The sequence below is a fragment of the Antechinus flavipes genome, chromosome 2 (assembly GCF_016432865.1).
Source record: "Antechinus flavipes isolate AdamAnt ecotype Samford, QLD, Australia chromosome 2, AdamAnt_v2, whole genome shotgun sequence".
Lineage (NCBI taxonomy): Eukaryota > Metazoa > Chordata > Mammalia > Dasyuromorphia > Dasyuridae > Antechinus > Antechinus flavipes.
This window is the reverse complement of record NC_067399.1, coordinates 160,346,771-160,463,057: the sequence shown is the minus strand read 5'-3', so window position 1 is coordinate 160,463,057 and position 116,287 is coordinate 160,346,771. Positions and strand designations below refer to the sequence as shown.

Here is a 116,287-nt window from a genome sequence, read left to right as displayed (position 1 = left end):
AACAGCAGAGGAGAGAAGGGAGAATAGGGAAATTAGTTAGAGCTGAGAAATAAGAGTATCTTGTTTGTGGAACAACAATGTGGCCAATGTCACTAGATGAAAGAGTACCTGATAGGGAGGAAACTGTAAGACTATGTGACCCTAAATAAGTCCTTAGTTTCCTCAATTGGAAAACAGGAAGTTTAATAGGGCTGGTCTCCCACAGTTGTTGTGAGGACCAAATGAGGTATTTGTGTTTAGCACAGTAACTGGCATACAGTAGGTGCTTAATAAATGCTTTCCTTCCTTCTATAAAATAGTTAACATTTATAAAGTATTTTATAAACTTTAAAGCATTGTACAAAGGCTGGCTAATCATTATTAATATTCAGCTACATTCATGACTAGTCTTGGGCAAGTCATCTCATTTCTCTGGGTCTTGACTTCCTCCTCTGTAAAATGACAAGGGTTGGACTACATGATGCCGAAGGCTCCTTTGAGCTCTAAATCTGATGGGGTTGCCTAACAAGTAGAGACGGAGATTGAGACCACACAGGCTGGGGCCATTAGCACCTCTTACTCTGTCTTGGTTAAGGAAGACTTCATTTGTTTTTCCTCACAAAGTGAGTTGGTCTCACTCCCAGGTATAGAAAAAGATGTAGACAAAGGTCAATTAGCACACATTGCCAACGTATAGATTTCCCCCCTACAGTCCCTGATTTGTTAAGTCTTAGAAACAGGACTTAACACGGAACCTGCTTATTAGAAGGAACAGAATTAGGACCCATCCTGCAAGCCTGTAGGATAGTATGGAGAGTGAGACTCTGAAGTCTCAACAATGTCTTATGTACACTGCGGAGCTGCCTCCATGATAATAAAGCAAAATGAAGGGATTTGTGAATTTACCTTCTTTTATTTTATTTTTTTACAGTTGCCGCAGCACCTTGCTAGTGTGCCCACAAGGTGCCAACATGACTGTTAAACGAAGGGAGGGCAGGAAATCTTGAAGATCTGCATTTTAGACATTGTACAGCTTTAGCTGATGTTTTTGCCCCAGCTCTCAACTGCCTCAATGTCTTTTTTTTTTTTTTAACTCCCTTCCCAACCAATCACAAAAACAATCAAAAACACAATCTGAAGTCAAAGTTCATACCATAAAGCCTGACAAGAAAATATAGTTGATCTCTTCTTAGAAAAAAAAAAGGTTTATAGGGCCATTTCATTTATTAAAATAATTTCTGTAAACTCACTTAGAAAGGAAATAATCCCACTCTCATTCTAACAACATCTGAGAGAGGATACTTTCCTTCATGGTACCAGTGACCCAGGATCTCACAGAATAAAAATGGTAGTGTCTTCACGAAGATCTCTGTACAGAGTCTTAACAACGATTGTACAAAACACAGCAGTGGCCCCTGTTTAAAAAAATCAAAACAAAACACAGGACAACCTTTTGGCAAGTCTTGCTTCAACTTCTCTCAGTTTCAAGATGACACCAACATTATATAAGTGACGGTATCATAACAGATCAAAGGAGGAGACCACTATCTTGAAGAGACAGAGAGATCTGAACGTTTCTTAATTAAAAAAAAAATCTAAAAAGAAAGGGGGGAACAAAACCAGCATATAAACTTATCAAACATGTAAACTTCATAGCGTCAGTCCCTGCCCCTTCACTTGTCCTCCTCGCTCAGTTTGGCATTCCTCTGGAGAACAGAAGTCAGCTTTGTCTGTAAAATGGCGGCCAGTTTTTTCGATGTCTTTTTGAGGAAAGCACTTCCGGGGTGGGCACTGTTCACGTGCAGGTATAAGTCCTCCTGGGTAGGGCCGGTGTAGCCGCAGTCCTCACAGACGTACAGCTTGTCCCGGCGCTGTTTGTACGCGTACTGCTGCTGCACCCCGTGGATCTTCTTCAGGTGAGACTCCAAGGAGCAGCGCTGGGTAAAGGCCTTGTTGCAGATGTCACATTTGTAAGGGCGGATACCTACAGGAAGGGAAACCAGAAAGGAGGCGTGAACCCATCAATCAGTGATCAGGAGAATATCTGATCCCCAGTATACATATGTGGGCCATTTGGGATGAGGTAAAAGGTGAAGGCAGTTAGTTTTTGCATCTTACATGCATTTTTTATTTTATTAAATATTTCCTATTTAAGTTTAAACTTCTTTAATACTCATTTTTAAAAAGTGAGTTCTAAATTCTCTCTCTCTTCCTCCTTCCATTTCCCAATCCTTTGAGAAGGCAAGCAATATGACGTGTGAAATCACACAAGATACATTTCTATATTAGTCATGTTGTAAAACATATATACACTCCATGAAAATTTTTTAAAGTTTTTTAAAATATGCTTAAATCTGTTTTCCATCCGATTTCTTCTTTCTCTGGAGGTGGATAGGATTTTTCACACAAGTCCTTTTAAATTGTCTTTGACAATGGTTTGATTAGAGTAGCTAAGTCACTTACAGTTGATCATTGTACAATATTGCTGTTGCTGAAGACAATGTTCTCCCACTTCTGCACACTCCATTTTGAAATGAATTCATAAAAATCCTCCCAGGTTTTTCTGAAATCATCCTGCTCAAAATTTTTTATAGCACAATAGCATTCCATCACAATCATGTATCACAACTTGTTTAACCATTCCCCAATTAAGAACATCCCTTTAATTTCTAATTCTTTGCTACCACAAAAAGAGCTGCTATAAACATTTTTGTACAAATAGGTCCTTTTCTTCCATCTCTTCAAGATACAGATCTAAACAAAAGGTCAAGAATTTCAAGGGAATTAATGAAAAAAAAATCAAATGAAGGTGGCCTAGCTGTACCTGATCTAAAACTATATTATAAAGCAACAGTCACCAAAACCATTTAGTATTGGCTAAGAAATAGACTAGTTGATCAATAGAATAGGTTAGGTTCACAAGTCAGAATAGTCAACTATAGCAATCTAATGTTTGACAAATCCAAAGATCCTAACTTTTGGGATAAGAATTCATTATTTGACAAAAACTGCTGGGAAAACTGGAAATTAGTATGGCAGAAATTAGGCATGGACCCACACTTAACACCATATACCAAGATAAGATCAAAATGGGTCCATGATCTAGGCATAAAGAATGAGATTATAAATAAATTAGAGGAACATAGGATAGTTTATCTCTCAGACTTGTGGAGGAGGAGGAAATTTGTAACCAAGGATGAACTAGAGACCATTACTGATCACAAAATAGAAAATTTTGATTATATCAAATTAAAAAGCCTTTGTACAAACAAAACTAATGCAAACAAGATTAGAAGGGAAGCAACAAACTGGGAAAACATCTTCACAGTTAAAGGTTCTGATAAAGACCTCATTTCCAAAATATATAGAGAATTGACTCTATAAGAAATCAAGCCATTCTCCAATGATAAATGGTCAAAGGATATGAACAGACATTTTTCAGATGATGAAATTTAAACTATTTCCACTCATATGAAAGAGTGTTCCAAATCACTATTGATCAGAGAAATGCAAATTAAGGCAACTTTGAGATACCACTACACACCTGTCAGATTGGCTAAGATGACAGGAAAAAATAATGATGAATGTTGGAGGGGATGCGGGAAAACTGGGACACTGATGCATTGTTGGTGGAGTTGTGAACGAACCCAACCATTCTGGAGAGCAATCTGGAATTATGCCCAAAAAGTTATCAAACTGTGCATACCCTTTGATCCAGCAGTGTTACTTCTGGGCTTATATCCCAAAGAAATACTAAAGAAGGGAAAGGGACCTGTATGTGCCGCAATGTTTGTGGAAGCCCTGTTTATAGTGGCTAGAAACTGGAAAATAAATGGATGCCCATCAACTGGAGAATGGCTGGGTAAATTGTGGTATATGAATGTTATGGAATATTATTGTTCTGTAAGAAATGAGCAGCAGGATGAATACAGAGAGGCTAGGCGAGACTTACATGTACTGATGCTAAGTGAAATGAGCAGAACCAGGAGCTCATTCTACACTTCAACAACGATACTGTATGAGGATGTATTTTGATGGAAGTGGATTTCTTCAACAAAGAGAATATCTAATTCAGTTCCAATTGATCAATGATGGACAGAAGCAGTTACACCCAAAGAAAGAACACTGGAAAATGAGTGTGAACTGTTGGCATTTTTGTTTTTCTTCTCAGGTTATTTTTACCTTCTGAATCCAATTCTTCCTGTGCAATAAGAGAACTGTTCGGTTCCTGACACATATATTGTGTCTATGATACACTGGGATATATTTAACATGTATAGGACTGCTTGCCATCTAGGGGAGAAGGTGGAGGAAGGGAGGGGAAAAGTAGGAACAGAAGTGAGTGCAAGGGATAATGTAAAAAAGTATCCAGGCATGAATTCTGTCAATGAAAAGTTATAATTATTTTTTTAAAAAAAGATACAAATCTAGAAAGTGATTAAAGAGAATATACAGTTCTACAGCATAATTCCAAACTGCTCTCCAAAATGGCTGGACCACTTCACAACTCCACCAATAGGGCATTAGTGTCTTTATATTCCAACACCCCCTCGAGCAGGTGATTGGCCAATATGAAGAAAAAGGAAACTAATCTGAGAGATATGAGGTGATATCCTGAAATTGATTCAATTTGTATTTCTCTAAATGGCTTAGAGGGATTTTTCATGGGATTATTGATTCCTTTGATTTCTTCTTTTGAAAATTGCCTGAAGTCAAAGTTCACACCATAAAGCCTGACAAGAAAATATAGTTGATCTCTTCTTAGAAAAATGGATCTTAGTTTTATAAAGTTGGTTCAGTTCCTTATATATATATTTTTAAATGAAGCTTTTAATAGAGAAACCTGCTATAAAAATTTTTCCCTCCAGTTTCCTATTTTTCTTCTAATTTTGGCTGCCTCAGTTTTGTTTCACACATATATTTTCAACTTCAGCTTAAGCTAAATTATGTTTTCATGGAGCGGGTACCTTAATGGATGTTTACAGAAGTGAATTGAATGACATCATAGGATGTCACTCCCTGGGGTATTAAAGGACAATCAGTAACCAAAAAATTCCAGAGAGAGAAGAACCTCAGGGGCCATCTCCATCTAATACAACCTTTACCTGAATAAAAATTCCTTGTAGTAGATAAAGGACCAGACCTGGAAGTGAAATGAGTAGAACCAGTGTATAATGACGGCAACAACAAGACTGTATGAAGATCAATTCTGATGAACATGGCTCTTGTCAAAAATGAAGTGATTCAAGGCAATTCCAATAAACTTGTGATGGAGAGAATCATCTGCACTCAGAGAAAGGATTGTAGGAACTAAGTGTGGATCACAGTATAGTATTCTTCACTTTTTGTTGTTGTTTACTTGCTTTTTGTTTTTTCTCATTTTTTTCCTTTTTGATCTGTTTTTTCTTATGCAGCTTAATAAATGTGGAAAAATATATAGAAAAAAATGAAGATTTTTTCAAAAATATAGAAAACTAAGTCCAATTTACAGAAATAAGAGCTATTCCTCAAATTTTTTAATGGTCAAAAGATATGAACAGAAAGTTTTCAAAGTAATTAAAGCTATTTATACTTGTGAAAAATTGTTCTAAATTACTATTGATGAGAGAAATGCAAATTAAAACAATTCTGGGCTACCAATTCACATCTGTCAGATTGGCTAATATGACAGAAAAGTAAAATCACAAATGTTTGGGAAGGATATGGGAAAATTAAAACATTATTGTACCACTGGTGAAGTTGTATACTGATTTAATCATTCTAGAAAGCAATTTAGAACCCAGTAGGTTATAGAATCATGCATTCCCCAGAGAGATAAAAAACCAAAAGGAAAAGGAAAAGGACCTATTATGTGTACAAAAAAAATTTATAGCAGCTCTTTTAAAATAAAGCTTTTTATTTTCAAAACACATGCACAGTTTTCAACGTTCATCCTTGTAAGATCTTGTGTTCCAAATTCTATTTTCTCCCTCCCTTCCCCCATCCCATCTATTAGACAGCAAGTTATCTAATATAGGTTAATATACATATTTCCACATTTATTTTGCTGTGCAAGAAAAATCAAATCAAAAAGGAAAAATATGAGAAAGAAAATAAAATGCAAGCAAACATCAACAAAAAGAGTGAGAATGCCATATTGTGGTCCACACTCAGTTTCCACAGTCCTCTCTCTCTGGGATGCAGATGGCTTTCTTCATCACAAGATCACTATTGAGAATCATCATTGTTGTGGAGAGTCACATCCACCAGAATTGATTATTGTATAATCTTCTTGTTGCTGTGTACAATGATTTCCTGGTTCTGCTCATTTCCTTTTAGCATCAGTTCATGTAAGTCTCTCCAAGCCTCTCTGTATTCATCCTGCTGACTGTTTCTTACAGAACAATAATATTCCATAATATTCATATATCACAATTTATTCAGCCATTCTACAACTGATGGACATCCTCTCAGTTTCCATTTCCTTAGTGGCTCTTTTCACAGCAGCAAAGAATTGGAAATCTAAGGGATGCCATCAACTGGGGAATGGCTCAACAAGTTGTATATGATTACTATAGAATACTATTGTGCTCTAAGAAATGATAAGCATCATCTCCCCCACATACCTTTTTTGATCTGATTTTTCTTGTGTAGCATGATAAATGTGGATTTATGTTTAGAAGAATTGTACATGTTTAGCTTATATTGGATTGTTTCCTGTCTATGGAAGTGGGAGGAGGAGAAAAATTTGGAACACAAGGTTTTGCAAAGGTGAATGATGAAAGCTATCTTTGCATGTATTTTGAAAAATAAAAAACTATTATTTTTTTTAAAAATGAGCAGGTAGGAGGCAGAAAAATTCAATGAAGAAAATAATTCATTACAGAAAAATATGGAAAGACTAACATGAATTGATGTGAAGGGAAATGAGTAAAAACAGGAATACATTATATACAGTTTCAGCAATAATGTATGATGATCTACTAGAGTAACTTAGCTATTCTCAACAATATAATGATCCAAGACAGTTCCATAGGACTGTATGATTAAAGATGCTGGTCATCTCCACAAAAAGAAATGGTAGAGCCTGAATATAGATCAAAGATACTTTTTAAAAATTTCTTGGGAGTTTTTTTGTTTGTGTTTTTTCCCCCTACAGATAACTTACACAGAATTGTGTTTTGTTTGACCACACATGTATAACGTACATCAAATTGCTTACCTTCAGGAGAAGATGAGGAGAATTTGGAACTCTAAATTTGAAAAAGAGCTAAAATTGTTTTTAATATATAATCGGGAAACGAGGCAGAGCCAAGATGTTGGAATAAAGACAGGAACATTGTTAAATTGCTAAATGTGTTCATTGTTAAATTAATTATAATTATTTTTATTAGATATCATTATATACACACAATATATATAATTATTGCTAAAAACTAAAATATTAAACAACAGCAATGTCAAAGAAAACGTGTGTTTCCCTGCTTACTTGTTTAGAAAGCCACCCCGGCTGAACTCTTGGTGAAATAGGGGGATGGGGTTGCAAAGGAGAGAAAATGAGCCACCTCAGTGGAAAATAACTTGAACACAAGTAAGCTGATAGCCTGGAAAACATGGGCTTTGCACAGAGTAGACAATACTGAAAGGACAAGAACATAAGATGCCTTCAAGGACCAGGAGAGCTTTTGCATCCTGGGCCTTGGAGCACCCGCTGACTTCCGCTGACCTCCTTCCGGCCAGACCCCACTAATTTATTTTGTCCCAGGCTCACCTTCCCCTCCCAGTCTGCTGGGAGGAAGCCGGACCCCCGCAGGCGGGAGGTGCCTGGCCCCCTCCTCCATGCTGGAAGCGGGACAAAGCCACGGCGGGCCCCAGCGGCCCTCTTCTCACCTCCTCCACGCCCCGAGAAGTGGGGGGAGGGGAGGGACCAGGGGCGCGCGCCTCCCATCCTCCAGACTACATCCCCACTTGGGCTGTCTGCCCCAGCCCGGTCCGGCGGACCTCGCTGCGGCGGGATTCCTGAATTCCCATTACTCGACGCGACAGCTGAGCCAGGTCCCTGACTTGTGGCTAGCACCTCCAGGAACAGGCTGTGTGCCGCGGGCAAAGGCCTCCCCCGCCGCTGCGGGTCCTCCATGGAAGCCTCCTCGGCCGTCTGGTCTGAGAGGGGCCTCATCACATGAAGCAACGTGGAAAAGCATGGGGAAATCGGGTAGCCCAGGGCCGGACGCTGGGCCCGTGCCGACAGAAAGCACAGCTGGGGCTTCGCTTTCTGCTCCCAGAGCCCGGATCTCCAGACAGCTTGAACTGTTAGAAAGATCTCCTACATAGAGGAGCCAAAATATCCTCGGTGCAGTCGGGGAGCATTGATTAAGCACCTACTAAGCGCCAAAGAAAGGCAAAAAGATAAAAAATAAAACTAGTCCCTGCTCCCCTGAACTCACATTCGAAGGGGGGAAGCGGGGAAGAGAAATGACAGAGAGAAGGTGGGAGCATTGAGCAGGACTGGGAAAAGCTTTTCCTGCCCCACCCAGCTAGCTCCAGAAAGGATGTGTTAATCTCCTCCCCTATCCCCCACTAACCACCCTCCTTTAGCTGGTGGTCTCCCCCGTTAGAATATAACCTCCTTGAAGGGCAGAACTAGGCTCTTTGTAATTGTCTCTTTAGAAGCTTCCACATTAGAACTAACTAATATATATTTTTCATCCACTATTACAAATCTTAGACTGTCAAATCCCCTACTGAATTAATTCCATCCTCTTCATGTGTCTCTCCCTCCCTTTATTTTTCCACCTGTAGCTAATATTTCCTTCTGATGTATTAAAAGATAAAAACCATTAAGATGTGTTGAGTTCAACAAGGTTCAGAAATCTCAGAGATCACAGAAAGCTTCCCAAACCTAACTGGTTTAAGATGTTACTGTAAAACATGGATTTGGTAACCTATCAAACCAAAGGCTGGTACCATTCCCTCTGAGATGACTTTCCACCTACTTTGCAATTATCTTGTACATCCTTATCCACATGACCACAGCTTTCCCAAATTGGATTATGAGATCCTTGAACTCAGAATCTTTTTGTCTTTTTTTTTTTTTCTATTTTCAGCATTTAACATAGTATCTGGTACATAATAAATGCTACTTAACTGGAGCTAATGATGTGATGGAAATGCTAGACTTGGGAACTAGGAAGACCTGAGTAGAAATCTGGCTGCATATAATTTACTATGTGACCATTGGCAAGACACTTAACCTGTTTGCATCAGTCTCCTCAACTGTAAAATGGGAATAAAACAACAAAGTCGCTATGAGGATTAAATGCAACAATGTTTGTAAAAAGCAATTAGCATAGTGCCTGGCACATATAAATGTGCCATATAAATGCTTGTTCCATTAACAGTGCCATTAACAGCTCATGTCCCCAAAAAGGTAGCAGATTTTGAAAACATTAGAGTAATATCCAATTAAATACATTATAATTGTTTTTCTTTTAATTCTCTTCATTCCGTATTTTGGACACTAGTCTTATTTATTACTCTCTACTTTTTTGCTTTAGACCACCCATAAGAACCTTAACATCTGCCCTATTTTTAAGGAAGGGTCCCAAAGTACTATAAAATCTATGCATATCCTTTGACCCAACAATATCACTCCCAGGTCTGCATCCCACAGAGTTCAAATAAAAGGAATAACTCCTATGTGTAACAAAAATATTTATAGGAGGCTTTTTTGGTAGTGATAACTGGAAATTGAGAGGATGCCCATCAGCAGCGGATACCACACACAGTTAACAACAAAGGTATACTGATGATCAACTGTGAAACAGTTCTGATCAAAACAATCCAAGACAATTCCAAAGGTCTCAAGACAAAAAAATGCTAGCCACATCCAGAGAGAGAGCTGATAATGAGTTGACTATAAACTGAAGTGTAATTTTCTCACTTTATTTTTCTTGCCTTTTTTTTTTTTTTGGCAATATGGTTAACATAGAAATTTTTTTTGCATTATTTCACATGAAGAATTTATATATTGCTTGCCTTCTCTGTGGGTAGGGGAGGGAGAGAATTTGGAACTCAAAATTTAAAATGAAAAAAATGCTAGAGTGTTTTTCTTTAAGGAAGAAAGATCAATCAGATTGTCAGACAGCAAATTTACACCTTCATTCCATCAGATTTTGTTTTTAAGTTGGTTAGTATGTAATATACTACTCTGGCCAGAAAATTCTTTACATTCAAGGCTTGTTGCATTCCTATACACACACTCACACACACACACACAGAATCATCAGCACTTTTAAATCCTCTATCACTTTACCTCTTTAAAAAAAAAAAAAAAAGGTTGACATTTATAGAGCACTTTAAGGTTTATAAATTAATTTATATTTTATCTTATTAGAGCCTTACAACAGCATATTACCCCCTCCATAATTTCTATTGAATAGAATTGAGGCTCAAAGAAGTTGACTACCATTTGTTAATCAATAAACATTTACAGAACAGTTACTACATACCAGGCACTGTGCCAAGCACTGGACTTGCAAAGATAGGTAAAAAGCATTCCAAACTTCAAGGAGCTAACAGTCTAATGTAACAACATGCTATGTATAAATGGAATATACAGGATAGGATAAACGGAATATACAGGACAGGATAAATGGAATATATATAGAATGGAATATAGAGGATAGGAGAAGTGATATATATAGGACAGGATAAATGGAATATACAGGATAGGATAAACGGAATATATAAGACAGGATAAATGGAATATACAGGACAGGTTAAATGAAATAAACAGGATAGGATAGGATAAATGGAATATATAGGACAGGATATATAGAATGGAATATATAGGACAGGATAAATGGAATATATAGAATAGGATAAATGGAATATACAGGACAGGATAAATGTAATAAACAGGATAGGCTAGGATAAATGGAATATATAGGACAGGTTAAATGGAATATATAGAATGGAATATATAGGACAGCATAAATGGAATATATAGAAAAGAATATATAGGATAGGATAAGTAGAATATATAGGACAGCATAAATGGACTATATACGACAGGATAAATGAAATATACAGGATAGGATAAATGGAATATATAGGACAGGATAAAGGGAATATATAGAATGGAATATATAGGATAGGATAAATGGAATAATGGAATATATAGGACAGCATAAATGGAATGTATAGGATAAGATGAATGGAATATATAGGACAGGATAAATATAATATATAGGATAGGATAAATGAAATAGGATATAGAATAAGAGGGAAATCACTAAGAGTAAGGAGGTATAAGGACTTTTTCCCCCCAAATGGGCCTGGAAAAGTTGACATCCCCCACTAATCTTTCTGCCTTTCCTCTCAAATATCTTGCCTCAAAGTTTTACTCAACAAGAGATGATTCCTAAGGAGTTCCCTTTCTCCTATTCCATTCACTTCATCCTGACATCATCATCCTCATCAAGTCCATCAACAAACATTTGTTGAATGCTTACTAGATGGCCAGATAAGAAATGTGCTGACTACTTCCTTCTGTCCTTCACAATGGGGCTGTTAGATGACACAGTGGATATGGTAACAGGAAGATTAGGCCATCCTAAGTTCGAATCAGGCCCTAGTCATTTAGTAACTGTGTGACCATAAGCAAGTCATTGAACTCTGCCTCAATTTTCTCATCTATAAAATGGGCTGGAGAAAAAAAAATGGCAAACCATTTCAGTATCTGCCAAAAAAACCAAAACAAATCCAATGAGGTCATGAAGAATCAGACCAAACATCCTTCACAGAGTTTGGACAAAAAAACTTTAACTCCCATTCCCATAAATTCAGTTATTAAGTCATTAAATGCCATTCTCTCATTTATAGATGAAAAAGGATTCTCTCCCATCATCACTCTAACTTATTTCTTTTCCATGACATCCAAAAAGATATTTAAACAGACTTACTCTCATCTTTATATGACATGAAGTTTTACCTGGTTCCATGGTTTAAACGATTTTATTTTTTGAAGGTCTATGAAGCAAGAGACTATATAATTTTCATTGTGGAGGGTTTTAAGACAATCATGCACTGAGAATTTGTTTTTTGACTCATGATGGAAAATATCCAGAGAAAGGACTACAGAGTCTGAATGTAGGTTGAGGCACATTATTTTCATTTTTCTTTCTTTTTTGTGGTTTTATCCTTTTGTTCCAATTTTTTTTCACAACATGACTGACGTGAAAATATGTTTAATACACATAAAACCTGTATCAAACTGCTTGACATCTTGGAGAGGACAAAGGAAGGGAGGAAAAAATTTTGGAACTCAAAATCTTATAAGTGAATGTTGAAAACTATTTTTTACATTTAAATGGACAAAATAGATACTATTAAGTGAGGCAGGGGGGAGAAATTGCTTTTATATGAGATTCATGATGATAAGACTTAGAGCAAAAAATACCCTCAGAGGTGACCTAGTGATCAGATTCTAGACTGTACTAGATTACAATCCAGTCTTTTCATTTTCCAGATAGAGAATCTGAGGACTGAGAGATTAAGTTATTTGCTAAAGGCCACAAAAGTATTCAGGAGCAGAGCTAGAATTTAAACTAAGGTTCTTAGATTCCAAATCTTTCTACAGGGAGTCTTTAAAAAACAAACAAACAAAACAAAACAAAACAAAAACAATTATTTCCATCTTTTGCTTTTTATATCATTTCCCCCACCCTGAGCCATTTTTTGGAGTCAGGAAGACCAGCATTCAAATTCCGTCTTTGTCAACTTAGTGGGTTTATGAGACTGGGCAAGTCACTTAAGTTGTCTGCCTCAGTTTATTCATATATAAAATGAGGATAGTAACAGCCCCTAATTCCCCTTAAATGAGATACTTATAAAAAGCTTTACAAACCTTAAAACACTTTATAAATGCTAACTATTATTGTTACAAGTCAAATAGTGGAAAGAAAAAAAATCAACATGTGTTCAATACATTGCAAAAGGCACTTGTAACCCTTCCATCTCAGCAAAGGGGGGAGGGGGGGGGAGAGTAGTTCAAGTGTTTTCTTTCTCATCATGTTTGCTGTTTATAAATTTTGCAATGAATCTTTCCCTTTTGATTGATATAGCACGGGTTCTTTGTGTTTAGATTATTGTTGTTGCTCTTCTCAACACATCATCAGTTCATACAGATGTTGGAATGTTTCTCTATATTCATCACATTTCTCCTTTCTTCTATTACAATACTAACCCAATAGAGTCATTTACCAGTTTGTTTCCCATTCCCTAATCTACTTTGTTTCCAATTCTTTGATTACACAAAAAGTGCTGTTATCAATATTTTGCTGTATTTTGGGACTTCCTCTTATCAGTAGCCTGTTTAAGTGTGTGTACTAATAGAATCTATGGGTGGCTGGGCAAAGGCATTTTGTTCATTTTATTTACATAATTCTAAAGCATCCATCAACACCACAAATTGATTTATCTGTTACCCACAAGTGTCTATCTTCCCATAACCCCTCCAGCACTGGCTAGAGCTTATCTTTTATAATCTGACTCCTTGGATTTTCCTTTTCTGTCGGCTCACTCTTACAAATTAAGGGTTCCTGCAGATGACAGAAAGGATATTGTCCCACTACATCCCTGACTGTGCAGTTCATTATTAATCCTCTTCCTCCTCAAGGTTATTTTTCTACTTTTTACCATTAAATAATCTCCCTGGGTTCACGGCCTCCTGCCTTTCTGTATGTCTATTGCTTGGACTACTCTTGCGAGACAGGACCACTGTTCTCTCCGAGTGAGAAATCTCTGAAGATTATACACACTGTATGGTCCCCATTGCCCTTTTATATTTTTTCCCATTCATGGAAGCATTAATCAGTAGTAGCCCATTCCCACCAATGAAATAAGATTTTCCCTTTATCTTTCATCATTTTAGTCCTTCTCTTCACATCCTTATCCACTCTTCTTGAGAAACTACAGGAATTATTTTTCCTTCATTGTTAACCTTTGATTTGATTAAGGTATATTATATATTCTCCTTTCTCTTCTTTTTTCCTTTTCCCTTCATGCTCCTTCCCATTCTGCAATTCTTTCTTACAAAAAATATTGATTCACCTATAGAGGAGGTATTCTAAGGTTTGGTCCATGATGTTTTAAACCTGATTCTCCATTATCATTTCTATTTGCCTTCTGCTTTCATCTTTGGCTCCCCTGTGTACTTTTGAGAAGAAATCTCTTAATGGTCTCTCTGCCATTGTTTTATTGTGATTCTTGGCTGCTCTATCTATTTAATTTTTTGCTTTTCAGTTGTATGGGGTATCTACAAAGCAAATAATTTGATCAAGTTCCATTTTATTTCTAAAATGCTTCAAAGAACTTTTTTATTGAACATCTTTTTTCAGTAAAAGTTAGGTTCAGGTTTGCAGATAGGTCACTCTGGATGGCACATTGAACTTATTTGTTCTTTCTAACACATTACTCCTTTCCCTCTGAGTGGATATAAAATAGTTTTATGTTATTCAAATTAACTTTCTATTATATTTGAAGGTCTTTCTCCAGATAGCAGGCAGAATTTATTATTAGGTTTTGAAATTGTTAAATTTAACAATTCTGGGTCTTGGAATTTGTAGCATAAGATATGTGATCTGAGACTTCTTTCAATCAGAACTTTATTTTCTGTGCTCATAAGGTCCATGGAGTTTTCTTCTATTATTTCTTGCATAATTTCTTATTTAATGCATGTAATAATATGCATTAAATGAAATATAATCACATGCATTTTTTCTTAAGATGTCTAAGTTTTCTTTTAACATTACTGCTTTTTGTTTCTTGTCTTTTAGACTGTATATTTGCATTCTCAATCAATTATTTTCTTTGAAACGAATTCAAATTTTTCTATTCTATCAATTACTTCAAGCGTGTAATCCACAACTTTTCACAATTCTGATTTCTCTTAAACCATTATTTTGGTGGTGGAACCAAGACAGAGGGCTGAAGAAACATTCAATTGAACTCTCTAACCATTTCCCTCCAAACAGTTTTAAAATAATGTCTTAATCAGAGCTCTGGAGTGATAGAGCCAACAAAAAGTCCGAGTGAGACATGCTTCCAGACAGAAAAGTCAAGAGGCTCTGAGGAGAGATCTGTGACAAGGGAACTGGAGGTGGCCTGGAGCTCCCATGGCAGCGATGGAACTCTTGTCCCAGCTAGGACAAGTATGGCCTTTTGGATTTCTACAGTGCTGGTAAATGGGGGAAGGAGAAGAGAGAGCACTGAATTTTGTGGGAAGCTGAGGATTGGTTTGTGCAGCCCTACTGGAGAGAACACAAAGTAACAATTGTGTCAGGGATCAGCATTCTCTTGTTGTAGTTACTTCATAATGGTTCGTGGGGATGTGGAGTAGATGTCAAATTTGTAGCCCACAAAACATCCCAGTAAAGTAAAATACAGTGTTTAACAAGATAAGTAAAGACAATGTTAATCTGTGATTTTTTAAGGGATTGGTACGTATCCGAGTTTGACACCTAAATCTAAATTTCTAAGAAAAATAAAATTGCTTTATCTCTTACACATAATTATTTTGGGGAAGTAAGAGAGATCATGAGAACCTGAGAAAATGACTAATCTTCCACTTTGGTGATATAGTAGATAAAGAGACAAACCTGGAATCAGGAAAGAGGAAAGCTAAAGAAATCCTGGAAATGAGGAAGGGTCAGCCCCAAACAGCTCCAATTTTTGACTATCACCTCCCAAAGTCTCCCCTTCTGCTTGATTATGTAATTCTCACCTTCCACTTTGCCAATATGAATTCCCCAATATCCACCATAATCTCCTTTCTCCCCTTAATATATAATATATATAAATATATATATAATTTAATTTAATATAAGTTGATCATTCAAAATTTCATATCCTCTATAAATGAGAAGCACAGGCCTATCCAGAAAGAGGTACACATAATGATTGTGTCTCCCTTTCTTTTAGGGATCATAAGCAATGTATCCCCTTTTTCCTCATTTCCAGGACTTCCCTCTTTCCCCCCTCAACATTATATAATCAATATTTATGGATCATCTCCTCCCATCTGTTCTGATCTCAGGGAAACACTTGGTCCATCTGGATAAAAAGATATTACCATGATTTCCATGCTTTTTTTTTGGGGGGGGTGCAAGGTGGCCCTAAAAGTGGGGCTCAGAAATGGGGGGAAGGAGTAACGCTGCAGGGAAGAATAAACGACAAGGAAAAAGTCTGAAGACAAATTTTGAGAATCCTTTGATGTTTTTTCATTGTATCCAGCTCTCTGTGACCTCATTTGGGATTTTCTTGGCAGGAACACTGAAATGGCTTGCCATTTCTTCCACCACTCATTTTACAGATGAAGAAACAGACATAGAGGGTTAAGGGATTTGTCCAGGGTCACACAGCTAGCAAGTGTCTGAGTCAGGCTTGAATTCAGGCCCAGCACTATCCCCACCTAGTTGTCCAGAGAATTCTCCCAATAAGCCTATTAATGGTAACAGTTTTTCTCCCTCCATTAATGTGACAGCCCAATATTACTGAATAAACATCACTTAAGGCTAGGCACTGAAGGGTGAAAGTGGAGCTGGAAACATGCCAGCATTTAGTTAAGTTGCTGAGAAAGTTGTTGGGAAGCAAAGCTTTTGAACTACCACAAAAAAATACAAGGACTTTTTTCCTTATTAGGATTATATTATTATTATTAGGATTATAAAAATATAGGCAACTATCTATTGTAACAATGACCTGAAAAGCAGAAGGCTTTGTCCACTTGACCTCTGGGACACAGTTTTACATCTGCAAAATAGAGACTAAAAACTATCCTCTGGAGACTGAATATAAATCACTAGCTAAAGGTAAACAGGGACAATCTTCTCCCTACATTACGAAAAGACAAAGTGAGGTGAGATTGCTGGTGAAATGGGTTTTTTCATCTGATGTACACTTGGTTCACTTGTTCATCCCCCCCCCCCCTTATGTTTTTTTTTTTTTTCTCCAGTGGTTTTTCTCTTTTATTCTGATTTTTCTTTCCCAACATGATTCATAAAGTAATGTTTTTAAAAACTAATGTACATATAAAACAGAAAAAAAATAAAAATATAAAAACAAAACAAAACTATCCTCATCTAGCCTTAAGATTATTGTGAGGATTAAGTGAATAAATATATAGAAAAACACTCAATAGCTTTAAAATCCATATTATATGTCTGAGTAATATTAGTGATATGAAAGGAAAGAAACTTAGAAATTGACTAGTCATTTTACAAAATGTCATTTAGCAAAAGAGAGCAATTAGTCTACAATCATACAGGAAGGCAAGTAACAGACCTTTTCGTTCCAAAACTTTTATTCTTTGGACTGTACCATAATACCTTTCCTCACACCCAAAATGGAATTCTTAAAACTATTTTAGATATGGGTTTCAAAAGGAAAAACGTTTTCTTAATTTCCAGCTGTTACCAAATCTAGATGTCCCCTAAGTGGATCTTTTTTTTTTCCTCCTTTTTTATAGGTAAGAAAATTAGAAGAACCAAGTGATTTGTCACCTTCCACTGATAATAAGTATACAGTGGGTAGGAAACCAGGCTTAGAGTCAGGAAGATCTGAGTTCAAATGTTTTGAGACAAGGGATGGATGGCTAACAGGTCAAGGAAGAGAGAGGGACATATTCAAAAATAAAAATGATTAAAAAACAAAAGGTTTCATTAAAATAAGATTTTAAAGAATTTTTAAAAGAATGACTTTTTTTTTAAATTGCCATTATGAGCTGTTAATGAAGGCAGTTAGAGAAATTAACATTTTGTTTTTCTCCACTGGCAGCATGTAGTTAATTCTCTCACCCCAGCCTCTCCTCTTTGCACCTTCCCTGACACAGATTCAGTATCTCATCCCAACTGTTCTGGGGAGATAGACTTTGGCAAACATTGTTTACAACCAGCAGCTTTTAGAAGATTATTTATTTACCTTCTTTCTGATCAATCCCATTGTTTCTTGACCTCCAAGCAAGATAAGGCCAGCTAGGAGAACCAGCAAAAAGGCAGAAGGGCCAACATTTCAGAAAGCACCAGCTCTCCAGCCATTCCACTCTTATAGAGACTGCCCCATCTCAGAAAGTCCGTAAGGAAGAGAGAGCTAGGTTTAAGTTATCTGGACTGGGTTGGAAGGTTCCAGCCTCCTGCCTTCTGGTGAGGAACAGGAGGCTTTTTTGTTTTTTTAATGCTCTAAAACAGGCCTCTAACTCATAGCTCAACCTGACAACAAATGAATGACCCGAAGCAAAAAGGGAACTAGGTGAGCCCTGCAACCATTTCTATGACCAACAACAAAAACAGCCCCGAGCCACTAGGAACTTAGTTTCTATCCAGGGGATGGGTGGATCACTGGGAAAAGGGATGAGTATATTCATGTTAATGAGAAAAGGGGGCAGGAAAGCTGAGGAAAGAATGGCAAGAGCTGGACTTTTCCACTGGCTAAAGGTGGAAGGGAACAATCTTCTTATATTACGAAAAAACACACTGAGGTGAAATCACCAATGAAATCAATGATCTTGGATTGAGACAAGGGCTTTTACATTTGGTGTGTACTTGGTTTTGGATCTGCCTTCTAAAACACTGGTTCTTAACTCAGAATCTGTACAGTTGGGGTTTTTAAATTTTTTTTTAAATAATAATTTTTAAACAAAATTTATTTCCTTTGTGACATTTCTTTATGCATTTAAAAGCATTCTGAGAAAAAACATTTTGTCCATAAGACAAAAAAAAAGTCTGGAATCCTTGCTCTAGAACCAACTAGCCTAGATTCTTGCAACCAGCTTCTCTGTTGCTCTCTGAGTTATCATACCTACTGGTGGGATTTGAGCCCCTACCCCTCATCTGCATTGTGGAAGAGTCCTAGTGCTTGACCTTGAAGCAGGATCTCTTGTATCAGTCCCCACCTTTATCCTGAGTCCAGTACTAAAGGCCTTATCCAGGGTCCCTACCCAAAAGGGTCTCAGGATCCCAGGTGTTCTGACTCTGGGCCTTTATTCATCTGCACAATAGTTAAGCCTCTGGTTAAGGCTGGGCAAAACAGAAGGTGTAGATTCAAGCTGCCATAACCTTTACAAATGAGACTATCACACTCCAGGGGAGGCTTTCAGCTGGAGGAGAGTGATAATAGATGACTGAGGTCAATTCAACTCTTATTAGGGTAAAGAGTTCCCAGGTAAGTCCTTCAGTCTATCCAAGGCCCCAGGTTTACCGATCCAAGCAAGACTTAACCCAAGGAATTTCATCCCAACCAGACAAAGGTGGCCTATGTCACAATTACTGGGGCAGGCTGCTCATTGGCTCATGTTCTGAAAACAGTACCTTTTTGAGCTGTTTTAAGGACTTCATCCAAAAGTTCCAGACTTTTGATGACCTCTTGCAATCAATCATCAACAATTTATTAAGAGCTTACCATGTGCTGGACTCTGGGCTAAGCAATGGGGGAGGAATGTCTACCTTCAAGGAGAGCACCTTCTAAGGAGGGAAGCAACTTATACAAATCATCACATGCAAAAAAGTAAGCAAGACTGCCAACAGCAAAATGAAAATCGTCAGAGACTTCACCTGTGCTTGCAGGAGTCAGTAATGAGATCTGCCATGGAAAAAACCCTGATCCCTTAATTCTTGGGAGGCCCATCAGAATCCTCGTGGAGATGATCGATAACCCATCATGATCACCCTGCAATTCCTCTGGCCCTACTTCAATGGCCGGAACACTGGACACTGAGGATCCCAAGCTCAGGCACTGGACAACACTGGACAAAGAGGATCCCAAGCTCAGGCACTGGACAACACTGGACAATGAGGATCCTAAGCTCAGACCCAACTCACACTTTAACCTGCCTGACAATACTTCCTCACAAGAAAGAAGTCTCTTCTTCTGTTTCTCACAGTCCAGTTTGTAGCAAATTACAAATATAATTGTGATTGTCAGTGGGCGGAAATAATGAATACAGTCTGTAAAATCTGGGAATCACACTTAAAGATATTAGGAAAGGGTGGCTGGGTGGTGAAGTAGATCAAGTGCAGGGCCTGTACTCAGAAAGACTCAAGTTTCTTGAATTCAAATCTGGTCCCAGACATTTACCAGCTGTGTGACCCTGAGCAAGTCAGTTAGCCCGGTTTACCTCAGTTTCCTCATCTGCAAAATGAGGTTGGGAAGGAAATGGCAAAACACTCCAGTGTCTTTGCCAACAAAACCCTTAATTGGGTCACTAAGAGTCAGACACAATTGGAAAACAAAACAAAACAGTGAACAACAAAATTGAGAAATGGGAAAGAGAATGTGGCACGATAAATAGAAAGCTGATCTTAAAGTCAAGAAGACCTCGGTCTTGTCCAAATAAATTGGGCTCTGTAAACCTGGGCAAATCACGTAAGCCTCAGTGCTCCAAATTACAGAGAAAGTGCCAGGCTACATTTGTAGAGAGTTTTCTCCTCCTCTCCTTACTAATGGAATCACAAGTTCTGTCCTTATCCACATTCCTACAAAAAAAGTAGAGTGTCCAGAGCAAGGAAACCAGAACAATAGAGAAGTAAGTGCTCTGAGACCATGACATGGAAAGATCAGTTAAAGGATCTGGCAATACTTGGCTTAACAGAAAGAAGGCTCAGAGGAGGACATTATAGTCATCTTCAAATATTTGAACACCTGGCATGTAAAAGATATTAGGGATTTTTTTGTTTATTTGTTTATTTGACCTGAGAGCAGAATTAGGAGCTCTTGCAAAGGAGAAAATGCCTCTTAAGAGCTAGAAAGTCTTAGTCATTAGAGCTGTCCAAAAACTCTCAAGAGAGTGTCCTGCCCCCAACACCAGAGGTCTTTAAACAGAGCCTGAATTACTATTTGTCATCTTATCTAGAGGCTTCTTTTCATGTAGGTAAAGCTGAGTGAATTAAGTAAAGGTTTATTAAGCACCTACTATGGTTCTGTCAATAAAAAGTTATTAAAAAAAAAAAAAGCACCTACTACGTGCCAAGTGATATAGGTAAAATATAGTCCTTGCCCTCAAAAAGCTTACAATCCAAGGAGGGAGGAAAATACAAACAAGTATATAAAAAGTAAGCTATACACAGGATAAATAGGAAATAATTAACAGAGAGAAAGCACTGGAATTAAAAGGGGTTAGGGAAGGCTTCCTACAGAAAATGAGATTTTAGGTGGGGCTTAAAAAGGAAGCCAGGGGAGGTCATTGGTTGGAACAGAAGACAGAGAATATTCTAAGCATGGGAGGATAGAGAAAATGGCAGAAACTAAGAGAGAGAGTATTTTGTTTTTGGATAAATGTGCAGCTTCTCCAGAGAGCATGTAGTTTTATAGTCCTTAGGGGATGGCATGGGGAACTGCCATGGATATGGATATTGCATATTCCCCATTCCTAGTTGTGTTCTGGGCCTCCATCTAAACAACTTCTGGTTTTATGAATCATTGCTTTATTTATGAAATTTCTCTGAGAACAGAATCTTTCACTGATTTACAAAAGAACCAAAAAGAATTGTTATAGGCTGAAGTCCCTTTTTTGAACTTTAATGTAGTTCATGTCTCCTCTTCCCCTCACCCCCAACACACACACACACACACACACACACACACACACACACACACACACACACCTCTTAATTTATGAGAGGCCTTTCATGGTGCAGCATCCTCAGGCTGGTCAATATGTCCTTGACCCTCTTTCCTGAAAGTCAATCAGTAAGGGAAAAGAACCCACCTGTGCAAAAATGTCTGTGTCAGCCCTCTTTGTAGTGGCAAGGAACTGGAAACTGAGCAGATGCCCATCAGTTGGGAAATGGCTGAATAAGTTGTAGTATATGAATGTTATAGAATATTATTATTCTATAAGAAACTAATCAGGATGATTTCAAAGAGACTTGGAGAGGCATGAACTGATGCTGAGTGAAATGAGCAAAACCAGGAGATCATCATACATGGCAACAAGGAGACCATATATAAGAATATGATGATCAATTCTGATGGAAGTGGCTCTTTTCAAGAATGAGATGATTTGTATTGGTCATCCTGCCATCTTAGGGGAGGGGGTGAGGGGAAGGAGGGGAAAAATTGGAACAAAAGGTTTGGCAATTGTCAATGCTGTAAGATTACCCATGCATATAACTTATAAATAAAAAACTATTAAAATTTTTTTTAAAATGAGATTATTTAAACCAGTTCCAATGATCTTGTGATTAAGAGAGCCATCTACATCCAGAGAGAGACTGTGGTAACTGAGTGTGATCCACAACATAGCATTTTCACTCTTTGTTTGCATTCTGCTTTCTTCCTTATTTTTTTCTTTTGATCTGATTTTTCTTGTGCAGCATATTTGTGGAAATAAGTAAAGAAAAGCTGCACATGTTTAACATATATTGGATCACTCACTTGCCTTCTAGGGGAGTAGGTAGGAGGAAAGAAGGGAAAAAATTAGAACACAAGGTTTTGTAAGAGTGAACGTTGAAAATTATCTGTGTATATATTTTGAAAATAAAAAGCTTTAGGTTAAAATTAAAAAGTAATCATTAAAAAGAAATATTATTCCTTGGATGGTGGGGGGAACAGGAAAGAGGGCCACGGAAGGGAGAAAGAATCTCACAGTCAAAGCTACATTTTAAAGGAGGAAAAGAAACTTCATAGCCCATGCAACCCTAATATCTTATGGATCTAGCACACAACCTTGAATACATTCCGACTGCCTACCACCTCACTGAGTAGCTTCTTACAGATGGGCATTATTCTTTAGTTGCTTCTGCTTTCCATTCAACAAAGGAATCAATCAACATTTATCAAGCACTAGTTATATGCCAGAACTGTGCTATAAGCTGGGAATAATACAAAGACAAAAACCAAAACAATACTGCCCTTGCAAATTATATATTCTGTTCAAGTGATACATATGAGTAAACCCAAAGTGTATACCAACTAATTTAAAAAACTAGAGAGAGCACTGGCCCCTTGCATCAAGAGTATGATGCTGGGATGGAATGGGGAGGAGTAGATTAAAGAAAGTTTCACTTAAGAGGTGGTACCTAAGCCATAGGCATCATGTTATTGTGGTTATTGTTGAGTCATTTCTATGGTGTGTGACTCTTCATGACTCCATTTGGGGTTTTCTTGGTGAAGATACTGGAATTATTTGCCAATTCCTTCTCCAGCTCATTTGACAGATAAGGAACTGAGGCATCATAAGAGATGGAAATTAGTTAATATGCATTCTATACCTAGGAACAGATTGCAAAGCCCCACAGGTGGGAAATGGAATGCCGTGGATGAGAAACAACAAAGAGGTCCATTTGTCTTCCTCCACTGAACACTGGATTGGAGAATGTGTGAAGAAGAATAACAAAGCTACAAGTTTGTGGCAACATCAGTTGGGAAATGGCTGAAGAAGTGAGGCGATATGAATGTAATGGAATGTTCCATTAGAAATGATGAGCGGGCTGATTTCAAAAAAGTCTGGAAAGATTTACATGAACTGGTGCTGAGTGAAGTGAGTGGAACTAAGAGAACATTGTACATAGTAATAGCAAGATTATGTGATGACCAACTGTGATAGACTTGCCACTTTTCAGCAATGTGGTGATTCAAGATAACTCCAATAAACTTCAGATGGAAAATACCATCTGCATCCAGAAAAAGAACTTTAGAAGCTGAATGTGGATCAAATCATAATATTTTCACCTTTTTTGTTTGGTTGGTTCTTGTTTGCTTTTTCTTTCTCATGGTTTTCCCCTTTCTGGTCTGATTTTTCTTGCACCACCTGACAAATATGGAAATATTTTTTAAAGGATTGCACATATTTAACCTATCAGATTGAAATACATTCAAGATTTATACTAAATAGGGAAATTTGTTATATTTGATCATCAAGGTAGTTTACGGATCAGATCCATTCTTTAAGAAAATCATTCTGACAGATCAGAAGAAGATAGATGGGATTGGGAACAGAGCAATTAGGACAAATAGTGCAATGGTCTGGGCATGTATGAGTGGAGAGAAGGGGATGAAATGTAGAAGGCATAAAAGTAAAAATGACAAGATCTAGAAATACACTGTACAAGTGGGACTGAAGATGATTGGAGAAAGGGCAGCATCGACAAAAACATAGTCTTTTGGAAGAAAGACTGAGAAACTACAATGTTAACTGCCCGATCATGAACATGTGACGCTTCTGGATTTTGGGACACATGTTCCACCTCCAGCTATATCCCCACATGGGGTAAGTGAGACACTATAATAAGGCATTTGAAGGAGGCGACAGGATGTGCTTTGAGGACGTTAATGTTAAAGAATGGATAGAATTTGGGCATTTCTATAAGATTGTGAAGCAAATTCCAAACTGGGGGGATGGAGGTGGAGTGTGGGGGACTATAAGGACAGGGTAACAGAGGGGTGGGTTAATTATGAAAGCATAGTCTACCTAAAAGAGCCTGCTTCTGCAGAAAATACTTAAAGCCAAGGATGCTTTCTCCTGACATGGAAGTGCAGCTTTCATTCCAAAAGACAAAACTTTCTTTTCAAAAGATTGAATAAGATAATTCTTTAAACAACTAAAAAAAACCCCACTGAGACTAGCTAATAAGTTTGCATTTATAGAGCGCTCTAAGGTTTATAAATCACTTTATTCACAACACAATGGGATAGGTAGGGCAAATATTATCCCTACTTAAGGAAACTGAATAGCTCAGAGAGAGGTGAAGTCCAGGACCACAGAAGCAACATATCATGGCTCAAGTCTGCTCTGAACTCATGCCCTCTTTCCATTTCCTACTGACAGATGCTTTCTATTTTCTTACACAAATACGTGCTTGTATCTTTGTTCCTGATACTGATTAATAACAGACACAATAAATACTTCAACATTTAATGGATGTTAAATCCTCCAACAATTCCTATCACAACCTAGCTATGACATTGACATACTGTCTATACCATTTCACAATTAAGACACATAAGACAGTTGTCTATATCAATTCCAGAAATCATCTGCAAGGATCTATCCTGAAGAGGAGAGGCTGCCCTTTAGTCTAGGTCTTTGAAAACATTTTGCAAATACCAGTTGCTACACTGAAGTTGCCCATCTGTTACTATTTACCCTTGCTATACCTCTAAGAGGCAGCTAAGTAAACAAAGTGCCAGGTTTGGGATCAAGAAATTCTGTCTTAGAAACTAACAAGCTATCTAGTCTATTACTAACTGGTCAAATCAATTAACCTCTCTCTGCTTTAGTGTCCTTATCTGTAAAATGAGATTGTTAAACTCAAGGTCTTCCAAGATAAGCAACTGATCATTTTGAATTATGGCCACCAGAACTGTTCTATCATTCTGGGACAAATTTATCTGATTGAAAATGAAGATAAGAATTTTGGTTAATAATCATAAGCTAAGGTGGAGCTCTTCCCCCAGCAAGATGAGAGAGAAAGATGAAAGAAGAGTTTTCAGAACTGTATTGCTTGAATTTGAAGCCAGAAGTAATAGATACTACAGTTGCTATTTAGGAATTAAATTCAACTGGGCATAAAAACAGTTTGAAAGCAGAGAACCAGAGAATTCACTGGGTAGATCAATTAGTTTGGCTGAAGCCAAGTTAGAGATTAGTAAAGTGCAGCATGGACCAACTCAGCTTAGCCATAGATGTACAACATAGAGGCTATGTTCACTAAAAAGCCTTTTTTAGCTCATTCCTTGGACAGGAAAAAGGACACTGAATGAAGTTTACAATCCCAGAGTTGCAGAATTCCTCAAGCACTTTCCTCATTTCTTTGCCTCTTTGGCATTTTTCTGTGTGTACCAAGTCTCTTTGACAGCTATTAGCTGCATTGATGGAAAAGTACAAACTCAGGATAATTCCTGTATTTGTTTTAACATGAGTACCTGCAGTGTTATTTTTTTCTTCATTGTTAAATTATTAGGTTTCAGATCTGAAAGTGACATGATTATGAATGTTTTCTTTTATGTGGGCTAAAGTGGTTGAGTAGAGACATTATAATGCTACACAACCAACTATTCTCTGATACTCTGAGAGAATAGGAGTACAACTGGGTAGTGGTAGGATTTCTCTGTGAACCTAGCAGAGTCAGCATGAGACCACCAAGCAAGCTAACTTCAACTATGCTGTCTGGACATGCATTCACCCATTACACAGGCAAAACACTTTTGGTGACCATAAGTAAGTTGTCCTATTTTATATCTTACCTGATACTGACCGCCAGAGTATTAATGAACAGTTATCTGTTTTTTTCCAAATGTGCAAAAAAAAAAAAAAAAAATCTTGTTGAAAGATTTTAAGGCTACATTTGCTCTACTGAGCCAATTTGTTTTGTTAATCAACATTATCATAATTACAGTGGGAGAGTGGCAAATCATGAAACAAAGAAAATATTTAATAATAAAGAATAAATACTGCTGTTTCGCTGAATACAGTATTAATTCTCCAGCAATTCTGATAAGTTACTTTTGGACTGATAGTAAGACTTATAGACAAATTCTTTCCTTTCATTCCAGTTCTTTCTTTTTATCAGTGAGGAAACAAGACCCAAAGACACATACATAGGTGACTTTGTGGCAGAGTTAGGAACTCAGGCACTCTGATAAGAGACCACTCCCATATGCTACCTTTTGGTTATCCATACTGAGGTCTTTTGTGTTGATCAAGCTATATAGATCAAACAAGACAGCTTTTTCACTTTTTGTTGTTATTTGCTTGCATTTTATTTTCTTTTTCCTTTTTGATTTTTCTTGTGCAGCAAGATAACTGTATAAATATGTATGCGTATATTGGATTTAACATATATTTTTACCATGTTTAACATATATTGGATTACTTGCTATCTAGGAGAGGGGATGGAAAAAAGAAAGGGAAAAACTGAAACGCAAGGTTTTGCAAGGGTTAATGTTGAAAAATTATTCATGCTTACCTTTTGAAAATTAAAAAGCTTTAATAAATAAAGGTTATACAGATCCAAAAATATGCAGAACCTCAAACTTCCACCCCGGATCTACTGATAGCATTTTAACTGATGTGTTTCTTAGAGGGGGACAAGGTACCTAGGTGGCACTATGGATAAAGTATCAGGCCTGGAGTTAGAAAGACCTGAGTTCAAATGTGACCTCAGATATTTACTAGCTGTGTGACTCTCAGCAAATCCCTTCAGGCTGTTTGCCTCCATCTCCTGAACTGCAAAATGAGCTGCTGAAGGAAACGGCAAACTATTCTAGTGTCTTTGCCAAGAAAATTCCAAATGGGGTGATAAAATATCATACATGATTGAAATGACTCAACAACAACAACAAAGGAGGATAAAAGAAACCCCAAAAGAGTCTTGTCCTGCTGGTAGGAAGGAGATTATTTTTATGCCTGGAGCACACTTTTTCTTGGCTCCTGGGTGGATTATCCAAGCAGACAAAAAAAATTAGCAAGTGCCTTACAACATGCCAGACCAAGAAAAGTACTGGGGATATGACAGACAAAAAATAATCCCTGTCCTCAGGGAGCTCAAAGTCCAATGGGGGAAACAACCTGAGAACAACTATTTACAAACAAGCTGTTAGGCAGAATAAACAAGAAGGAACTAACAAAGGGAAGGTACTAGAATTACAAGGAATTGAGAAAGGCTTTCTGTAGAAGATAGGATTTTACTGGGAAAGGAATACATGTGAAGTGTGGATAAGGAGGGAGGCAGAAAGACTCACTTTAAAAAAATAAATAAATAAAGGCCAGAGGCCAAGGGATGGTATATTTTATTAGAAGTAATTTGTGGATCACTTGGGTCCTTTGCTCTTTTTTTTAAACCCTCCATTTCAATCCTTAGTAGCAGCTCCACTAAAAATATGAACTGGGGCTAGAAGAAGAGAAAAAAACTCATTTAAGGCAATCTGCCTATTTATTATTACAACCTCTCTTAAAGTTACAATTGATTTATAGTGAAATATCTTAAGCTATGTCATTGATTTTATTTCTATTATCTATGTTTTGCTAGTTTTCTAATCTAGTGATATCAAACCAGCCTCTAAATCCTACATGAGGATCCCTACAGGACACAAATTGATTTATAAAACCACAAGTTAAAAATACCTATACTATATGGTATTTTTATTTATTTTGTTAAAACATTTGTATCTGACTCACTCTGAAGTTAAGAACTGAACACCTCTGCTCTAAACTTCTAGCAGCTAAATGGAACTTAATCTCTTTTTTTCCAATAAGGTTTTACATTCAAAAAGAAAGGTAGGAAAAGTATATTATTATTATTAAATATTATACATGTTAATGTAACCTCTTTAAGAGAGACATTACCATTATCCTCAAATGAATAATGCAGAAGCAAAATCTCATCATGCTAAGATTTAGATGATTCATCTCTATGTTTCAGCTACAAGTGGGACTCGGAGGACCAAGCCACCACTGGGTATTCAGACAACCCTTTTCTCTCTGCCAGCCAGCCATGGCCAAAGAACAAGAAGGGGGGAATAAACTGCACTGCTCCACCACACCCTGAGTGTCAGGGTCAGTCCAACAGGTGTTAACGGGTTCTTTTTTTTAAACCTTTGAACCTCAAATGAAACTACTGAAATAACATAGGGGGAATGAGTTCATACCCTATACTTGCCAGCAAAGAAAGTCAGAGCCCTGGAAATCTGAATCCCATGGGTTAAGCTTCCAGAGTTAGAAATTTCAGTTTGTCCAAAGGACTATCAAATTGTACACACCCATTGATCCAGCAGTGTCTCAACTGGGCTTATATCCCAGAGAGATCATAAAAAGGGAAAAGGACCCACATGTGCAAAAATGTTTGTGGCAGCCCTTTTTATAACAGCAAGCATCTGAAAACTGGCTGAATAAGTTATGGGATATGAGTTTATTATTCTATAAAAAATGATGAGCAGATTGATTTCAGAAAAGCCTGGGAAGACCTAAATGAACTGATGCTGAGTAAATTGAGAATAAGAGGACCCACAGTAACAGCAAGATTATGTGATGATTGACTGATAGACTTACGTTCTTCTCAGCAATCCAAGACAATTCTAATAGAGCTGGAATGAAAAATGTCAATTGCATCAAAAGCGAGAAAGCTAGAAAGACTGAACATGGATCAAAGAAAAATATTTTCACCTTTGTTTGTTTGTTTGTTTTCTTTCTTGTGGTTTTTTTTTCCCTTTTGATTCAATTTTTCTTGCACAACATGACAAATATGGAAATATGTTTAAAAGATTATACATGAATAACCTATATCAGATTGCTTGCTGTCTTGGGGAGAAAGAAAAAATCTTACAAAAATGAATATTGAAAAATTATATATCTTTGGAAAAATAAGACACTGTTGAGAAAAAATGAAGAAAAAGAAAGTCTAGTTAGTTGTCAACTCCCAGGATTAACTTTTTCAGGCAAAGATAAAAATAAAACAAAACAAAAAAATTCCTACTTGTTAATCATTTAATCATCTTTCTCCATTTATTTCTTGATTCCATCCTTGACTCTTACATACCCTTACTTTGTACCTCTCACACATTTATTTTATTTACTTCATTCTTTGTATTTACAATTTGCCTTTCCAAACCTAGCATAGTACTCAGCATATCACAGGTACTTAATATTTGTTGATTGACAACTTAATGAAAGTCTGTTGAATTTACTGAACTAAAATAAAATCTAATTCCAGACTATTTCCCCATCTGAAATGCCTTCTCTGTTTCTCTCAACTCAACCATATCTTTTCCCTCAAGATCATTCACCTTTAACTTCCTTTACAAAGACTTCCATAATACCAGCTGGTTCATTTAATTTAATCCCAATTCCTCAGATAACAGATTTTAAATTGGAAGGAATTTTACCAAGGACAAACCTCTCCCCCCATTTTACAGATGAGAAAACTGAAGCCCAAATATTAAACGTGATTTGTCTGAAGTTATATACTGACAATAACCAAGATGTGAACTATGATTGAAAATCAAATCCTGCTCACTGACTCTTCCATACACATATTTTAGGGTACCTGGATTAAGTTTACATTTCAATTATGCAAATTAACATGAAAATCACTGTATTAAGCTAGGACTCCAGAGCCAAAAAAAAAAAAAAAAAACCAGAGAGAGAGAAATAGGTTCTGCCCTCAAGGGCATATAGTCTACAGGGAAAATGACATATACAAAGAAGAGTAAATACTATTCTATCTTGTTTTCTCTTATCATTTTTTAATCCAAAGAACTTTAAACATAATGAACTCTCAATGGATGATGTTCATTCACCAAACTTGAGGGGCAAGCTAAATTTTAGCTGCCTTATATTCTGTTGAAAGTGATGCAAATGGACAGATATAAGGTTTTACACACACACACCATTAATTATCATTAATAAAGCTCTAGCTCTGGAATGAAATGAAACACTTTTCAACAAGGACCCTTTAATTTTCATATGCCCTGAGAGTTCAATTTAGCCCTAATAGATTATGGCTGAAGTCTTTATTGATCAAAGGATGACTAGATCCACTATTCCATGGGCTATCTATCTCTCTTGGTTAAAAGAGAGTAGTTATAATTGAAGTAAAGTATAACTAATTGTGTAATTAATGTCTCATGAGTGGCAACTTTGTACTCTGGACAGTAGTGTAATAAAGTATAGGCTTAATAAGGAGCTTTGGGCCCCTTGTTAGTGACTTAACTTCCATCTTGATGTACCCCAGCCAAATCTCTTAAAAAAATGAATTAGAATAGTTGCTGACTTGTATCAGTAGGAGTTTCCTGCCTGAAAAAGCCCCACTCGATGAAATCAAAGGTCCCGAATTTTAAAAAATAATGTCATGTATCTTAAGCACACATACAAAAATTTTCTTCACTATCATTATGATCACTACTGACATTTATATACTTCTGCCAAGTGCTTTACATAATATTCACTGTGAGCTTCACAACAATTCTATACAAAATAAATGTGCTACAGATATTTTTAACACTCCCATTTCACAGATATGGAAAATAAAGTTGAGATCAGTAAAGTGACTTGCCTTGCCAATCATCAGACAACTAATACTCAAGGGAAGATTCAAACCCAGGTTGTCCAATCAATCTACTATTGTCAGGTTTCCTCTATCCACTCTGATAATGTAGAAACAATTATTGAAAAAAAAGTTGGATGCTTTCATAACACTCATTGAATGATAAGAGAATTACAATAGAAGCCCACCAAATGGAGATTAACAAAGATTTGGGGCCTTCAGATTTTATCTGTACTGAGCAAAACACTCAAGATATTGCCTGGATTCTATATTTTGGATTCTATATTTTAACTGATTTATCCTTTTTTCCTGAATCAGTTGTCTATGCAGCACAAATACAATGACTACTTACTGGTCTCCAGTCTCCCTGTATGCTGGACAGATTCATCCTTTTGCTCACTTTTGTGCTCAAATTGTTTCCCCATTATCAGTGTCAAACACTGACAAGTGCAGCCAGAACCAGGTTCAAATGTAATTGGGAAATATTTAATAAAATAAAAATACAATAAAATAGAGATACTGGTAGACATTTAAAACTAAGTCAGTTATTTGGCCCACAAGGATCCTTATGTGTGGATGATTAGTGGTCCCTATCCTATTTAAATTTGACAACAGTGGATTAGAGCTATGGTTGGCAGTTATACAGTGGACTGAGCAATAGTCCTAGAGCACAGACCCCCCCAGAGTTCAAATTTAACCTCACACATTTACTAGCTATACGACAGTGGGCAAATCACTTTACCCAGTTTGCCTCAGTTTCCTTATCTATAAAATAAGCTGAAGAAAGTGATGGCAAATCACTACTGTATCTTTTCCAAAGGGTTGGGAAGAGTCAGACATGACTAATGGACAAAACACCACCATCACTGGGTTAGAAGACAAAGAAAATTTTACGCCTTTTTAAAATAGGTCCACTAAGGGACCTATAAAGCAGTATATGCTGGGTCAGAGTGGGAGGGTAGGGCAGAATCTCAAACAGAACTAAGATCTCCCTTCTTCTGTTTTTGTCCTTTCAACAGGAACAGAGTGCCATTTAGAATTAGGCTCATTTCCCAGGAAAGTTGTATAAAATATCAGTGGGAACAGTGCCATTGAGAACTATATCTTAGTAGTCAAAGATGTCAGAGGAACATGGAATAAATAACATAACTTGTATTTGTCTGGTTCTTCATATTTTTCTAAATGTCTTCACCTGTGCCATCTTCACAGTAACTTTAAAGCACAGAGAACAGGTCTTATTATTCCCATTTTATAGATTATAGATGAGGAAAAAAGGCTCAGATCATAAGACTTTCTCTAAACCCTGTAGCTGCTCAGTCACAGAACTTGCTATAAAACCCCAACCCTCCTAATTTCAAACACAGTACTCTTTCTTCCACACTGAGGGCTGAAAAAGGAATGGGAACAAACATGTTTTAATTACCTATGTTCCAGGCAATGTGCTATGAGCTTTAACAAACATCTCATTTCTCCTAAAAATTCTGTGAGGCAGGTGTTATTATTATCCCCATTTTACAGTTCAGGAAACTGAGGCAGAGAAAGATAAGTAATCCCACCAGGATCCTATAGCTAGTAAGTATCTGACTTTGGATTTCAACTCAGGTCTTTCTGACTCCAGACCAAATACTCTCCACCCATTATACCATTTCCCCCAAAATGTTCCCTCCAATAGACTTTGAGAGCTGGAAAGGGAGTAAAGTTGTATGAAATGATAACTGAGAAGTTTGAAAGAGCCATATGCAATAGTCCAAAGGGTGGAGGAGAGGGGAAAACAATATATATATATATATATATATATACAAGACCTAAAACAACAATGCATCAGTATAAAGGTTAAAATATTTCTTGTTTTCTCAATGGATGGGGGAGAAGATTGATAAGGAAGGGAAGAGAATCTGGAACTAAAAAGAAGAAAAAAGAAAACAACAATTGAAAAGCAGCTTAGATTCAGGGAGCAATCTTGGTCCCAAAGAACTAATGGTGAAACCCAATTCCCTACCTCTTCAACAAAAGGTAAAGGACTAGGATTCTCTGAATGCAGAATGTAACAAACTCATCTGCTGGTTTTGTTTAACTATTAGGGGATTTTTTCCTTAGTATCAGGTAGGTTCAATGGGCTACAAAGCAGCATATCAGAAAAGGACTACAGAGTTTTAAAAAGTCCATTAATTAATTAACCAGTTAATATAATAATGGATATCATTAATTAATTAAGCAGAAGCTTAGAGTAAAAGCAAGCCTTTGGAGAGCTGTGGCCAAAATGTGAAGATGAGGGTCTTCCCTGGCCACATAGATCCTCGGAGGACAGACTCACACTGAGTCCCCCACCAGGCCCAGGAAGAAGCCCTTCTGGCTTGGCAGAGGGGGTCAGTGTCCGTCGGTGATCCCCAGCAGGGCCCTGAAACTCCAGAGTCAGTCCAGGAGGAAACACGAAATGACTCAAGAAAAGGATACAATTTAACCCACCCCCAAACTCTTCCTACCTGTGTGAGTCCGAACGTGTCTTTTCAAATCAAAAGTATCATTGAAGCCTTTGCCACAGAAGGTGCACAGGTGCCTTTTCACCTGGTTGTGGCACTTGAGGTGTCTGTTGAGCATTCGCTGGAGACGGAAGCCTTTGCCGCAGAGCTCGCAGCTATACACTGTAGCTTCATTACAGGTCCCTGTTGTGAACTGTGGGCAGAAAAAGAATCCAGGTTAGAGAGAGGGAGAAGGTGATTAGAAAAGAGGGAATGGGAGAATGGAAGGAGGGAATGTCTGGTTCTGATTCAACAAGCATCCAATAAGCTCCCACTCTAAGGCCTTGTGCTAGGAGCTGGAGATATATAGACCCCTCCAAAAAGGAAAAATCTCTTCCCTCAAGGAGCTTACATTCTATCGGCTTCAAAGGCTCCCCCAAAAGGCCTGACAAAAAAGGTCAACAATCAAATGGAGGAAGTGTAGGCAAGAGCTTACTTGGAAGCATGTTCTGCCCAAAATAAGCCTCTAGCTTTGGCTGCATGTGGTTTCCACTATCTAAAAATAACAGGCAAATGCTTCATGTTGCATCAGAATCCAAATGGGAATGAGTAAGGCGTAAATTATTTGTATTCTGTTTTTCCTCATTTTAAAAAGTGAGTCTGAAAACCAGAACAGGGGCAGGGACAAATGGAATCCTAGATTTTGCACTGAAAGGGTCTTGTGAGGTGAACTACAGATGAGGAGACTAAGATCTGGAAGTCAGATAATTTGACCAAAATCAACAATAAAAGCGGTATCCCCTTGTCCTTCTTGAGGAGCCACAGGGATTAAAATTGAGGCCATTCTTTATGATTTAAAAAAAAACACTAGCTAAATGTAAATCAACACATGCTATTTATTATGTTCACTTCTTTTTTCTGTTTTTTAATTTCTCCTATTGTTTTCCCTTTTGCTCTGATTATTTTTTTCTAACGTGATCAGAACTGGAAGAAATCTTAATGGTCACCTAGCCAGATGAAGGTACTTACTATGTGATCCTACTAGGCAAGTCACTTAATTAACCCAGTTTGCCTCAGTTTCCTCTTCTGTAAAATGATTTGGAGAAGGAAATGGCCAATCACTCCACTCTCTCTGCCAAGAAAACCCAAATGGGATCCCAAAGAGTCAGACATAAAGGGACTCAAATCCTTTCCACCAATTGTTGCTGGTCTTGCCTTTCAGGGCCAAGGAAGACAAGTCTCTCCCCCAGGACAGTTTTTCCAGACCTCGGCCTCCTCTTACCCAGAAATGCTTCCAATCTGGGCCACCCGATTAGCCCTTTGTTATCTGATGTGCTGTATTGCATAAGGGTTTCACAACCTGTAGTTCCTGCAGCTAGCTTGTAAGCGTTTACATTCCTTGAAGATATTTTCTATGAGTTTTCTTGATGTTTCTCCTATAAGTAAATCTCTAATCCATCCTATATACCACAGCCAATTTAATCCTCATAAAAATGCATCCCTCCAAATACCTAGAACTCTGGATGGTTCCCACTGTTTAATGCCTAAGGCCAAACTCCAGGGTTTCTAGGTTTTCTTGTAACATACTTCCTGCTTGGTCAAAATGATGATTAATTATCTTCCAAACATTTTTTTCCCAAATTCTGTCCTTTTCACCCACCCCTCAACTCATCAAGTTTACTGACATCTGAGTCATCACTGAACCAAGTTCAAATTTAATCTCATAATGGAAGAGAGAAGCACCAAACTGGAATTAATGTGATTTACCTCCGGTCACACAGCTAGTAAGCACTGAGTATCTGAGATTAGATTTGAACTCAGGTCCTCCTGACTCCAGGGACTATTTACTGGCCAACCTAGCTGCCTCCTCATAGTATTTCGTATTTCTCTTTTGCACTTTATCTTTTTCTTATTTGTATTATATTTACCTCTGCATGTACTAAACTCAAAAAAAAAAAAAAAAAAAGACAGTATCTGGTTTTTCTTTCCTAGTGCTTTATTTAGTATGGTGAATTATATCAAAAAAAAATGTATATAACAAATGTGTTCTTAGTGCAATGCTTGGCACATAATAGGCATTTAATAAATGCTAGCTTTCTGGTTGACCAAATGAATAGATTTCAAGTCACTTGTGAAAGATTTGCACCTATAGACTCTATACACAAGTCATAGTTTATGCTGTTTATGCTTTCCTTATCCATGTCAATTTCTCTTTCACAAGGATATGAAAAGATTGATTCCCACTCAATGGATAATTTTAAATCTGAGTTTCCTGAGGCTCAAAAAAGTTAAAAAAAAAAAAAAAACTTGCCTACAGACATAGTGTCAGAAATAATATATGAACCCAGTTCTTGCTAATTTTGAGTCCAGCCCTACATCCATTTTCCCAAGGGGTCAAAGGAGCTATAATTTAAGAAAATACCCAACGAGCCACTTGGGGTTTCTTAATCCACTTCCTAGAACAAAACAGATTCAAATTTGTATTACTTCCCCTTATTAGAATATAAGCATCCTGAGAGAAAGAGGGTTTTTTGGTAGAAGTTTTTTTTAATGCTTTGGCATTTGTAACCTTAGGGTTTAAAAGGAAAGTGCTTAACCAATAACAAGGCTCAATAAATTCTTTTTTATTCATTCATTTACTCATCCAACCTTTAACCAATGGGTAGTCAACAAAGGATAAAGGAAAACAGTTAACAAGCAACCTAACAAAACTCAGCTGCATAAAGAAAGCAGAGGAAATTAGCTTAGCATGTGACAATAATGCAAATGCAAATACTAGGAGGCAACAAAATTCAAGTCAAAACAATGGACACTATTTGCTCCAAATTACTAAATTTCAAAGGGGTATCCTTCCAAAAATAATAATAATAATAATACATTAACAAAAGATAACATGATGATCTGTCAAAATTGTGGTACTGAAATGTTTTAAATTTTAAATTTTAAATCAATTTATTTTTAACTTGAAAGATACTTATGGGGGAAGTGAGGACTTCCATGTTTAATTTTTTTTTTTAACTCACAAAAAATTTCCTTATTTTTATGAATGTTAAAAAGCAAGAAAAAAATTCAAAAAATATGCTTCAATCTACACTCAGTTCATTAGTTCTGTCTCAGAAAGTGGACAGTTTTTATAACTGAGTCCTTTGAACTGAGTCCTTTGAAATTGTCATGGATTATTGTATTGATCAAATTCTTAAGTAACTGAGGTGTGCTCATGGAGAACAACAGCTATTTCTTTATCCAGTTACAACCGGACTGGTCACATCACTTAGCACATAGTCAGAGGTTTGTTAAAAGTTTGTTGATTGATGTGTTGAAATAAATATCTGATTTCTAAAATAGTTGATATCTATTCCTATGAGATATGAAATAAATTGTCCAGAAAACCACCCATATATAAATTTAACAAATTAAAATAAAGTTGTATAGACAGCTAATATACCCAGAGCAAGTCAAGAGACACACAACCAGAGAGCAGAACTACAATTAAAATAACAACAGCTATAACAAAACCAGAGAAAACTCTCCATTAAATTGAGTTCTCTATGGAATTTCCAAAGAAGATAAAAGGAGAAGGAGACCCACCCAGATAATAAGTTAGTCCAGGGGACTTTAATGACTGGAAAGCTCATTAAGAGTCCACAAAGCAACATGGGCAGCTATAAAAGCCAACTGGATTTATAAACTACATTCAGAGAATCGGTGTCCAGGGCAAGGAAAGTGAGAGTTCTTCTGTACTCTGGCTGGTCAGAGGCCGGAATATTCAGTTCTAACCTGAATTTTGAGGACATTTGCTAAGCTGGAGAACACTCAGGGAATGATCTCACTAGAAATCTTTAAGAGAAAGATGGACAGACTTAGTCAGATATTTTTCAGGGGAGTCTCCTGTGCACAAGAATAGAATGAGTTGTAGAGGATGGCCTTTATGGATTTATGGAAGGCCTTAGATAAAAATTGTATAGGGTGAAGAATAGACCAAATATGATCTGAAATGGTTATGGTCTCAATGTCAGCCCCATCCAAATAATTCCATAAACAGTGAGTCAACTGAAAAAAAAAGAGTAGATACTAACAAACTTTTTTTTTTTTTTTTACAGTATAAAAAGAGTCCAAGGAGCCAAAATCTTCAGTTTTCTACCTTCAAAGTCTGTAAGAATTCCCTATCACCCAGGAAGACCCAATAGTTTAGATACACAATCATACATATTTCTCATTTTTGTATTTAAATTTTAAATTGATTTAAAATTTAAAAACTCAAGAAATGTCGTTTCTTTCCCTTTACCATCTAACTTAGATCAAAAAGGACACTAATTCAGATGGGGACAAAAAAAAAAAAAAAAACCACTAAAGAAATTATATTCCCTCAGCAGGAAAAGTATATAAAAGCTGGAGGGAAATCACAGCTAAGAGAGCAAAGGCCTCTAAGAATGCAAGTATATAATCAGCATCAGGAATAGTTATCAGCTTCCAACAGAGGAGAAACAATGACTATATATTCCCACTCACAAAGTGTGACCTTTCCTCTGCTTTTAAAGATAGCACTTCTGTCTTTATCCCTCAGCAAAGACTAGAAGGTTCTACAGTTTTCTCAGGACCCCTAAAAGTGGGCAAATAGGATTATCCCTATTTCAGAAGTAGGAAAAATAAGGTTCCAGAATGTAACAGCAAATCATTAAGCTAAATACAGCTTTGTATTAACCCAGCAATTGTTTTGTAGGTAATTTGTGGAAATATACTGGCCAGTAATTATGCAACTCTATCCCTAAGGTTTCCTTTTTTTTCTACTTCTACTTTATTTACCCAAACCCTAATCTCTATGTTCAGATTAGGTGATCCTAATCCCTCCATCAGATTTATCTGTCTCTTTATTATATTTACAACAATCCATTAATCATCACTTTTGGCTTTTTGTATTTCTAGTGCCTAGAAAGACTCCTGGAAAATAGTAACTTATTAATAAATCTTTATTTAATACAATTAAAAACACCTATGAGGTTATTTATTTGTTATAATTACTTTTTTTAAAAGGTCAAATAATATCAACATATGATGGAAACAATCTCACCAATCTCCCTGAGACTATTTTATGATAATTAATCCCAAAGGTAATAAACTCTAAGAAATTAAAAATCCTTCAATACACCCATAAATCTTTCTAAAATATTATCATTGTGTCTTTGTAACCCTGTGCATACCATAGTAACTGACTTGCTTAAATAAATGCTTTTTGACTGGAAACTGAGTGGAAGCCCATTAGCTGGGGAATGACTGAATTTGTTATGGTATATGGATGTAATGGAATATTATTGTTCCATAAGAAACAGCAGGATTTCAGAAAGACTTGGAGAGACTTCCATGAACTGGTGATAAGTGAAGTGAGCAGAACCAGGAGGTCATTATACACAACAACATAATTATGTGATGATCAACTCGGATGGACATGGCTCTATTCAACACCGAGCCAATTCAGGCCAGTTCCAACAGTCTTGTGATGGAGAGAGCCATCTGCATCCAGAGAGGATGTGGGAACTGTGTGGATCAGAACATAGTATTTTCACGTTTTTTGCTATTATTTGCTTGCATTTTGGGGTTTTTTCTCATCTTTTTTCCTCTTTTGATCTGATTTTCCCTATGCAGCATGATAAATGTGGAAATATGTACAGAAGAATTGTACATTTTTAACCAATATTGGATGATTTGTTATCTAGAAGAGGGAATGGTGGGGAAGAGAGGGAGCAAAAAAATGTGGAATACAAGGTCTTGCAAGGGTGCATGTTGAAAACTGTATGCATGTATTTTGAAAATAAAAAGCTTTATTAAAAAAAAAACTCTTCAAATTGAATTGTAGGTCCCTTACTTTCTAGTGTTTAACTTCACTTTTTTTATCATATGAAATCATATTTTTTATTTGTTTAGATTTATACCCACTTATCTTCCTAAAGTTCAACATGGATAAAGTTCAACTCCAATCACAGTGTCAGGTTTTTGTGAATTGTAGACTTTTCAGGGGAGCACATTTTAATTAATTTCAGCTCCTGAACCAGATTTCACTGGAATATAATCCCAATTACTTAAGATAAAGCCCTTAAAAACTTTTATCATCCAACAAAGGTGTCAATGGAAGGTGTCTATTCTTACCCCTATTATTACAAAGAAGGAAAATAAGACTTTCAGGCCTCTAGAAAGACACCCACAGTAGTAAAGTTTGGGTAGGACTAGAAAAGCTGGGTTTCAGGACACTTTTTAGCCCTTTGAAATACCAATTTCCTCATCTGTGAAATTGGGATATGATACTTTCACTGGCCCCAAGAAGGTATAAAAGTGAGAGAAGGTCCTCCTCCTCCTGAACGCCCTAGGAAACTGAGCCACTATTACCTTGGTAGGCAGGCCAAGGTCATCAAAGTAAGAATGAGGGAGAGCCAAGTTTCAAAACCTTCTGATCCCAACCAGAAAGCAGTCTGAAAGATTGATTAAGTGAAAAGGACACACAGTCCTGAGGGTAAAAAAAACAAACAGAGACAGTCCAATGGGACCAAATCTTCTAGATATGGGGAAAGAAAAAATAAAAGATGAGTAGTTGGTTGCAAAAAGCCCCAGGGGTTTTAGGTAAAAGTTTTCTGCAGACTGTCCAGTTTGCTACAGAATCTCAGCTTTCATTTTAAAAAACATGCTAAGTTTCTTGCTTGCTCTTCTCACAAACAGAATCTCAGTGACATAAACAAATGTAGCATTGTCTTACCTGGACTAGAGTAACAATAGCAGCCAGAAAGCAATGAGAATTCTAACTGGCATTTTACTTCAAAGCTTTCCTAAGAACCGACCAACAAACAAACAAAACAAAAAAGAAAAACTTACTGATTTTTTTTTTAAATCAATGATCCTTCTTAAAAAAAAAAAATGATCCTTCTACCAGATAAATTAATTACATTAATGGGCTTATCTCCAGAGACTGTATATTTTCAATCTCTTTCAGATTGCCTCACCCACCCTGGGATGTAATAGGCCTTCCTTTCATTTTTTTGCAATAAGGCTACCTGTTCAAAACATTCTAAAATAGTTTTCTTTAGGTGCACATTCCCTTCCCATTATAATCACCGAGCTAGATTAATGTCACATTTTTAGATTTTTTTTACCACCCTTACCTCGGGGAAATGAAACAACCAGTTGCAAGAAATTAACCCTTTATTAAAGAGACCCAAAAAGATCAATGAGGGGGCTAGCTGGCACACTGGACAAAATTCAGGGCCTGGAGTCAGGCAGACTCAGCACTGTGCACAAGGGTGATGGTGGAAGGCAAGGTGGCCCAAGAGTTGTCCCAGTAATTTTAAATTCAGGAAGCCTGAGAAAAATAGAAAGAAGGTTTAGACCTAGAGCAGGGGTTTTTAAACTAGGGTCAGGGAACTTGTTACTTTTTAAAAATATATATTCTGATAACTATTTCAACAAAATCGGTTTCCTTTGTAATCATATATTTTATGAATATAAAAAAAGGGTCCAGACTTTCTGGACTACCCCACAGTCCTCCAGAAACTCTTCCTTTGTCTCTCTGGGTCTTTTACTCCTGCCACACCACTTAAAAAGAATGTCATGAAACTTAAACCTTTAAATTATTTTATCCTCTATAACTCATTTGTTTGTAACTGAGAATTTATTTAATTTCATCAGAAGGATTTTATCTTCATTTTCAATTATCTGTCAAAGCCTTTTAACATTTAATAGCTTTCCTAGATATAGGACTTCACACAAATGGCTAAGTGTTATTGTGGCTATTCCCAAATCCTTCACTTAGAAGGGAAGCTCCCCACCATTTCACTGGTGTGGACTCCCAGTATAATCTTATGAGAGTTTCCTGGGACACAACCAGCAAATAATAAGGTCAGGATTTGAACTCTGATTTTCTTACAAGGCTGATCTTCAATTCAATATGTGATTAGATGACATATGATAGAAATTACGTTAGAATCATGCTAGGATTCTGCATCCCTTTTCCAAGGCAGTGCACTATCAAACCAACTGGAGGAAAGGAGCAGCAAAGACTATCATTGGTATTTTGTACTCAGTGGTTTTATGAGGTACCATAGTGAAAGAATTCTTCAAGATCTCTTTTTTCCCATTCTCCAATTGATAAATGGTCAAAGGATATGAACAATTTTCAGATGAAGAAATTGAAATTATTACCACTCACATGAAAGAGTGTTCCAAATCACTATTGATCAGAGAAATGCAAATTAAGACAACTCTGAGATATCACTACACACCTGTCAGATTGGCTAAGATGACAGGAAAAAATAATGATGAATGTTGGAGGGGATGCGGGAAAACGGGGACACTGATGCATTGTTGGTGGAATTGTGAACGAATCCAACCATTCTGGAGAGCAATCTGGAATTATGCCCAAAAAGTTATCAAATTGTGCATACCCTTTGATCCAGCAGTGTTTCTATTGGGCTTATACCCCAAAGAAAAACTAAAGGGAAAGGGACCTGTATGTGCCAAAATGTTTGCGGCAGCCCTATTTGTAGTGGCTAGAAACTGGAAAATGAATGGATGCCCATCAATTGGAAAATGGCTGGGTAAATTGTGGTATATGAATGTTATGGAATATTATTGTTCTGTAAGAAATGACCAGCAGGATGAATACAGAGAGGCTTGGAGAGACTTACATAAATTGATGCTGAGTGAAATGAGCAGAACCAGGAGATTACTTTACACTTCGACAACGATATTGTATGAGGATGTATTCTGATGGAAGTGGATTTCTATGACAAAGAGACCTAACTGAGTTTCAATGGATAAATGATGGACAGAAACAGCTACACCCAAAGAAGGAACACTGGGAAATGAATGTGAACTATTTGCATTTTTTATTTTCTTCCCGAGTTATTTTTACCTTCTGAATCCAATTCTCCCTGTGCAACAGGAGAACTGTTCGGTTCTGCAAATATGTATTGTATCTAGGATATACTGCAACATATTTAACATATATAGGACTGCTTGCCATCTTGGGGGGAAGAGGGGGTGGGTGGAGGGAGGGAGGGGAAAAAACGAAACATAAGCGAGTGCAAGGGATAATGTTGTAAAAAAAATTACCCTGGCATGAATTCTGTCAATACAAAGTTATTATTAAATAAAATAAAATTTAAATTAAAAAAAAAAGATAAATGGTCAAAGGATATGAACAATTTTCACATGAAAAAATTGAAACTATTTGTAGCCACATGAAAAGATGTTCCAAATCACTATTGATCAGAGAAATGCAAGTTAAGACTAACTCTGAGATATCAGTACACACCTGTCAGATTGGTTAAGAAGACAGGAAAAGATAATAACGAATGTTGGAGGGATGTGGGAAAACTGGGACACTGATGCATTGTTAGTGGAGTTGTGAACGAATCCAACCATTCTGGAGAGCAATCTGGAATTATGCCCCAAAAGTTATCAAACTGTGCATACCCTTTGACCCAACAGTGTTGTTACTAGGCTCAGATCCCAAAGAGATCTTAAAGGAGGGAAAGGGACCTGTCTGTATGTGCCAAAATGTTTGTGGCAGGTCTCTTTGTAGTAGCTAGAAACTGGAAAGTGGATATCCATCAACTGAAAAATGGCTGAATAAGTTATGGTATATGAACATTATGGAATATTATTGTTCCGTAAGAAATGATCAACAGGAAGATTTCAGAGAGACCTGTAGAGACTTACATGAACTGATGCTGAATGAAATGAGCAAAACAAGGAAATCATTACACATGGCAATGACAAAACTGTACGAAGATCAATTCTGATAGATGTGGCTCTTGTCAACAATGAGGTGATTCAAGACAATTCCAATAAACTAGTAATGGAGAAAGTCATCTGCACCCAGAGAGAGGATTGTAGGAACTAAGTGTGGATCCCAGCATAGCATTTTTACCTATTTGTTGTTGTTTATTTGCATTTTTTCCTCTCATTTCCCACCCCCCTTTTCATCTAATTTTTCTTGTGCAGCATGATAAATGTGGAAATATTTATAGAAGAATTGTACATGTTTAAAATATATTAGATTACCCTCTGTCTAGGGAAGGGAGTGGGCGGGAGGGAGAAAAATTTTCAACACAAGGTTTTGCAAGGATGAATGTTGAAAACTTTCTTTGCACATATTTTGAAAATAAAAAATTATTATTATTTAACATGGGATCCAAGAACTACCACAAGATTTGTAAATAGATTTCTGGAGGCTCACGAATTTAAGTGCAAAAAAAACCCAAATTACACCCTAATTTCCACTAACCTCTAAATAAAATTTTTCAGTTCCTCCAATTTATGTATAGAAGCAACAAATCACAGTATCAAAAGTAACTACAAATCTCTCATCAACAGAAATCAAGTATTTTCACATTACATTAAAATTTTTATCTCAGAATATTTTTTATCAAATTTAGAACACAAAGTCTTACAAAAATGAATACTGAAAATTATCTTTAAATGTATTTGGAAAAATAAAATACTATTAATAATTTTAAAATATCTTATCTCATTACATTGTTACATATTTATTTCAAAATATTTTTTAATGCTCATTACTACTTTAAATTGCCACTAGAATCTGCATGATTTCAGTCTTCCTGTCTACAAACTATATTTCAATATAATTAATTTCCTTTGTAACTTCATATGTTTTAATTTATGCATTTTAAAAACATTCTGAGAAGGGATTCATAAACTTTACTAGATTACCAAAGAGGTCTGTGACTAAGTATTCCTGCTCTAAGATCACAGAATTTTTGAGTTGGGTCAAATCTTTTAGAGATCATCAGAGTGTATCCTAGGTCAGCTTCTCCTATTTAGCTATGGTCATCAATGCAGACAATTCCTTTCCAGAATGGTACAATTTGCTGGGTTGCTGTAAATACAACCACAGAAAGAGTTCTTGGAGAAGTGAGATCATTTTAAGCTGTTTTGAAGAACATCAAGAATTTTAAGAGGCAAAAGTGAATTCAGACCAGAACAGTTGAAATCTATAGGTAGCAAGAGAAGCATAAAAAGAGATGCTGATAGAATAAATAGACTAAAGATAGAAGGATGGAGAGACAGACAGAGAGAGGAAAAAGAAAGAGAGAGAGAGAGAGAGAGAGAGAGAGAGAGAGAGAGAAGAGAGAGAGAGAAACAAGAGACAGGAAGGGAGGAGGGAGAGGGAGAATGAGAAAGAGAGAGGGACAGAAACAGAGAGAGAGAAGAGACAGAGAGAGAAAGAGACAAAAAGAGGGAGGAAGAAGGGAGAGGAGAGGGAGAAAGCGACACAGACAGAGAGAGAGAGAGAGCATTTATTAATATTATGATTAATATTATGTTCCAGCTAGGCTAAATACTTAAGAATGGGGACAGAAATACAAGTGATCTAGACAATTCGCCCTCCCTCAAGCAACTTACACTCTAAAGAGGAGAAAAAAATAATAAAGAGGCACTTGCAAGGCAAAAAGTCACAGAAGGCTGACTGACCTAACAGAATCCAGCCAAAAGTTCAGTGAATAGAGGAGAGAAAGTTGCAAAGGTAGATTGAAGTCAAGAGATTTAAAAGCTCCCAAAATAGCTATTTCCTCATAGCTAAAAGGCAGTCAGTTTAATGAAATGAGGGGTGAAGAGATGGGATGTGAGAAGAGGCAATTCTAATACCTATGTTGTAAACAGGAAAGAAGAGTGATGTTCTAGAGAGCTAACAGTGAAGTGCAAGGTGGGAAGGGATGGAGATACAGATCTGAGAGTCATCTCCTCAGAGGTGATAACTGAACCCACAGGATCTGATGAGGTCATCCAGGGAGAGTGTAAAGAGAAAAGAGAGCGTTAGGGTACATCCACATTTAGTGGGGATGGCAGCAATGGAAACTCAGAACACATGGTCTGTGTAGAAGATGAAGTGTCATAAAAACCCAGAGAGGCAGATTGGCTAAGATGACAGGAAAAGACAATGGCAAATGTTGGAGGGAATGTGGAAAAACTGGGACACGAATGCTTTGTTGGTGGAGTTGTGAACAGATCCAACCATTCTGGAGAGTGATTTGGAATTATATCCAAAGGGCTATCAGTAGCGTCGCTACTGAGTTTATATCTCAAAGAGATCTTAAAGGAGGGAAAGGAACCCACATGTGAAAAAATGTTTATGGCAGCTCTTTTTGTAGTGGCAAGAAACTGGAAACTGAGTGGATCACTTGGAGAATGGCTGAGTAAATTGTGGTATATGAATGTTATGGAATATTACTGTTCTGTAAGAAACAATCAGCGGAGAATTTCAGAAAGGCCTAGAGAGACTTACATGAACTGATGCTGAATGAAATGAGCATTAACAGGAGATCATAGTACAAGACGATAGCAAGATTATAGAATGATCAACTGTAAAGGATTTAGGGCTTTTCAACAATTAGGTGATTCAGACCAGTTCCAATAGATTTGTGGAGAAAGCTATTTGTATACAGAGAGAGGACTATGGGAACTGAGTGTGGATCACAACATAGCATTTTCACTTTTTTTGTTGTTTGCTGGCTTTTTATTTCTCATCTTTTTTTCCTTTTTGATCTGATTTTTCTTGTGTAGTATGAAAAATGTGGAAATATGCATATAAGAATTGCACATGTTTAATGTATATTGGATTATTTGCTGTCTAGGGGAAGCGATTGAGGAGAAAGTTGGGAGAAAAATCTGGAACATAAGGTTTTGCAAGGGTAAATGTTAAAAACTATCTTTGCATATATTTTGAAAATAACATTTTTTTAAAAACAGAAGATAATACTCAGAGGAGAATGGTCAGCAACTTCATATGCAGCAGAGAAATCAAGAAGGTTGAGAGCTAAGAAAAAGTCATAGGATCTAGCAATTAAGAAATCTCTGATAACTATGCAGGGTAATTTCAGTTGACTGATAAGTTTAGAAGCCTCATTACAGAGGATTGAGGAGTCAGAGGAAGAGATGAATAAAGAAAACTTTTTCAAGAAGTTTGAATGAGAAAGAAACATCTAGCAGGGATGGTAGGCTCCAGGAAGGCTTTTTTTGTTTAAAGGATGAAATCAGTGTTGTATTATGTAAGCTTTGAGAGAGCAAGGACTGTTTTCTTTTGTTTCTAGTACTGGCCGAGTAGAACTGAATGAACTGGGGAAGATTCCATCTACCTCCAAAAACACCATAATTCTAAGCCAAATCTGACTTGGGGATGAGGGAAAAGGATGAAGTCAGTGAATCCATATTCAGATCAACCAATCTGATAGATTTCTTTTGGTACTGATGCAAATTAACAATACCTCTATAATTTAGAGACTTAGAAGGGCCTCAGGTACTAAAAGATTAAGTTACTTGCCTATAAAACCAGTTTAAGATTAGAAATCCACTAGAACCCACGTCTTGCACAGACAAAGAAGCTAGATCTCTTCATTAATCTTTATCTAGATGAACTGTAACAAACAAAATATGCAACATGACTCAGTATAATAAATAAGCAAACATACCTCCAGCAGAGCGAATAAATAATGCCTCCTACATACACTATTTTCAAATTGTGTAAATATTGTGACAAATAAAATGCAAATTCACTTAAAACTTTCTGGGATGCATGGAAGCTTTCTGATTTTTTTTAATCAAAAGATAATAAAGATCATTCATACAGGAGTCTACATTTTATGACACAGAAAAAGAATCGTTCATATTTGAAAAGTAAGTCATAGACCTAGGCCATCCATTAATCAAAGCAATAAACTCTTATTGCTCTCAATACAATGCTCATGAAAAAAAGCAGGAAAAAAAAACACAATGCCCACTCCCAACATAAATTAACACCTCAGTTCAAACACCTGAACAGGAATGTGTTAAACACTTAGTTAAACAGGCTTCTGATATTTTTCTCTTAAGTGACTTAAGAAAAAATAGAGCAAGGAAACTACTAAAAAAAATTCCTTTCTATGGAGATTTCTGTATAAAACCAATGATTTATCACGAACCTTAAGGGTCAACTGCCCATATAACACAAAGCCTCTAAGATGATTTTGATATGCCAATGTGTATGCTTGGGAAATCAGAGTGATGGCTTTTTCCAGGGGAAAAAAAAAAAAAAAAAAAAAACAGCAACGTTGGTGGGGGAAAAAAATCAGGAGGCTTGACACTCTTGAAACAGCCATTTCCCTGATTGAAAAATATAGAGAATACACACACAGTCTCTGTGTCTATCTCTCTTTGTCTCTCTCCATACATATTTCTCTCTTTCCTTCTTTTCTGGAACTTGAAGAAGATGATTTCCAATAAATCTCCTGCCCTGATCACTCTCCCACTGCCTTGAGAAGATTCCTACTTGGATGTCCTACTACTGGTAACTCAAACCTAAGCCATCTCAAGTCAAGCTTATTATCTTTCCCCTAAACCAGCTCCTCTTTCTGACCTCATTATTTCTGCCAGTGGCAGCATCATTCTGGGAGTCTCTCGTATTAAAACAAGAGTGTTGATTCTTTTTTTCTCTCTCTCACTTTTCCTATCCAATTAGTTACCAAATGTTCCAGTGATATTTCTCAAATTTGTCTCTTCTCTTTTCCCTCTGCCACCACCCCAGTAAAGGCATACTCTTTACCATCTGCTTGTACTAGAATAGCTTCCAAACAAATAATCCCACCTCTCTTCCCCCTCAACTATCCTTCCCATCTCTGCTAGTTTTATCTTTCTTATAATCTGGTCAAATCACTAGTCTTCACTCATTACCCTTCTGGGGTTTTATGACCAACCAAGTAAAGCTGTAACTCCCTCCCCTGGCATTCAAAGCACTCCTCAACCTGGTACTTCCCTATTTTTCAGGCACTGCACCATCCTGCTCCCCCCTCCACTTAACTGCTTCAAGCAAACTGAACTACTCACCATTCCTACATACTCTCCACTCTCCAAACCTTTGCAGTGCCTACAAATTTTTTCCCAGTTCCACCTGTTGAAATCCTTTCCTTCACTGAATATACAAATTAAATTAAACCTACAATCTTCTCCCAGCAAACTGCACAATACTAGTCTGCTTGCCGTTGGCAGTTAATAAAATGTTGGGTAAAAATCACTTCTACTTTTCTGAGTTCTTTTTGTCATAATAGCTGGTTGCCCAAGGAGAATATTCAAACTAGACACATAATTCTTCCAGTTAAGACAGTATTCCTTAGACAAGCTTCAAGCTGTGATGAGAGGTTAACATAGTTAACAATATACACTGAAAAAAACCCCAAATTTCTCGAAATTCATCTATCACAAGGGTTGATGTTAATCCTACATGTACTATAATCCCAACAGGCCATCCTTTTGGATGCTGATTCTGCTCAGATTTCAAACTGTCTGGTATTGTGACTACACAACAGAAGAGCAGAAAATTTCCTTTTGCTAGTGAGGGGCTAGGAATTCAGAATCGAGACATAATTAGTTGAAAACACAGAAATGCAAAAATGAAGAAGAAAATTCCTATTCCGATCTAGGGAAAAGGGTAATAGGTGCCACTAAAGCTAAATTTGCGCTAGGGCCAAATAAGGACGAATGCTTTAATCCCTAGTCTTATTCCCCAACAATTTATTCTCCCTTTAACACAAAGTGGTGGGGAGGAGGATGACCTGGACCGTTAATAGCCCCAGTTAGAAAAAAATATACTTATTCTGACAAGTTTATGGATAACGTTTTTGGGATACCCTCCAGTTTTCCCACACCTCCCTCGATGCCTTTCACTTTCAAGTGGGAATAGTGTAAAAGGAAATTGGGAGTATGGGGAATAAAAAAAAAAAAAATCCTTCCTCTCTTCCGGTCCAAGAAAAGAATTTTTAAAACCACTGAATAAGACTAAATAAATGTCATCAAAGATGCAGACATAGTCATTCGAGACAAGCCACCTCCAGCTAACAAGATTACTTCATCCTGAAACATCACTGATTGACTTCAAAGAGTGGTGTTTTTTGCCCTCTCCACCCAACAGCCCCCAGCATACATCCAACTCCACCCGGCAGAAAACACACAGAATTAAACACTAGTTGACTTCCTCGGAAATAAGTTCTTCCCTGGTGAAAATAGCTTGGTCTCACCAATTCGCATGGAACCACATAAAGTGGGAGGCTTGATCAAGGCTAGCGTATGGGGCAGAGTAAAAGTTCCGTAGGGAAGACACTCTCCCATTTTCCAATTAACTGATTTCCTCGACCTTTGGTAGGCCCCTTTTGTCTTTCCATTCCCTTTAAAGGAGAATGTCATAGAGGTTGCCCTCAGCGGAAGGGTGGGAATTCCCTCCACCTCCTACTCCACTGAACACCACGAAACAACAGAGATCAATGGAAATGCAAACTACTTCGGATTACAAAGCAAACCCCTCGGGAACCCAACCGCTTCCGAGGTCCGTTCAAAACCTAAACATTTTCAATATGGATTCCCGGCAACTTTAGATGTGCAGCCTGTGTGGGATCTGTCTCCGGTACAAACGACAGTTAGCGAACTGCAACAAAAATTGCACCCGACGCCTTCACCAAATGACGCGCGAGGGCCATTTTGTAACAAGCAGAAAGCTACCAAAGGTGTAATAAAAACACCTACTACTGGAGTGTACGTGGCCACGCTCCCCTTTGTGCACACATCCATTTGTGATGAGAAAGCAATCCATCAGGGATGGTGACGGTGCCCAAGCCCGGAGGCAGCTGCTGTGGCTGCCGCCCTGCAGGGAAGCGCAGCTGGCCCGGGCCCAGAGTCAGGTGCACCGAGCCGGCGACGGTTGCGTGCACAGGTTCCCGGGCGCGGCGCAGAGCGGGCTTGGGGGCGGGGAGGGGCGAGGAGCGCGAGAGGGGTAGACGCCAGGGCGTGGTGGTGGTGGCGGCGCGGCGGGGGCAGGGGCGGACTGGGGGCACAGTCTATTTAGTACCTTGATTTTAGACCTGGCGGTCGGACGCTTTCCTGCCAGGTGCAGCCCTGGCTCCTCGTTGGTCCTGGGCTCCGGGGCTGCCGACTGGGGAGCGAGATGGTCCGAGGGCTCTGGCTCCTGCACGGAGCCTCCACTGCTGCTCTCCAGGCAGCAGAGGTCGGCGCCCCCGGGGTCCCCGTTGCTGCCGCCGCCGCCGCTCTCGCTGCTGCTACTGCTGCTGCTCTCGCTGCGGTAGTCCTCGGTGCTGTAGTGGAGCATGCAATCCAGGCTCACTGAAGGGGGGAGGGGAACACAACACCGAACAGGGGCGAGTCAGTCCCTCCGGGGGTCCGTCCTGGGAGCCCAGGGGCAGAGAGGGAGGACTAAGCAAGCTGTTTGACCTCCGGGCGGTGCCTCAGCAGCAGCCACCACAGCCTCGGCCCCAACCCGGGACCTGGGAACGATGCCAAGTGTTCTCAAGTGAGAAAGGCGTTAGGGTGGGGAGGCTGGAAGCCCCGGGGAGACCTGAAAATGGGTTCTCTTGCTTTGTCAACACGACTCGAGAATAGGGTGGGGGGAACAGGAGGACGGCCAACCCCCTCCCAATTTTATCCCAAGAGCAGCTCCAGTGGGTGGCTCTGGGGGTCGCCACAGAAGCTTGGCAGGATAGCGTTGCGTAGACACGAGTGGGCACTGTGCGCCAGGGTCTGGGAGCAAGCTTCCCCAAAGAGGCAGCGGGCAAGCTGCAAGGGTCTGATCAATCAGCTGAATTGCATCTCCCGCTTCTAGCAGAAATGAATTAGGGGAAGGTCCTTGGGCTGGAGTGCTCGGGAGGAGGAAAAATCAAATCAGGGAAATAAGGTATCCCCGCAGAATCCCCCCTATTTAATTTCGTATTGGCTCTACCTCACTTCCCCCCCTCAATCTACAGTCAGGGGTCCCGTCGAGCCCGAGTAATAGCGCCCACTGGGGGCACTTTGTCCAAAGTCCCCGCCTCCCCCCTCCTAAGGTCTTTCCAGTCCCCCCCTTCCCCAATCCCCTTGGCGGGGATGGGAAGCCATGCCCTGATCCATTTGCGCCCCCGCTTCCTCCCCATTTGGGGAGAGGGGGCCCACGCGGTGAGGTCCCTTTCCCGTTCCGCTTTCTCTGCTCACCTGGGATGTAGGTGTCGGCTCTTTCCTCGTCGGGGAGCTCATCCCAACTGCGGATCGCAGCCACTGGGTTTCTTCTCTTCACCAGGAAGACTTTGGGCATGGTGGGGTTTGGAAGAATAGGGGAGAGCGGTTCGAGTACCCTTTACCTTTACCTGGTTCAAGCTCCCCCCTCTTAGACTGGCGAGCTCGCGCCCCTGAACTTTTCCGCGCGGCTAGCAGCCCCCTTGTCCCCCTCTTGTCTTTCTCTCTCAGAACTCCGCAAGAGGCGGCTGCTTCTCCTACCCGGGGATTCCAGGGTTCCCCACCCCACCTTCCCGCCTCTCCTCGCCTCGCCTCGCCTCGCCTTTCCCCTGTACTCCCCCCAGGGCCCCTAGCCCTCTGGTGTCCCAGCTGGGCCCCCACCCTGGCCTCGATCTTTCCGCCAGCTCGTCGCTTATTTCTTAAATCGTGGGTGAGACCACACGGAGAAAAAAAAAGTTTCATAAGGTGGAATAGAAAATGCACCAGGAAACTTGGGAGTGAGCATGCGCCCTGCAAACATAACGGTGTCAACAAGCCTCCTTACCTGTCTGACCGGTTCAGGCGGCTCAGGTTTGTTCCAACCCTTCCTTAGGCATGAATGTTTGCAAAAGAATTTAACGTCTGAAAAAAAAATTTTAAAAGGGAAGAACATTTTTTCGTGATGCCCCCCGCCCCAACACACACATACACATACACATATATGCTATTTCCCCCATTACACGCATAGTCGGTGCAAATCCCAAAGGGAAATCCCAATTCAGGTTATTTTTTTTTAAGCCGTGCATCGTGTTCTCTTTCCCACCCACCCACCCCTTTTGCGAAATGGCCGGGGAGATGAGTGGATTTGTTTCAGATCACCTTGCAACCGAATCGTTCCCTTCTTCTGGGTGCTTACGGATGACTTCCTAGGCTTGCTTAAATCATGGCGGGAGGGGGAGAAGGAAAGCAGAATTTCATGAGATTGCAATTGCTGGGGGGCGGGGAGGAGAGATTTGGAAAGAAAGTTGAAAAATGCTCTCTTCTGGAATTTAGGGACCGGAATGATATATACTTCTCTCCCCAAAATGCACCTTTCATCGCCAGTGATAAAAATGGGGTCCTGCCTCCTTCTTTGCCCTGTTGGTATAGCACAGTTTATGGAAGTGGGGATTGAGAGTGGGGAAATAACCCTGAAAAATTGTTTTTAGGTTTAGTAAAACGTTTGAGAAATATTGACACGTTTTTGGGGACCACAGGTCTACCCCCAGAAAGAGGGCATGGGGGATTAAAAGAACTTTGCACCTTGAGTCCGGAGGGTCTCTAGGGTCTGGAGGAAGGAGGGAAGGGGAGATGGTCAGGCTTTTGAACCGTTTGCACACATGCGAGATCAGTGCTGGCTTTGTGGGAACATATAGTACATTCCAAACTTATACAGTAGCGGCGTGGCTGAGGTTGGAACCCGACCTCCGCAGCTCCAGGCACTTTGCAGTCTGCTTAGCAGGGAACGATCTTTAGATGTCTGTCTCCTGAGCTGGGTGGCTGGAGGTGCCGGCCCTGCGCCGGAAAGGAAGACTGGATCCTCTCGCTCCCAGATCTAAAAATCTCACCTGTCTGTTTTCCGTAACCCGAGAGGCTTCGGGCCCTTGCAAACACAACAGGGAAATAAACACAGCGGTTTTTTCTCTCTTCTTCCGCCTTGAAGTGGACCTTTAGAAACGGTAAACCTGTTAACGGATTTCTTTGCTTTGTCTTAGGCTGGGTCATTCCGTGTGTACTTTGAGCCCTCTATACAGGTCACGGTGTAAAAGAACAGAGCATGCTTGGTCTCTTGCCCTCAAGGAGTTTACGAGCAGACTGGATTCCTGGCCTAAGAAGGCAAAGGAACAAGGGTTCACCCTGCTCGTTTATGTCCCTTTTTCACCTGTGGCTCAGCTACAAAAACCGAAATATCATTTGAATCTCAGATGTGATCCACGAAATCCCGGAAAATGTTTTATAGAGGAGGCAACGAGAAACATTGCTTTCTTCCTCAACAGGACATATTTATATAGAACTTATATAAGGGAGAGATTTGGAGCATTTACCTAGCAACAACCTGTGTGTTTTTAAATTTTTTCTATTACAGAGGACAGAACTGAGGCTTAAAATTTACTTATCTTACCTGGATCTTTCACGTAGTAAGTAAGCAGAATTACAACTAGAATAAGGCAGGCCTACCTACTGATCAAGAGTGGGCTTTCATGCTAGTCGCAAGTACTGATCCCACAATACCTCCGTTAGCTGTTTGTCCTTAGAGCAGATCTTTCAGAGGCGCTCCCTTCCCCCCACCTTCCCTACTTCCTATGAGTAGGAAATATCTCAAAAACTATGCATAAAAATGCTCAGAAATATCAGTTAATATGAGACCTGGGTGTGAACTCTGAAAATCTGTCGTCCAACTTTTTGATTTTATAGTGGAACAAATCAGGGAACCATTTACTGTAATACCAGATCCTCATACACTTTAATATAATTTCTGTAGCTTATTGCACCTAATAATGGACAACAATGATGTGCTGTTAAATGTTTAGCAACCTGTTCTCAAAAAAAAGTGTAGATTCTTTTAAATTTAATCTAGACAATCCACAAAACAATAAATGAAACAATTTTTTGACAATTTTGGGGTGTAAATAGATTTGAAACTTAACAGCCAGCATACAGTGAGATGAGAACTGGCTCCAGCATACACAGAACCTGTAGCCACGAGCCTTCATGAGGGATTTCATTCTCTTTTTTTGGCCAGATGGTTAGCACTTACCACTTCAGTAAATGAACCCAGAGGCATCAAGAAATCATTCTCCTAAAACATAAAGAAGAAAAATCTGTGAATTGACATCAGAATTAACAGAGCATGCTCCCAGAAAATTCATAGACTAAAGCAGACTATTTGGATTGTGCACCTTCTTTCAGCACACACCTTAATGTGGTATATAAACTGTGTCAAAAGTCTAAGTGAACTTTTAAAGCTATTATTTATAAATCACATATATGTGTTACTGAATTGCTAATTATAAGTGTACATCATAAAATAAAAATGAATAGAATGTGAAAAAAAAAATATATTTGATCCCAGAAGTCAGTAGGGAGCCACTGGAGTTTCTGAGCAAAGGAGAGATACGTTCAGACTTGGACTGAGAAGCATAACTGGCAGCTTCCTGGAGGATGGTGGATTGAAGCAGAAAGAGGCTATAGCCCTAGTTAAAAGGACTTTACTGGAAAAAAGATCCACATGTGTAAAAATGTTTGTGACAGCCCTTTTTGTAGGGGCAAGGAACTGGAAACTGAGAGGTTACCCATCAATTAGAGAATGGCTGAATAAGTTATTGAAACTGATTTGGATGATCTCATTATTGAAGAGGGCCACATCCATCAGAATTGATCTTCACATAGTATTGTTGTTGAAGTGTATAGTGAACTCCTGGTTCTACTCCCTTCACTCAGCATCAGTTCATGTAAGTCTCTCCAGGACTCCCTGAAACCACCCTGCTAATTATTTCTTATAGAACATTATACCCAGCAATAACAAGATTATAAGATGATCAGTTCTGATGGACATGGCAGTTCCAATGGACTTATGATAGAGAGCCATCTTCACTGGCAGAGAGGACTGTGGGGACTGAATGTGGATCACAACATAGCATTTTCACACTTTTTTATTATTTGCTTGCATTTTGTTTTCTTTCTCATTTTTTTCTTTTTGATCTGATTTTTCTTGTGCATCATAATTTTGGAAATAGATATAGAAGATTTGCACTGTTTAACATATATTGGATTACTAGGGGAAGGAGTGGGGGAAGAGAGAGAGAAAAAAATTTGGAACACAAGGTTTTGCAAGGGTGAATGTTGAAAATTATGTATATGTTTTGAAAATAAAAAGCTTTAAAATAAAATTTTTGAAAAAGAAAATTTTTAAAAAGGCCTTTACTATGGTCCATTAGAAAGGTAACTACAGCCTAGTTGTGTGAATGCAGAGCAGTTGGATATGAAAAATGTGGAAAGAGAATTTATAAGATTTGACATCAAAGGGAAGAGTCAAGAATGACACATGTAAAAACCTGGTAGACTAGAAAGATGGCGGTACCCTTGACAGCAATTAGGAAAATGGTGGAGTGAGGAAAGGTAATGAAATAGCTATGATGAAGGTCTTAATACATTTCTACTTCTGGATCCTGTGTGATTGAATCTATCCCATCAAAAACTGAAAAAGGACATCTTTTATCCCCTAATCATTGCCCTCCTAAGTGTGGAGGTGGAATTTTCCTGATGGCATCTCCACAACTGCTGGGGATAGAGGTTTTTTTAGGTTATTTAAGCTCAATAATGGGGGTGGGGTCAGGGGTTGGGGATTTGCTGAAAACTGGGAGGGAATTGTAAGGGTAGTGAGATAAAGGTAGATATGATTGTGTGGGAGACCGGAGCTGGGATTAGCTATTGATTAGCTATTCGGCAAGGGTGAGATTGGGAACGCCCTCTGATTGTTTGATAACATTAGAGTCTAGATGTCCTGTTTCTTTCTTTTCTTCTCCTCCCCCCAATTCACTCAAAGACCCTGGATTCCTGGACCATTGGATTGAAAAACAATCGTGGGTTTGTAGCTGAACTTTTTCTTTAAGTCTTCTGGGACTTTCACTAAGACCTTTATCTTACCACTTGAGGTCCTTTATCTCCTTCATATTGATTTGTTTTTGAATTTGGGAGCCGGGTTAACATAAAGAGCTTGATAAAATGATAATTGATAAAAAGTTCCACAATACCTTTTTTTTTTTTAATCAACATGGTATATATAAATGTAATAGTCTTTTTGAAAGATACATTTTATTACCTTTTGTTTTTAAATTCTTTACTTCCAAATAGCCTAATCACATAATAAAAAAGTTCAATAAAACTAACATAGGGACCATGTCTTATACTGTATACAACATTCCAGACCTATAATCCCCCACTTCTGTCAAAAAGAGGAAGGAGGAAGGTGCATGAATTCTTGGACCAAGATTGGTCATTACAAAATATGGTTTAAATACTGCTCCAAGTGTATTGAATTTATGATTGATGATATGTGTTATGACTATTCTGAGTATCTAATATCCATCAGGCTGGTATTATCCATTATGTGATGGTACTATCAGTTTCATTACACATAATAACACCTCATTTATAAAACATCTATTTCTGAAGAGCTCAAAGCATGATATAGATTTTTTTTAAAAAAGGTAATCCATCCTCATCATATCTCTGTGAAGCAGGCAGAAGAGAGGGTAATAATATTATTCACTTCTTAGAAATGAGAAAACGATAGGCTCAGAGAGATTATGGCTCTCATTCAGTCAAACATTGCCAAGCCAAAAATACAACTTCAGTGGCTAAATCAGAAGTCTAGAAGAACATTCATTCAGTCAACAAGCATTTATTAAGTTTGATCAAGAAATATTTAAGTTCCTACTATGTGCAAAGTACTGCATATCTCTAGTTTCTTACTCCAATAATTCTTTTGTCCACCTAAAACATTTTAAGAATAGTGGTATTTTCATAGGTTAGTTTTGCCTCCAATTATCTCCATCACTAAGATCTGGCAACCTTTCTGATAACCAAGTGCTAACCACTCAACTTGTGCCTACTGAAGAATGTGGAATTACCTGCAGGACACCTCCACTCAGATGTAACACCATCTCACCGCTATGTCCAAAAGTGAACTCTTCATCCCTTCAAAACCTTCCCCTTCCCCTAAATTCCCTATTTCTTTGAAAGGTACCACTTCTGAATCTCAGGATTTCAAACTTCAAAATCAGTTTTGGCTTTTTTCTCTCCATTTACCTTATACATTCAAATAAACAGCAAGTTCTATTGGTCCTACTTCCACAGCTTTCAAATATATATCTTCCTGTTTCTACTTCTACTGCTTGAAGCCTTAATCACTCACTTATCTAAATTATGGCAATAGCCTCCCAACTGATCAGTCTGTCTCAACTACCTTTAATAGTTTAATATTACTTAACTAGTAATATTTAGTATTACTTAATTTTTTAATTAATTAAATTTAACTACTGTAAGTAATTAATTAACAATTACTTAGTATTTAGTAGTTAAGTACTACTAAACTACCTTTTACTCTTCAAGGATCCCACCAACTCCATGAAGCCATTCTTAACATCTTCCTCCCATCCTCACTGAACTCAATCAAAAATGATTTTTTTCTCCTGTTCCTCTATGTACTATGTCCTCTGTGTATCACAGTTGTCTTTATATGTATAATCCAACCTCTTCTTGGTTGGATTATAATATGTTTGAGAGTATGGTTCTCCAGGGATCAACTCTTATCTTTATATATCTTACATATTATATATATATATGTGACTTGGTGAACTGGATTAGCTCTTTATTATTTGTTTTTTCTGGTCTTACTCTTCAGACCTTTGGAATTTAAGTCATCATGAAAGGACTGGACAGCTAAGGACAAAAGAAAAACAAGCACCTGACTGACTGACCTACATGTGCTATATATTTTGGTTTTGTTATGATTCCTAAATCTGCTTATCACTTCGTTCTCTAAACAAAATTAGGAAAAAAGAATCTGTCAGCCAGGCTTCAACTGACAAAGATAGATTAATTTTATACTTAAAACCATCGAATAATAGTGTTGCCAAGCAGTCAAAAGTACATGAGCTATTGACTCAAAAAAAATAAAAAAGCAATTTGCATTTTGCTTTGCATATGATTTGCAGGTGATTCATTTAATTTTAAGAGATTTGTATTTATATCTTTTGTCTTTACTTCTCCTAGATTTTTTCCCTGTATTTCTTCCTCTCCCCTCCCACCTACTCATTATAAAAAAGAATTTGTATAAAAAGAGAAAGAAGGGGTAAAATTTAGTGAAACCTATCAACACCAGAGAAAAAAACAAGTGTCACATGTAGTATGGACCCCGACCTTTGTAAAGGAACAAGGGGAGGTATCTTCTCATATCTCACCTTCAGGGCCAAGCTTTCTTTTGCAACATTCAGTTTCAATTGTTTTTGGATTCATTTATTTTGACTTTTAGAATGAACAGAATTTATTGACATCTATCTCTATTTTTAAAAATATCTCCCCCCAATTATATGTAAAAATAACGAGGATTTTTTTAAGTTTTGAGTTCCAAATTCTTGTCATCTCTCCTTCCCTTTATCTTCAATTCTTAAGAATTTCCTTCTTGTTACCCACAATTCTTATTTGTGAGATAAGACATGAACACCTGTATAGCAGTAAGAGGCACTCTGAGAGTCAGCCAAAAACAATGTTTTTGCTAGGGACTAGGGTATTTTGTGAGGCGGAGAGAAAAAAACTCAGAAATTCATATTTTTGTCTTCTTGCTAATTAATTGCTAAACTCAGTTAAATTCATACGCAGTTGAAGGATTCCAAGTGTTGCCCTTGCTCCCAAAATTTAGGAGCTTTGGCTAAAAACAGCAACAAAGCCCAAAATACCAGAACTAAGAGACTCCTTATGATGTTGGAAAGGTAGCATTTTAAGAATAGTGCAGGTATTCAGTAAGTAGTACATTTATGGAAGATGTTACTTAAGGAAGCATTATACACTTAAACAACAAAAAGTTAACTGAGCATATGCTGTGTGCCTAGTATGGTTTCTTCCCATAAGGAATTTACATCCTAAATGAGTTTATTTGAGCTACTAGGTATTTTTTAGTTTCAACCATAGTGTACACAGGAAGCTTTTAATGAAATATTGCAGAGTGAAGTGAATATAACCAGAAAAATCACACACACACACAACCTGGAAAATTAAAAGACTTCTAAATAGAAGATGAGTTATGTGGAAAAACCAATAACAGTCCTTTAGAGGAAAATTTGAGTTGGAAATGACTTAAAGAAACTAACCTCCCTTCCTCCATTTTACAGATGAAAAAATCTGAGTTGTGTTAAATAGGTTTTTAACTGTGTGTCTGTGCATACACATATATATTCTGAAGGGGTTAAGTAGATTGTTAATCATGTGTGTATGCTTGTATATTTATATTTATATGAAATTAAAATGTTTTCAGTTGAATTCATGAATGATCAATTCAGACAGGATTAATAAGGAACACTAAGGATCCCTAACATTTTGAGGTTTCCATCGTGGAAGACAATTATGTCTTCCAATCAGGAATCATGCAGAGATATTTCTATCTCACGGAGCTAGAATGATAGTAAAATATTCTATGAATCTTCTGTGTATTAGTCCTTTTATTTCTTATATCCCCTCATCATCAACAAATCAACCAGTATGTATTTAGTACCTACTATGTGCCGGGTACTGTGTAGGTGCTGATGGTATAAAGCCAAAAATGAAACATGCCCCTCCTCAAAGAATTTACAATGTACATAGGTAAATACATAAAATAGTTTATCATTTGGAAGAGGAAAAACTAAGGGAAAAAAAGCCCCAAACCAGAAAGCCAACCACATAGAACCCCCTAAAAAACACCCAAGAAGAAATCCTGAAAATCAAAGGAGATGTTAACAAAATTGAATTTTAAAAAGTTTTTTTAAAAGATAATTAACAAAACTAAAAGCTGATATTTTAAAGAAAAACACAAAATAATAAACAGATTTTTAAAAAAGATAGGACACTAGCTATTATAATTTAAGAAAAGAAGGAAGAAAGTCAAATTAATAGTATCAAAAATGAAAAAGGAGAGCAAACAGAGAGGCAATAGAGTTTAAGCAATAAAGTGATAAGGTCAGGTTTGTGTTTTAGGAGTATCCACTAAGCAATAGTATGGAGGAGGATGGACTGCCAAGACACAGATTAGAGGTTGGGAGACCAATTAATAAGCCCTCGTGGAGGCCAGGTGAGAGATGATTAGATCTTGAGCAGGAGGGGTGGTGTGTGAATAGAGAGAAGGGGAGAGACAATTGACAAGCCTTGGCAATGTGAGTGATAATTAGGAGTAAAGGATTACTTCCAGTTTCTTAACCTCAATTACTACCATTAGTGGTACCCTCATCAGACATAAATAAGTTGGGAAAAATGGGAAAAAAGTTGGCTTTGGGAAAAAGAGAGTGAAATCTGTTTTGAATTTGATTGAATTTTAGATTCTTCTTTTTATTTTTATTTAATAACTTTTTTATTTACAAGTTATATGCATGGGTAATCTTACAGCATTGACAATTGCCAAACCTTTTGTTCCAATTTTTCCCCTCCTTCCTCACACCCCTCCCCCCAGGATGGCAGGATGACCAATACATGTTAAATATATTAAAGTATAAATTAAATACAAAATAAGTATACGTGACCAAACCGTTATTTTGCTGAACAAAGAGAATCGGACTCTGAAATATTGTATAATTAACCTGTGAAGGAAATAAAAAATGCAGGCAGACAAAAATATAGGGATTGGGAATTCTATGTAATGGTTCTTAGTCATCTCCCAGAGTGAATTTTAGATTCTTATAGAATATTCAATTCAAAATGTTCAATAGGCATTTGGTACTATAGGACTGGATATTTTTGAAAGTCATCTGAATAAAAAAGGTAATTAAACTATGGGAACTGATGAGATCAATAAAATAGCAGCTGAATGGGATAGTGGATAGAATATAGGGCCTGCAGTCAAGAAGACCTGGGTTCAAATTCAGCCCTTGACACTTATTAGTTGTGTGATTTTGGACAAGTCATATAACATCTCTCATCTCTCATCTTTAGTTTCCTTATGTGTAAAATGGGGATAATAAAAGCATCTACTTTACATGGTTGTTATAAGGATCAAAGGAGATAATATTTGTAATATACTTAGCACAGTGCCTGGCACATGGTAAGTGTTTATATAAATGCCAGCTATTTTATTAGAGTACAGAATCAAGGTTATTAATATTTTTTCTGTCATAGACAACCTTGGCAATCTAATAAAATCTACATATGTATTATTATAGAATTACTTTTTTATTTTTAAGTTTTATGACTTTTTTTTTACATTACAAACATTAAGAGATCACTCATTTCATGAGTGGTCTCTTGTAACAAAATAAAATAGTTAAGTAAAATTAATAATACAATAACCTCATCTAAAAATATAAGCAAATTTTTACATCTCTGACACCATCATCTCTCTATTATTTTTGAATTAACAAGTCTATTTTCCATCCCTCCTACCTTATCCCATTAGGAAAAAGAAAGGAAAAAATTATTGCAACAAATATTAATTGTCAAATGAAACAAATTTACTGAATATCTCTATCTCTGTTTTTGTCTCTATGTATATATGTATACATATGTATACACACATTTATGTGTACATATATGCAAGTGTATGTGAATGTATGCATATATATATATATTCATCTCATTGTATGCCCTAAATCCATCCCCTTTCTGCATGCTTATCATGAATACCCTGAAATTATGAATGGTCATTGTATTGAATATAGTTCTGACAGTTTTCAAGGAAGTTAGGTTTTCCAGTGCTGCTGTTATTAAAAACTGATCTCTAGAATTATATTTTTACTGCATGAAATAAAATACTTAAGATTACAAGAAAAATCAATTATTATTGAAAAACAGTTATAAAAACTATTTTTAAATTTCATTAAGTTAGGTTAAGAATACCTTGTATTTAGAAAAAAGAGTCCAGAATGGATCATTAAGTTATACTCATAGTTGGGGGGGAGAAAGGGGGACCAATATGGATGCTGATCTAGTAAAGAGTGTAAGAAGGAACAGCTAAATAGGTAGAAAGAGAAGTAGGATACTGTTGTAAAAACTCTATATCCCTGGAAAGTATCCAGGAGGAGGAATCAACAGTGTTGAATATTACATTTAAATTCAGAATGATGAGGTCAAAGAAGAGGCTGTCAGATCTGGCAGTTTCAAGATCACTGATAACTTCGGAGTGAGCAATTTCAATTTAAAAATGGGGTCTGAAGCCAGATTGCAAAGTGTTTAGAAATGAATGAGAGGAAAGAAAAAAAAAAAGTTTTTTCAAGGAGTTGGAGGATGGATATAATATAGTAGTTTGAGGAGATGGTAGTTAAGAATGGGAGAGACCAGAGTATATTTCTAGGGAACAAAGGAATCAATAAATAGAGAGAAATGAAAGATTGGAAAAAAAGTGGGGGGATCACAAGAAGGGGTAGAATCTACTGGAGGAAATAGCAAGGGATAGGATTAAGAATATGTGAAGGGATTGTCTTTGTCAAGGAGGAACACTTCAGGGGATTGTGCTATGTTGTGAGATATAAGGAAGGGAAAAAGTCATAGCTCTCAGTGAATGATCTTGATTTTTTCAGGAAAGTAATGTACTCAAAAGTACCTTTTGAGATGGTAAGTAGAGAGAAGAAAGAGTTTTGGATTGTTGTGGGGAATTCTGTAGAGAATTAATTAAGAACTAGATAAAAGATTACCTTGCTATAGTGAAGGACCCATTGAGTTTAGGTGACAAATTGTTTACTTTTTTTATTCTTTGTTATAAGGAATGACTTTCTGAGTGGGGAAAAGCATATATATTTGAAAATAACTACTAGATAAACAAAAAATATCAATAAAAATATTAATTGTTATAGTAAGATAATTATCCAAATAAAACAATTATTCTAATTTCATCACCATCCAACACTGAATATTTATAAGAATTGAGAGGCTGTATAAATTCAGACTTAAAAGCCATCATTCCTACTTCGACTGTTATAATTTACTAATATGAAACATGTCAAATTGGAAAAAGCTCAAGGGTTTTGAGTTAAAGGATCTGGGTTCAGATCCAAGGTCTCAGAGCTTCTTCCTGTGTGACCCTGGATAAGGAACTTAATCTCTCTAGGCATCATTTTTCCTATTAAATGAGGAAAGTTAAATTAGATGATCTCTAAGGTTCCTTCAAGTTCTAAATCTTACACTTATTAAACTGATTTACACATGATAAGCCCTGACAGAATTGAAGTCCAAAAGTGTTAGGTTCAAATTCTGCCCCAGACATTTATAGCCACATGACCTTGAACCAGTCCCCTAATCTCTCTCAGTATCAGTTGTATAGTCTGCAAAATAAGTCTTTTGGATTTATGTGAAGATCTAATGAAATAATATGTATATAGCATTTTGTGAAACAATTCACTTCATAAATGTTAGTTATTATTATGTTTATTGTATTTATCATGGGAGATAAATGGTTATCCTTGGAGAAAGAAAGACCTGAGTTAGAATCTTTTTCTTTGATTCATATTACAGGTGAGAATTTGGCCAGGTCACTTAACAGCTCAATGCCCCCTCACAATAAACTCTCTAAGACCATAATTTATAGATGCTTTGTCCATGTGCATTGGTGAAGTCTTTATATCTTAAGTTCCTTACACAAACAAACCCAGACAACTGGGTCTTCTTCCCCTCCAACAAAGAAAGCCCTAAAAAGGATAAGATGACTTTTTCTTAAAAAAAAAAAAAAAATCCTATTGATCATTCTTTTAAATAATACGAACTATCTGGCATTTCCATGGGCAAAGTGATACCCAAGGTTTCTCAGCCAGAGGTGGGACTTGACCCCAGTTTTTCTTGTCTCTGAAGTCAATTTTCCATCCACTAGGTCATGCTGCCTTCATATGTAACATATTTAATAATGTGTTGATATTTTGGAAAGACATTATAAATGGGCAGTAAGTCAAAAATGTCAAGGGAATTAATGAAAAAAAAATACAAAGGACAGTGCCCTAGCAGTACCAGATTTAAAACTATATTATCGTCAGTGAAACCATTTGATACTGGCTAAGAAATAGAGTAGTGGATCAGTGGAATAGTTAGATGCACATGACACAATAATCAATGCCTATAGTAATCTAGTATTTGAAATACTAACTCCAAACTCCAGTTTCTGGGATAAGAACACACTATTTCACAAAAATTGTTGGGAAAACTGGAAAATAATATGTCAGAAACTCAGCATAGACCTACATCTCGCACCCCATACCAAAATAAGATCAAAATGGGTACATGATTTGGGCATAAAGGATGATGCCATAAAACAAATTAGGAGAGCAAGGGATAGTTTAGTTACCTGTCAGATCTTTGGAGAAGGAAGGAATTTATAACCAAAGAAGAACTAGAGAACATTATAAAATGCAAAATAAACATTTTGCATTGATTACATTAAATTAAAAAATTCTTTTACACAAAACCAACGCAAAAGGTCAGTGAGCTACGATTAGAAATTGACAGAAGAGCAAACTGAATTGTTTTTGGACAAATGCAAAATTCTTTTCATGATCCCAGGCTTCTCCTTGAAACATAGATACATTAAATATGTATACATATATTGGATTTAACATATATTTTTACCATGTTTAACATATATTGGATTACTTGCCATCTAGGGGAGGGCATGGGGGAAAAGGGGGGAAATTGGAACAAAGGGTTTTGCAAGAGCTAATGTTGAAGAATTGTCCACACATATGTTTGGAAAATAAAAAGCTTTAATAAAAAATAAAAAAATTTTTAAAAGAAACATAGATACATCTTTTGAACACCCATATTCTTCTGATGTTGCAAATCATTGAACAGCATCACAAAGTTTCTGGTCTAGAAGGGACAAAAGAGAGATATTTATTTCAACCTATACTTGAAAATGAATCTCTGTAACACCTTTTCCAACAACGTCATTTAGCTTTTTTTTTTTTTTTTCCTTTTAATCTCCACTATAGAATCAAGAAATTTGGCTTTTATATTGAGTGGGAGTGCACTCTTGTACTTATTTTTCAATTTATTTTGAATTTAACATAAAAAAGTTTTTAAAATACAAAATAAAATCAAAAGATGATTATGCATGAAATAGGAATCTTGCTTTTAAAACTGCTAGTCTTTTCTTCCTTCTGAACTTTTATAGTTTTGTTCACTTTATTGTTCTTATTTTTAATATTGCATCACTATCTCCCTCTCCATATTACCCAATTAAAAACAGAAGAATTATTTTGTTGAGGCTTTTACATATTTCTATACATTATTTATTTTTGTTATAAAAAAGAAATTTAATGTAGTTTTTTTTTTTTTCAAATCAGGAGGGGTGGGGGTGGGGGAAGGGAAAGAAAGGGGGGGAAGGTTTACCCTTTCTATTTCTAAGCCTCAATTTCCAAAAAATAAAACAGTGATAGCAATACCTGTCCTATCTCCCTCATGGTTCTTATAAAGATTCAATGATGATGATAATGATGATGCTAAGTAATATTTATAAGCAGATGACATTGTAGATAGAGTGCTTTGAATCTTCATTGTCTAATATAGTGCCTTGGGCAGGCAGTAGATGATTTAATAAATGCTTTTTGACTGATTCAAGTCAATAAGATTTTAATTCAAATACTGCCCAAGATATTTACTTATCTGTATGAATAGGGGCAGATCACTTAACCTCTATAATTCTTGGTTTCCTCATCTTTAAAATGGAGGCATTTAATAGTTCTTATTTCACAAGGTTATCATGAAGACCCAATGAGATAATGTAAGTAAATTGCTTTGAAAAATTTAGGGTATTATGATTAAATCAGCTATTATTTTTGTGTATGATTTTTCAATTTACAAAGCAACATTACATATATCATAACCTTGTGTAGATATTATTGTATCAGTTTTTACAAATGAGGAACCAGAAAGGTAAAGTGATCTTCCAATAGATCTGCTAAGTAAGAAAATAAGATTTTAATTTAGTTCTTTTTGACTGAATGAGTCAATAAACTTTCATTAAACACCTACTATGTGCCTCTATATTCAGATAACTTGCAATGTTCTGAGGTGGGATTTGAGCTAAGGTCTCTCTTGACTTTAAGTCCATTTATATTCTACCATGCTTGTCATAAAATTTGTATGATCAACCCTGAAAGGCTTGGTTCTTCTCAGTGATTCAGTAATCCAAAGCAATCCCAATAGACTTTTGATAGAAAATGCCATCTACAACCAGAAAAAAAGGACTACGGAGGCTGAATGTAAATCACAACATACTATGTTCATTTCTTTTCTGTTCGTTTTTTCTCTGTTTTGTTTTAATTTTTTCTCCCAACAGATTCATAAAGAAATGTATATTAAAAAAAAAAAAAAAGAAAAGACCCTACAGAGTACAAGTCTTTATCTTGGGTACTTGTGCTACAGAAATGAAAAATGACTATTTCAAATGAAGAGGTGACCCTTCTCCTTGCTGAGACCCGCCGTTCTCCATGCACACGTGATCCCATTCTTCTCCAGCAGATTTCACTCTCCATCATCCCCACTTTCTCACCTCTCCAATCTCTCCTGTCTACTGGCTGCTTCCCTGCTGCCCACAAACAGGTGTCATAAAAAACCCCTTCACTTGATCCATATATCCCCACATCCCTCTGTACCTCTACTCCTTTTAATGCTGAATTCCTTGAGAAGGCTGCCTATTATCACTGCCTAAACTTCCTTCCCTATCTTTCATCTCTTAATGCAATCTGGCTTCTGACCAAATCATTCAACTGAAACTTCTCTCTTCAAAGATACCAATCTTCTTTTAATTGCCAAATCCAAAGCGCTTTTCTCAGTGCTCATCTTCCTTACCCTCTCTGCAGCTTTGACACTGTAGATCGCGCTCTTCTCTAGACATCCTTTTATCTCTAGGTTTTCATGACAAACGACTCTTCTCAATGGCATTCTCCCAGTCTGATGTTCCTTTTCCACCTTCTTTCTCTTATCCCACTAACTCTGGATATCCACCAAGATTCTGCCCTGTGCCTTCTTTCCTTCTCCTAGGTTACTGTCCTTGATGATCTCATGAGCGCTTCTCGATTGAATTATCATTTCTATGCAAAGTATTCTCAGATCTACTTGTCTAGTCAAAATCAAACCTTTAGTCTCCCATTTCCAACTGCCTATTAGATATCTCAAACTGACCCATAGTTGTCTTAAACTCATCTCATTAAAAATTGAATCATATTCCCCCCAAAATCTTCCCCATTTTCTTATTCTTTTCACTGTTGAAGGCACCACCATCCTCCCAGTGACCCAGACTGGAAATCTAGCTATCTCCTCAATTCCAACTTTTTTTCAAGTTAACAAATCCTAGCATTTCTGCCTTTTCAAAATCTTTTTCTAAGCCCCCTTCTCTGCTTTAACACCTGCACTACCCTAGTGTAGACCATTATTATAGCATACCTAGACAATTATAATAGCCAATTCAAATCTGTCCTCTTCCAACCTATCCCTTCACTCAAGTATCAAATTGACCTTCCTAAAGCACATGCCTGATAATTTTATTCCTCTAATCAATAAATTCCAGTGGCCCCCATTCCCTCTAAGATCAAATATAAAACACTTCTTACCCTAAGATCCCTTCCTGCCTTCTCACTCTTCTTCCACCTTCCTCCTTTCCACGTACTCTACAATCCAGGGACACTTCTTTCACAAAACACTGCATCTCCTAATTCTAGACATTTTCACTTTTCCTTTCCTTCCTCATCTCTACCTCCTGGTTTTCCTAGTTTCCTTAAAGCCTCCACTAAAGTCCCATCTTCTTCAAGAAGCCTCCTTAATCTTAGTATTTTTCCTCTGAGATCTCAATGTATTAATCTTATTTCTACATAGCTGTTGACATATTGTCTCCCTAGTTAGCCTGGGAGCACCCAAAATGTAGGGACTGTGCTTTTTTTTGCCCTCTTACTGTTCATCCTCAGCATTTAGGATAGTGCCTGGCCCAGAGTATGCACTTAATAAAGGCTTGTTGACTTGATAATTTACTCAGCTAGGGACAAAACTGTGAGGTACCTATGAGCCATCTGAGGCTGCTTAAGTCAGAAAGAATCAGGGAAAAGTTGTATATGGAAGGTCCCCAATAGTGAGAGACTAGCAGTTCTGGATCAGTCATATGGAGCCAGGGTTCTCTCTCTCTCTCTCTCTCTTTTTTTAATTATAGCTTTTTATTTACAAGATATTTGCATGGGTAATTTTTCAGCATTGACAATTGCCAAACCTTTTGTTCCAACTTTTCCCCTCCTTCCCCTCGCTCCCCCCCCCCCCAGATGGCAGGTTGACCAATACATGTTAAGTATGTTAAAGTATATGTTAAATACAATATAAGTATACATGTCCAAATAGTTATTTTGCTGTATAAAAAAGAATCGGACTTTGAAATGTATACAATTAGACAGTGAAGGAAATAAAAAATGCAGGCAGACAAAAATAGAGGGATTGTGAATTCAATGTAATGGTTCATAGTCATCTCCCAGAGTTCTTTCGCTGGGTGTAGCTGGTTCAGTTCATTACTGCTGTATTGGAACTGATTTGGTTCATCTCATTGCTGGAGATGAGCCAGAGTTCTCTTAAAAGAAAGATAGTGTGCTAAACAAAGACCCAAAAGGCTGATGGCTACATTTAGATTAGAAGCAAAATTTGCTTCAAAAGTTTCATATCATTTTAGAGGTAGACTAAGAATTGAGGTTCCAGGTCAGACAGAAGATTCAGCTTCCCAGAAATGCAATCAAATACCAAATATCCCAAATTCTGAAATTTGTATCATTCAGCTGCTGGTGGGTATGTGAGGGTAGTTAGCAGAAATAGCTGTTTCTTCAGAGTATAGTTATAAGTGCTGCATATCTGAGACTACTCAAGAGTGCATGGAAGACATGGGTATAAAAACTGAACGCTAGAACTTTTTTGTGGAACACAGACCTACCTTGTTATCCCAGGATTGATTGAAATCTTCAGTTGGACTTCTGGAGCACATTCCTTCAGTAAATTTATAAACTCTGTTTTAGTTTCTGGTAATGATTCCTGACTTGCAATATAAACACGAGTTTTTGCCTTTGGCCCTTGATTATGAATACTAGATCAAGCCTTGCAAGCCTGGTCTAAAGTTTCTGGCCCTTTCAGAAGGGAGTGGGAAGATTCTGGCCCTGGAAAAAATTTAAATAGGATCATGGAAGATGCAGCCCATGGAAATGTCAGGTCCTAGGACTACTTTAGAGCATCAATACTATAACATTACTCATCAGAAGTGGATAGTGCCCTTACCCTTAAGGAACTTACTGTGTACTAGAGTTATAAAAACTATATATGAATAAAAATGTTATAATAATGAAAGTGTATTGGAAATGTCAAAGAGGCAAGAACAAGATTAATTAGGAAAAAAACTCAATTATGTCTAGTTATAAGGGATAGAAGAATTCACAAGTGATGAAAATAGGTTATTTTGATTACATGAAAATGTCTGATTACATGAAACAAAAAGACCAGACTTAGGATATGAAGGGAAATTTTTGAATGAGAAAAATCTTTCTTCAGACATCTTTGATAAGAATTTGTTATCTAAGATAAATAGAAAAATAACACAAATATGTAAGACTGAAAGTCATTCCCAATGGAGTAGTCAAAGGATATGAACAAAGAATTCTCAAATGAAGAGTTGCAAACTGTTAATAACCATATGAAAGAGAGCACTAATACTAAGAGAAATGCAAGTCAAAACAACTTTAAGGTTTTATTTCGTAGCTAGCAAATTGTCAAACATGACACAAAATGGGAATAGTCTATGCTGGAGGGCTTGTGGGGAAATGGGTACACTAGTAGAGTATTAATGAAATTGTAAATCAGTGCAAACATTTTGAGAGGTAATTTGGCATCATGTAAATAAAGTGATGAAAATGTCCATGCTCATTGACTCAGAGAACCTACCAACGAGGTCAGACAGAGGGGGAAAGGTCCCAAATATGTTGAAATATACACAGCAAAAAGTCCGTACTTTTTTGTGGTGGCAAATAAACTAGCTAGCCATCATTTGAGGAAGAGATGAGGAGAAAGGATTCCAATGTTATGGAATATTATTGTTCTGTAAGAAATGACCAGCAGGATGAAACAGAGAGACTTGGAAAGATTTACATGAACTGATACTGAGTGAAATGAGCAGAACCAGGAGCTCATTATACATGGCAACACGATTATACGACAATCAATTCTGATGGACGTGGCTCTTTCCAACAATGAGATGATTGAGGGCTGTTTCAATGATCTCATGATGAAGAGAACCATCATCTATACCCAGAGAGAGGACTGTGGCAACTGAGTGTGGATCACAATATTTTTCATTTCTTTTGTTGTTATTCACTTGCATTTTGTTTTCTTACTCATTTTCTTTCCTTTTTAATCTGATTTTTCCTGTGCAGCAAGATAATTGTATGAATGTTTACGTTTATTGGATTTAACAATTATTTAACATGTTTTGGATTGCTTAACATCTAGGGGAGGGGGGTGGGGGAAGGAGGGGAAAATTTGGAACACAAGGTTCTCTGTGCCTATTTTGAAAATAAAAAGCTTTAAAAATTAAAAAAAAAAATTTAGAAAAAAAGAAACAAATTTTCCTTATCTGTAAAATGGAGATAATACTACCTGTTTTACTTAGCTAAAAGGTTTGTTGTAAGAAAAAAATGTAATATATGTAAAGGGTTTTGCAAACATATAAATGTTATTTATAATTATTATGTAGCTTGGGGAATCATCTGTATAAAAATGATCTGAATTCACTAGAGAGGTGAGATCACCAAGGGAGAAAGTATAGACTTGCAGGGGTCTTCAAACTTTTTAAATAGGGGGCCAGTTCCCTGTCCCTCAGACTATTGGAGGGCCGGACTATAGTAAAAACAAAAACTTTGTTTTGTGGTTTTTTAAATAAAGAAACTTCATAGCCCTGGGTGAGGGGGATAATCGTCCTCAGCTGCTGCATCTGGCCCACGGGCAGTAGGTTGAGGACCCCTGAGAGGGAGAAAAAAAGGGACTCTAAGATAGAGCCTTGGAGCATGCCCAGGTCAATATTAAAAGAGGAAGCAGAGCCAGTTAAGGAAACCGAGGAGGAACAATCAGAAAAATTGAAGCAAAGTTCTAAAAAAATCAATGCCATACACATCCCACCCATGAAATAGATGATAAAGGACAAAATAATTGAATTGGGAGGGATTGAACATAAGGCAAACACACTAAATCAGTGAATTAGTTCAAGTATCCTGGAAAACAATCTGTAATTATGCAAGAAAACTCATTAAACTATTATTTTCTCCTTGACTCATATTAACTAAGGGACAGAAAAAAAAAAAGTCAACTATACCAAAATGTTGATATTTATACTTTTTCCAGACCCAAACTGGAAACAAATTAGATGACTATCAACTGGAAAATGTCTAATTAAATTGTGCCATATGAATGTAATGAAATTTTGTTGATCCATGGAAGATGATAAATTAATTTGGAAAAATATGCAAAGACTGGTATATGAGTAAAGTAAGCAGGACTAGAATAGTATATCAACCAATAAATGAGCATTTATTAAGCACTATTAAACACGGTGCCAGCTCTGTGTTAGGTCCTGGAGATACAAATACAAAGAATGAAACAATTTCTACTTACTAGGAGTTTGTATTCAAAGGCACAAGTATATTTTCCCAGTATCTATAATGACTGCAATAATAAAGATTATAAGAGTTGTAAAAGACAGCATGACTCTGAGTAATTGTAATTATACATCTTGAGCCCAGAGAACAGATGATGAAACATATTTATACTCCCTTTGTAGAAAAATGGCAGATTAAGGGTATGGAATATCATATAGTCTGCCAAAGTAACTGGGTCAGTAGGTTTTACTTAGTTACAAGGGAGAGCTCAATGTATATGTCTATATGTGTATATATTCATATATATATGTATGCTTTTTAATTGTGTGTATATGGTAGGATTGAGGAACAGTGAGGAATCTATATCCAGAAATTACTCTAATGTAAAAAGGGTATCAATAAAAAGTTTTCCTTTTCCACAATGCTGCAGAAATCAGAGAAAGATAATCAACAGTGTCAATGCAAAAAGCTCAAAGTAGAAAAAGACACTCCCTCTCCCCAAAAAAGCCATGGGATAAAAAGGCCATTAGTAAGCCGGGAATGATAAATTTCAGTAGGAGTTTATTTGTCAAGACAAATCCAGGAACTATATGAACATAATTACAAAACACTTTTCACACAAATAAAATCAGATCTATACAATTGGGAAAATATCAATTGTTCATGGGTAGGCTGAACTAATATAATAAAAATGACAATTCTACCTAAATTAATCTACTATTCAGTGCCATACCAATCAAACTGCCAAAAAATTACTTTACAGAACTAGAAAAAAAAAATGATAACATTCAGCTAGAAGAACAAAAGATCAAGAATATCAAAAGAAATTAATTTTTTTAAATGCAAAGTATGGTGGCCTAGCAGTACCAGATCTAAAACTATATTATAAAGCAGCAGTCATCAAAACCATCTGGTACTGGCTAAGAAAGAGAATGGTCAATAAGTGGAATACATTGAGTATACAAGACACAATAATCGATGACTATAGTAATCCATTATTTGGTAAACTCAAAGATTCCAGTTTCTGGAATAAGAATTCACTATCTGACAAAAATTGCTAGGAAAATTAGAAAATGGTATCCATACAGCAACATCTTATACTCAATACCAAGATTGAAATGGGTACATGATTTAAGTGTAAAAGGTGATACTACAAGCAAATTAGAAGAGTGAGAGATAGTATTACCTGTGAGATCTTTGGAAAAGGGAAGAATTTATGGCCCAAATAAGAACTAGAGAACAAAATGAATGATTTTGTTTAAATTAAAAAGGTTTTGCAAAAAACAATGCAACCAAATTAGAAGGGAAACAGAAAGCTAGGAAACAATTTTTATAGCCAATATCTCTGAGAAAGGCTTCATTTCTAAAATATATAGAAAACTGAGTCAAAAGAATACAAGTTATTTCTCATTTTACAAATGGTCCAAGGATATGAACAGACAATTCTTAGATGGAGAAATTAAAGCCATCTATAGTCATGAAAAATGTTCTAAATCACTATTGATTAGAGAAATGCAAATTAAAACAATTCTGAAATACCACCTCACTCCTATCAGATTGGCTAAGATGACAGGAAAAGATAATGATAAATGTTGGAGGGGATGTGGGAAAACTGGGACACTAATGCCTTGTTGGTTGAATTGTGAACTAATCCAACCATTTTGGAGAGCAGTTTGGAACTATGCCCAAAGGGCTATAAAACTCTGCATACATTTTAATTCATCACTGTCTTTATTGGGTTTGTATCCCAAGAAGATCATAAAAGAGGGAAAAGGACCTACATGTGCAAAAATGTTTGTAGCAGCCTTTTTTAAAGTAATGGCAAGGAACTGATATTGACTAGATGTCCATCAGTTGAGGAATGGCTGAATAAGTTATGGTATATGAGGGTAATAAAATGATACTGTTCTATAAAAAATGATGAGCTGATTTTAGAAAAGCCTGGCAAGATTTATATGAACTGATGCTGAATGAAGCAAGCAGAACCAGGAAAATAATGTACATAGCAAAAAGAAAATTGTGTGATGATCAGCTGTGATAAACTTGGTTCTTCTCACCAATTCAGTGAGTCAAGGCAATTCCAATAAACTTTGGTTGGAAAATGCCATCCACATCCAGGGAGACAACTATGGAGACTGAATGAAGATCAAAGTACTCTATTTTTTTTCATCTTTTTTTTCTTCTGTTTTTTTTTTTTCCTCATGGTTTTTCCCTTCTGATTTTTCTCTCTCAACACAACTCATATGAATATATATAAAAAGAATTTACATATATAATCTAAAAAAATAATAAAAGAAAAACATTTTTTAAAACTGCAGACAATATAAAATACTTGGGAGACTATTTGCCAAAATAAATAGAGGGATTATAGGAACAAGATTGGAAAACATTTTTTCACACAGATAAACACTAATCTAACCAATCTGAGAAATATTGTCATGAGTAGACTGAATGAAGAGAATAACAATAACAACAATAATTTATTTATTCAGTGCCATACCAATCCAATTACCAAAGAATTATTTTATAGAGCTAGAGAAAATAATTGCAAAATTTATCTGGAAGAACAAAAAGTCAAGAATCTAAAGGGAGTCCATGGGGGGGAAATATTGAGGAAGGTAACTTAGCAGTTCTAGATTTCAAACTATATTAGAAAGCAGTAATCATCAAAACAATCTGAAAGTGGCTAAGAAATAGAATGGTGGATCAGTAGAAAAGATTAAATACATAGTACATAATAATAAAAGACCATAATAATGTTGGTGTTTGATAAACCTAAAGATCTAAGCATTTGGGGTAAGAATTCAACATTTTACAAAAATTTTTGCGAATACTAGAAAGCAGCTTGACAGAATTGAGCATAGTCCAACATTTTTCATGATATACCAAATTAGAGGCAAAATGGATAAAAGACTTATATATAAAGGATAATGTAAGTAAATTAAGGGAACATGGGAAAATGTACCTGTTAGATCTAAAGAGACTGGAAGAATTTATGAACAAACAAGAAATAGAGAGCATTATAGCACATAAGATGAATAATTTTGACTATATGAAATTAAAAAGCTTTTATGCCAACAAAATTAATGTAGCCAAAATTAGAAGGAAAATAGGAAACTGGGGAAAAATCTTTACAGAAAATTTCTCTGATAAAGGCTTCATTTTTAAAATATGTATTCATTTCTTAAATGGGAACTGAGCCAAATTTTATGAAAATAAGAGCTATTTCCCAGGTAGTAAATGATCAAAGGATATAACAGACAATTTTCAGGGGGGAGAAAAAGCTATCAATAGTTATATGAAAAAGTGCTCTGAATTACTACTGATTCGAGAAATGCAAATTAAAATAACTTTCAGGTAGCTTTTCACACATCAGACTGGCTAATATGACAGAAAAGGAAAATAATAAATGTTAGAGGGGATGTGAAAAAATTGGGACACTAATGCACTGCTGGTGGAGTTGTAAACTATTCCAACCAATTTGGAGAACAATTTGGAACTATACCCAAAAGGCTATAAAATTGTGCATACACTTTATCCCAGCAATACCAAATACCAAAGAGATCAAAGAAAATGGAAGGACCTATAAATTTAAAAATATTTATATAATTTCTTTTTTTGTGGTGACAAAGAACTGGAAATCAATGGGATACACATCATTTGGGGAATGACTAAATAACTTGTGGTATATTATTGTGATGGGATACTATTGAGCTATAAGAAATGTCTATCAGAATAGTTTCAGAAAAACCACAGAATATTTACATGAATTGATGCAAAGTGAACTGAGAACCAAAAGAACATTATACATAGTAACAGAAATATTGTAAGAGTGATCAATTATAAAAGACTTAAGTACTCTGATCAAGATAATGATCCAAGATTATTTTAAAGGATCCAGGATGAAAGATGTTATCCACCTCCAGAGAGAGAACTGATGAACTCTGAATAGAGTGAAACGTATTTTTTATTAATTTATTTAGTTTGAATTTTCTTTTACAATATGACTAATAAGGAAATAGCTTTGCATGACTTAACATATAATAAATATAAAATTGTTTGCCTTAATGAGAAGTGAGACATGGGAAGAAAGGAAAGAGTTTAGAACTCAAACTTTTTTTTTAATGAGAGTTAATTATTTTTTACCTGTAATTAGGAAAAATATAACAAAACATAAAAATAATCTTTTTTTAAAGGGGGGAGGAGGAAGAATTATTCCAAGGTGCCAGAAGAACTAAGAATGAAGATCATAAAAGGTACAAATGGGCAAAGAAAAGTAATGAATGCCTCACTCTCTGAAACTGTAGCAATATTGAAAAACTAGAAGAAATATATTAGGTGAGTTCAAGAGAGGCTTTATGAGCTCAAAGAGAGTCTTTAAAGTACAGAGAACACTTAAGATAGGGGACCTTAACCTTCTTCATAAAGTTAGAAACAAAGAGCGTAGAGTTGTAAACTTCAGATGGGAAGAGAAGGTAAAAACTAGCCTTCCCTATGAGGCATGTGTGAGGGAGTCAATAAAAAACCATTGAGCCATGAAGAACCTTGTTGGGGTTGGGTTGCATAAATTTATAAGAGATCCATCACTAGGTCTTTTAAACTTCCTCAATTTTTAAATATTTAGGAGTTTTCTACTTTTTCTTTATTAAAAATGTTTATGTATATATACATATATACACACATACATACAGTGTAGTTACAAACATCTAAGTACAAAATAGTGGGATTTATTTCTTTTTAATCTCTTTGAGAAGTATTCATAATGGTGGTATTTTTCAATAAAAGGTATAATCAGTTTTATAGAGAAAGGAATAAAGCAATTATATAGTGTGCACTATGCTAAATATTATTTTATAAATATTATCCTTTTTGATAGTCATAACAACTCTGGGAAGTAGATGATATTATCATCCCCATTTTACACTTGAGGATACTGAGGCAGCAGAAGTTAAATAGCTTGCCCTGGATCAACTTGTCAATAAGTTTCTTAGAGGTTTTTTCCAATAAGTTTCTGAAGTCAAATTTGAACACAGCTCTTTTGGATTCTAGGTCCAACATTCCAACCATCATACCAAATGATGTGGCTGTGGCTGCTTGTTGCCATGTTGCTTTCCAGGAAAATTATCGCAATTTTGGCAATTTGCGTTTCTATCAGCAAAGTGAGAGTGTCTGATTATGTAATTGGAGAAGTACTTGCTTCCTGTGAATCACTGAGTCCCTTAATAATTTTAGTTACTTTTCAAGCAACTAAAAAGGACTAAATAGTCCCCACTGGGATGAAGCGTCTTTCTTGTGGCATGAATTAGTTTTCTTCAGTTTCCTAAAAGAGAAGTAGCTAATCAAAGAAAGAAAATAGCTCTGGAGAGCAGTTTTGTGAGAGGGGAGGAAGGAGAGCAAGGTCTGGAGCTGGGCCAGCCTTACATGAGGCTGTGGGACCCCATGAGAGCTCTGGTCTTACTGGGGATGATGGAAAGAATTTCTCCTAGGTGAGAAAGAGCTCCCAAAACATAGATGCGAAAGTCCTGGAGGCAAACTTTATTTTCATTTGACAAATATTGAGTATCTGCCACAGTATGTGCAGGGCAATGTAGATACTTAATACTTTGATTAAAAGGTAGGACCAGCAAACAACTGAATCAGGGATGTTGAGCAAGCAGGGAAGGGCCCTGTGCTGGTAAAATGTCTCTGAACCATTAGGCTCTGCCGGCCGCCCCGTTGCTGCACTCTCTGGACCAGGTGACACTGCCGTAGACATCCATCCTACGTCTCCTCCATCTAATAGAATGAAGCTACTTTAAGGCAGAGCCAGACACATTGCATGCATTCTCTAGTCACGCATTCAGTCTTCACTTATATAATCTTTTTGTTTAAATCAGACACTTAAAACCCTTTCCAAACTGCCTCCAACCATTCTTTCAAAGTTATTTCCTATTATTCCCTCTCTAGTTCCACTCTAACTGGCCCACTTACTGTTCTCCCATCCCACCCTCATCCCCACTCCCATACACAACCTCCTATTTCCCTTCTCCACTACCTGAGATGTCGTTTCTACCTCTTGGACTCCCTTGCTGCATTTGAGCTTATTCAGGTGACAAGCCCCCCTCCAGGTTTCTTCCCTCTTCTTCTAGCTATTAGCACTTCCCCAGCCCAAATGACTGTATGGGATGACTGGGTTGATCAAGGGATGACTTTGGTGAAAGGGAGGAGCCTGGGCTGTGAGTTATAGATATTGTAGTATCCCTTCATTAAACATCGCCGCATTAAGGCTTACCATTATTTATATATATGGAGATATATTATCTCCATATGTGTTTTCCCCAGGAAAAAATGTTTTCTGAAGGCAGGTCCTGTTTCATTTCTCTCTCTGAGAAAATATTCTCTCCTTCCCTTCTTCCCTCTAATAAATGTTGGGTCAGTCAGCTACCCTCTTTTCCTTTCATCCTCTGCTGCTTTCTTATATTCATTCCCCACCGCAGTCCCAGACCAGTACCCCTGACTTTGGCTCTAGCCATTCCACCATTTTCTTGAATTAATTACATCATTCAGAGTTTCACACTTTAGGAAGCAGGCAATGGCACTGGAGGTCATTCTGGTAAACTTCAAAACCAGGATTCTGACCTGCTCCTAAGGTATAGGAACAATATTAGTGCCTCGCTCATAAGAGTGTTGTAAGGATCAAACAAGATAATCTTAGCAAAGTACTTAGCATGATGCTTGGTACATAGTAGGCGCTTAATACATGCATGTTCCTTTCCCTCCTCCCTAGTTGATGAGAATATCAGAAGGTCTCTCCTACAACACAAGGGCCATAATAATAGCAAGCCAAGATCATTCTTAAGTGTGCTTTAAAACACACACACACACACACACAAGTATATTTGGCCATTACTTTAAATTTGCAGCCATGATATTTATCCATGTGATCTGGAAAACAATTTTTAAAAAAATTTTCTTTTCTAGAATTAAATCCATGGAGAGAGGTAATTAAGAGTTGGACTCAGTCAGTGAGACATTGTCTGAAATTCTGACTCTTACTCTTACTAGTTGTGTTCCCTTAGGCAAGTAAATGACTAGGCAATTTCCTAAACTTTTTCATTAGTCTTGGCCAGGTTTGAGTGAAGTAGTTCCCAAATCACAGGAGCTTTATTTCATATACTATGAGAAATACTGAGATGGCTTGCCCCTTATCTTCTCAACAGCTCATGAAAAAGCTCATCACGAGCTTTGCTCATAAAGTCCCTTGGAATACTTCCCTTCCTCTCCACACATTTATTTAGTTTTATTCATCTTTCAAAATCTGGTTTAAATCCATGAAACACTCTTCCCTTGGCAATCTCAACCTCATCCTCGAGACATCCCTTAGCAAGAAGTCCTGGACTGTCTGGTGCCATGTAAGGTACCATTTTAATTTTTCATACATTTTTTCCTAAATTGTCAACTCTATGAGGAGTGCCTGAAATCAGGAGGCTCTAAATGAATATTAAGTATTTGTGTACGAATTAATTGACTGATAAAACCTCTTACCCTTCCATGGACAGGATTATTATGTATCAACTAATTCACCTCATTTTTTTAGGGATAAGTGGGGAGTGAAGAGGGGGTGGGGAACCAGAGATGACTCATCTTCGAAGTTCTCTGAGTATAGTGGGTATCTTGTTTGAAGTAGGCAGAAGTCATCTTTTTAAATATGTAAAATGTAAATGGGGTTGCTTGTAAATGCTAATTTCTGTTAGGGTAGAGATTGACTTGACAGGAAACAGAACAATAGGTGGCTGACAGCTTTGGATTTCAGTATCTAAGGGTATGGGAAACACTAGGAAAAAAGCTGGGATGAGTCAGAAAAGAGAAAAGAATGAAGCTGGAGGGAAGCAGAGGGGAAATTAAGATATGCTAAGAAGCACAGAATTTTAGAGTTGGGAGGGACAACTAACTATCTAACATGTAAGGAAATTGAGGTCCCTTGAAGCTAAGGGAATGGTCAATTAGTTCATTATACTGATATTTATTTAACTTTTCAGAGTTTATGAAATACTTTCCCCACAACAGTTCTGTGAAGAAAGGAGAAAACAAAATATTTATTTTGCATATGAAGAAACTAAGATTGAAGAAGGTTCAGTGTTTTGTCCAGATGGCCCAACCAAAATTTAATTGGATCTCTTGGCTCCAGGTCCAGTATTTTCTGATACACTAATACTTTCTGATTAGTAATTCAAGAAAAAATGAGTGGAAGGCCTGGGGATGGTATATGGGGGGAGAGGGGAACAGTTAATTCCCAATGACAGGGGCTGCCTGGAGCTAAAGTTAAACCTGGACCCAGAAGTCCTGCTCTGAAAAGCAGCCAACCATCTTGGTTCCTGAAGGACCATTGTAGTTGAGAAGAATAATTAAACCAAATGTAGAACTAAAGTTCAAAACCTGATTTCTAGGGATCGAGGCCAGGGAAGAGCCTGGCTGACTAAGGGATGGGATCTGTAACTACATAAGGTTTTGCCTACCTGTATGTAGTTTTTACCTAATGATTCCTTAAGCCATGGTAACATAGCTTGTTAAACTATAAACAGTCGGCTGAGGGGGATCCTGTGGATGATTGACTAAGGACTAGGAGAGGTAAAGGGAATAATGGGGCAGGGATTGTATTCACTGAGCCTTTAATCTGAAGAGAATCGGGATCTTTGAGCTTTTGGGTGGATGGTGGCAATAATAACAAGGAGCAATAACAAAATTTAAAAGAGCAAAGAGACTCCTGTTTACAGTGATTTTAAAGTTTCAGCAAAATAGCTACAATAGGAAAAATACTTAATGAAAGCTTTCTTCCTTATCTCCTAACATCAGCATGGCAAGGAGGTTCCTCCAAGTTGATTTTTATTTAGAAGATCTGTCTAAATGGGAAGAGAAGTGCTAAATTAATTTTTATTTGACCTGTCTAAATGGGAAGAGAAGTGCTAAATACAGAAACAATTAAAAGAAGAATGATTGAAATATTATCACAGTTAAAAATCAAACCTGCCAACAGAAAGCTTGTTTTCTTAAAGAAGGGACTCTGAGATAAGGTATGTAGATTAACGGGAATGGGATAAAGAGGGAGGGGAAGAGTGGGGGAAGAGGATAAGGGAGGGATTCTTGGCAGCGGGGATGGTTAAATAATAGCCAGGGCAAGTAGCGGGTAGAAGTAAAGTAGAGGAGTCAGCAGGGGTAGGAAATAAGTGATACACACAAACATAATAACGGTGATTAAAAGTAGAATTTATTAGAAAAAAAAAAGCAGGGGTAGTAATCATTAATATCAGACAAAATTAAAACTAAAATAGATTTAATTAAAAGAGAAAAATTAGGGAAACTATACTATATGTCAGCCAGATCAATTTTGTTTTAGACTATTTAAAATAATTAAACAGTGTAAGGTTGGAATATTACTGTGATGCAGGAAATGATGAAATGGTGGATTTATAAAACTGAAAAATTTGGACCTAGAAAGGATGATGTTAATCACCTTTAGAGAAACAGAGGACAAACAAGCATAATAACTTTACATAGATGTATTTGTGTATATGTGTATATGATTATGGATATCTATCTGTATGCATATATTATGTATATATATACATATAATATATGTGTTTATATAAATATATCTGAGCTTAATTGTAGCTTTTTTGGTGGAGAAAAAGAATAAAGTAAAAAGTACCCATCAGGGAACCAAAGAAAATCTACAAGGAAGCAAAGATAGAAAATTCTCAACACAAAAAGTTATTTTGTAGGTTTCTAAAAATGGAAATTTATTGTTTCATATTTTGATCTCACACATGGTAATTTTTTTCTTTTTTCTATTTTGTATTTGAGTTTTAAAGAAATAAATATATTTAAAAGAAAAAGATTGAACTTTGAAAAGAATAGTGAATAGCAAAGAATAGATCCCAACCCTATTTCCTAGTGAGTCAGAAGATGTATAATTCTTTTAGAATCTGGTCTGTAAAGAAGAAAGAAATTGTAATTTTCTCCAGAAGTACAGAAAAATATAAAAGTTTGGTATCCAAATGTTATTTTGAAGAAACTGTTCCCTATTTTGTAAATTGCTTCCTGGAATGCTTCTAGAACTATAAAAGTATGCAGATTGAGCTATTTGAGTTTGGCATTTTTTATTGTTAGGTCTACAAGCTCATAAAAAAAAAAAAAAAAAAAGAGTAGAAAGTGGCAGGACAAAGACTTAAAACCATGTCCTCTGATTCAATGTAACATTGCTGTCTCCTGGTTCTCCTCTTACCATTTCTTCTGGGTATCCTTTGCTGCATCTTCCTCCAGGTCAGACCTATTAACTATGGTTGTCACCCAAAGTTCTATCCTGCACCCTCTTCTCCTCTCCTGCTTACTCTATTTTCACTGCTGATAATTATTCATTCCTAGTCTCCTTACCCCTGGATCTTGCATTACTAATTGCAGGTTGACCATCCCAAACGGCTGTCTCATAAACATCTCAAATTTAACATGTCCAAATACATCTTTATCTTCCCCTACTTACCACCACCAAATCCCCCTCTCTTCCCAACTTCCCTGTTACTATCAAGGCATCCGAGCTAAGTATCATTTACTCCTCGCTTGCCATATCCAATCTGTTGCCAGGTCCTGCAGCATTTTTCAGATATGGCCCCTTAGATCCACTAGCCCATTGACACTCTGGGGCTGGCCAGAACCTCATTACCTCATGCTTGGTCTATTCCAATAGTTTGCTGGTAATTCTTCCTGCCGAAGAATTACCCATTCTTCCCATTCCAGTCTGTCCTCCACTCAGCTGTCAAATTGATCATATCTGACCATGTTCTCCTTTATTCAACAACTTCACTGATTCCCTCTCACATCTGGGATCAAATATTAAATTTTCTGTTTGATTGGGGGGAGGAGGGGGATAATCAGGGTTAAATGACTTTAAATAACTTTTAGTAAGTATCTGAGACTGGATTTTAACTCAGCTCTTCTTGACTACAGGCCTAATGACTTATCCACTGTGCCCCTATTTGAAAGCCTTTCCTACCATGTTAGGTACTTTTCTCCATGTATGCTACACTCCAGTGATATCTGTTTTCTTATTGTTCTTGCACCCAACATTTTCACCTTCCCATTCCATCCCTTTTCACTGGCTGAATTCCTTACCTGGAATGCCCTCTCTTCTCCCTTTTACTCCCTGGCTTCCTTTGTTTCCTTGAAGACCCAGATCAAGTTCCTGCTTTTGCAAGATGCCTTTCCTGGTTCCCCATCCTACATCCTACTTCCTACTGCTGCCATCTTCCCTTTGAAGTTACCTCCTATTGAAAGTGCATTTATCTGGGATATAGTTGTTTGCATGTTATTGTGAGCTCTTTGAGAGTAGGAATTAGAATCTACAGCATTTAACCCAGTACCTGGCACATAGTAGGTGTTTAATAAATGTTTGTTGACTGACGTGGTATCATAATTAAAAATTTTAATTAATTTATTTTAAAAATAGTGTTTTATTTCAAAGTCCGACTCTTTTTGTACATCAAAATAATTGTTTGGACATGTATATGTATAGTGTATTTAACTTATACTTTAACATATTTAACATGTATTGGTCAACCCGCCATCTGGGGGAAAGGATGGGGGAAAGGAGGGAAAAAGTTGAACAAAAGGATTTGCAAGGGTCATTGCTGAAAAATTACCTATGCATATATCTTGTAAATAAAAAGCGATAATAAAAAATAAAAAAAATAGTATTTCATTGTCAAAGTACATACAAAGATAGTTTGCAACATTCATCCCTGCAAAACCTTGTGTTCCAAATTTTTCTCCCTCTTTCTTCCTCACTCTCTGTCATAGACCTCCAGTAATCCTAAACAGGTTAAACATGTGCAATTCTTCTATATATATATTTCTATAATTATCATGCTGCATAAGAAAAATCAAATCAAAAAGGAGGAAAATGAGAAAGAAAACAGAAAGCAAGCAACAACAACAAAAAGAGTGAAAATACTATTTTGGGTTCCGCACTCAGTCCCCACAGTCCTGTGTCTGGGTACAGATGGCTCTCTCCATCAAACGACTATCAGAATTGGCCAGAAGATGCTATCTTAATTAATACAGCTCTTCCTCTAGGTAAATCTCTCCAATTTGAATCTCATTTCATTTGTTTCAATCATGTCTGACTCTTAGTTTGGGGTTTTCATGGCAAAGATACCATTTTGCCAATTTTTTTTTTTTTAGCCATTTCCTTCTCTAGCTCATTGTAGGAATGAGGAAACAAAGCTAGACAGAGTTAAGTGACTTGCTTAAGGTCACACAACCTGTAAGTATCTGAGGCCAGATTTTAACTCTACGGCACCACTTAGGGGCCCATTTTTAAAGTTTAATCTGTATTATTAACGTTTTCTCCAACATTTTCATAAACTAGACAATCAACAAAACAATAAACCAAGCTCTGATTTGTAATATTTGCCATCTTCGGAAGTGGACATGATCACACTGAAAATTTAACATTCTTTATCAAAACTTTGTCCAGCTGGGATCACAGGACCTTTCCCATCTCACAGCTCAAACTTTACATGTCTTGTCTCTTCTTTAGAATTCCAACTTTTGGAGAACGGGATTGTTTCCAATAGTTAGCACTTAATCAATGCTTTCTCATTCACTCATTTATTCAGAATTTAAGCTCCTTTTTGGGCTCAGATCTAGGAAGGCAAGCCAGTCTGGCTGAAGCAGAAGCTGATGGAGCAAGCAGAAGGCAGCCCGTGCCAGCAAGGAAAACTAGGCTGACTAGTCTCTCCTCGGATTCTGATGGACATGGCCCAGGACTCTGAACCCTAGAATCTTTAGAATAGCAACACTTGTCATATAGTGTCAAATGGTTCAATATAAAAAAGTGGATATGATTTTAACGGTGGAAATGACATAAAAGAAGCATAGTGGTCTATACCTCAAGGATAATTGAATCCTTCCAGCTGACTTATAACTGTCTCATCTTCCACATTAAAATATGAGCTTCTTGAAAGCCTTACCACAGTGTTTTGTATATTGTTATTATTGTTGTTCAGTTGTTCTGTCATACCTGACAGAATAGATAGTTCTTGGCAAAGACATTGGAGTGGTTTGCCACTTTTATAGATGAGGAACTGAAGCATCTATAGGTTAATTAAATTGCCCCAGATCATACAGCTAGTAAACAGCATTTGAACTGCATCTTCCTAATTTTAGTGCTGTCAACCTAGCAGCCCCTTGCTTTACACATAATGTTTAGTAAATGTTTTATTCTTTTGTTCACCTATAATAGACTTGACCTAATCAATCATTCCTTAACGCAATGACTCAATTACTAATGCTCAATGGGTCAGTAAGTAGGTCAAGAGAGAACCAAAAAAAAGGTTCATATACTGGGAGCCAAAGAAAACTTCATTAAGATTGGCCACAAAAAAAAAAAAAAAATACAAGATGACCACTGGGGAGAGTAATTTGGGAGTGGGGAGGTTTATTGGTCTTTCACACAATTTAGATGTAAATGTATTCTAAACGGGTGCCTCTTATGGTAAGTTGGTGGCTATGTAACAACAATGAAAAACACTATAGTCATACAACTTAGAATAATTACTTGGATACAATTTTGATTTACAGCCAGCTCATTCTTCGTTTCAAATGGGCAAGAAGATGGCTGCTGAACAGTGGGCCCCTGAGCACTTCTAGTTGGAACTAGTTTGTCTAGCCCAGCAGGGAATCTCTGGTTTCTGGCCAGCAGCTAATTCCTGGTGGTATAAATTTTAATTTCTGGGAGACAAGTCCTCAAAGGCTGAAGCTGCCTGAAGGGGGAGTTTGGGCCTTTCCATATAAGTTAAATAGTCTCATTTTCTCACTTGGACTATGAGGTTCCTATCTTTTTCTCCACTTCCTGGGAGTCAGAGGTCAAATTATAGTCTTTTGGCCTGAATCTTTAAAAGGACACTCCTATTTGCAAAGGTTCTGAAAGGGAGAGAGCACCTTTTAAATATCTCTCTAGGACCTTGTAGTTCTTTGTTAAACAATGGTGGGAAGGCAAAGATTAAATCACTCTCCAGAATCAAAGGTCAATGATTACTAAGGAGTCACTGCAGCTTTTTTTTTTTTCTTGAGGCAATTGGAGTAAAGTATCTTGTCAGGGTCCCATTAGGAAGTGCTAAACGTTCTGAATTTGAATTCAGATTCTCCTGAATTCAGGGCTGGTGCTCTATCCACTGCACTATCTAGCTGCCCCATCACTGCAGCATTCTACCACCATAACAAAAACAGAATATAAATACATATGTACACTTATATATGATGTGGATAGCTACCATCCACCCACAACTATATGTGTGTGTATGTATGTGTGTGTATACATATATATATACACATATATAGTGTGTGTATACATATATATACATATATAGTATATATGTGTGTGTGTATATATATATCCATGTATAATGTATATATAGATCATATATTTTCCTATGTTACTACAGGGCTCTTCTGACTAAGATAATATAAATAATAAAGTATGTATATATACAAAAGGAGTGTACAGGAACTGCTCTGGTACAGTATAATACTTAGCCTAGAATCTTATCTGCTTTTAATAACTACTAGTCAAACAGGTCTCTAAGCAAGAGGAATTATAAGTTTGCCTTCTTAATGCTCTGGATTTAGACTAATTTAGCAGAAAGCAGGGAGGCAAATACTATGGTTTTTAGGTTTTTCTTGCTTTGCTCCAAAAAGCATCTTGAGTAAATTAAAAATTCTTACATATCCACATATATGTGGTTATATGAGTCACATATATGTGTGTGTGTGTATCTGTGTATTTATTGTTCTTTCCACTCTTTGTTTTCCACTCTTTATGACTCCATGGGCCACAACATGCAGATTCTTTTGTCCACCATTATCCCTTGAAGTTTGTCCAGTTTCATGTTCATTGTTTTCCATGTCATCCTCTCCCATTCCTTCTTCTTTTTGCCTTCAATTTTTTCCACCATCAGGATCTTTTCCAATGAATTTGTCTTTTCATCATATATGCAAAGTATTTTAGTTTTCATTTCAGAATTTGACCTGTCAAGTGAATAACCTGAATTAATTTCTTTAAGTATGAACTGATTCAACTTCCTTGCTATCCAAGAGATTCTCAAAAGCTTTTTCCAGGAGCACAATTTGAAAGTGTCTTTCTGCACTGCTCAGCAATTCTGATTAGCCAATTCTAATCCAATTCTCATAGACATACATTGCTACAGAAAAAAACATATGTTCGAGTGTGTATGTATATATGTATGTATGTATGTGTGCATACACACATATATGCAGTATAAATATACATTATGTTTGAATTTTCAGTTCCTTGCACTTAGTAGTTAATTGATAACAATTTTTAAATCACCTTCCAGATTGGGCAGGATGGGTGCTGTACAAGACATCAAGATACAAAAACAATGGAAAAGCCTCTGCCCTTAAGGAACTTAACATTTTCTTTATGTTCACCTAATAAATATTTGTCTAATTAAATTTCCTTCTCTGGATATTGCAAACAATACATTGTCCCTTATTCTCCAAGTACTTGTAGTCTAGTTGTCATTCTATCATTTCAGTCATGTTTGACACTTCAAGATCCCTTTTAGGGTTTTCTTGGCAAAGATACTGCAGTGGTTTGCCATTTTTCCCCCCATCTTATTTTACAGTTGAGGAAACTGAATCAAACAGGATTAAGTGACTTGCTGAGGGTCACATAGCTAGTAATTTGTCTGAAGCCAGATTTGAACTCAGGAAGTTGAATCTTCCTTGCTCCAGGTCTGGCAATCAATACACTGCACCATCTGGCTTCCCACTAGGAGATGTAATGTAGTAAGCAAAAAAGAGTGGACTTTTCCCCTAGCAATATCTAAAGAGATAAAGTATTTGGACCTAAGTCTGTTCAAGGTTACAGGTTTTTTTCTTATTTTGTAAATTGCAGTTTTACATCATAGAAAAAAGTGTTCTGAATTGCAATCAGGAGACTTTGAGTCAAAGCTTTGCCACTTTTTAACTCTATTCAATTCTCTGATTTTGTTTCCTCATCTTTAAAATGAGGATAATAATACTTACATTGCATTGTAACTTGTACCTTTCTGTACACATATAAACTTTTATTATTAAAGTCAGTAATTTAGGGTTTGTTTGTTTGTTTGTTTGTTTTGCTGAAGCAATTGAGGTTGTGATTTGCCAAGGTCTTACAGCTAGGAAACATTAAGTGTCTGAGGTGAGAATTGAACTGAGGTCCTCTTGACTTCAGGGCCAGAGTTTTATCTGCTGTGCCATCTAGCTGCCCCATATTTTTTAAAACCTCAAAGAATAATTCTGAATTAAAACTAAAGACTGTATTAATAGATGTATTCTTCAAAAGCTTGAATGACTGGGAAATGTGAATGGAAGTCCCAAAACAGTATAAATCATTTGTTGCTCTCATAAATTGAATTATGAGGAAATTTAGACAGGAGTCAGGGTGTAGCAATCTTTATGATAAAGATTGTTATAATAAAGGGTAGAGTCGCTTTCATATCCCCCAAAGGTCAAAATTGTTCCATGTTGCTTTGCCTAATAAGAGATCTACATACATTTATGTTCCCTAATGCCATGTGGCTGAAAATTAAGAAAGTCACTAGACTAAAAGTAATGGTTTTTTGTTAAATATGGCAAAGGAGAAAATGATTACAGACTTTTCAACCTAATTGTGGTAGCTTATGAATAATTATTTTCAAAGCAAAAAGACATCTATATAAATTCATTTTTTCAGGTAGAATGCCCCAAATTTTGTGAGTCTTATTGGCAACCTCTGAAAATCCAGATGAATCCCTTGGACTATGATTTTAAATCAAAGGAAGTCAGCATGAAGGGAGTATAAATGTCTAATGTGTGGATAGGGGATCCGTTATCCCTCAGTTGGAAATATATGACAAGGTAGGGATTGCATCCTTTTTTCTTTAACTTTGATCCAAATAACATTTGTGAAGAGATATTTTCTAAGAATGAGGCAGAATACAAATTTTCCCCATTGGGGATTGAAATAGGACACAAACACAAATAGATAAAATAGAAAATAATATTAATAAATAGAATATTCTGAGTGATGCGTAACAGTTCATAAAGAATGAAAAAAATACAGATGATCAGAAAAGGAGTAACATACGGAGGTTGTAAGTAGGGTGGTATGTCTGTGGCTAGAGTATCCTTTTCCAAATGTAACCACCAGGAGGTATTGTTAGCCACTCTCCTGATTCTATTCAAATTGCAGTTTTACATCATAGAAAAAGATGTTCTGATTTGGAAATCAGGAGACTTTGAGTGAAAGCTTTGCCACTTTCTAACTCCAACTCTCCAACTCTCTGATTCTCATTTTTAAAAAGAGTATAATATTGCTTGTAGGGAAGCTTCAAAGCCTTCCACATTCACTGTGCTTCCACTACATTAGCTTAAAATGCTCAGAATGACCCAAATCCTGAGTCTCAGAGTTTGCTTAGCTTAGTTTGCTTGGCTCTACCTCTTTTTGTGGTACACCACCAGCTATTATATAAGATTAGGTATGAATAATTACGAATTTACCCAAACAGAAGTCAACTCTGAAGCTCCTACTCAGAAGCAAAACTCAGTTCTTCCTTAACTTTTCTGTAGAGGCAGCTAGGCAATATAATAGATAGAGTCCTGAGTCTGAAATCAGGAAGATCCGAGTTCAAATCAGAATTCAGCTAGGAGAGATATAAATCTGGGTAAGTCATTTAACCTCTGTCTGCCTTAGTACCTTCAACTGTATAATGGGAATCATAATAGGATCTAACTTTTGCAGAATGCCTATTGCATAATAAACAATAAACAAATGGTCATTGCCCTTTTTTTTTACAGTTGTTTTTAAAATTTTTGAGTTCTAGGTTCTCTCCCTTATCCCCGCTCACAATTAAGAAACTACCTGTGAAGTTATATAAAACATTTCTGTAAAAGTCAAGTTGTAAAAAAAACATAGCTTTCCCACCCTATTGAAAACAAAAACTCTCAAGAAAAATTAAGTTAAACAAAGAGAAAGGGAAAGAAAGGGAGACTGCTTCAATCTATATTCAGATACAATCTGTTCTTTCTCTGGGTATGGATAGGTTTTTTCATAAGTCCTTCAGAGTAATCATAGATGATTGTACTACTCAGAATAACAAAATTATTCATAGCTGGTCATCCCAGAATTTTGCTATTACTTTATATGTAGTACATTTCACTTTGCTTGGGTTCATGAAGAACTTTCAAAGTTGTTATTGTTATTATTGTTTTTTCCTGAAAGCATCCTGTTCATCATTTCCCATAGAACAATAATATTCTATCATAAATACACACAACAGTTTATTGAGCCATTCCCTAATTGATGGGCATTCCCTAAATTTCCTTTTTTTTTTTTTTTTTTGCCCTGAGACGAGAGCTGCTATGAATATTTTTGGTACATATAGATCATTTTCCTTCCCCCCCCCATCACTTTTTTTTTCATTCTTCTTCCCACCCCCACCTGGCTGAGGCAATTGGGGTTAAGTGATTTGCCCAAGGTAACACATCTAGGAAGTGTTAAGTGTCTGAGGTCAGATTTGAACTCCTGACTTCAGGGCTGGTGCTCTATCCACTATACCACCTAGCTGATTCTCATCACTTTTTGTATTCATGCCAGTAGTGTGTGGTTGGGTCAAAGGATGTACATGAATTCATAGCCCTTTGGGCATATTTTTTGATCATTTATCAATTGGGTCATGGCTCTTTTTTTTTTTTTTATAATTTTGATTCAGTTCTCTCTATGTTTGATAAATGAGGCCCTATTAGAGAAACTTGTTTCAAAATTATTTTTACATTTACTATTGCTAACTGTATTTCCCCCCATTAATACTCTTTCTCTTTTTACTGGGACCCATCTCAAGTGTTTAGCCACTGACCACCTCCTCCCCCAATATGCCCTCTCTTTTATCATCCTCCCATCCTTCCTATATCCCATTCCCTCCTATTTTCTGCAGGATAAGATAGATTTCTATAGTCCTGTTGAGTATGTATATTATTTTCTCTTTGAGTCAATTCTGATAAGGTTAAGATTTATTCTCTCACCCTCCCTTGTCCCCTTTTTCTTGCCTCTTTTTTTAATGGCAGATAATTTGCACCATTCCACTTCTCCCTTTCCCTTTCTTCCAATACATTCCTGTCTCCTTAATTTCATCATTTTTTTAAAAACTCATATTCAACTCAGTTTTACTTCTACATTAAAGGATAAGAGGGCTTGAAATATGATATTCCAAAGAACAATAGCTAGGATTTCAACCAAGAATCACCTGCCCAGTAAAACTGAATACAATCCTTCAGAGGAAAAGATGATCATTAATGTAACAGAGGATTTTTAAAAATTTGTGATGAAAAGATCAGATCTGAATGGAAAATTTGATTTTCAAATATAGGCCTCTGGAGAAGCATAGCGAGATAATCAGGAAAGTAATATCATAAGAGACTTAATAAGGTTTATCTGTTTACATTCCTACATGACATGGGAGATTGATATTTGTAACTCATTAGAACTTCCCTCATTATGGCAGTTAGAAGGAGTGTATATGGACAGAGGGCACAGGTGTGAGTTGAATATGAATTTTTTAAAAAAATGATGAAATTAAGGAGACAGGAATGTATTGGAAGAAAGGGAAAGGGAGAAGTGGAATGGTGCAAATTATCTGCCATTAAAAAAAAGAGGCAAGAAAAAGGGGAACAGGGAGAGGAGAGGATGAGAGAATAAATCTTAACCTTATCAGAATTGGCTCAAAGAGAAAATAATATACATGCTCAATAGGACTATAGAAATCTATCTTATCCTGATGACAGGAAAAAATAATGATGAATGTTGGAGGGGATGCGGGAAAATGGGGACACTGATGCATTGTGGGTGGAGTTGTGAACGAATCCAGCCATTCTGGAGAGCGATCTGGAATTATGCCCAAAAAGTTATCAAACTGTGCATACCCTTTGATCCAGCAGTGTTTCTATTGGGCTTATACCCCAAAGAGATACTAAAAAAGGGAAGGGGACCTGTATGTGCCAAAATGTTTGTAGCAGCCCTATTTGTAGTGGCTAGAAACTGGAAAATGAATGGATGCCCATCAATTGGAGAATGGCTGGGTAAATTGTGGTATATGAATGTTATGGAATATTATTGCTCTGTAAGGAATGACCAGCAGGATGAATACAGAGAGGCTTGGAGAGACCTACATGGACTGATGCTAAGTGAGATGAGCAGAACCAGGAGATCATTATACACTTCGACAACGATGTTGTATGAGGATGCATTCTGATGGAAGTGGATTTCTCTGACAAAGAGACTTAACTGAGTTTCATTGGAGAAATGATGGACAGAAACAGCTACACCCAAAGAAGGAATACTGGGAAATGAATGTGAACTATTTGCATTTTTGATTTTCTTCCGAGTTATTTTTACCTTCTGAATCCAATTCTCCCTGTGCAACAAGAGAACTGTTCGGTTCTGCAAATATGTATTGTATCTAGGATATACTGCAACATATTTAACATATATAGGACTGCTTGCCATCCTGGGGGGGGGGAGGAGGGAGGGAGGGAAAAAAACGAAACATAAGTGAATGCAAGGGATAATGTCGTGTAAAAATTATCCTGGCATGGATTCTGTCAATACAAAGTTATTATTAAATAAAATAAAATTAAAAAAAAAAAAAAAGAAACGGCAAAAAAAAAAAAAAAATCCATTAAAAAAAAAAAAAAGAAAGAAAGAAATCTATCTTATCCTGCAGAAAATAGGAGGGAATGAGATATGGGAAGGATGGGAGGGTGATAAAAGAGAGGGCATATTGGGGGAGGAGGTGGTCAGTGGCTAAACACTTTTGAGATGGGTCCCAGTAAAAAGAGAAAGAGTATTAATGGGGGGAGCAATAGTAAACATAAAAAGAATTTCAAAACAAGTTTTTCTAATAGAGCCTCATTTATCAAACATAAAACTGAGTTAAAATTATAAAAATAAGAGCCATGCCCCAATTGATAAATGATTAAAAAATCCCAGTTTTCCCACATCCCCTCCAACATTTGTCATTATCTTTTCCTGTCATTTTAGTCAATCTGAGATGTATATAGTGGTACCTCAAAGTTGTCTTATGCATTTCTCTGATCAATAGTGATTTAGAGCATGTTTTCATATGACTGGAAATGGTTCTAATTTCTTCATCTGAAAATTGTCTGCTCATATCCTTTGACCATTTATCAGTTGGAGAATGGCTTATATTATTATAAATTTGAATCAATTCTTTATATATTTTAAAAATGAGGCTTTTATCAGAACCCTTGGATGTAAATTTTTTTTTCCAGTTTTTTGCTTCCCTTCTAATATTGTCTGCATTGGTTTTGTTTGTACAAAAACTTTTCAACTTAATAAAATTGAAATTATCCATTTTGCATTATATAATGTACTCTAGTTCTTATTTGTCCACAAATTCCTTCCTTTTCCACCGATCTGAGAAGCAGACTATCCTTTGTTCTTTTAAGTTGCTTATGGTATCATGAACCTATTTCAACCTTATCTTTGTATAGGGTGGAGGTATAGGTTAATACCTAGTTTCTGCCATACTTATGGCCAGTTTTCCCAGCAATTTTTGTTAAATAGTGAGTTCTTATCACAGAAGCTGGGGTCTTTGGATTTGATTAAACCCAAATATTACTATAATGATTGACAACTGTCTCTTATAAATCAAACTTATTTCACTGATTGATTATCAATCGAATGATTTTGATCATTTCTTGAAATATGACATCCAGAATCTCTTTTGATAATGATTTTTAGGTACACCAATGATTTTTAAATTATCTCTCCTGGTTCTATTTTCCAGGTCAGTTGTTTTTCTAATGAGATATTTCATGTCTTTTTTTCTATCTCTTTTCATTTTTTGATTTTGCTTTATTGCATCTTGATTTTTCATAAATTCATTAGCTTCCATTTGCTCAATTCTATTTTTTAAGGAATTATTTTCCTCAGTGAGCTTTTGTACCTCCCTTCCCAATTGGCCAATTTTATTTTTTAAAGGCATTTTTTTCTTCATTAGCTTTTTGCATTTCCTTTTTTGCACCACTCCCAATTTTTTTCCTACTTTTTCTACTATCTCTCTTATTTGGTTTTCAAAATCCCTTTTGAGCTCTTTCCTGGCTTGAGCCCAATTTTTATTTTTCTTGGAGGTTTTGGATATAGGAGCTTTGACTTTGTTATCATCTTCGTGTGTTTTAAATTTTTCTTATTAGCATAATAACTTTTAATGATCAAAACTTTTTTGTTTTCTGCTTATTTTCCTAGCCTATTACTCCACTTTTAAGTCTGTTAAAATAGGATTCTAATTCCAGGATGGAAAGTGCACTGTCCCAAACTTCAGGAATTTTGTGCAGCTGTTTTCAGAGATTCTTCTAAGAACCTGACCACAAGACTCCCACTCTGTTGCCACAGACCCTCTCCACTGACTTTTCTAGTCTTCCCTGGTGATCCCAGAGTGAGAGGTCCAGAAACCTTCAGTACAACTGCTCATTCAGAGGTCCCGATGCTGGGGTCTGGATTGGGGCTGGCTCTGTCCAGGTGGGGCTGGAGTTGTGTGGGTGCAGTCTAAAATTGGGATTATATGCTAAGCTCCTATAGACCTTTCCTGCTGACTCACCAAGTTCTTTTTGGCTGGTAAATGTTCTACTCTATCTTTTTGGGTGTTCGGAAGCTCTAAAATTTATTTAGCGTCATTATTTAAGCGAATTTGGAGCTTTTGGGGAGAGAAGTTGGGCAAATTCCTGCCTTCACTCCACCATCTTGGCTCCGCTGCTCATTGCCTTCTCAATGCTTACTCCCTTATTTTCTCTCCTTCCTTTTCCTTAGCCCTCATCTGGTGACTTTGGCAGAATGGAACAACTTTACAGAAGCAGACATTTGTATGTAGTTAAAAAAAAAAAAACTCTTGGCATCCAATCAATAAGCAAATAAATAGTACTTAAAAACAGTAAGACAATACAGGATAAAATATCTACCAATTGACTGCACCTGCTAGTCTAGACTCTGTGGTCCAGGACAACGCAAAATTTAATTTGTATCAATGTGTTACAAAGAAAACACAATTTGGATTTATTGGATTCCTTACAACAATCCTGAGTGGTCAAGGGATTTGTAGACAATACAACACAGCTCCTACTTAGTGTTCTTCAACTCATATTTCCAGAAGAGCCAGTCTTTAAATGAAGATGAAGAAATTCTGGACTTTCACAGCACAGGACTGGAACCTTGGAATCCAACATAGGCTGAAAGACAGAAGTTCCCTCAGTTGGTGCTTTTTTCAGTCTGTCTTTGAAAGGAGCCACTACCAGAAAGTGGAAACTGAGAGGATGCCCAGAAAGGCCTGGAGAGACTTACATGAACTGATGCTGAGTGAAATGAGCAGGACCAGGAGATCATTATATATTTTAACAACAAGTCTACATGAGGATCAATTCTGATGGATGTAGCCCTTTTCAACAATGAGATGAACCAAATCAGTTCCAATAGAGCAGTAATGACTGAAGCTCTGGGAGATGACTATGAACCACTACATAGAATTCCCAATCCCTCTATTTTTGTCCACCTGCATTTTTAATTTCCTTCATAGACTAATTGTACACTATTTCAAAGTCCGACTCTTTTTATACAGCAAAATAACTGTTTGTACATGTATATTTATATTGTATTTAACTTATACTTTAACATATTTAACATGTATTGGTCAACCTGCCATCTGCGGGAGGGAGTGTGGGGAAGGAGGGGAAACGCTGGAACAAAAGGTTTTGCAATCGTCGATGATGAAAAATTACCCATGCATATATCTTGTAAATAAAAAGCTATAATTAAAAAAAATTAAAATGTATAGCAATACAAAATGAGCAGGAGAGTAAATCATTCAAAGGAAAAAAAGAAAAAAAAGAAAGGAGCCACTAAATGCTTCTTGACAAGACTGGTTCATTGTGAATTAGGATGAGCAGAGTTAATCACTGGCTCCAGGGAGGAAGCCAGCTTGTTACCATGCTATCTTAGTATCTTTTTCTGACTCTCAACTTGCAATTTCTCTGCTAGGAATCTGGGGAGCCATTTCCTGTGGCAAATTTCCTTTCTTGCTTCCTCTTCCTCATTTCCCATAGCCAAATGGTTACTGTTTCTCAAAGCACTGGTAGAGAAGGGTAAATAATGTGAGAGAGGTAGCCAGGTAGTGCAATAGATACAAAGATAACCAAAAAAATTTAAAAATACAGATGATCTGACAGGTAAGGGAAAAGCAGATGGAAAAGAAAAACAAAGGGGGAAATAAACAGCAAATGTCAAGAATCAGGAAGCACTAAATTCAAATCCAGTTTCAGACACTTACTAGCAGTATAATCTTGGGCAAATCACTTCACTTCTTTTGGTTTCAGTTTCCTCAACTGTAAAATGAGAATAATGACAACTTCTCATAATTGTGAGGTAAAATGAGATGATATTTATAGTGTTTAGCATGATACCTCATCCAGTGTAGACATTTAATAAATACTTGTTTCCTTTCTTCTGTACATCCTATACAATAATATTTGGGACTAAGAGAACCTAAGTGGAAGAAAGTTTTTGGACCACATTTCCTAGAAGGAATCCACAATGTGATAAAGTGTGGGCTCTCAGCAGTATGGGTGGTTTAAAAAGCATTCAGAAACTTGTCTTGGTGGGTGGAAAGCCCACTGGGGTAACCAAGTAGTGACTGCAGGGAGCAATGGAGATAGGAAATGGGAAAAAAATGGCAACCATATCTGTCTCCTTCCTCTAAAATTTGAAGTTTTAATATGTTTCTAGTTCAAGAAAGCTCTACACTGTCATGATGAGGGAAATCAGTGATCTTTAGACTTCAAGCTAAGAGTGAAAGGGATTTGATTAATCAGAGTAGCTCCAGATTTTAATCTTCAACCTGTGCCATGAGTGCTCTGTGCCTGACCATTTTCCATTGGATCACTTAGGAAAAAGATTATTTGGGGAGTGACCAGGTCTCTTCAGAGACTTGGGAAGTAGAAGCCATTTTATGGCAGCAGAGAGGACACTTATTGTAGAATTTAATTCCTTGTTATTGGCCTTGCTATTCATTTTCGTTGAATACCTTTTATTTTGAATTCATGTATCTTTTGGCTTGGGGTACACAGAGATATTGAAGATTGCTTGGCCATGTGGAACAGATGAACAAGAATAGTTCCAAGGATTTAAGTGAACTAAAAGGGGTGCTATAGACATACAAATATTACTTTCACACAAAAAGGCACATAAAAAATCATTATCAAGGACAGGTTGATGGAATAGTCATGTTTCCAGAACAAGATATAAAAGAGTAATAACCTAAGGATTGCTTGTATAACACATTTTTTTTCAGCAAATTAAAAAAAATTTTTTTGTAGACTTTTTTTTTTAAATAAACTAAAGGATTCTTTGTAGAGGAGATATTGAAAAACATAAATGAGAATGGCAAAGAATGAGAAGAGATGGCAAATAATAATGTGTTTGACTCAGCCATTACTCATAGCGTTTAGCCCAAAGAACTACTAAAAAGAAAACAGGCAACAGAGCAGTAACCTTGGAGTAAAGAAAGATTTCACTTCAAATCTTCCTCAGAGACTTAACTGTGTAACCTGGGTAAATTGCTTAATCTCTTTGTACTTCAGTTTCTTCATCTTTAAAACTAGAGGGTTGGACTGGATGGTTTTTAGAATTTCTTCTGGGTCTTAATCTAAGGTCCTAAGATCCTATGACTATAAATCTCTCTTGCCTACATGGAGAATTTTGTAGTGATTGGCAGAGACTGCTTTGTATAAGCTGCTGTCTCTGCCAAATTGCACAAAGTGCAACTTGGTCTTGACTCTAAAGGAGAGTGAAAGTCCTGATGGAATTCTTCTTTATCCTACAATTATCCAGGAGAATAATGTATTCTTTGAAATAGCTGACTTTTCTCAAAACTCAAGGTAAATAATGAGAAAAAAAGAAAGCATGAATACAGTATAAAATTACCAAACTACAAATTATGTTGTAGAGTTATAATCATTAAGACTCTTCGACTACATGGCTCTTTTCAACAATGAGATGATTGAGACCAGTTCCAATGATATTGTGATGAAGACACCGAGAGAGAGGACTGTAGGAATTGAGTGTGGACCATAACATAGTATTTTCACTCTGTTTGTTGTTTGCTTGCATTTTGTTTTCTTTCTCATTTTTTTCCCTTTTTGATCTGATTTTTCTCGTGCAGCAAGATAATTGTATAAATATGTATACATATATTGGATTTAACATATATTTTTAACATTAACATATATTGGATTATTTGTCATCTAGGGGTGGGGGGAAAGGGAGGAAAATTTGGAGCATAAGATTTTGCAGGGATCAATGTTGAAAAATTATCCATGAATATGTTTTGAAAATAAAAATCTTTCATTAAAAAAAAAAAGACTCTGGTCCTATAGACCAAATTTTAAAAATATATCAGTCTAGATAGATAAGCAAGAGCCAGAAAGAATTGAACCCAGTAACTAACCCAGTATTTAATTGCTGTAGGTTTTAATCAGACTAAGTCCCTATTGTATCAAAGAAGTTAGATAAGAAACTATCTCTAGGATAGCAGCAGAAAATTAACTATGTGAGAAGCTAGATCTTAAAAATGGAGAAGGAAAATCTGGAGACTCAAGTTTCATCACAAAGTTTCTATTTTGCCAATTGTGTCTATGACCCCCAATCTGATGTGACAGATAACATTCTGAGAGGACAAAAGGAGACTGAGGAAAGGAATCCTTGTCCCTCTGACCTGGCTAACCTGATGAGACCTCACTTGGGTTAGGCTACTGCTACCATCTGGATTGAGGGCATTCATCTGTGAGAAATTAGGGAGGGTGGGAGGTCCAATTGCATTCCATCTAACAATTGATTATATCTTAGATCAATAATGTTCCTTATGCTTTGACACCATTAGTAAAGGTCTTTTTAGTATTATTTTAGCTTGAGTATTCTTTAAAGCCAAATTATAAACCTGAGGTTGAGCAGGGCAATTTCATTTAATAATTGACGATGCAATCCAAATGACCTCTTGGTTTAGAACATGGGAAAGGACCAAAAAGGACCAGATTAGACCTCCTGTTTACCATGTTTGTGTGTGGTACCCTGTGGACTGTGGTGGGCAGTTTTGAAGATGCCCTAACAGGGGGACAAAGCTGGATGCCCAAGCAAGGAAATCTGTAGAATAGGAGGCAGGCCAGGTTTGGCAGTGGTCTTGAGTTGCTAAGTTAAGAGCTAAATACTCCTGCTATAAACTCATACAATTCAGGCTTACTTAATGAATCTCATTAATGCTTATTTGAAAGTGATAGTTGAACCACAGCAAGTGGACATTATCATCAGTGTTTCAGACAGGGGGGCCCATGTAGGGCACAAGGGCGAATCGGTAAAATTCCTTGCACTGAACCTGTAAGTCTTCTAAGGCAGCAACTTGCTCAAGTCTCCTTGGGCAGTTCCCCTATTTATTCAATAGACTGGGGTTCATAGACTGCCTGAATTTCTCCTCCCAAGCATAAGAAGCCATTAACAGCCCTAGTAAGGCTTTCAAAACCCCTCCCACTTTTGTGTTGGCCTGTAGCCTTTTCAAGTTGAAGAATTTGCCATTAGTATAGAAGCTGATTTTGCTTCCATGTTTGTTCTCATTGAAAGCATTTGACAAGAAGGCTGAAAACACCATGCTAAAAAGCATGGGAGCAAGCACCCAGCCTTGATTCATGCCTTTGATGACTGGGAAAGCTCGAGAGCATTGCCCATTGTCCAGAAGCCGGGAAGCTGATGCACTATGCTGATGAACTTCTCTGGGAAACAGAATTTTGATATACTTTTCCATAAGTCCTCATGAGTGACAGTATTAAAGACCCAGTACTCTGTCTATTGCACCACCAGAAGTAGGCTCCTCCAGGACAATCCTAACCTGGGTCAGAAAGTTTGATAGTGATAGAAAAGTAAACAAAGAAGAAAAACTGTATGGTATTTAAAATTAATTAAATTATTAAATATTTTAAAATAATTAATTAAATTAAACAATAATAATTAAAAATAATAAATATTAAATTAAATTAAATAATTAAAAAATATAAAGTTCTTCCTGTGGTTGGGGAGATCTGGACAGTCCCAGGTAGGAAGAGATTCTTGTGCTTCAGGGAATAATGATGATTCATGGATGTATAGATGTCATTCAGTTAATAAGCAATTGGACTGAGGATAAAAAGACAAAAAAATAGTCCCTCATTCCAAGGGGGAAAACAACATGCAAACTGTATACAAACAAGACATATATAGAATAAATAAGAGACAGTCTAAGAAGGAAGGAAGTAGCATTAAGTTAATTCATTCAGGAATGCTCAAAGGAAAAAGACTAGTGGTCTTTGGGGGCTCCCTGTTAAAGCTATCAACACAACTACTTAAATACCTGATATAAACAATAGAGAAATACAATTAAGGGCACATATATAGGATTTGATGTAGAACTTCCTGACACATCTTAAATATGCAGTCAAACAACTACCTGCTTTGGTAGTTTATGCAGTAATAAATGATATTACTAGAAAGAACCCAAAAAGCATTCTTTGGGATGTCCTGGGCTCTCTTCTCCTTTTACTTAGTGATCTTATCAGCTTCCGTGAATTAAATTATCATCTCTGTGTTAATGATTCTCAAATCTACATATCCAGCCCTAATCTTTTAATTGATGTCCAGTCTCCCATCTCCAACTACCTACTGGACATCTCCAACTGAATATTCTATAGATATCTTAAATACAGAATTTCCAAGGCTGAATTTTTTATCTTTCTTCCCAATCCATCCCATCTTCTTAACTTCCCTGTTGTTTTTTCTCATTTTTCTCACTTCCCAGATCTAATTCATTGCCAAGGCTTGTAATATCTCTTATATATGTCTGCTTCCCTCTTTTTTTCTAAGCCGTATCCCGGTGCAGACCTTTATCACTTCAACGTCTGGATTATTTCTGTAGCCTGCTAGGTGATTTTCCTGCCATAAGTCTCTCCCCACTGTAGTCCGTTCAACTGTTAAAGAGATTGTCATAAAACTTAGATCTGATTATGTTAATTTCTTACTCAACATCCAGTGGTTGTCCATAACATGTCTATAAAATCGAATATAAAATCCTCTATTTGGCATTTATATTTCTTCATAACCACTCCCCCTCCCCTTTTATCTTCTTACATCCTCTTACATACTCTGCAATCCAATCACACTGACATCCCTGCTATTCCCATCAAAAGATACTACACTTTCTCCTTCTGGGAATTTTCACTGACTATTCCATATGCCTAGAATTTTCTCCCTCCTTATCTCTATCTCCTAGCTGTTCTGGCTTCCTTCACGTCCCAGCTAAAATCCTACTTTCTACAAGAAATATCCCCCTTCATGCTTTCTTTTTGTAGATTTTCTCCAATTCATCCTGTATGTATCTTGTTTGGTTGTCTTCTCCATTAGACTGGGAGCTCCCCAAAAGTTTTTTGCTTTGTCTCTTGTGTGCTGCACAGTAGCTAGCACATAAGAAATGCTTAATGGTTGGGTTTTTTTTTTCCTCACTCAATAGTATTTTTTTCCAATTACATAAAAAGATAATTTTCAATATTTATTTTGGTAAGATTTTGAGTTCCAAATTTTATTCTCTTCATCTTTTCCCCTCCCCTCCCAAAGACAGTAATGTTTAATGTTTATTACATAAGTCTTCCCCATCTTGCCCTTAGCATCAGCAGAAGTCACCTATGGCTCCCTTGTAGTGAGATATCTGTGTAGACCAGGAGAGCATTCCTAGGGGACATTTTCTGAGCCTTCACTTCTAGCAGAGATATTTCATGGGTAATGCTAGTCTGAAAGATTACCTAACAGGTGTCAAAGAAATATATTAATACTAAAATATTAATGCTGTGATTTAAAATCAAGTCTTCCAGAAATAATTTTATCTCATGCCTTTCCATATAACTCCCTGGCTAAGAAGATTTCAGGTAGAAATTCTGAACAAGGAAAAGAGATCTTTTTATCCTCTTCAATAGTATTTTTTCCCCCAAATACATGTAAAGCTAGTTTTCAACATTTATTTTTGTAAGACTTTTTGTTCCAAATTTTTCTCTCTCCTTTCCTTATATCTTCCCTCCCCAAGACAGAAAGTAATCTGATATGGATTAAATATGTGCAATTCTTTTTTTTTATTTTATTTTATTTTATAATAACTTTTTATTGACAGAACCCATGCCAGGGTAATTTTTTTACAACATTATCCCTTGCACTCACTTCTGTTCCGATTTTTCCCCTCCCTCCCTCCACCTCCTCCCCTAGATGGCAAGCAGTCCTTTACATGTTAAATATGTGCAATTCTTTTCAACATATTTCCATATTTGTCATGTACAAGAAAAATCAGAGCAAAAGGGGAAAATAGATGAGAAAGAAAAAAACAAACAATAAAAAAGATGAAAACACTATGCCTCCATCCACATTCAGTCTCCATAATTCTTTCTCTAGATGCAGATGGCATTTTCCATCCTGACTATTGGAATTGCCTCAAATCACTGCATTATTGAGAAGAGCCAAGTCCATCAAAATTGATCATCACATAATTTTTTTTTAATGACTTTTTATTGATAGAACTCATGCCAGGGTAATTTTTTTACAACATTATCCCTTGCACTCGCTTCTGTTCTGATTTTTCCCCTCCCTCCCTCCACCCCCACCCCCAGATGGCAAGCAGTCCTTTACATGTTAAATATGTTGCAGTATATCCTAGATACAATATATGTGTGCAGAACTGAACAGTTCTCTTGTTGCACAGGGAGAATTGAATTCAGAAGGCATGAATAATCCGGGAAGAAAAACAAAAATGCAAGCAGTTTATATTCATTTCCCAGTGTTCTTTCTTTGGGTGTAGCTGCTTCTGTCCATCTTTTATCAATTGAAACGGAGTTAGGTCTCTTTGTCAAAGAAATCCACTTCCATCAGAATACATCCTCATACAGTATCGTTGTTGAGGTATATAATGATCTCCTGGTTCTGCTCATTTCACTCAGCATCAGTTCATGTAAGTCTCGCCAGTCCTCTCTGTATTCATCCTGCTGGTCATTCCTTACAGAACAATAATATTCCATAACATTCATATACCACAATTTACCCAGCCATTCTCCAATTGATGGGCATCCATTCATTTTCCAGCTTCTAGCCACTACAAACAGGGCTGCCACAAACATTTTGGCACATACAGGCCCCTTTCCCTTCTTTAGTATCTCTTTGGGGTATAAGCCCAGTAGTAGCACTGCTGGATCAAAGGGTATGCACAGTTTGATAACTTTTTGAGCATAGTTCCAAATCTCTCTCCAGAATGGCTGGATGTGTTCACAATTCCACCAACAATGTATCAGTGTCCCTGGGGGTGTTCCTTAACCCAGACTGCCTTAACCAAAAAAACAAAAAAAAACAAAAAAAAAACCTTCTATCAAGAGAAGAATTTCCTAAGAAAGCCTTTCTGTACAAAAAGGATCAACTAAGGCAATTCCAATAGACTTGGGATGGAAAATGCCATCTGCATCCAGAGCAAAGCATACTATTTTCACCTTTTTTTCCCTTTTTTTTAATGTGTTTTTTTCCTTTTGTTCTGATTTTTCTTTTATGACATGACTAATGTGTGGGACAGTGACCACTAACCCAAAATAATTCAAATAGATATTTCTCAGAGCCAGAGCGGAAAGCAGTTTATTCAATTCCTACAGGAAAGGGGAGTCACCTTCACCAAGATCTAGGGAAGTGAAGCAAAGCATGAGTTTTTATACCCTAAAACAATTTTTACACCATCTTGGGCCCCAGCTGCCCCTAATTTATCAGGGATCACAATTTATCACAGGATTCCACTCCCACCCTCAGGGTACAAGAGCAGGGGAACTGTAGGTTACTAAGTGATTTGTGTGAGATTAATCAAAGGTACAAGCAAGGGGGGGAGGGGGAGAGGAGGATTTCCTGGAACTATAGCCCCAAACTATGGCAGAAGTCTATTTTCTAAGAAAGTCTCACATCGTGTCCATCCCTTTTATCCCTCCTCTTTTTGTGTCCATTTGAGGACTTCTTATACTGATAGAATTTTTCAACTTCTATATCCACCTTGCTCTCAGGACTTCCCCTATCTTACTGACTTAGGGGCTCCTACCCCTGATTCCCTACAAATTGGATATTACAGAATTTACAGGAAATGAATCTTCACTTTTCATTACATATCCCTATAGTTCCTGCTCCTAAAGAGCTTACATTATTTAGGGAGAAAATAAACTCCACCCTTGATTATTCCTTGATGTCTTGTGAATTTCAATTTTCTAATTTGTTTCATTTTTCCAATTAAATTTTCATAACTGTGAAAAACAAATGCCCATCCATTTCTCACAATCCCACTTTTTTCTTTTTAATAATTTGGTTTCCACATTCTTTTCGAACCTCTCATATTGGGCTAAATTTTTTCTTTTACATCTCACTTCATAAAAGTCTATTAACCCTTACACATATCTCCTTACACAGGAAGGATAATTAATCCCTAAATTCTCTGCTAATTCTTCTGACAGGGCTATGCTAGGAGTGAAATTTCCTATTGTTACACATGTTCCTCCTCTTCCTGCCATTAACCTTTCTAGATCCATTCATCCTATTTTCCCATGCCATCCTGCTAGTCATGTCTAATTATTCTGCTATTCTCTTTACTGATTCTCTAGTGTAATTTATTCAATAATATTTATTCACTAGAGTGAGAATGGCCCAAATCCAGAGCTAGATTTCTAGTCTTGAATTCATCAGTTACTGCCCTTGACTTAATTTTTCCTGATTCAGTTTTCCTTACTTCATTGAAAGCCAAGGTAAAAGGAATAGCCATTTGGATCGGTGAACAGGTGCCCATTCAGCTCCCTGGCAAAGCAGGTGTGAGAGGGCTGTCTCCACCCAAAGTTTGCTTGGGGAATGCTCATCCAAGAAGTTGCCAGACTCCCCTCAGTGACGTTCCAGATTCGGTTACTTGTCACTACAGTCCCTGCCATGAGAGGCAAGCTGGTTGATCTCCAGAGGAGAGGGACTAGAATAAAGCATTGCCATTCTCCCCAGGAATGTAATTTTGGGAACAGGAGGAATTCTCTCTCATGTTTTTTCATACCTAAAAGGAATGGTACTATTTGGGCATGGAGCAACGTATAGCCTAGACATAAAAATTGCTTTTTGTTCAGGCTCTTTTACAGAGTACTCTGACAATTCTATCCAGTTATTGGTGTCTATCACTTGCCTTAAGTCCTTAACTTGATTCTAAATCTTTCTAAGAGATCTATATCTATCACATATATAACCAACTTATTCTTTGATCTGCGTTTTCTAAATGTCTAGCCCTTATAGCAAAACCAACATTATTCCAAATTGGACAGGCAGTTCCATAAAAACCACTTTCTCCATTAGGACACAATTGTACCTACTTGTCTAGGCTAGTCAAGCCCCCATAATTCTATAATTTGACAAGCATCAAACTGAATTGTTTGTGATATCTTTCCCAGAAATATTAACCCAAATGTTAACTGTGTCCCTATCCTAAGCCCCAGATACTGTTGCAGCAGGGGAATAGCATTAATCCTACATAACCTCCTCCTTTCATAGGATTGATGGACTCCTTACAGGAAAACCACTCAGACACTGGGTAGTTTGAAGTCCATTCACCAACCAGTTCCAGTTCCTTCCCAAACAAATGAGCCAAAGTTTTTTGGGATATGGGGCGATGAGCTCATCATCTTCTGAAACTGCTTCTTGCTGAGAATGGACACTGAGCTGGGTCATTCTACAGGATGCCATTTGAAAGGGCTTGAGATGTTTAAAGATCCAGTGGATTGAGTCAGACCCCTGAAACTGGTCAGTACAGCTGTCTGGTGCTGGTCATTTAAAGGTGATTTCCTCAAAGGTTAGAGGAAAACAAACCTGAGAGAACTAGAGAGAGAGAGAGAGAGAGAGAGCAAGAGCAAGAAAGAGCAGAACCCTTGGGGAGTATTCTGTAACTAGTTAGGCATCATCTCTTTTTTAAAGACTACATTATACCCCAAAAGCAATTTTCAGAAAGGGGGAATCCCATCAGAATAACAGAAGGATTTTGTGAATCCTTCATTAACAGGTCTCATTTGTCTATCAAAAGTAGGGTAGTGATAGAGATTAACCCAGACTTCTAGAGATAGATGACCAAGTCAAATAATCATTTACTTAATTTAAAATGTAATGACTACATATTTCCAGATCAAAAATAGCAAAATATTACATACTTGGTCTGTGCTGATGGCTTCGATTGACTACTTGCTCTCATTATAGAAATTTCCTATAAGAGGAAAAAGCAGGAGCTTGATAATAACATCAAAAGTGATTCTTCAGGGCTTCAGCCTGAGGGCACAGTTGACAACTAATCACTAGTAACAATCTCACTTTAGCCAATTCAGCTCTCAAATGGTGGGTTACTAACTTAATTCATCAGATAATCATTCCCAAATTAAAAACTCAAAACAATAACAGTTACAATCCCAAGAGATTTCATCTCAATAACAAGTTTCACTAATCAGATTTTAAATCCTAAACAATCTATCCTATGTGTAGGTAGAGCAAGAAAGCTACAGATAATATTCATTAAACAATGAGACCATGATGCGCTTAATAAATATTAGATAATATATACTGAATGGGTTTTGAAATAACTGCTTTCAGAGAATTATCATCAAATTATTATCAAACTCTGCATATCCTTTGACCCAGCCGTGTCTCTACTGGGATTATATCCCAAAGAGATCTTAAAGGAGGGAAAGGGACCCACATGTGCAAAAATGTTTGCCAGCAGAACCAGGGGATCATTGTATACTAGCAACCTCAAGTAAAATTTCTTTCCAAAAGGAATCTAAATCATCCTTCCCAAGACAGCCAGCAATCTTAGATAGGTTAAAAATGTGCAATAAGGTAAAACCTATTTTCATATTAGCCATGCTATGAAAGAAGAAACAGAATAAAAGAAAAAAACGGGGGGGAAGGTCACACACACACACACACACACACACACACGAAAAACAGTGTGTGCTTCAAAATGCCTTCAGATTCCATCGGTTCTTTCTCTAGACGTGGATGGTGATGTGAACTGCCAAATCCTGTTCATACAGAATACAGTCTCTTCGTAATTCTTCCATCCTGTCTCCAATCTGGTTAGCATTCTCAAAAACTTTGAGATAACCTTGATGAGAATTTAGCTTTCTCAGCATGTCTTACTGTTATAAGTTGAGAAGTTAAGCTTTCCCAGACCATCTTGATCTGCATATCTGTAATCTGGCTCCCAGAGTCTCCCTCTTCAAATTTGCACCTTTGCAACCAAAGACTATATTTCCCCTTTAAGAGATCTGCTTATGATGAAAAGCTTTGGGAAATTCTCTTCAGGACTAAGTCCACTATGAAGTAGTCTATCTTTCCTCCAAGTGCCTTCCTTCTAATGGCGCCATTCTCCTTACTCTAGCTCATCTGGTTAGTCTAACTTGCCAAGCGATGGCTTTTTCCCACCTCATGGAGTATTTCCTTTTTCCTAGTTAATTTTGAGTTCCCAACTCTATTTTATATTTACCATTACTGGTGTCTGTTGTATCCCTTCATTTTGCCTATAACCCCTTTCCCTAAATTAATCTCCCTTTTGTCAAAAAGAATGGCCAATGTGAATTTGTGACATGTTTATTTTGATCTAGGTATTGCCCTCTTACCACATCAGATAGCATTTTACATCATGAGTCCTTGAGAATTATCTTGGATCTTGTATTGCTGAGAAGAGCTTAAATTAATCATAGTTGATCATTGTTCATATTGCTATTACTATGTCCAGGGTTCTTCTGCTTCTGCTCACTTTGCCCAGTATCATTTTATGTAAGTTTTTCTAGGTTTTTTCTGAAATCTGCCAGATCATCATCTCTTATAGTGTTGTAGTACTCTGTTACATTCATGTACCACAAGTTGTTCAGCCATTTCCAACTGATGGACAGCCTCTCAGTTCTAATTCTTTGCCATCACAAAAAGAGCTGATATAAATACTTTTGTATGTGTGGATCATTCCTCTTTTTTAATGATCTTTCTGAGATACAGACCTAATAGTGGTATTGCTAGATCAAAGGGTATGCACAGTTTGCCCTTTGAACATAATTCCAAATTGCTCTCCAGAATGACTGGATCAGTTCACAACTCCACCAACCATGTATTAGTGTCCCAATTTTCCATCATCTCTTCCAATGTTCATTATTTTCCTTTTCTGTTATATTAACCAATCTGACAGGTATGAGAGGGTATCTCCCCCCCCCTCCACCCCAGGCAATTGAAGTTAAGTGACTTGTTCAGGGTCACACAGCTAGGACGTGTTAAGTGTCTGAGGTAACATTTAAACTCAGATCCTCCTGACTTCAGGGCTGGTGCTCTATCCACTGCACCATCTAGCTGCTCCGAGGGGATATCTGAGAGTTGTTTTAATTTGCTTTTCTATAATCAGTAGTGATCTATAGCATTTTTTCCATATGACTATAGATATGAATTTTTCATTTTCAAACATAGTCAATGTATTGACTTATTTTGTTTCACTACCTGCCTATGAAGGAGATGGGGTGAGAGTTGTGAACATCGAGTAAGGCTTTATCTACTTCAGAGTTGGAGTAGGCCTGAAGGACTTTAAGCATTGAATCAAGGGCATACTTAAGTCCGCTTCTTGTTATCCTCCCTATTTCAGTCAAATATGGGTAACTATGTACTTACTGGTCAAGTTCAATTTCTTGGGTAGTTCCTGAGTTTAGAAAGTAAGATCCTCAGCCAATGAGGATGAGGGTCAGTGATGGGAGGGGGTATTTGTGTTAGGGATTAAAAGTGTTGACCCTGCCCCCAATGGGGCTTCCTCCCTTCCATTGTCTGCTGGATAGCTGGGACGCCTCTCTCAAGAGAATGTGTAATCAAACTTTGCTTTGCTTCTACACATCTCATCTTGTTTTTTTATTAATATGGTGATCCCTCACCATTTCTGAACCACACACCTGTTATAGAAGCAAGGGTAGGGATGGAGTGAGTTAATAAGTAGTGATAGAAATAGGGAAAAAAGATTTTAAAAGTACGAAGAAGAAAGAACAGAAAGAGCAATTTTGTTATTACATTGTTAAATTAAACATACCCTTAAAATATAGTGTGGAACAGGTATATGGATCAAAAAACAACACTTTTTTTGGTTCTTCATATTTTGAAATACTTGTGTTAATGATTAATTTCGTATTAAAAAAGGAATGTGGGGGGAAGAAAAGGAACATAGAACTCTCAGAAGGAAGAGAATTGTACTGATTTTTATGGATTGTTATATCCAGTATTTGTTTAGTTCCCTTGATCTCTTGGATAAGATCTGCAGGATTTTTTTTTTTTTTTAATCTCTGTCTGTACCTATCTAGACAAGAGATATATTCAGAGACTATATATTCCAGAATAAAATCTGGGTGAAGGTGATATGAGCTAACAATCTCCTTTAATTTCTGGGGCAAGAATAGAATTAAAGAAAGGCTAGGAATGCTGCTTGGGTGGTTAGCATAATGACAAGCATTGATGGAGAAAAGACTGAATTACTGAAATTTTTATTTTGTGCCTTTTTTTCCTGCCAAGAAGAACAAGCTTTGGGCTGGGAAGAATAGAACAACAACAGTTAGGGGAAACCCAAGATTACTGAGATGGTAAAACAATCTAGCCGCCCTACATGTGTCCAAGTTATCAAGCCCAGAAAACTACATTTAGGGATATTAAAGGAAATGGAACATATGATTGTTGAGATGTTACAAAATCTTCAGGTTGGAAAAGACCTCAAGGACGATCTAGACTGAACCATACCAGGAGTCTTCACTACAACTTGTCATATAGTCCTGAGGAAATCACTTCTACTTTCAGAAAGCTCTAATTCTCTGCAAGTTTTGCCTAAATTTCCTTCTTTGCTGCTACCACTAATTCTGCCCTTTGTGACCAAGCCAAGCAAGACTAATCCCCTCTTCCATATGAAGGGAAGGTAATAAGCATTTAAATAGCCCCCTACTAAGTGCCAGACAGCTATGCTAAAAACCCTTTTACAGTTTAATCTCACTTGATTCTCTCAACAACTTTACTAGATATATGCCATTATCATTCCCATTTTACAGTTGTGGAAATTGAGGCAAACAGAAGTTAAAATAACTTGCCCAGTTAGCGTCTGAGGCCTTTTTAAAACTCAGCTCTTTCCTAGCAGTATCAGATGCCTGACAATTCTTCATATACTTGTAGGCAGCCATCAAGCCCCCTCTGCATCTTTTCTTCTTTAAACTAAATGTATCTAGTCCCTTCAATCAGCCTTTTTATGGCAAGAATTTGTATATATTTTATACACATATATATATATATATATTTGTATATAATTTATAGCAAGAAAAACAATCCTAGTTTTCCTCCTGGAAACGCTCTATTTTAGTAACATCCTTCCTAAAATGTGGACCAATTTTTAGGCTCCAAGTGTGGACTAATAGGGCAGAAAACGGTTGGACTATCACTACCTCTCCCATGATCCTAAGATCACATTTACCACTAGTACTATTTTTTAAAACAAAATTTTATTTTATTTTTAGATCTTCATTCTTTCCCTCCCACCTCCACGCACTTTCAACGAATTGATAAAGGTAGAAAAATAAAATGTCTTTTACAAACATATGTAGCTAAAACAAACTCCTGCAATGGGCGTGTGTGTGTGTGTGTGTGTGTGTGTGTGTGTGGTTGAAGCCATTGTTTCATTTTTAGTCCTCTGGAATTACATTGATAAGAAGTTCTAAATGTTTCAAAGTTGTTTGTTTTTTTTAAAATACTATAGTTATTATATAAATTGTTCTGATTTACGCTCACTTCTCTCTTCATCAATTCATATACATCTTCCCAGGTTTCTCTGAAACTATTCCCTACTTCATTTCTTTCAGCATAACAGTTTGGAAGTTCTCTTAACACTTATTGAACTTGCAGAAAACCCCTAATCTTTTTTTTTTTTTTTTTGTACTTTTTGTTGTTGTTGTTGTTACAGTAAGTTTATTTTTAATACCCATTGTTTTATGAGTCATGTTGGGAGGGAAAAATCAAAGCATAAGGGAAAAACTATGGAAGAGATGAAATAACAGAAAAAAGAAGTGAATATAGCATGTGTTGATTTACATTCATTCTGCTTAGTTCTTTTTCTGGATGAAGATGGCATTTTCTGTCCAAAGTCAATTGGAATTACTTTGGATCACTGAACTACTGAGAAGAACCAAGTCTTTCATAGTTGATCATTGCAGATTCTTGCTATTGTTATGTACAATATATTCTTGGTTCTGCTTGTTTTGTTCAACATCAGTTCATGTAAATCTATTCGGGCCTTTCTAGAATCAGCTTGTTCATCATTTTTTATAGAACAATGATATTCCATTTCCTTCATATACCACAACTTGTTCAGCCATTCCCCAATTGATGAGCATCCTCTCATTTTCCAGTTCTTTGGGACCACAAAAAGAGCTGCTATAAACATTTTTGCACATGTGGGTCCTTTTCCTTCCTTTATGATTTCTTTGGGATATAAATTCAATAATGACCTGCTGGGTCAAAGGGAGAAAACCCCAAATCTTGTTCAGAAAAACTGCTGTTTAAACTGGCCTTCCCACCTTGTATTTTTGAAATTGATTTCTTATCTTTGCTAATTATTTTCTACTTATCCTGTATCTAGCTTGTTGTGTGTGTTTATGTATATTTATATATACATATAGATAGGTGTGTGTGCATATATATATATATATATATATATATATATATATATATATATATAAACATTTGTACTTACATTTTTATATATGTTGCATACTGTTTTCCCCACTAGATTCTTCCCCTTCTAGAGGAAAGAGGCTTTTTGCCTCTTGAATTCCCAGTGATTAGCACTGGGCCTGGGGACATAATAAGTACTTAGTAAAAGTTTGCTGATTGATTGTTTTTAAGTGAAATCTGAATTTATATTTATTCCAATTCAATCCGATTCAGCCCAATATTTTAGCTTATAATCTTTTGGAGCGTGATTGTCGATCAGTATATTGAATATTTCTTCCAATCTGATGAGCAGGATTTTTACAAACCACATCTTTAAAATGTTAAAACTTATAGAACCTAAAACATATCCCTGGGGCACTCCTGCCAAGTCCAATAATAAACCACTAATGAATTATATTTGAATCTGCCCTTCAGTCAGTTTTAAATCCATCCAAATGTATCATTCTCTAGCCCTCTTCTCTCTCCTTTTCACAAGAAGAATAGGAAATACTTTGTGGTTTTTACTAACGTATATATGAATAACATCTGCATTGTTTCCCTAATTTACCATTTAGTCACCCTACTAAGGGCAACTAGGTGGCCCTGTGGACAGATATCAGGCCCAGAATCAAGAATACTCCTCTTAAAGAGTTCAAATTTGGCCTCAAATATGTTTTAATTGAATGACCCTGAGCAAGTCATATGACCCTATTTGCCTCAGTTACCTCATCTGTAAGATGAGCTGGAGAAGGAAATAGCAAAGCCCTAAAGTATCTTTGTTAAGCAAAGGCTAAAATGAGTCATGAAGAGTCAGACACAACTGAAAAATTTAAAAACAATAACAATAAATCCTATCAAAGACGGGATTGGAGTTAGTCTGACTCATTTTTGTTGACAAATCGATTCAGGATGGATTTCTTATCATTCAGAGATAGCTGGTCTTTGGCAGGTTTTTCCCCCACTCTGTCCCCCCAGCTGACTGATGTACTTAACCTAGAACAGATAAGGTAGGAATGCTCTGGGGAACTCTTACAGGTGACATAAACACCAGATGATAGCAGCCCCCAAAGTTGGGGTTTGATCACGGGAAGAATTCACAATGGCCGCTCTCTTTGGCAAAAGGTAGATTTATTTAGGGAAGAGATACAGACAAAATGAAGAGATGCAATAGACAACAGGAATGGTAAGTGTGAAATAGAGTGGGAGAGCATATGAAGGACAAGTTCCTCAGTAGAATTCACAATTACCCAGTAGAAAGGGAGCCCTCCAGGAGATTGGGGCATCCCCTTAACTGGCAGGCTTAATCCTGAAAGGGGCTCAGCACCCTAAACGAGTTAATTAGCTGTGAGGAGGAAAAGGGATTGGGAAGCCAAGTGGAGTTAGGGGAGATACCACGAGGCAGGGGGGAGGTAAGGAGAAAAATATGGGCAGAGTGCCCATGACAGACTGGCCCAAAGGAAGCCAGCAGCCATGGGATGGCCCATAAGTAGGTTTTAAAGGGAAAATTTAGCCTCAGGAATATGATTGGGATTTTTGGCAGAGCTTGGCAAGGTGAGACTGTTGGAGACCCACAGAGGGTGGGATTCAGGGCTTTGACATTACTTGGATTTCAGACAGAGCAGACCCCTTCCCCAAAGTGTGAGCCCACAGAACTAAACCTCTCTCTATAAGTGCCTTCTCCCTGCCCACCTAAGGGATTAATTTCTATCCATTCCTCGACTAACCATACCTAACACTGAAGACCTCATTACAGGTATGAATACCTTTCTTCAGTGGCATTAAAGGAAACTTGGTAGGAGTGATGTATTGGTGATTCATAAAGGGATTCCTTGTTCACTTATTTCAGACTCCCAGAGACATGATTTAAGGTTTTGAACTAAGAAGAGTATTCCTAACTCCAGACCCCGCCTTTCTATCCACTGGGCCATCTAGCTGCTGTAAAAGACTTCTAAAGGGGGCTTTAAATAGCTAAGTCTGCCAACCACCAAGGCAGTTTGAGTTGGAGACAGTAAAGAAAAGAGTCAGCAGATGGGGAAACATTCAGTTCTTTACCATTGGTGTGAGATTATTATTTTTTATTCTTTCTTTCTAACCTCTCCTCTTCCCCTTCCCCCATCGGAAGGAGACTTACTAACTCCAAGGAAACATTCTATTCACTATTTCAAGAATTCCTTCACAATGTGGAATTCAGGCGGGAGTTAGAAAGAGGCAGAGACATGCTCTCCAGAGAGACATCAACATGGAGATGTAGTATTGAAATAACTTCAAGGAGTCGGACTTTTTTCAGCAGAAAAGAAAGTTAGCTATGATCACAGTGGGGGAGGACTAGCAATTAAGAAAGCTGCATAAAGGAAATAAAAGGCTTGGAGGCCCTGCAGCATTTTGTATGTTCTCTTAGCTATACATGTTCACACTACTAGTTTAGTGCCCACTCTTCCCCTGGATGGATACTGGGTGTGTTTGTGGGAGAATGCCCCAAGCTATGTGGAAGGAATGTTTTGGATCTACTCTTCTTAAAGTTCTATGACATTTCACTAAATGCTCTGCTATTAGTGGTCCTGTTTAAAAGCTAATTGTATTTACTGGCTGATTATTAATGGGAAACACACCCTCAAAGAACTCCAGAAGCAGGGATGAGCTGGAAAATGTTTAACAACTGACTTTGGATAGGGTGGTGGGTGAGGAGTATCCATAGCACACTTTTAAATTTAATCTTCATGAAACTGGGCATTGACCTATACTTAACATTGTATACCAAGATAAAGTTGAAATGGATTCATGATTTAGACATAAAGAGTAATATTATAAGCAAAATTAGAAATACAAAGGACAGTTTACCTCTCAGATCTGTGGAGAAGGAAGGAATCTGTGGCCAAAGAAGAACTGGAGTTCATTATTGAACACAGAATAGATAATTTTGATTATATAGAGTTATAAAGTTGTACAAACAAAACTAATGCAGACAAGATTAGAAGGGAAGCAATAAACTGGGAAAGCATTTTTACATTTGAAGGTTCTGATAAAGACCTCATTTCTAAAATATATAAAGAATTGACTCAAATTTATAAGAATTCAAGCCATTCTCCAGTTGATAAATGGTCAAAGGATATGAACAGATAATTTTCAGATGAAGAAACTGAAACCATTTCTAGTCATATGAAAAATGCTCTAAATCACTGTTGATCAGAGAAATGCAAATTAAGACAACTCGGAGGTACCACTACACACCTGTCAGATTGGCTAAGATGACAGAAAAAGACAATGATCAATGTTGGAGGAAATATGGGAAAACTGGGACACTGATACATTGTTGGTGGAGTTGTGAATGTATCCAACCATTCTGGAGAGTAATTTGGAACTATGTCCAAAGGGCTATCAAACTGCATACCCTTTGGTCTAGCAGTGTTACTACTGGGTTTATATTCCAAAGAGATCTTAAAGGTGGGAAAGGGACCCACATGTGCAAGAATGTTGATTGCAGCCCTTTTTGTACTGGGAAGAAACTGGAAACTAAGTGAATGCCCATCAATTGGGAATTGGCTGAATAAATTGTGGTATATAAATATTATGGAATATTATTGTTCTATAAGAAACAACCAACAGGATGATTTCAGAGAGGCCTGGAGAGACTTACATGAACTGATGCTGAATGAAGTGAGCAGGACCAGGAGATCATTATACACAGCAACAACAGGACTATACAACGATCATTTCTGATGGACAGGGCTCTCTTCAGCAATGAGTTGATTCAAGCCAATTCTAATTGTTCAGTGAGGCAGAGAACCATCTTCATCCAGAGAGAGGATTGTGGGAACTGAATGTGGACCACAACAGAGCATCTTCACTCTTTTTGTTGTTGTTTGCTTGCATTTTATTTTCTTTCTCATTTTTTCCTTTTTGATCTGATTTTTCTTGTGCAACAAGAGAATTGTATAAATATATATGCATAATATTGGATTTAACATATAGTTTTACCATGTTTAACATATATTAGTTTACTTGCCATCTGGAAGAGAGAGTGGGAAGATGGGGGCAGGGGGGAACACAAAGTTTTGGCAAGGGTCAATATTGAAAAATTGTCCATGCATATGTTTTGAAAATAAAAAGCTTTAAGGAAAAAAAATTAATTTAATCTGCATTTTTAACATTTTCTCCCTCGTTTTCTTTCTTTTTTTTTCAAAGTCAATTTACACTTTAGTGCTATATCAAACAATTTATCACGAAAATACTTTACGGAACTTGATAAAATAATAATAAATTTCACTTAGAAAAATAAAAGAGCTAGAAATACTGGGGAAATGAAGAAAAAAAAAAGTAGGGGTGAAGAAGGAATACCATTTCCAGATATTCTTATAAAACAATAATCCAAACTATCCATCTTTGGTTATAAAATAGAGGCAGATAAATGGAACTGACTAGACAAGGAGAATCAGGTCAGTGAAATTCAATAACCCACTGTTCGATAAACTGAAAAATATAAATTATCTAGGAAAAACACTTTATTTAATAAGAAATGTTATATTAAGTTGC

The 116,287-nt window shown here is 36.9% G+C and overlaps 1 protein-coding gene across 3 annotated transcripts; it reads right to left on the bottom strand.

Annotated features, from left to right (window-relative positions):
• Positions 1–872: 872 nt before the first annotated feature.
• On the bottom strand, positions 873–52,252 carry OVOL2 (ovo like zinc finger 2). 3 transcript variants are annotated; one of them, XM_051975878.1, is made up of 4 exons: positions 51,458–52,252; positions 50,325–50,596; positions 33,476–33,665; positions 873–1,963 (listed from the first exon to the last, which is right to left on the bottom strand). In XM_051975878.1, exons 1-4 carry the CDS (start codon positions 51,555–51,557, stop codon positions 1,653–1,655), a joined length of 873 nt encoding a protein of 290 aa, XP_051831838.1. In that variant the 5' UTR covers positions 51,558–52,252; the 3' UTR covers positions 873–1,652. The 3 variants fall into 3 exon arrangements, with proteins under 3 accessions (XP_051831838.1, XP_051831840.1, XP_051831839.1); XM_051975880.1 differs by lacking the exon at positions 50,325–50,596 and having other exon boundaries at positions 51,458–51,817; XM_051975879.1 differs by lacking the exons at positions 50,325–50,596; positions 51,458–52,252 and adding an exon at positions 50,003–50,082.
• Between the last annotated feature and the right edge of the window lie 64,035 nt (positions 52,253–116,287).

Excerpts from the sequence above, each read along its gene's own strand:
- OVOL2 (XM_051975878.1), bottom strand. The coding sequence starts at position 51,557 with ATGCCCAAAGTCTTCCTGGTGAAGAGAAGAAACCCAGTGGCTGCGATC. Across the intron at positions 50,597-51,457 it reads AGCCGACACCTACATCCCAG|TGAGCCTGGATTGCATGCTC; the intron begins GTGAGCAGAGAA and ends TCCCCCCTTCAG. Across the intron at positions 33,666-50,324 it reads CCGCCAGGTCTAAAATCAAG|TTCACAACAGGGACCTGTAA; the intron begins GTACTAAATAGA and ends TTCTGCCCACAG.